This window comes from Ascaphus truei, chromosome 21, assembly GCF_040206685.1.
Source record: "Ascaphus truei isolate aAscTru1 chromosome 21, aAscTru1.hap1, whole genome shotgun sequence".
Taxonomy (NCBI): Eukaryota; Metazoa; Chordata; class Amphibia; order Anura; family Ascaphidae; genus Ascaphus; species Ascaphus truei.
In genome coordinates, this window is record NC_134503.1 from 26,836,911 (window position 1) to 26,981,089 (window position 144,179).

Sequence of the window (144,179 nt, forward strand, 5' to 3'; positions counted from 1 at the left end):
TGCTATTAAGTGGGACGAAAGTGTTGAAATCTCAAATGAATAACCCTTTAACCCATTACACACGTCCCTGTCATTAGGTCACTTTGCTCCTACGTGGGACTGACCCTTTATCCCATTAAACACGTCCCTGTCATTAGGTCACTTTGCTCCTACGTGGGACTGACCCTTTAACCCATTAATCACGTCCCTGTCATTAGGTCACTTTGCTCCTACGTGGGACTGACCCTTTATCCCATTAAACACGTCCCTGTCATTAGGTCACTTTGCCTATATGGGACTGACCCTTTATCCCATTAAACACGTCCCTGTCATTAGGTCACTTTGCTCCTACGTGGGACTGACCCTTTATCCCATTAAACACATCCCTGTCATTAGGTCACTTTGCTCCTACGTGGGACTGACCCTTTATCCCATTAAACACGTCCCTGTCATTAGGTCACTTTGCTCCTACGTGGGACTGACCCTTTATCCCATTAAACACATCCCTGTCATTAGGTCACTTTGCTCCTACGTGGGACTGACCCTTTATCCCATTAAACACGTCCCTGTCATTAGGTCACTTTGCTCCTCTGTGGGACTGACCCTTTAATTTAAGGCATTGTTCCCATTTGGTCACACGTGATTTGACCTGAGTGGACGTGGACATTATTAGTACCCTGTCTGACCAGTGTAACTATATTGTAGCACAGCTCTAGAGCGATTTACATGCAATAAAAAAAGTAGCTGTACTTCTGCATCTCTGTAAGCCGCGATTCGGGCGCGTATGGATGTGTGTTGGGATGCGGGAATGTGGAAATGTGGAAATGTGTGCGGATGTGTGGGGGATGCGTGGGAATGCGGGGATTCGTAGGGATGCGTGGGAGATGCACACTTATGCGTGTGGGATGCGTGGGAATGCGTGTGCAGGTGTGGGGATGCGTGTGGATGCATGTGAATGCGTGTGCAGGTGTGGGGTTGCGTGTGGATGCATGTGAATGCGTTGGGAATGCGTGTGCAGGTGTGGGGATGCGTGTGAATGCGTTGGGAATGCGTGTGCAGGTGTGGGGATGCGTGTGAATGCGTTGGGAATGCGTGTGCAGGTGTGGGGATGCGTGTGAATGCGTTGGGAATGCGTGTGCAGGTGTGGGGATGCGTGTGAATGCGTGTGCAGGTGTGGGGATGCGTGTGAATGCATGTGAATGCGTTGGGAATGCGTTGGGAATGCGTGTGCAGGTGTGGGGATGCGTGTGGATGCATGTGAATGCGTTGGGAATGCGTGTGCAGGTGTGGGGATGCGTGGGAATGCGTGTGCAGGTGTGGGGATGCGTGTGAATGCGTAGGGAATGCGTGTGCAGGTGTGGGGATGCGTGTGAATGCGTTCGGAATGCGTGTGCAGTTGTGGGGATGCGTGTGAATGCGTTGGGAATGCGTGTGCAGGTGTGGGGATGCGTGTGAATGCGTGTGCAGGTGTGGGAATGCGTGTGCAGGTGTGGGGATGCATGTGAATGTGTGTGCAGGTGTGGGGATGCGTGTGAATGCATGTGAATGCGTTGGGAATGCGTGTGCAGGTGTGGGGATGCGTGTGGATGCATGTGAATGCGTTGGGAATGCGTGTGCAGGTGTGGGGATGCGTGGGAATGCGTGTGCAGGTGTGGTGATGCGTGTGCAGGTGTGGGGATGCGTGTGCAGGTGTGGGGATGCGTGGGGATTTCTCTGTCGGTGATCCATCTTTGCCAGCTTTGAACAATACAGATTGAGCTGTGGTGTGAGGATCGGAACTGTGAAAGGGAACAACGGGCGGCCTGACAGATGCCCCAATAACTGCACGAGATTTCCTGTTGTTGGGCTAGTGGGAATGATGCATCATTTGTAACCCTTTAGTGGCCCTGAAGGGTAGGCTTGCCGGGCAGCTTCTCCAAAACTACTGGACACAAAGGTTAAAGGTGCGAAGTGCTTGAGATACACACACACCTCTTACCACTTTCCGCTCCATGCTGTTTCCTCCTCTCCTTGGCCCCACCTCCAGGCTCCTGATTTACTGCTGCTGGGTAATGCAGCCAATCAGGATGGAGGAAGCTGCCACGCCTCCTAACAGCATCCCTGCACTCTCCCTGCTTTGGGAAATGCCGCGGCCCCTCAGGTCACTATATCCAGAGAAGTAATCCCAGTATACACATACACGCCCAGAGAGGTAATACCGGTATACACATACACGCACAGAGAGGTAATATCGGTATACACATACACGCACAGAGAGGTAATACCGGTATACACATACACGCCCAGAGAGGTAATACCGGTATACACATACACGCCCAGAGAGGTAATACCGGTATACACATACACGCCCAGAGAGGTAATACTGGTATACACATACACGCCCAGAGAGGTAATACCGGTATACACATACACGCCCAGAGAGGTAATACCGGTATACACATACACACCCAGAGAGGTAATACCGGTATACACATACACGCCCAGAGAGGTAATACCGGTATACACATACACGCCCAGAGAGGTAATACCGGTATACACATACACACCCAGAGAGGTAATACCGGTATACACATACACACCCAGAGAGGTAATACCGGTATACACATACACCCCAGTGAGGTAATACCCGTATACACATACACGCCCAGAGAGGTAATACCGGTACACACATACACGCCCAGAGAGGTAATACCGGTATACACATCCACGCCCAGAGAGGTAATACCGGTACACACATACACGCCCAGAGAGGTAATACCGGTATACACATACACACCCAGAGAGGTAATACCGGTACACACATACACGCCCAGAGAGGTAATACCGGTATACACATACACGCCCAGAGAGGTAATACCGGTATACACATACACACCCAGAGAGGTAATACCGGTACACACATACACGCCCAGAGAGGTAATACCGGTATACACATACACGCCCAGAGAAGTAATACCGGTATACACATACACGCCCAGAGAGATAATCACCTCTCTGGGCGTATATGTGTATACCGGTATTACCTTGTATTTGTATACCGTTAATACCTCTCTGGGTGTGTATGTGTATACCGGTATTATCTCTCTGGGCGTGTATGTGTATACCGGTATTACCTCTCTGGGCGTGTATGTGTATACCGGTATTACCTCTCTAGGCGTGTATGTGTATGCCGGTATTACCTCTCTGGGCGTGTATGTGTATACCGGTATTACCTCTCTGGGTGTGTATGTGTATACCGGTATTACCTCTCTAGGCGTGTATGTGTATACCGGTATTACCTCTCTGGGCGTGTATTTGTATACCGGTATTACCTCTCTGGGTGTGTATGTGTATACCGGTATTACCTCTCTGGGTGTGTATGTGTATACCGGCATTACCTCTCTGGGCGTGTATGTGTATACCGGTATTATCTCTGTTTAAAAGCCCCATGTACTGTTAGCTGATGCGTCTGGATAATAAAAGCTATTATAGGCTAAAGCTGTTCAATTCCGTGCATTATTGAAATCCCTGCTCTCTAATTGGTTAAAATTCCGGGCATTATCCAATCAGCAATGGCCCGTAATTTTTGGTACCCTGCCAAGTTTTTCAGCCAATCAGCTTTCAGTTATCATTCACAAAGAGTGAGATCAGCTCTCAGGCAGGGGAGGTGATTGGACAGGAGGCAGAAGCAAGGCACTGACTCCTCCCCCACCTTACCTGCAGCCAGGCACTGACTCATCCCCCACCCTGTCTGCAGCCAGGCACTGACTCCTCCCCCACCCTGCCTGCAGCCAGGCACTGACTCCTCCCCCACCCTGTCTGCAGCCAGGCACTGACTCCTCCCCCTCCCTGCCTGCGGCCAGGCACTGACTCCTCCCCCTCCCTGCCTGCGGCCAGGCACTGATTCCTCCCCCTCCCTACCTGCAGCCAGACACTGACTCCTCCCCCACCCTGCCTGCAGCCAGACACTGACTCCTCCCCCACCCTGCCTGCAGCCAGGCAGACTCCTCCCCCACCCTGCCTGCAGCCAGGCACTGACTCCTCCCCCACCCTGCCTGCAGCCAGGCACTGACTCCTCCCCCACCCTCCCTGCAGCCAGACACTGACTCCTCCCCCACCCTGCCTGCAGCCAGGCACTGACTCCTCACCCTCCCTGCCTGCAGCCAGGCACTGACTCCTCCCCCACCCTCCCTGCAGCCAGGCACTGACTCCTCCCCCACCCTGCCTGCAGCCAGGCACTGACTCCTCCCCCACCTGCCTGCAGCCAGGCACTGACTCCTCCCTCTCCCTGCCTGCAGCCAGGCACTGACTCCTCCCCCACCCTGTCTGCAGCCAGGCACTGACTCCTCCCCCTCCCTGCCTGCGGCCAGGCACTGACTCCTCCCCCTCCCTGCCTGCGGCCAGGCACTGATTCCTCCCCCACCCTGCCTGCAGCCAGGCAGACTCCTCCCCCACCCTGCCTGCAGCCAGGCACTGACTCCTCCCCCACCCTGCCTGCAGCCAGGCACTGACTCCTCCCCCACCCTCCCTGCAGCCAGACACTGACTCCTCCCCCACCCTGCCTGCAGCCAGGCACTGACTCCTCACCCTCCCTGCCTGCAGCCAGGCACTGACTCCTCCCCCACCCTCCCTGCAGCCAGGCACTGACTCCTCCCCCACCCTGCCTGCAGCCAGGCACTGACTCCTCCCCCACCTGCCTGCAGCCAGGCACTGACTCCTCCCTCTCCCTGCCTGCAGCCAGGCACTGACTCCTCCCCCACTCTGCCTGCAGCAGGCACTGACTCCTCCCCCACCCTCCCTGGAGCCAGGCACTGACTCCTCCCCCTCCCTGCCTGCAGCCAGGCACTGACTCCTCCCCCACCCTCCCTGGAGCCAGACACTGACTCCTCCCCCACCCTGCCTGCAGCCAGGCAGACTCCTCCCCCTCCCTGCCTGCAGCCAGGCACTAACTCCTCCCCCAGCCTGCCTGCAGCCAGGCACTGACTCCTCCCCCACCCTGCCTGCAGCCAAGCAGACTCCTCCCCCACCCTGCCTGCAGCCAGGCACTGACTCCTCCCTCTCCCTGCCTGCAGCCAGGCACTGACTCCTCCCCCTCCCTGCCTGCAGCCAGGCACTGACTCCTCCCCCTCCCTGCCTGCAGCCAGGCACTGACTCCTCCCCCACCCTGCAGCCAGACACTGACTCCTCCCCCTCCCTGCCTGCAGCCAGGCACTGACTCCTCCCCCACCCTCCCTGCAGCCAGACACTGACTCCTCCCCCACCCTCCCTGCAGCCAGGCACTGACTCCTCCCCCACCCTGCCTGCAGCCAGGCACTGACTCCTCCCCCACCCTCCCTGCAGCCAGACACTGACTCCTCCCCCACCCTTCCTGCAGCCAGACACTGACTCCTCCCCCTCCCTGCCTGCAGAGTTCCACACAGGAGAGTAAGGCTGCGCTTATAGTGCCAGCGACGGCGACATCACGTCAAAACAAATGCATTGAATCCATCGCGTGCGCTTATAGTAGGAGCGGCGCAACGGCTTGGTCGCAATCGCTGGAAGTCAATTCAATTTGATTTTTTCAGCAACCACAGCGTGACAACAGCGTCGCCGTTGCGTCAGCGTCGCCGGCACTATAAGCGCGGCCTAGGGCTGCGGCCAGGCAGGGAGCGAGCTGCCGCTTGTGCGCTGTGACATCACGCGCTCTGCGTGGCCGTGCTTTTCCTGGCCAGCTAGCTGTGCGTGCAGCGGGGGCGCGGCCATGATGTCACAGAGCTGGTTCGCCCAATCACATGATGCGCCAGCAAGCAACGCAATCAAATTTGCTCGTTTCGGCAATCAGCTAAGCGCCGTGCATGCGCAGGCACTCGTTCACACTGGCCACACACATTGCAACAATGTGTTTAATTGCGGTCAGCACGAGCGCGAGCGCCCACTCAGCGTCTCCCTGGACGAGGCCTAAGGGGAAAGGTTTGTGTCTGTTGTGTTTTTTGTGGGTGTAAAGCGGCCCAGCAGAATGTTTTATTGTTGTATGTCTGCAGTGTGTGTGTGTAGAGTGGGGGCTGCAGTGTGTGTGTCTTCAGTGTGTGTTTTGTGGGTGGAGGAGGGGTGCAGTGTTTTGTTGGTGTGTGTGTCTACAGTGTGTGGGTTTCCAGGGGGGCTGCAGTGGGTGTAGAGAGGGGCCTTCTGGTGTGTGTTTTGTGGATGTAGAGGTGATAGGGTCTGTTTTGTTGGTTTGTGTGTCTGCAGGGTGCTTTGTGGGTGCAGAGGGGGGGCTGCATTGTGTGTTTTGTGGGTGGAGGAGGGGTGCAGAGTGTTTTGTTTGTGTGGCAATGGGAAATGCCCGGGCGCTACCACCAAACGATATGTATAGGAAAAATTAAAAATTATTTTCAGAACGTCACGTTCCCATCTGCTTCGAAGTCTCTTCCTGTGACTCAAAACCCCAGTAGGATCTATCCAGGATCCTTAATGGTACCGAAATACAAGAGAAAAGGGGGAGCACAGGTTGAGGGATGATGGGGATAACAAATATATTGTAATTAGGTTAGAGGACAAATGTTCCCAAACTAATAAAAGTGAGGATGGTAGAGTGTGGAATAACATAAACACTTACACGGCCTTGTGCAAATGCTGTCACATCCAGGTTTCTTTACTTTCCTCTTTTTCTTCTGTGTCTTCCTGGTGTAGAATTTCTTCTCCTTTAATCCGGATAATCGCCTCTTCAATTTCCCAGCAAATCTCAATTGTAGTGTCGCCCTCGGAGCAAGTGGATAAGAGTGAAAACAAAAGTTAAGGGACAATTCAAACAGAATGTGACAAAGCCTAATTCCAATGGTTATGGATGATAGATCAAATGCAGAAAAAACTGCAAACACTCACACGGACAAGTGTGAGTGTGTTCTTGAGGGAGGTGTCTGTATCCTCTTCTCATAAGTGAGCTCTCATAGAAAGCCCCTCATGTTCTAAATAATGGAAATAAATGGTTAATAAGGGTAGGGAATATAGCAAAGATACTCACACGGCCACGTGTGAGCTCACACTGAAGTTGGTATCTTTTTACTCCTCCTTGAAAATCCAGTCCTAACTTCAAGGCAAATTGGGATCACTCTCCGTATCTTGGTGACAAAGTGACTCTAAAACAGAGTATACCACCGTGATCTTTATTTAATTAAAACAATAAAATAACAGTCTAAAAAGTGCTTAGTCTGAACGACACAAGACCCAAATGATAAGATAACAGCCAGTCTTTAGGAAGTTCACGCAGGACGCAAGGTGCGCAGCTAACTCTGCCCGCGTCCGGGTGTTGTGCTGGGCTCCTACGTCTTGCTCCTGACGGTGGCCGAACTAGTTCAAAATGCTTAAGGATTTCGAGCAACGCGTTTCGCCCTTTCTTGGGCTTCCTCAGGCTCCGTAGATGGGCATGGTAAGGCTCATAGCAATATATAGCCTACTACCAGCCAATCCGATTCTTTCCCTAAGAGTGCACAAATGATTAGCTCCAAATTGAAGATTAAAGGGAGTATGCTTAGGGAAAGAATCGGATTGGCTGGTAGTAGGCTATATATTGCTATGAGCCTTACCATGCCCATCTACGGAGCCTGAGGAAGCCCAAGAAAGGGCAAAACGCGTTGCTCGAAATCCTTAAGCATTTTGAACAAGTTCGGCCACCGTCAGGAGCAAGACGTAGGAGCCCAGCACAACACCCGGACACGGGCAGAGTTAGCTGCGCACCTTGCGTCCTGCGTGAACTTCCTAAAGACTGGCTGTTATCTTATCATTTGGGTCTTGTGTCGTTCAGACTAAGCACTTTTTAGACTGTTATTTTATTGTTTTAATTAAATAAAGATCACGGTGGTATACTCTATTTTAGAGTCATTTTGTCACCAAGATACGGAGAGTGATCCCAATTTGCCTTGAAGTTAGGACTGGATTTTCAAGGAGGAGTAAAAAGATACCAACTTCAGTGTGAGCTCACACGTGGCCGTGTGAGTATCTTTGCTATATTCCCTACCCTTATTAACCATTTATTTCCATTATTTAGAACATGAGGGGCTTTCTATGAGAGCTCACTTATGAGAAGAGGATACAGACACCTCCCTCAAGAACACACTCACACTTGTCCGTGTGAGTGTTTGCAGTTTTTTCTGCATTTGATCTATCATCCATAACCATTGGAATTAGGCTTTGTCACATTCTATTTGAATTGTCCCTTAACTTTTGTTTTCACTCTTATCCACTTGCTCCGAGGGCGACACTACAATTGAGATTTGCTGGGAAATTGAAGAGGCGATTATCCGGATTAAAGGAGAAGAAATTCTACACCAGGAAGACACAGAAGAAAAAGAGGAAAGTAAAGAAACCTGGATGTGACAGCATTTGCACAAGGCCGTGTAAGTGTTTATGTTATTCCACACTCTACCATCCTCACTTTTATTAGTTCGGGAACATTTGTCCTCTAACCTAATTACAATATATTTGTTATCCCCATCATCCCTCAACATGTGCTCCCCCTTTTCTCTTGTATTTCTGTTTTGTTTGTGTGTCTGTCTGCAGTGTGTGGGTTTACAGGTAGGGTGACCAGTCGTCCCGGTTTTGCTGGGACAGTCCCGGTTTTTCGTGTGCTGTCCCGGTTGCCGGTCCGTCCCGGAAATGTCCCGGGTTTTCCTCCATGTACCCGGGTTTTTTTTAATGTGTCGGCGGTGGTGCGCGGTGGCAGCGGGGAGGATTCAGCAGCCTGTCCGGTGATCCCCCGGCACTCTGGCCCTCCCTCCGGCACCCGACACCCCCTTCCTCCAGCTCCCCGTCCCCGGCTCGCTCTCCATCCCCCCCGGCTCGCTCTCCATCCCCCCCAGAGCCCACTCACAGCAGCTCGTGGCACTTCCTGTGTCTGCTGCTAGTGAGCGCGGGCCACAGGGGATTGGTCAAGGTAGAAGGGGGCGGAGCTTTGGCTCCGGAGCTTTGGCCCTCCCTCCGGCACCCGGCACCCTGGCTGTCCCTCCGGCACCCGGTCCTCGGCTCGCTCTTCCCCCCCCCGGCTCTCCCTCCGACATCCCGGTTCTCCCTCCCTCCGGCACCCGGTCCCCGGCTCATCTCCATCCCCCCCAGAGCCCGCTCACAGCAGCTCACGGCACTTCCTGTGCCTGCTGCTACTGAGCGCGTGCCTCAGTCTGCCGCCTCCGCCGAACCCGCAGCCGCCTGAGGTAGGCATATGGGGGGAGAGATGGAAGATGTAGGGGGGAGGGGGGGAACGAGGATAGATGGAAGATGCAGGGGGGGGAGATGGAAGATGCAGGGGGAGGGGTGAGAGATGGAAGATGCAGTGGGGGAGAGATGGGAGATGCAAGGGGGGGAGAGATGGAAGATGCAGGGGGGGAGAGATGGAAGATGCAGGGGGGGAGAGATGGAAGATGCAGGGGGCGGAGAGATGGAAGATGCAGGGGGGGGGAGAGATGGAAGATGCAGGGGGGGGAGAGATGGAAGATGCAGGGGGGGAGAGATGGAAGATGCAGGGGGGGGGGGAGAGATGGAAGATGCAGGGGGGGGAGAGATCCAAGATGCAGGGGGGGGAAGAGATGGAAGATGCAGGGGGGGGAGAGATGGAAGATGCAGGGGGGGAGAGATGGAAGATGCAGGGGGGGGAGAGATGGAAGATGCAGGGGGGGAGAGATGGAAGATGCAGGGGGGGGGGGAGAGATGGAAGATGCAGGGGGGGAGAGATGGAAGATGCAGGGGGGGGAGAGATGGAAGATGCAGGGGGGGAGAGATGGGAGATGCGGGGGGGAGAGATGGGACATGCGGGGGGGGGGAGAGATGGGAGACGCAGGGGGGGAGAGATGGGAGATGCGGGGGGGAGAGATGGGAGACGCAGGGGGGGAGAGATGGGAGATGCAGGGGGGGAGAGATGGAAGATGCGGGGGGAGAGATGGAAGATGCAGGGGGGGAGAGATGGGAGATGCAGGGGGGGGAGAGAGATGGAAGATGCAGGGGGGGGGAGAGATGGAAGATGCAGGGGGTGAGATGGGAGATGCAGGGGGGGGAAGATGGAAGATGCAGGGGGGGGGGAGATCTGGAAGATGCAGGGGGGGGAGACCTGGAAGATGTAGGGGGGGGGGGGAGATCTGGAAGATGCAGGGGGGGAGATCTGGAAGATGCAGGGGGGGAGATCTGGAAGATGCAGGGGGGGAGACCTGGAAGATGTAGGGGGGGGAGATCTGGAAGATGCAGGGGGGGAGATCTGGAAGATGCAGGGGGGGGAGATCTGGAAGATGCAGGGGGGGGAGATCTGGAAGATGCAGGGGGGGGGAGATCTGGAAGATGCAGGAGGGGGACAGATGGAAGATGCAGGGGGGGGAGAGATGGGAGATGCAGGGGGGGGAGATGGGTGGGGGGGAGATGGAAGATGCAGGGGGGGTTGATATGAGGGTGATGGGAGATACAGGGGGTGGGTATATGAGGATGATGATGATTTTACCTGTGCTGCCCAATTTTTTAAAATATGTATGGGTGGTCTTTTAAAAAAGTATTGGGGCGGCGGGGGTCTTTTTAATATGTCTTGGCGGTGGCGGGTATTTTTATTATGTATTGCAGGGTGGGGTTTTTTGGTATGTATTTTGTGGGGGGGATTGAGTGAGTGGGGTAATTGACGGAAAGTGGGGGCGAGTGAGAGAAGAGAGGGGGGGAGTGAGTGAGGAAAAGAGGGAGTAAGAGAGGGCAGATAAATATATGCGAGGCTGGCGGGGGGGGGAGAGTGAGTGAGACGGAGGGGAGAGAGAAATACATGGGTAGAGGGTGGGAAATAGAGGTGGCTCGTGAGGTGTGAAATTTACCTAAGGCCGCGCTTATAGGGCCGGCGACGCTGACGCCATGCTGCGGTCGCTGGAAAAATCAAATTGAAGTGACTTCCAGCGATTGCGACCAAGCCGTCGCGCCGTCCTGTCGCTCCTACTATAAGTGCACGCAACGGTCACAATACATTTGTTTTGACGCGACGTCGCCAGCACTATAAGCGCGGCCTAATATGTGTCAGCCAGATAGGGGTTCCCCGAGAATTTTCTAAATACTTCAAGGGTTCCTCCAAACAAAAAAGTTTGGGAATCACTGGTGTAGAGGGTGGAGATGGGCTGCAATGTGTTTTGGGTGTAGAGGAGGGGGGCTGCAGAGTGTATTTGTGTATATAGGGGGGGTTGCAGAGTGTGGTTGTGTGTATAGAGGGGGGGCTGCAGTGTGTGTATATAGAGGGGGGCTGTGTATATGTACAATTTCCTTTTAATAAACTTGCAGTAAAAGCAAAAGAATGTAGGCAATCGTGCTGATACAAATCAATATGACTACAAAAGTGTCTATCTTTTTTTATGAAAAATATAAAAAAAGAAAATAAGTCTACATTTAGCCTATAATAGCAATAATCCCCTCAGAACAGGACATTAATGACCAATAATGCCCTGGCTGGGTTAAAGTCCCTCGGGTTCGCCTCGGGCCTTCAACTCTTCCAGCCAGGGCATTATTGGCCAGTAATGCCCTGTTCTTTGGGGATTATTGTCACGGGAGACCAGAACTAATACCAGGGATCAATATCGCCAGACAGAACACGAGTTTATCAAATTAATTTACTGGAAAAGTATATCCACAACTATACAAAACACACAAACATCACACATACCCAACTGGGGAACTGGGGATACCCTGCATACCTAGTTACAGGGACGTCGTTGCAGAGATTTCCCATGGTCACTCTTCTTGACCAATGCCTACAGGACTGGTTTTCAGGCCTGAGACCAGCACTGGATTGGACACTGCAGTTTCTCCCTGTCACAGCAACACCTCTGTAACTCTCTGCAGGCTCTGTCTGCTAGGGGTCTCCCTCCCTGTCTGCTAGGGGTCTCCCTCCCTGTCTGCTAGGGGTCTCCCTCCCTGTCTGCTAGGGGTCTCCCTCCCTGTCTGCTGGGGGTCTCCCTCCTTGTCTGCTAGGGGTCTTCCTCCCCACCTTTTTATACACTTAAAACATAATATTGTAACACTAAGGGCCAGCTGCTGCCTACATGCCCAGGCCCTGATTGGTGGGTAGGAAGGTGCTGCCTACCTGCCCAGGCCCTGATTGGTGGGTGGGAAGGTGCTGCCTACATACCCAGGCCCTGATTGGTTGGGGGCGGGAAGGTGCTGCCTACATGCCCAGGCCCTGATTGGTGGGCGGGAAGGTGCTGCCTACATGCCCAGGCCCTGATTGGTGGGTGGGAAGGTGCTGCCTACATGCCCAGGCCCTGATTGGTGGGTAGAACTGCAACATAATATTTGCAACATAACAAGGATACAGGGGAAGGTCACAGACCAAGTTGCAACATTTCTCCTTCCTGCGGTGCTGGAACCAAGCAAAGACATACATATATATACATAACATATAATACAATACCAATGTATTACTGATAGGTAGGGGTAATGGCAGGCTTAACCTTTATTAACAGCAGCCATTATTCTGGAACCAGGGTCACATGTAGGATGTGAATGGACCCAGATAGCTTAACTCATGTCTTCTCTCTTCCAAAGAACAACAAGTCCTTTTGTCTTTCTTAACTTTATTGAAGGAAAGTCATAGGCTGAAAGGTACTTGCAGATGTAGTGTGGGTAAGTGCTAATATCAGGGTAAGACTGTGGTAAAAACAGAAAGGCCTTGCCAAGGGTGTTAGCAGGAAGGTGCTGTACTCACTCAGTGTCCTGGGTGCAAAGAAAGGAAGTATATGGTGTTCTGGGAACAGGAATAGTCTGAGGATGAGACTATCTGTGAATACAGACAGGGGAGTAAGGGAAACTCCACTTAGCCGGGAAGGGGGGGGTTAAGGGGGTTGCCAAGACAACCTGGTTATGAGCTAACTGGAAAGCCCAAATGCAACAAATGTATCAGTTCCACAGGCACTGTGTGTTTACAGAGCAAATATACATGCAGCTGAAATAAGGAGCTGACAGGCAGAAGCTGCAAAGGGGGGGGGGGGAGGGGATAAACAGCAATATGAATCCTGTTCCAGGACAGCCATATTTACCCATACAATTATTACTTAAATATTACATCCTCAGCATTTATAACATCAAATATTCTTTACAGTTAAATAGTTTCCAGAGTGGTGAGATGTAGGGAGGCTTAATAGCAAGTTTAGCAGAACAAACAACAGATAAAGTGAACTTCTCCCAGAGTCTCCCATGTTTCACCAAGGTGAGCAGAGGCAATAATAAAACATATTATAACAGAATTAATATAACTTCGCAGGAAAACAAACACAACTGTGTCTAGGACCCTGCGAAGGGAAAACGTGTTATATACACATGTGCGGCTCACACAGAGTTAAACTTTAACCCTTTCGCAGTGATGGATTAAATGATTGTCTATATTATATGGGATATTATTCCCGAATGAAAGAGCAGCGTCCATAGCGAGCGGATCCACCATGAAGGGCTGCCCCCCTCTGAATACAAGATTCAGGTTGTACAGGTCCCCCCATCACCCCGCTGCCGGCGGTAATCGGGGGTACAGCGCGCCCTCTAGGAGGGCAGCTCTGGGGCATTTTGAAAAGTAAAAGTTTATGGTCGAGGAGGAAGAGAGAATCTTCTCTCGTAGGATTTTGAAGGGGTCATTTGACTTATACACGACTGGACCAGGGTTGAGTTGGATGCGCGGCGAAACGGCAGCGATATGTGGCGGCTCAAGATGGAAGTCGTAGTCTGAGCCCGCTGCTGGTACAGTAAATTTTCTGATCCCATGTGCCCTGTAAAGGCGCGCTGCTAGGTCCTGTCTCTAAGGCGTGTAATATAGTCCTCGCTGCTGTGCGTGCGCGCGCCTGGCTTTGCACGTGGGGTGCGCGTTTAGTTGCTAGGGTGCAAGCGGTGACGCACGCGGTTATGGGGCGTGACTCTGACGTCACAGCGTTTGGCCGTGCTGTGATTGGTTCGGGGCGTGACAGCAGAGCGAAAATACAATTTTATTGTATTTTCCCAGGTCTGCCGCGCCACCGCTCACGGCCGTGCGCCCGCGCGTCTGAAGTATAGCAACTGCATGCTCATACCCTGCAATTATAATTGATGCGCGCGGGCGCAGTAGCGCATGCGCAAGGACTATATTACACGCCTAAGGCCAGGTCCCCGCAGCCTGCTGCAGCGCGCACTATGGCGTGCGCTGCAGGGACAAGAACCGACCCTCAATGGGGCCGGGCCCGCTACCTACCTTGGCCGCGGCGTGGCCAGATTTTTCTGAAGACAGTAAAACTATCTTCAGAACTTGCGACGGAACCCTGGCCACGCCACCGGTGGGTCGGCCAATGATGGCGACCTGCCAGGTGATGTCATGGCTGCTTCCCACGCCCCCCCCCCCCGTCATTCCCCCTGCAGCTTTGCACAGGCCGGGGATCACAACTGCAAGCGCCTGGCAGGCGCGCAGGTAGCGCCGACACCGGGGCCATAGCCTAAGGCTAGGTCCATAGTAAGCGCGACCGAGCGCGTGACATCACGCGCATCTGTACTTGCAGATATCTGTGGCCTGCAGGGTTGCGCAATGGGGGGGGGGGGGGGCGTGCCCATGACGTCACGTGAGCGGTTCACCCTCATTGGCTGAACAGCACACGTGACCCGGCCGTCGCCCGGTAAATTCAAACCCGTTAGTCTCGCCGCGCATCGGCCACCTCGGCGCTCAGGTGCACGTGCAAACTATGGACACGCGCATTGGCCTCCAGTTGTTTGTATTTGGCGTGAGCAGCGTTGCTCGCGCCGTCGCATCCACTATGGAAGCGGCCTTTCTGCAGCATTACCGCCCTGGGGTATTAAGGGGTGAGTTGCTGTGTGGGTAGTGGCTGTTCTTGGCCATGTTTTGCAGGCATTACCGCCCTGGGGTATTCAGGGGTGAGCTGGGCTGCGGGCAGTGGCTGTTCTTGGCCATGTTTTGCTGGCATTACCACCCTGGGGTATTCAGGGGTGAGCTGGGCTGCGGGCAGTGGCTGTTCTTGGCCATGTTTTGCAGGCATGGTCCCTTGTTGAATGGAGGTGCCCATTATTTCAGCAAGTTCTCTTTCCAGAGTATCAAAGCTTTGATCAATAGCTTGTTCCATATCTTGCATAATCCGTCTGGTTATCAGTTGTATGTAATCAGCATAATTTGTACTAGTTGTTGCCTCCTGTTGCACCCTCCCGGTCTGCGGACGCGTATCATCCCTTTTAGCCGGCAAAACAGGCGTTGCAGTGAGAATCTGTGGTATCTGAGGCATTTTGCCTCTGCTGGCAGGCGGATTATTTTCACAGCAACACTACTCCGGGCTCAACAAAGGCTCTGTCCACAGCTGGTAGGTCCCACAGCATGGGCACCAGCATGTACTAATGGCAGTGACAGGGTTAAGGGGTCAGTCCCTCCTATGGCCAAAGTGTACTAATGGCAGTGACATGGTTAAGGGGTCAGTCCTTCCTAGGGGCAAAGTGTACTAATGGCAGTGACGTGGTTAAGGGGTCAGTCCCTCCTAGGAACAAAGTGTACTAATGGCAGTGACGTGGTTAAGGGGTCAGTCCCTCCTAGGGGCAAAGTGTACTAATGGCAGTGACATGGTTAAGGGGTCAGTCCCTCCTAGGGGCAAAGTGTACTAAAGGCAGTGACGTGGTTAAGGGGTCAGTCCCTCCTAGGGGCAAAGCGTACTAATGGCAGTGACATGGTTAAGGGGTCAGTCCCTCCTATGGCCAAAGTGTACTAATGGCAGTGACATGGTTAAGGGGTCAGTCCCTCCTAGGAACAAAGTGTACTAATGGCAGTGACGTGGTTAAGGGGTCAGTCCCTCCTAGGGGCAAAGTGTACTACTGGCAGTGACATGGTTAAGGGGTCAGTCCCTCCTAGGGGCAAAGTGTACTACTGGCAGTGACATGGTTAAGGGGTCAGTCCCTCCTAGGGGCAAAGTGTACTAATGGCAGTGACATGGTTAAGGGGTCAGTCCCTTCTAGGGGCAAAGTGTACTAATGGCAGTGACATGGTTAAGGGGTCAGTCTCTCCTAGGGGCAAAGTGTACTAATGGCAGTGACGTGGTTAAGGGGTCAGTCTCTCCTAGGGGCAAAGTGTACTAATGGCAGTGACGTGGTTAAGGGGTCAGTCCCTTCTAGGGGCAAAGTGTACTAATGGCAGTGACATGGTTAAGGGGTCAGTCTCTCCTAGGGGCAAAGTGTACTAATGGCAGTGACGTGGTTAAGGGGTCAGTCTCTCCTAGGGGCAAAGTGTACTAATGGCAGTGACGTGGTTAAGGGGTCAGTCCCTCCTAGGGGCAAAGTGTACTAATGGCAGTGACAGGGTTAAGGGGTCACATCTGGGAGACTGATGCATTTAACCCAAATCTGACACCTATAAGTATGTTAAATAATGTTTAAAGTTATTATGTAAACAGGACGAGCTGCCAGATGGGAGTGGCTTGATTCCCTGAGCCTGCTCCCTTTTATCTGATATCAACCAGAGATTGCACAGGCAAAACCTCCCTCCCATCACCTATATTTATTTATTTATTTATAACATGTGTTACCAGGAAGTAATACATTGAGAGTTACCTCTCGTTTTCACGTATGTCCTGGGCACAGAGTAAAACAAATAATACATGGTTACAAGTACAGTTACATAAGTGAGCAGGGTTATACATTATATACAAGACATTGCGTGCACAGTAAGAGATAATATATATTATGGGCGTATGAAACAGTTACAGACCAGATTAAAATGTGAGACAGCCTTAGATTTGAAAGAATTTAGACTGGTGGTGGATGTGAGAGTCTCTGGTAGGTTTATATCTATATCGCCTCCCTAATCATCCCCCCCCCCCCCCGCCCCCCCGAGGCACCACGAAAAAATGACACTGAAATAACAAAGAAACCCGAATCTTTGCTTTTAGCACCGATTGATAACATTACCGACATAAAGGTTGTTTGTCAATTTAAACCAAAAACAGAAACACTGCCCTTATTTCCCAGGACCCCCCCCCCCTCCAACCCTGCAATGCTGCATCTTGGCCACAAGAGGCTCTCTTCGTGGTGCTCAGACCCCGCATGTAAATATATATATATATACACACACACACACACACACTATTACCGCTGCCAGGGACACTAAGTTTAAATGCCCCGGGAGGGGTTCTCGGATTTGACTTGGTAGCAGCACGGAGCTGGGTGACCCCGCTGGGCAGATTTGGGGTAAGGATCGCCCCCCACCTCCCCCGGCTGTTTCTCCCTTTCTTTTCGGCTCAGCCTTCCTCCCCCCTCCTCCTCTTCCTCCTCCCACTCCCCCCTGCCTCCCTCGCTCTGCTCTCGCCTGGCGATGAAAAGCTGCCTCTGCATGAAAAGGAGGGCTGGATTCCCACGCGTAACAGTTAAGTGTCCGCAGCCCCCCCCCCCGACTCTTATCCCCCCCCCCCGGCTAACATGTATATATTATTTACCCTTTCCTAATAGGGGGGAGGGGGTACACATTAAGGGGGTTTATTTTTGATCTTATTTCGGGGGGGGGGGGGGGGTGGGGTTCCCGCACGGATTTTAGCAGGCCGGAAATGATCGCGTTTCAAGGGCTTGTTATTTTTTTTAACCCCTTATGAGCCGGAGTGCAGAGCTCACCCCTGTCCCGCGCGTAAGGGGTTAATCCGCAGACACTCCCCCCCCCCCCCCCCCCCCTGTGGTTTGTGGTTCTTCGGTTCATGCTGTGTCTTTCTCCGTACCCCCCCTTCCCTTCAGGGGGCTGTGGGGGTTTTCTTTTATTTTTGGGGTCTCTACCTGTATGTATAATGGGGGTGGGGGGGGCTGTAGTGCCGACACAGGACGTAGCGCGGTACTGTGGATAACGAAATGCTTTTATTTGTGCGAGCTTGCGAGATACACTGATCTCTTCTTCCGGCGATGTTACAATGAATGAAGCAAGCAAGGTTTTTACTTACAAACAGGCAGTGAGTGTGTGTGTGTGTGTATATATTTATATTTATTTATATCCCTCTGTTGATGAGCGGGGTGTTAGGAAATGTTATGATCCGTTTGTCAGTCTGTATTTTTAATAACAATAACATGGGGTTTGCAGGACTGGGAGATAATTAATTATGGAGGTGCAGGCTTCCTTCTGTATAACAGGGCCTACTGTCTCTCTGTCTCTCTCTCTCTCTCCATTTTACAGTAAGTGTATGCATATATACAGTAATGTTGTTCATTTGAGATTGGGAATTACAGTAAAGCACAGAGAAAAAACAAGGCTTAATATCTTTTTAAATAATATATATTTGTGCATGTTTAACATTTTACATACAGTACACTCCATTCATTGCACATGTGTGTATATAATGATTTCAAATGTTTAAAATTGTATGTACATCATTTTATGTGTGTATACATATTTATTTTCTATATCAGATAAATGTTTAAAATTGGTTGTATATATTATAGTGTGTGTGTGTGTGTGTGTGTGTGTGTGTACTAAACTTTTTCTTTCTTAATATATCATAGAATGAGATATTTGGGGAGGTCTTCTCGATGTATGGCCGGCCCCTCTAACAAGGCCGTTTGTAATTACAGCAACTTGTATTTATTCTTCATGAGGAAAGGTATATCCTATTCAGACAGAGAAAAAAAAAAGTGTCACAAATGACATCACATCTTAAAGATGGCTGCTTCCTGTGTCACAAGTGACATCACAGATACAACAAGGCTGCCTCCCAGCTCCTAACAGTTGGAGTGCTAGGGGGGGTGGGTGGCACATTTTTTTGACCCTCTTGGAGCAGTGGGGTTAAAAGTGCTGCCTGCATCCACGCAGAGACCACCTGACTAACCGCAGCTGAGTTTACCCCTTATACTAACGCTACCCCCCTACCCTAAAACCCCTTAATACTAACACTACCCCCTACCATAAAATAAATATTTCCTTTCCTTCCCTAAAAATGACAATCCCTGTTTAGGGAGGGAGCGGCTGTTAAGGGGAATTCTTTTTAAATTGAGCGCAGAATTGTCTCACAAGTCACCGCAAGTTTTAACCTGTAGGAGCCCGGAGCCCGGAGCCCGGCGTAATAACGTTACTCAAAAAATAAAAAATAAACTTCTTAAAGGAGCCAGTCCCTTCACAGGACACAAACGAGTTAATCAGTGACTTTGTGGCAGCAATCCCAGGCAGTTGGGTTAGGCTGCGTCCAGGGTGCCTTCTTGCTTGCTTGCTGAGGGAAAGCGGGTGCTTTCCCTGGCCTTGGTCCGCGCGCCGTCCCGGGGCGTGTTGGGGGGCGGGCAAGTGACGTCACGGAGCTGGTTCGCCCTCATTGGGCGAACCGCTCACGTGACCGGCCCTGCGCTCCGGCAAGCGGGAAAATTTAAAATTACCTAAGACCTGCGCTTCCGCAAGCGCGCGGAAGCGTAGGCGAGCCCCTACTAAAGCCGCTCTCATTGCGGATGTAGCGGCTCAGTGCCGAGTGGAAGCGCGCCTCCGCCCGCAAGCACTAAACATGGACGCGGCCTTACCTGGAGCGTATCAATGTGCCCCCACTCCCTGCCAGCCAGGTGGGTTTGGCAGCGGCAATCCAAGGGTGGACCGGCTGTCCACTAGACTAACTATTACCCCATATAACCGCTCCCTATAACTCCTCCTATTACCCCATATAACCGCTCTATAACTCCTCCTATTACCCCATATAATCGCTCCCTATAACTCCTCCTATTACTCCATGTAACCTCTCCCTATAACTCCTCCTATTACCCCATATAACCGCTCCCTATAACTCCTATTACTCCATATAACCTCTCCCTATAACTCCTATTACCCCATATAACCGCTCCCTATAACTCCTATTACTCCATATAACCTCTCCCTATAACTCCTCCTATTACTCCATATAACCTCTCCCTATAACTCCTCCTATTACCCCATATAACCGCTCCCTATAACTCCTCCTATTACCCCATATAACCGCTCCCTATAACTCCTATTACTCCATATAACCTCTCCCTATAACTCCTCCTATTACTCCATATAACCTCTCCCTATAACTCCTCCTATTACTCCATATAACCTCTCCCTATAACTCCTCCTATTACTCCATATAACCTCTCCCTATAACTCCTCCTATTACTCCATATAACCTCTCCCTATAACTCCTCCTATTACTCCATATAACCTCTCCCTATAACTCCTCCTATTACTCCATATAACCTCTCCCTATAACTCCTCCTATTACTCCATATAACCGCTCCCTATAACTCCTATTGCCACATTTAACCGCTCCCTATAACTCCTCCTATTACTCCATATAACCTCTCCCTATAACTCCTCCTATTACCCCAAAGAATCGCTCCCTATAACTCCTTCTATTACCCCTTATAACCTCTCCCTATAACTTCTCCTATTACTCCATATAACCTCTCCCTATAACTCCTCCAGGATGGGCTGCAGGTGAGCTCCTGCAGGATAGCCAGGATGGCCTTAGACCCAGGGGTTGGTGGCTGTGAGTTGGAGATGGAAGTAGGAGAGGCCGCAGGCTGCAGCAGTGATGTAGGCCTTGGTGAGGCTGAATGCAAGGTACAGGAGAGTTTGGAGAGAAAGGAAGGGGCAGAACAGAATCTGCTTAAAAAAGAAGAGAAGCGAGCTTTATTGAAGAAGTATAACAGGAAGGTAGAAGAATTGGAAATAGAAAATATTAAGTTAAAGAGATGTCGTGGTCGTGAGGTAGACACGCGCAAGAAGCAAATAAATCATCTGCATGTTGAATTAACCCGGTTGGAGGTTGAGATTGCTAAAATAACAGGGGTTCCAGTCAGACAGAAACGTTCCCTTTTAAAAACTATTGAAATGCTAACCCACAGTGCTGAACAGGGTGCTGAGCAAAGTGCCAAGCAGGGTGCAGAACAAGACGCAGATTCATATTGTGGAAACGGTAGCCAAAACCCCATTAAATGCTCACAAGAAAAGATAAGTTTGGTGACGCCTACAAGAAGTGGGAGAGAAACTAGATCCCAGAACAAGTCTGCAAAGTCTAAAGATAAAACAGAGAACTTATCCCAGGAAAATTCTGATTCAGATCCTGACAGTTTAATTCCACCAACTGCCAAGAAAACCCCAAAGGGTAAAGTTGCAAAAAAAAAAGAAAGCAAAGGACCGGAAGCTAAAGGTTTCCACAGGAGAAGGTAACAGCCCTGTAATAGGGTCCAAAGACTTCAGGGAAGGGGACTCACCTCAGGGTGTATCAGACTGTGAGCAAGGATCTGTTCCAGAGCTTCGAGCATCCCAGGGGTTAATAGCAGAAGCGGCAGAAGATCTGATTAAAAGACCATTGCATGCAAAGAAAGCAGCAGACACCTGTGATGTTGGGTTATCTCAGACTCCCACGCTGGGAGAAGTTAAAGAAATTACAAAGAAATCTGGAGAGTGCAAAGCAAGAACCTAGAAACTGTGAGAGGTTTTCAGCTGGAAATGGAGTTTGTGTCTGAGAGCAGTGAGCCAGAGAACCCATGCTCACCTGGACTTACAGAACCACACCCCTGCTTATTAGCTGGTCCTGGGATTCAGAACTCTGAGAGAGGAGAACAGCAGGTGGTAATTAGCAGCAATGGAGACTGCATTAACCCTGTAGTGCCTGGGAGTGAAGTTAAGGTTGTAGAGACAAAGTGCTGCTCCTATCCAAACAGTTCCTGATAGAGTGGCCCAATCAGAAGATGGGGTAAGGCAAAGTAATGGCATCAAGGCAACCCCAGTTCACACAGCACCCCCTTCAGCCTGGAGTGGGAGATCCTTTGTGAGCGCTGTGACCAGAAATGCACAACCTTTAAAAAGGAGGAACGTGGTAAAATTGAGATATAAGGGTGCAGAGGAGATGAAGCCTGACAGGATTTTTGTAGGAAAACATCTATTGAAAGAATCTTTGGGCTTCAGTGCAGATGACATTTATGCCCTTATCCATGTTCCAGGTTCATGCGAATACGATGTCAGCTTTAAGAGACCTCAGGCTCTGGACTATTTCTGGACAAAATATGAGAGTCTTAAAAATTCAGAATTATGGAAGTCCTTTGCTGCTATTCCTGTGTCCAAACCGGAAACAAAGTCGGTGACAATTCTCTTCAGACACGAATCAGTCCCAATATCAGATATTCTGATATGGCTTGGCAGACAATGCGAAGTACTGGCTCCACCTACAAGGATTATGGACTCGGAAGAAATTTGGGTTGGAGGTTGGAAGGTGCAAGTCAGACTTTGGCGACATGGCAATGTTACAAAGCATTTGCCCAACTCCTTCATAGGAAGAGAAAAAGGAAATTGTTTTTACTATGGGCAGCCAACCTTGTGCCATAGATGTGGTTCAGCCAGACATTTAAGCATGTCTTGTGATGTTCTAAAATGCAACTTGTGCCACTCCTTGGGCCACGAGAGGGCAAGTTGTACAAACATCAGATGTAATTTATGCGATAAGTTTGGACATTCATACACGAATTGCGCAGAAGCCTGGCATAATATTTCAAAAGTATGGGAGCAGGAAGTGGACTTCGAAGACAATGAAGCACTTTACGACCGGGCCCTGAAAGTTGCAGACAGAATATGTCTGCATCCGCCTGCAGATGGGGTTGGTCTGGTTCAGCCTAGGGATGGCGCTTGCTTAGATCCTCCTGGGGACGGAGCTTGTCCTGGACCATCTGTGGATGCAGTTTGCCCAGATACTCTTACAGAAAAAACAATTATTGTGAGTGTAAACAAAGCCCAGGAAATGTCAGAAGACCCCTTAGAAGGAATCTCCTCAAATCTACTCCCAGCAGGGGAACAATCTGGGGAATCAGATGATCCTACTTTGATGGAAACCCAAGTGAGGGAAAATAATAATAAAGAAAAAGAAAGTGAGCAGCTTTGGGCACAGGGGAAAAGGAAAAGGAAGAAGAGCATGGTGAAAAAACTTGGAGGGACTCTTCGACGTCCTGCAGGTCCCGCTGTTAAAGTTCCTCAGGTAGCTATGAAAAAACTTTTTTCTGCTCTCAGAAAGGATTGGGGGTCAAGAGCTGAGGACTCCGACGATGTAGAGGAACTTTGCTTATCCGAAGAGGAACATACTATGGATGTTTCCAGAGAGACAGACTCGGACATGATCCCACCTTCAGTGACCGTCAAGAGGTTTGGGTCATTGGGGGATAATGTGGGGAAAAAGAAAAAGTAATACCGTGTGTTTTTTTTGTTTTGTTTTTTGGGGGGGGGCTTAATGTTTGTTCATTAATCCTTTAAAGGTATCACCTAATAATATCATAGTTAAGGCTTTTATTTAGTTTCAATTAAAATGTGTATAAAAGGAATGTGAAGTTGCTGTTGAGGAGTAAGGTGGAACAAATGCTGAGTTAATATTGATATAATATAAGTTTGTACATAATGAGCAGTTTTTGTTTGAAATGATTTTCTATGGAATGGAATGTTGGAATTTGTTTTCAATAAAAAGAGTTCCTCCAGGATGGGCTGCAGGTGAGCTCCTGCAGGGGAGCCAGGATGGCCTTAGACCCAGGGGTTGGTGGCTGTGTGTTGGAGATGGAAGTAGGAGAGGCTGCAGGCTGCAGCAGTGTTGTAGGCCTTGGTGAGGCTGAATGCAAGGTACAGGAGAGTTTGGAGAGAAAGGAAGGGGCAGAACAGAGTCTGCTTAAGAAAGAAGAGAAGCGAGCTTTATTGAAGAAGTATAACAGGAAGGTAGAAGAATTGGAAATAGAAAATATCGAATTAAAGAGATGTCGTGGTCGTGAGATAGACGTGCGCAATAAGCAAATAAATCATCTGCATGTTGAATTAACCCGGTTGGAGGTTGAGATTGCTAAAATAACAGGGGTTCCAGTCAGACAGAAACGTTCCCTTTTAAAAACTATTGAAATGCTAACCCACAGTGCTGAACAGGGTGCTGAGCAAAGTGCCAAGCAGGGTGCAGAGCGGGGCGCAGAGCAAAATGCTGAGCAGGGTGCCGAACAGGGTGCAGAACAAGGCGCAGATTCATATTGTGGAAACGGAAGCCAAAACCCCATTAAATGCTCACAAGAAAAGATAAGTTTGGTGAAGCATACAAGAAGTGGGAGAGAAACTAAATCCCAGAACAAGTCTGCAAAGTCTAAAGATAAAACAGAGAACTTATCCCAGGAAAATTCTGATTCAGATCCTGACAGTTTAATTCCACCAACTGCCAAGAAAACCCCAAAGGGTAAAGTTGCAAAAAAAAAAGAAAGCAAAGGACCGGAAGCTAAAGGTTTCCACAGGAGAAGGTACCAGCCCTGTAATAGGGTCCAAAGACTTCAGGGAAGGGGACTCACCTCAGGGTGTATCAGACTGTGAGCAAGGATCTGTTCCAGAGCTTCCAGCATCCCAGGGGTTAATAGCAGAAGCGGCAGAAGATCTGATTAAAAGACCATTGCATGCAAAGAAAGCAGCAGACACCTGTGATGTTGGGTTATCTCAGACTCCCACGCTGGGAGAAGTTAAAGAAATTACAAAGAAATCTGGAGAGCAGCAAAGCAAGAACCTAGAAACTCTGAGAGGAGATCAGCTGGAAATTGAGTTTGTGCCTGAGAGCAGTGAGCCAGAGAACCCATGCTCACCTGGACTTACAGAACCACCCCCATGCTTATTAGCTGGTCCTGGGATTCAGAACTCTGAGAGAGGAGAACAGCAGGTGGTAATTAGCAGCAATGGAGACTGCATTAACCCTGTAATGCCTGGCAGTGAAGTTAAGGTTGTAGAGACTGAAAGTGCTGCTCCTATCCAAACAGTTCCTGATAGAGTGGCCCAATCAGAAGATGGGGTAAAGCAAAGTAATGGCATCAAGGTAACCCCAGTTCATACAGCACCCCCTTCAGCCTGGAGTGGGAGATCCTTTGTGAGCGCTGTGACCAGAAATGCACAACCTTTAAAAAGGAGGAACGTGGTAAAATTGAGATATAAGGGTGCAGAGGAAATGAAGCCTGATAGGATTTTTGTAGGAAAACATCTATTGAAAGAATCTTTGGGCTTCAGTGCAGATGACATTTACGCCCTTATCCATTTTCCAGGTTCATGCGAATACGATGTCAGCTTTAAGAGACCTCAGGCTCTGGACTATTTCTGGACAAAATATGAGAGTCTTAAAAATTCAGAATTATGGAAGTCCTTTGCTGCTATTCCTGTGTCCAAACCGGAAACAAAGTCGGTGACAATTCTCTTCAGACACGAATCAGTCCCAATATCAGATATTCTGATATGGCTTGGCAGACAATGCGAAGTTCTGGCTCCACCTACAAGGATTATGGACTCGGAAGAAATTTGGGTTGGAGGTTGGAAGGTGCAAGTCAGACTTTGGCGACATGGCAATGTTACAAAGCATTTGCCCAACTCCTTCTTCATAGGAAGAGAAAAAGGAAATTGTTTTTACTATGGGCAGCCAACCTTGTGCCATAGATGTGGTTCAGCCAGACATTTAAGCATGTCTTGTGATGTTCTAAAATGCAACTTGTGCCACTCCTTGGGCCAAGAGAGGGCAAGTTGTACAAACATCAGATGTAATTTATGCGATAAGTTTGGACATTCATACACGAATTGCGCAGAAGCCTGGCATAATATTTCAAAAGTATGGGAGCAGGAAGTGGACTTCGAAGACAATGAAACACTTTACGACCGGGCCCTGAAAGTTGCAGACAGAATATGTCTGGATCCGCCTGCAGATGGGGTTGGTCTGGTTCAGCCTAGTGGTGGTGCTTGCTTAGATCCTCCTGGGGACGGAGCTTGTCCTGGACCACCTGTGGATGCAGTTTGCCCAGATACTCTTACAGTAAAAACAATTATTGTGAGTGTAAACAAGGCTCAGGAAATGTCAGAAGACCCCTTAGAAGGATCCTCCTCAAATCTACTCCCAGCAGGGGAACAATCTGGAGAATCAGATGATCCTACTTTGATGGAAACCCAAGTGAGGGAAAATAATAATAAAGAAAAAGAAAGTGAGCAGATTTGGGCACAGGGGAAAAGGAAGAAGAGCATGGTAAAAAAAACTTGGAGGGACTCTTCGACGTCCTGCAGGTCCCGCTGGTAAAGTTCCTCAGGTAGCTATGAAAAACCGTTTTTCTGCTCTCAGAAAGGATTGGGGGTCAAGAGCTGAGGACTCCGACGATGTAGAGGAACTTTGCTTATCCGAAGAGGAACATACTATGGATGTTTCCAGAGAGACAGACTCGGACATGATCCCACCTTCAGTGACCGTCAAGAGGTTTGGGTCATTGGGGGATAATGTGGGGAAAAAGAAAAAGTAATACCGTGTGTTTTTTTTGTTTTGTTTTTTGGGGGGGGGCTTAATGTTTGTTCATTAATCCTTTAAAGGTAGCAGCTATTAATGTTACAGATAAGGCTTTTATTTAGTTTCAATTAAAATGTGTATAAACGGAATGTGAAGTTGCTGTTGAGGAGAAAGGTTGGTACACACGCTGAGTTAATATTGATATAATATAAGTTTGTACATAATGAGCAGTTTTTGTTTGAAATGGTTTTCTATGAAATGTAACGTTGGAATTTTTTTTCAATAAAAAGAGTTCCTCCTATTACTCCATATAACCTCTCCCTATAACTCCTCCTATTACTCCATATAACCGCTCCCTATAACTCCTCCTATTACCCCATATAACCCCTCTCTATAACTCCTCCTATTACCCCATATAACCCCATATAACCTCTCCCTAAAACCCCTCCCTATAACTCCTCCTATTACCCCATATAACCCCTCCATATAACTCCTATTACCCCATATAACCGCTCCCTATAACTCCTATTACTCCATATAACCTCTCCTTATAACTCCTCCTATTACCCCATATAACCGCTCCCTATAACTCCTCCTATTGCCCCATATAACTGCTCCCTAAAACTCCTCCTATTGCCCCATATAACCCCGCCCTATAAAGCCCCCTATTACTCTTTATACCATCTTCCTATAACTCCTACAATTAACCCATATAACCGCTCCCTATAACTCCTCCTATTACCCCATATAACCGTTCCTTATAACTCCTCCCATTGCCCCATATTACTGTGCATCTTGGACTGTACTTTTCCTATTACCCCATAACCGCACACGCGGGGGGACACAGTAGCGGACCCCTTAATACGCTGACACTACGAGACGCAGAATAGGAATAAATCTATTCGTATTCATTTTGCCCCTAAGTCGCCATGCTGATTTGTAGGCTCAGTCTGCCTCCACTTTGAATAAAGCACCTTTTTATTGTCACTGAGAGTTTACTGAACTGGAACCGGATGCGGGACACTTTGAATAGTTCCTGTTTTTGTGTTTTTGCTGTAAACTCCCATCTGCCTTTTCTTCTCTTGTTCCCTGCAGAGAATGTGGGACATCAAAGCTGGGCTCTGGAATTTTAAGGGGTCGGTCCCTCCAAGGGGCAAAGTGTACTAATGGCAGTGACATGGTTAAGGGGTCAGTCCCTCCTAGGGGCAAAGTGTACTAATGGCAGTGACCGGGTTAAGGGGTCAGTCCCTCCTAGGGGCAAAGTGTACTAATGGCAGTGACACGGTTAAGGGGTCAGTCCCTCCTTGGGGCAAAGAGTACTAATGGCAGTGACAGGGTTAAGGGGTCAGTTCCTTCTAGGAGCAAAGTGTACTACTGGCAGTGACAGGGTTAAGCGGTGTTTCATCCAGACCCTATAACTTCCAATAACGTGAGGGTAATTATGTCTTGGTGAATAATAGAGTCTGGAGAGAGATCTAACTCCATTGCTACGGATACTAACTGCACAGGGCACTCTCCCTAACTACAAAACAACTAACTGGGACAGGACAATATTAATATACTTATCTAAACTCTGAGACCTATTTACTGGACTTCACTGTGAGGCTCCTCCAACGGCCACTCCGAGAAACCTGCTGCTAGGATCTCCAGCCAGGCTATTTATACCCCGATAGTGACATCATCATGCATAAAGTGGGAGTGGCTTCCTTCCTGCCACTTGACTCTACACCAGTAGCGGCCAACTGCAGTCGTCAAGGGCCACCAACAAATCCGTGTTTATTTTCTCGATATCCCTGCTTCAGCACAGGTGGCTGAATCAGTGGCTCAGTCAACGACTGCACCACCTGTGCTGAAGCAGGGATATCCTGAATACCTGACCTGTTGTTTTCCCTCGAGGACTGGAGTTGTCCGCCTCTTCTCTAAGTCCAGCCTTGTTAAGTGACCTAAAGCCTTCGCGTGCCGACCCTTTCGGTCTTTACTCCACCTAAAAAAAGGGTCTGACAAACAGTCTGACCACCAAATGACTTTAGATAACGATAGTAAAAACCCTCCTAGGGGTGACGTATTTGTAAACTATTTGTTAGTCAGTTTGTACACAGGGTGAGCGGAGACTTGGGAGGGGTTTGATTTTCCTTTTGACTGACCAGTCACTGTGTTACAGAGTTTGTACAGGCAATGCCCCTTCTCTCCCCTTATCTCTATTGGCTCTCTGACAAAGCACAGGGGTGAATAAGGGTAAAGAAAACACTGTGCTGACAAAACCCACCCCCATTCCTAGACCCCCGGAGAAATTAAACTTGTAAATTCCCAAATAAGCCAAATCTTTGCTTTTAGTGCAGTTGGATTGGTTTAAGGAGGTTAAAGCTGCAGTTCAAGCTTTTTTTTTTTTTCATTCAATATGTGCATCAATACAATCTGCTCACTGACAAGTGATTAGCTAAATTGCTGATCGATCCGTTCTCCTGTAATCGATCGGCGGGGGGATCACTAAATGCATCTTGGGTAATCTTCTGCTGCACTGACAGCCAAAGTTCTGTGAGGAAGGTCATGTGACCAGGCAGGCACTACATTCAATTGGTTCCCTGCTCGAGAGGGCAGGGCTCAAAAAGGTGAGGCTGTTTCAGAAGGGGAAGGGAATGTGACTTTGTAAATGGTTGCTATAGGAACAAAAATGCCTGTTACATTAGAATACATAAAAAGTGTCTTTACAATTGTTTTATTTTTTAAATGCTACAAGTATTTTCTCATAGTACAGATCTGATGAATTTACAAAAATACACATGTAGGATAGTGCTTGAACTGCAGCTTTAAGTAGATTGTTAAATTATTAATAAGAGGTTGTTTTTTTGAGGGGGGGGTGGGCTCAGGGAGATTGGACTTTTAATACCCCTCCTGGGTTTAAATCTACAAACCTTTCCACAGCGACTTTACCTGCCGGACGATAATAATACACTGAGTAATACAGTACTGTTAATGATCTTCTCTTATATACTGTAGGTGCAGCGCTGTACATAGGCGTTTCTTTGTACCGCAGAGCTTACAATCTAATGGTTCTGGAGACAAAGTGACTTTTTCCGGCACTACACCAGACACACCTTCAAAGGCCAGTGGGGTTACCCCTGCTGTAGTTGTTACGTGGATCCTAATAGCTGTCTCCCCCCATCTCTTTGTAGGGTCACCATATAATGCCCGAGGTCAGGGACCTCTCGGACGCCCAGCCAGACGCATCCATGGATCCCATAACCGGAGTGGGCGTTGTTGCTTCCCGGAACCGCGCCCCCGCGGCGTACGATGTGGTAGGTGCGGAGAGAGCGACTTGGTTTGTACCGTCTCACGGAAACGTGCGCGAGGAGTTCATGAAGGGCTTTGAATGTGCACTTTGTGTGGGTCACATTTAAGATGGCTACCGCCGGAATGTGTTCCAACCCTTTATTAAATGCATCCAATTTGTATACCCAGACTTAAATATTCATTATGTTCCCACACACAACTGTGTGACTGTATAGTGTATGCGTGTGTAATATATATAGCTCTATCGCTCTATCGCTCTATCTCTATATCGAACAGCTGGCACTCCAATACAGCTCATTTAGGTGTGTGTGTGTGTGTGTGTCTCTAAATTTGGCACTCCCCTAATTAGGAACAGAAGGGGCGGGCTCATGGCCTATACCTATCCCTGATAGGCTTACACAGGCCATGAGTCATCACCTTACTTCTGTCCATCATAGAGGAGCATGGGTGGGGGTCACAAGCCCATAAGATTAACCCCTTACAGCCTGCAGCTAGCAGGACATGCATAACAGGTCGGGGACCGATAGGCTGACAGACATACCCTGTTACATATATTTCATAATGGGCTGGGAATATGCCTTTTAACCCCTTCACTGCAGTGTGTGTGTGTGTGTGTGTGTATTACACACACACACACACACACACCATATATATGCACCATGCAGAGTAATATGTTGCATGCCTCTCTAGCAGTCGAGGGGTTAAGAAGTCCAAGTGCCAGGTTATTTTTTATTATCTTGTATAAACAGTGATTGTGCGAATGATAAGGACAGTGTACAGGTGTTTTACTACTGTAGCAGTGACTGATAATGTGTGTTTGTGTGTGTGTTACTAGCAGTGACTGGTAAGGACAGTGACAAAGTGTTGAAGCGTACATTGATATTATAAAGAACATTTACGAGAACAGCAGAGCAACCATTAGATTACATATAGATACAAGCAAGATAAGGATCAGCACGGGAGTGCGGCAGGGAGACACCGTGACACCAGGATCAGCAAGGGAGTGCGACAGGGAGACATCGTGTCACCAGGATCAGTAAGGGAGTGCAGCAGGGAGACACCGTGACACCAGGATCAGCAAGGGAGTGCGGCAGTGAGGCACCATGTCACCAAAGCTTGTCACAGCAACACTTTTTTTGTTTTGTTCAAGACTTTGGATTGGGATGAAATAGAAATCAGAATCAACTGTGAATAGTCGAGTCCCCTACGATTTGCAGATGACATGGTTATTTTTGACCAAGCCCAGAAGACCTCTAGCAACAAATTGGAGAAGTCGCTGAAGTAAGAATGTGGCCCCCATATGAATCTCAGCGAGACCAAAGAGATGTTCAATACATGTGTCACCTCTGCAAAGATTGATATAAATGGAATAGAACCAAAAGAAGAAGTGGAAGACAGTGTCTACCTACGTATGTATCTACCTTGGCCGGTAAGTAACAATGGATGGGGACCTTTTGAATTAAATCTATAGGAGAATGAAGATGGGATGAAGCGTATTTGGAAGCAAGACAATCTTTCATGGGAACCTTCCCCTGAGCCTCGAGCAGCGGCGGATTTCCAAATCTGCCGCCCCTAAGCACTTGCCTGTGTCTGCCGCCTCCTTGGTGCCGCCCCCCTGCTCCTTTTAAATCCCGGCATCTAATGACGCCGCAACATCACCCACGTGAAGTCGTACGGCGGCCCATTGCCATGGAAACGCGACGCTGTTTGATGTCACAGTGGGGGCGTCCGCAGCGTCATTTGACGCCAGGATTCCAAAGGAGCAGGATGGCGGCAGAAGGGAGGCGGCAGACACAGGCAAGTGCCTTCCCATTAGGTCCGAGAGGCCCGACAACGCGGCGCAATTTATATGGGGGAGGACATTTTTGCCGCCACCAAATTTTGCTGCTTTAGGCCCGGGCCTAATGGGAAATCAGACACTGCTCAAGAGGAAAGTTTTCGACAAGTGTACCCTGCCCGTGCTCACATACGGATGTGACACCTGGACCCTATAAGCAAAGATAATACAAAAGCTTCAGACAATGCAAAGAAGTATAGAGTGATGCATGCTGGGTATTACCTGAAGAGACAGGAAGAAGAATGAATGGGTTGTGAAATCAACCAAAGTCTGTGACATAATCACAAGGGTGAAGAAATTAAAATGGACAAAACAAAATGGCCATTCTTGGACAACGATGGTCCTCGACTGGTTTCCAAGGGAAATGAAAAGACCAAGACTGCCACCAAAGGTGAGGTGGGAGGATTGAATCAGAAAGTGTTTTGGCAACGTGTGGAGAAGAGAGGGCTGGGGCTGTTACCGCAGTTCCTGGGAGATCATTGGGGAGGCTTCATCCAGCAGTGAGGAGACAAGGGCTGAACAAGATGATTATAGATAGATTAGATAGATCTATAATCTTCTTCAGCCCTTGTCTCCCCACGGCAGGATGAAGCCTCCCCAATGATCTCCCAGGTACTGCGGTTACAGCCTCTTCTCCACGGCACTCCAACACATTTCCTGATTTCATCCTCCTACGTTACTTTTATTTTCGTCGTCGTCTTTGGTCTTTTAAGCTCTCTTGGAATCCAGTCTAGTACCATCGTTGTCCAATGATGGTAATTTCTTCTTGCGATATGTCCAGCCCGTCGCCATTTATTATTTTTTCTATCTCTTTGGGTAATACCCAGCATACATCTCTCCATACTTCTTTGCATTGTCTGATGCTTCTGAATTATCTACACATTTAGAGTCCTAGTTTCACATCCATACGTGAGCTCAGTCACAATTCCCTGGTCGAAAACTTCCTTCTTAAAGCACAGTGGAAAGTTCCCTTGAAATATTGTCTTGTTTCTTCCAAATGCCTCCATCCCATCTTCATTCTCCCCATCCATTGTTATTGGCCGACCAAGGTAGAGATAGTCTTCGACTTGTTCTATTCCATTTATTTCGATCTTTGCAGAGGTGACACCTTTGGTTGAACATCTCTGGTCTCGCTGAGATTCATAAGGAGGCCACATTCTTACATGCTACATGCTTTTAGGGGCAGCTGGCATGGCGCATGGTCGGTCCCCACCCTGCCAGCAATTCCCACCCACCCGTCTCTGTTTTGCGTATATTGTGGTTGTTATCGTTTTGAAGTTTATTATGAATAAAAAATAAAAGAAATTTAAGAAGTATGAGAATAAGGATTGAAGTTCCTTGATGGAGGGGAGATAAGTCTCTGTTTTGTTACCCATAAGGGGTCAAAGTGTTGTGGTGGTTGTTGCCTCTGTCGCGGTGGCTGTTGGGGGTTGTGTGCTTATTCTTGCCAGAAGGGGCTCAGTACTTGGTAAAGCCAGGTGGGGCTCATTTAAATGTGAGTTCTGGGTGCCCACTCGCGTCACGTGGGCCCAGCTTGGGTGTCACGGGTCATCGGTTCAATGACCTTTAACCCTTTTTGGACGAGCGCTCTAGCAGGGGTAGCACTTACCAATTATTTAATGGTTAAATAAAAAGCATGGCCTTGAACCTCCCAGACCTTGTCTTGTCGTTATTTGTGTATTATCTATGTGGGGTTCTGGGTATTTGGCATAAAGGGGAGGAGACCTCTCCCAGTCTCCCAGGTCATGCATCATAGGCTACGGCCCCGCTGTCTGCGCTGCACGTGCGCATGCCAGACTGGCGGCTCGTGCAGCCGAGTTTCCCAGTCTGCAGTGAGCTACGGGGGGGGGGGGGAGTGATGGGGGGGCGTGGCCATGATGTCACCTCATTGGCTGAACCGCTGGGGGGCGTGGTCTAGCGCTCCATCACTAGTACTGAGCACAATTTTCCAGTCTGCTGGGAAAACTGACGGTGCAGCGCGTCGGCCACCCCTTTCAGTGGCCCAGCCCCGTTGAGGGGCGGCTCTTGTACCTGCAGCGCACAGCAGGGAACAAGCCTAAGGCCGCAGAGTTTTAGACAGAATCAAATGCTTCTTCATAATCTACGAGTCCTAAAATGAGTGGGTGTCACGGGAGACCAGGCCATTTACACCTTTTTTACCAGGATCAAACATTGAGCAAAACAAGTTAATTAAATAAATTGTAAATTTATTCACAGGAAAAGGCAAACACACAATGTTACACAAACTACAGCAAAAATACACACTTACTTGGGAATTGGGGTAAGAAGCTAGACTCTCCTAGGTGCAGGGAATCCTATCCCTGATACCAGTTGCAAAAACAGGACAGAAGTCTATCTACATCAGGCCTGCACAACTCCAGTCCTCGAGGGCCGCAAACAGGCCAGGTTTTCAGGATATCCCTAATTCAGCACAGCTGGCTCAATTAGTGGCTCAGTATGACTTAGTCACTAATTGAACCAGCTGTGCTGAAGTAGGGAAATCCTGAAAACCTGGCCTGTTTGCGGCCCTCGAGGACTGGAGTTGTGCAGGCCTGATCTACATGCATCCAACCTGATTCCTGGGTACATTTTTAGGGGAACCAGCAACTCTGGGCCCTGACTAGATAGACATAATCTGACAACACTTTCTCCGCAACCCCACCCTCCCCCCCCCCCGAAACTCGTACCACAGCAATCCCTGCTTGCTGGCACCCCTGGAAAAGTAAAAACACTAAAATGATTTGCCGCATAATTACAGGTAATGCTTTTACAACAGTAGGGTCCAAGAGCTGACACTCCTGAACCCCAAAACATGGGTCAGAGGTAACCAACAGTTGGACATCGTTTTCATTTTACAGATGTAAGCAGACTTACTGTTCGCGTGGTCCCAAACGCGCGGCCCCATGACCAGCGCCAAATGTTGCCAAGAAGGATTAACACTGCTGGAGGTTCTATTGAACAGATCAGGCTGTCGCGGGGGCCACTTCCCCCAGCGACTTGGCTTTTCACCCGTGGCCACCCAAATGGTATTCTGGCTACATCTGTACTTTGGGAAATCACTTCTTGTACGACTAGGATGTGGTCCATTGTGTTGTATACACCGGGAAATCCCGCTTGTTCTCTATGCCGGGCAAAGTCCTGGGTCTGTTGTAGCCGATTAGTGAGAATCTTCGTAAAAATCTTGTCAGTGCTTGGAAGTAGACTGATTGGTCTGTAGTTCTTGACGTCTTTGTCTCCTGTTTTGTGGATGAAGATAGCTATGGTATTACTCCATTGCTCTGGAGTTTTCCTGTTCTAGCCGCATGTAAAGAGTTTTGCGAGGATTTTCTCTCCTTCTTCCCCAGCTTCTTTCAATATTTCAGTTGTAATTGAATGTTCCCCGGGAGCCTTCCCATTCTTTGTGGATTCTATTCCTTTTGCCACTTCTTCAACAAGGACGCATGGTACAATCATTGGTGGTTTCTTCTCGCTAGTCCTCTGCGTGATTACGCTCTGTGTTCCCGTACAATTTCATGTAGAAGTCCCCTCATGATAAGTGCACGGCCTTTTATTGTTGATCCATCGCCTTGTGTGAGTGCAGTGATATACTTCTTCCCAATCACAAGTCGCTGCTTCGTCTTCTTTAACCTTTTGTTATCTTAAACATTCTTCCCCATATCACGGTTACGCTAATGTACAACTTAAGATGTATCATCTCGCACCGCTCTGCGTATTTAATTCTCGCGTTTTGGGATTGCTTCATTGGTTGTCTCCTCATTAATTGTTTTGTCTGATTTTTAGATATTTCCTTATCCATTTTTTTTTGTTGCTGATGCCTCCTGTTTATTCTGCGTTTTCAACTACAATCTTCATAAATTCTTCATAATTGTTTGATGTGTCCCCGTGAATTTCGAGCAATGGACAACCCTGTGACGGGAGACCAGGACTAATACCAGGGATCAATATCGCCAAACACGAGTTTATCAAATTTAATTTATTGGAAAAAGTATCCACAATTATACAAATAAACAGATAACACACCTACTCACAACTGGGAAACTGGGGTACCTATAGTCATAGGTGCAGGGATCTCCCTAGAGAGATCTTCCCTGATCTTTCCCCACAGGATGTCTTTTGGACAGGACTCCAGGCCCGGCACAGCACTGGAATCCTCTCTGGTACAGGAACTTGAGCTGCAGCTAACAGTCTAAGCTAACCGCTCCTGCAATACCTTCAGCTCACTTCAGCCCAAAGCTCCTGTCCTGAGGCTGAATCTGAGTCTCAGCTGGTCAGATCTGCTAAGGGGTCTCCCTCCCATACATGTGTATACCTTTAGACCACCACATTGCAACATTCAGGGCTATGTGCCCAGGCCCTGATTGGTGGGTACAACTGCAACATTACATTAGCAACACAAACTGTTTACAGGGAAAGGTCACAGACGGCTTTTGCAGCATTTCTCCTGCAAACCCATTAACCCCTTGTCTCTGAACTGCTGGAACCAGGCTTACAATACAGATATACATACATATATAACCTAATACAATACAACCGTATTACTGACAGGTAGGGGTAATTCAGGGATTAACCTTTATTACCATCAGCCATATTTACCCCTACCGTCACAAACCCAGCCTCCGGAGAATGAGGGCCGATGCTTCCCGGTGTGTTCCATATTTGGGGGTGGAGGCCTCATTTACATGTTGGCACATCCCTTCCCCACATTACCCGGGTATATTGTTGACGCTTTCATGGTATGGTTGAACCTACCAGCACAAGCGCCACTATACATCTCCCTGCCACCCGGCGCCACCATCCCGCCACGTAAACGCAGTGAGATAGGGATTTCATATCCGTGTGTATAGATAACTAAAAATATATATTCTTGTGCACGCATAGGCCATGCATATATTTGAAGAGTTTAAAAAGATATATTGTTGCATAGGGGGGTCGAGGGGTCTAACACTCCTAACCTAACACTCCTGCCTTTGCAGTGGGTGAGCCGTTTCCGGGTCCCAATGCCGGCTTCTTGTGACGTCTCCCAGGCACCAAATAAATAAAATTTGGGAGAAATTTAAAAAAAAAAGGCTGACTTGATATTCCATGTATTTGTAAAAGTCCAGCGATTTTTCTGTGTTTCTTCCTTTAAAAACATCTCGGGGGGGGGGGGGGGGAAGAGGGTGGGGAGATGGGTAAATCCCACAGACGCCCGCTGCTCTCTCCAAACCTCCATGTCCGGCCCTCGGCTGCGGCCGTGAATCCGCCGCAATGAGAGCACACGCTTCCAAATCCGACCTGACGGCCACATGACCACGCGCTGTGGTTTTCCTGGCAGCTGAAGTAGGTTAAAGAAAAAGAAATACAAGTAGATTTACTGTACCCGATTCCAAGAAATTCTATGTTTCTAAGAGGGAGGGGGAAGACATGCTACTCTCTAACCCAGGGGGGCTCAACCCCCGTCCTCCAACACGTCAGGTTCTCAGGATATCCCTGCTTCAGCACAAGGGGCTCAATCAGTGGCTTAGTCGAAGATTGAGCCACCTGTGCTGAAGCAGGGATATCCCTACTACCAGACCTGTTGGTGGTTCTTGAGGACAGGAGTTGGCCAATCAACGACTGAGCCACTGATTGAGCCACCTGTGCGGAAGCAAGCTCAGTTTGCACATGCGCTGTTGGCGCTCGCCTTTCGCGCATGGGCGACGTGTCCCGTTTCTTTCCCGGGAAGAATATGGTCACACTCCCTGGAACGGGCTGACCTCTTAAACATATCACTGCCGACTTCCAGGAGGCGTGCCTTCAAGATGGCTGCTTATCATCTGACGTCTCTGCCTGACCGTTCTTCATCCACAGACGTCCTTCCTTTTATCAACTGGAATCGTGGGTTTCACCTTCTGTGGCTTGCAGGCCAAGCTGCGGGTTCTCTTTAGGGACCCGAATTACTACGGATCTCTCCCTGGAAGTCCGGTATTATTTATATGAAGGTTGCAACCTCTCAGTAGTAGTGAGCTGCTCACTGAGGTTGCAATGTCTGCATCAGGGTGTTCTTCCGGACACTTCCCTATATATACAGGCTGCTTAATCTCAGCAGTTTAACACCCACCAGTGACTTTTATTTCTGTTCTCTTTGCTTGTTCTGGGAACACACAGAATCTTTAATCTGCTTTTCTAAGCTCTGAGCCCGATACTGATACTGTGACTGTCCTTGTGGCAAACAGGTCTCTGGATATGACTGTGTGCGGGAGGGAGAGACCATCATTATTACAACCGGTGGAAACAAAAGAAATAATAGAATTCCTGGAAAAACTCGCGGGCAAGTTGGATTGGAACTGTGACCGTATGGAAGCTTCCTTGCACAGTACTTTTTGGGGTATCCCGGAGTCACCAACCAATAATACCAGATCCAGAAACTCCTCACACAGAAAGTGAGACAGAAATATCACAGCTTCTCTTTCACATGATACGTCTGAGAGGAACTCAAAGTTACAGGAAGGTCAAGTCTGAACCTGCCCCCTGCCGGGACTCTCTCCCAACCTCAGGGGCCAAGTCTGAATCTGCCCCCTGCCGGGACTCACTCCCCAACCTCAGGGGCCAAGTCTGAATCTGCCCCCTGCCGGGACCCTCTCCCAACCTCAGGGGCTGTCTGAATCTGCCCCCTGCTGGGACTCCCTCCCAACCTCAGGGGCTGAGTCTGAATCTGCCCCCAGCCGGGACACTCTCCCAACCTCATGGGCTGAGTCTGTATCTGCCCCTGGCCAGGACCTCCTCTCAACCTCAGGGGCCATGTCTCTGAATCTGCTCTCTTCCAGGAACCCCTGAGCTGAAACCCATCTTAAATGTACCGGCTCTATGATCCAACTAGCCAGCGCACCCGGGAACCCGCCTCTAGATCCTGTACCTATGGACCCCTTCCCATCCTCTCTGCGAACACCCATTTTAAAGGTGCCCTGCCCAGTTATCCTGCTTGATGATGCACCGGGGAAACCAATACCGGACCCTGCACGTCTGTCCTACACGCTCCTCGCCTCCCTATCCTGTGTAATCAAAGCTTCTACAAAAGGGAGGAAAACCCCTCTTAACTGCCTCTGCTGGCCTGCGGGGAGATCTCAACTACTCCTCAGTCACATAAACCTTTTGCCATTGCTTATTATAGTGCTCACATTAATTAACCCTTGTCTGGGGTTCATCACTTCCAAGATTTTGCCAACAGAGGCTTCCTTTCTGTGACTATTGTCCATTACTTTAAAACCTGTTCATTTATATTACAACAGTGCTAGTGCTGAGAATTGTCTCTCTCTCCTGATTACACAGCGCCTGTTATACTGAGAGGGAGGGGGCGCAAACTTTATCTGCATAACCTCAAACTATATATTATTGTTGTGAGCATTTAAATCCTGGGGTTAATATAGAAACGTGTAAGATACAATGATCCTAACCGTATCCATGTAATCTTGCTTCTGTATCCTGTGGTGTGTGGCTGGGTATAATTACAGAGGGATAACTTTCATAGAATATATATTCTCACACAGAATGACCGCCCTCTGCCTTTGTATCCTGTGGTATGTAGCTGGAGATCACTACAGAAGGATTATTATTATATGAATTTATTCTGGCATAGCATCCCACCCCCTTTGTGCAGTCTGAGTGTTTGCATCTGCCCCGTTCCCTCCGATCACTCCCAGTATTCTGCGTATGCCAAAAGTACTGGAAACTAATGTAAGAATCAGTAAATATAACTGTGGCCTTATGATAATATTCCTTATTAATAATACCCAGGAAAAGCCTTTATTATTCATCTCGGTTTTCTTTATTTTTCTACATCACAAGTTTGCTCTTTTTTATTTTGCTATTAAGCTGATTTCCTTCTATCTATCTATCTTTTTCACCCTCCTGTTTAGTCGCAATTTAAACGTTTATCTGGTTAGAAATGTTAATGTTAAAATAGAAAATAGAGGAACTGGAAAAGATAATTTAATCACTTTCAAGTGGCTCACAGCAATTACTCTGTGTATTTGTAAAGGAACTGTCTGAACATTTGGAGAATGTGATTATTTGTAATATGCTGGTAACATGTGCTGGTAACGTGTGCTGGTAACGTGTGCTGGTAACGTGTGCTTCATGTGTTCCCGGTATATCTTTTCCTAAAGAAAACCATGTCACTGCCATTAGTACACTTTGCCCCTAGGAGGGACTGACCCCTTAACCATGTCACTGCCATTACTACACTTTGCCCCTAGAAGGGACGGACCCCTTAACCATGTCACTGCCATTAGTACGCTTTGCCCCTAGGAGGGACTGACCCCTTAACCATGTCACTGCCATTAGTACACTTTGCCCCTAGGAGGGACTGACCCCTTAACCATGTCACTGCCATTAGTACGCTTTGCCCCTAGGAGGGACTGACCCCTTAACCATGTCACTGCCATTAGTACACTTTGCCCTAGGAGGGACTGACCCCTTAACCCTGTCACTGCCATTACTACACTTTGCCCCTAGAAGGGACTGACCCCTTAACCCTGTCCCTGCCATTAGTACACTTTGCCCCTAGGAGGGACTGTCCTACTAAGGGCTGGGACCCGCTGCGGCCGCACGAGCGTTCCCCACCAGCAGGGGAATCCTCCCGAGCCGGTCCCCCCTCGCTGCACAGCTCACTACGCACTGTGACGCGTCAGCCGCCAGGGGATGCAAGAAAATTGTAATCCCAAGCGGCGACGCGTCACGTGGTGTGGCTGTGAGCCAATGAGGAGGGGAGGCTTCGGGGAGCGGGGAGGAGAGTGTGGGCGGAAAGCAGCGATTTTAAATAAACCCCCTTCTCCGATCCCCACCCCCCCACCCACCCCACGTGTGTATTTGTGAGTGAGTGCCTGTCTGTGTGTCTGTATGTGTGTGCCTGAGTGCGTGAGTGCCTGTCTGTGTGTGTGAGCGGCTGAGGGGCGGTCGCGCCCCCTCACGTCATGACCGCGCCCCCCCCCGTTATGGCCGCGTTCCCCCGACCCGTTTGGCCACGCCCCCCCCCGCTCGCAAAAATGATCCCTTTGGACCGGAAAAAGCCCCAAGTGCCTCTCCACGTGCCGCCTGTCTGCAGTGCGGACGCGTGGTCTGAGGCAGCGGGGCCTAAGCTTACCTCTGTAAATGTTTGCCTGTTCTGCCTTTTCTCCCTGAGGTTCAGTATTTGGCTGGTGTTCGGTAAATAATTTACTTATATAATTACATATACTTTGCAACACGAACCGGCCAAGTTCTAAACCTCAGAAAACAACAGCATAAGAGTTTAAAACCTTAACAACCCGTGAAAATAAACTGTGGGTTTGGAATGACACACTCGCAGGCCGTACTCGTTAAAGGTGCCTCATCCCGGTTAGCAATGCCTGGCATCCTTCAACAAAACTAACTAAAACAACAGCAAAGATTTAGATGAATGTTTCTTCTTATCTGGGCCTTAGATTTGGGAACTGATTTTCCTTCACCCATATCCCACCCTGTCATTATTTATCATTGACCCAATAAAGATAAGGGGAGGGGGAGGGAGGGGGCTTCGCCTGCCAAACTCTTGTTGAACACACAGTGACATCAGATAAAAGGGACTGTCCCTCCTAGGACCACAATGGCAGCAACGAGTTTAATGGGTTAACAACTTTTGTTTCAAGAATTTGGCAAATAAGTTTTTTTTATTTAGTTTTTTTAAATATTTTTTTCCAACATATATCTCCATAGTTAGTGGGTGTTACAATCTTTACCTGGCCTCTTTTTAAAAAATTTTTTTAATAAGACTTTTTTTTTTAATAAGACTATTTGTAAACTGTTGTGTGTCTGTGGTATACAGGGGAAATTGTTCATTCACACTGGTTACCCGTGATGGATTTGTTTGAATAACTTACATCACCAAACAGATAAATGGCAAGAACAACAGTTGCTCAGAGACACTCATTCTTTTATATGCGGGGGACAGACGCTCTTGCATAGGTAAGGCGACCAGATTTTGAAAATAAAAAACCGGGACACATTAAAAAAAATGTATTAAACAAATTACATCACGTGACGCCCCCGTTGCCATGACAACGAGACACTGACCTGTCGAGGGAGAGGAGGAGAAGGAGAGAGGGGGAGAAAGGGAAGGGAGAGGGAGCGAGGAAGAAAGGGAAGGGAGAGGGAGCGAGGGAGAAGAGGAGAGGGAGAGGAGGAGGGAGAGAGGAGTAAGAGGAGGGGAGAGCGGGAGAAAGGGGAGGGAGAGAGGGAAAAAGGGGAGGGAGAGAGGGAGAGGGGGGCGATGGGGAGAAAGGGAAGGGAAGGGGGAGAAAGGGAAGGGCAAGGGGGAGAAAGGGAAGGGCGAGGGGGAGAAAGGTAGAGGGGGCAAGGAGGAGAGGGAGAGGGGGCAAGGAGGAGAGGGAGAGGGGGCAAGGAGGAGAGGGAGAAGGGGCAAGGAGGAGAGGGAGAAGGGGCAAGGAGGAGAGGGAGAGGGGGTAAGGAGGAGAGGGGGCAAGGAGGAGAGGGAGAGGGGGCAAGGAGGAGAGGGAGAAGGGGCAAGGAGGAGAGGGAGAGGGGGCAAGGAGGAGAGGGAGAGGGGGCAAGGAGGAGAGGGCAGTGAGGAGAGGGCGAGGACTGGGAGAGGGCGAGGACTGGGAGAGGGGGCGAGGAGGAGAAAGGGAAGGGAGAGGGGGAGAGGGCGAGGAGGGAGAGAATAAAGTACATAAGAGTTTATTGCAGCAAGACCAACATTGATGATGATGGGGGGGAGGGAAGCTGTTAGCCAATTCATGGCACACTTGCCCCACAGATTGGGCACACTTGCCCCCTTCGCACCCCTCCCCCCCTTCCCTGCGCACCGCCAGAATTTTTCCGCTTGCCCGCTCCCATCCTCCGGCCCTCGCGGACACCCGAAGGGGGCGATCAACACGTGGGGCACGGGGAAGTCACTGCTCGCCGAGCCCGTGGACCGGACTGGGGGAGAATCCGCCTGCAAGACGTGGCTCCGCTCGCTCCCACCTATCGGGGATAAGGCCGCGCGCCTGGGCAGAAGCAGGGAGTTCCCCAACAGCAACCGCGCACTGTCCCCATGCGCACGCGAGGAAGGGAAAGTGCGCACTCCTCCAGCCATCCGCGCTCCCGCCAACCCTGCTCCCCCCGCGCCTCCCGCCCGGGCAGCAGCAACCACAGGGAACGGAGGCAGAGGGGGGGAAAGCGCCAAACAGCCAACGGCTGTCCCCGCTCCCACCTCCCTGCCCGCGCGGGCCTCGGGGATCGGGGGAGGAAGCGGAGAAAGCCCCGCCCCCGGCATCCTCCAGCCAATCACCTGCGGCCCGGCATATTCTTCTAGAAGCCCAACCCCTGAAATTCAAAAAATACTCACCGGCCGGGCTGCCGCATCCTCGCCGCCGCCGCGCACCGCATCTACAGTACAAAACAAACGGGACCAGGGAGAAAAACCGAGACATTGCCGGGACGGACCGGCAGCCAGGACAGCACAGAAAAAAACGGCACTGTCCCGGCAAAACCGGGACGCCTGGTCGCCCTATGCATAGGGGAGTTTCATTTTTGAACCTGCTATATGGGATTGTACTTTTAAGGTGGACTAAGGGGGTGGAGGACACAGACACCCGAGGGGCATGTTTTTCGGGGTCCCGTAACGCTCTGTTCCCTCGCAAAGAATCGCCCCAGGATTATTGCCGGAACGCTGCAGCGCGTGTTCCAGCTTTCCGCCGCCGGCGTCTCGGTGCCGCGACCCTGCTCGATGATTGCATTAAGCATGCCAACGTCGTTCCGGTTTGCGGGGTGAGATCGGCGCGGCCGTGAGGCCAACGCTACGGAAATCTCATTTGTAAGAGGTTCCCGTCTTATCTCTTCTCATTGGGATCTCGGGATCTGTTTCTGCAAAGGAACGGCCGCCATTCTTCTGCAAAACCCAACAGATCCATTAAGTTTTAATTTTTTGGACTGATGTTTAAAAAATGTATGTTGTTTTATTTTTTGCCCATGTTATTGGTTAACACAGCGGTGCACAAACTGGGGGGCGCGACTCTCAGGGGGGACGCGAGACTGAGTGCGGGGGGGCACGGGGTTTACAGAGGCCCCGCGCGCTTCCCGAAGGCACTTAAATTAAGTGCCGGGGAAGCTGCAGGGCCTCTGTAAACCTAACTTACCTTGGCTCGGCGGCTTCTCTCACGCGTCGCCATGGCAACGTAGCGTCAAACGACGCCGCACGGTCATGTGACATCACGTTGCTATGGCGACATGACGTCGGGGTGAGGGGGGTCGCGGAGGTGAGGGGACCGCCAGCAGGGCGGCGCAGGGAAAAAGGTTTGTGCCCCCCTGGGTTAACACACATTGTGGGGCGCCTGGGGGGCTTTTCTTGGCTCTACTGTTATTTTAAATTATTTCTTAGGGTTTTTTTGTTGCCTCTTTACTGGTTAAAGATGATCCTGTTCACTTTTGTCGTAGGGACGGACCCTTTAACCCGTTATTGCGCTGCTGTCTCCGCTCTGGCAGTGAAGGAGTTAAGAGAATTGGGTTTTTCTGATAGGACGCAGTTCTGCTGCTACTCACATAGCGTGTCCCTCCGTGTCTGCCCCACCCCCTTCTATATAACTCCGCTCTCTCGGCTTGCTGTATGCCCAGAATCCTTTGCTTCTGCACTGCGGTTCTCTCTGCCCATTTATCAGTGAGCTCCCATCCCTGCAATTAGCATGAGAATGTGTTAATTGAGCTAAGCGCATAGTAATGGCTGTGCAGCTGTTTGCAGTTGAAAAAAATGCATTTATCACCCGCCTTTAATTCAATAACAGCCGGGACTGCGACGTTTCGCTGAGAGAAGGCCCCAGTTTCATAGCGTCCTGAGTTTATACTGTATGACTGGGGGTTGTGTTTTATTCATTTTTTTTTTAAATACCTTTTTTCATTAAAAAAAAATGCACAGAAAGTCTTCCTCTCCATCTCGCGCTCTCCTGTCGCCTCGCGCGCTCTCCTGTCGCCTCGCGCGCTCTCCTGTCGCCTCGCGCGCTCTCCTGTCGCCTCGCGCGCTCTCCTGTCGCCTCGCGCTCTCTCCTGTCGTCTCGCGCTCTCTCCTGTCCACTCGCTCTCTCTCCTGTCCTCTCGCACGTGCTCTCTCTCTCCTGTCCTCTCTCGCGCGCGCTCTCTCTCCTGCGCTCTCGCGCTCTCTCTCTCCTGCGCTCTCCTGCGCTCTCTCTCCTGTGCGCTCTCTCCTGCGCGCGCTCTTTCTCTCTCCTGTCCTCTCGCGCTCTCTCTCGCTCTTGTGTTCTCTCGCACGCGCTCTCTCTCTCTCTCTCGTTCGCTCTCTCATTCACGCTCTCTCTCGCTCTTGTGTCCCCTCGCGCTCTCTCTCTATCTCTCTCGTTCGCTCTCATATTCACGCTCTCTCTCGCTCCCTTGCAGGTCTCACAGACGACAGACGGTCTGGACGCGGACCTGTGGAAAGACGGTTTATTTAAGTCCAAGGTCACCAGATATCTGTGCTTCACCCGAGCCTTCTCCAGAGAGAATGTGAGACCCCTCAACTCTGCTAGAGGGGCTGGCAACGGGGGCGGCAACGGGGGCGGGGCGGTAACGGGCGGCAACAGGGCGGTAACAAAGCTGCAAAAACTGATAACCTTTTATAAACAGTATAACAATCTCTAAACGAATGTAACCCTGATACCAGCGTGTGACTGCTGGGGTTTCAGACAAAAGGTAGAAGTCAGGATATCCCCTCCTTCTCCTGGTCATCTCCTCCTGGTCATCTCATCCTGTTTACAAACTAACTTTAAAATGACTTGTAGCCCCTAGGAGAGACTGACCCCTTAACCATGTCACTGCCATTAGTACACTTTGCCCCTAGGATGAACTGACCCCTTAACCATGTCACTGCCATTAGTACACTTTGCCCCTAGGAGAGACTGACCCCTTAACCCTGTCACTGCCATTAGTACACTTTGCCCCTAGGAGGGACTGACCCCTTAACCATGTCACTGCCATTAGTACACTTTGCCCCTAGGAGGGACTGACCCCTTAACCGTGTCACTGCCATTAGTACACTTTGGCCCTAGGAGGGACTGACCCCTTAACCATGTCACTGCCATTAGTACACTTTGTCCCTAGGAGGGACTGACCCCTTAACCATGTCACTGCCATTAGTACACTTTGTCCACTAGGAGAGACTGACCCCTTAACCATGTCACTGCCATTAGTACACTTTGTCCCTAGGAGGGACTGACCCCTTAACCCTGTCACTGCCATTAGTACACTTTGTCCACTAGGAGAGACTGACCCCTTAAAGCTGCAGTTCAATCTTTTTTTAATTTTTTTTTTACTTTAATAGTTTCATGTGGGCAATCTCTAATTACCTAAAGAACTGCATAGCTGCCGGTCAATTCGTTCTCCGTCTATTGATCGTCAAAGTTTGGCGACATCTTTAAATATGGGGAATGTAAATCGTTGCTATAGGAACAAGCATGCTTGTTAAAATAGAATACAAGAAAATTGGTCTTTCAAAGTTATTTTTTTTAAAACAGAAAATGCTAAAAGTATTTTTTCTTACTACAGAACTGATTTATTAAAAAAAACACACATGCAGGATATTGACTGAACTGCAGCTTTAACCCTGTCACTGCCATTAGTACACTTTGCCCCTAGGAGGGACTGACCCCTTAACCCTGTCACTGCCATTAGTACACTTTGCCCCTAGGAGGGACTGGTCTCAGACACCCATCTATAAGGTGCGGGAGGAAAGTATCTTTCAGAGAGGAGCATGACTTGGGGGTTGGTGGAAACGGGGTGAAGTGAGGAAGTACTTCTTTGTTTAATGAGTAGTGTACACATGGTACAGTCTCTCAGCAAAAATGGAGGGGGACACTCCAGCTCCCCTGTGGGAAGAGTCCCGATGGGAGTAGGAAATTTCTAATAAAAGTCTTTGATTCTGTAGGATGTGTGATGGTAATAATTCTCTCTTCTCCCTCTCTTCTATCTCTCTATTCGCTTTCCCACTCTGTCTCTCTTTCTCTCTGTCTCTCTCTTTCTCTCTGTCTCTCTCTTTCTCTCTGTCTCTCTCTTTCTCTCTGGGTCTCTCTTTCTCTCTGGGTCTCTCTTTCTCTCTGGGTCTCTCTCTCTCTCTCTGGGTCTCTCTGGGTCTCTCTCTCTCTCTGGGTCTCTTTTTCTCTCTGGATCTCTCTTTCTCTCTGGGTCTCTCTTTCTCTCTGTCTCTCTCTTTCTCTCTTGGTCTCTCTTTCTCTCTGTCTCTCTCTTTCTCTCTGTCTCTCTCTTTCTCTCTCTTTCTCTCTGGGTCTCTCTTTCTCTCTGGGTCTCTCTTTCTCTCTGGGTCTCTCTTTGTCTCTGGGTCTCTCTCTCTCTCTGGGTCTCTCTCTCTCTCTGGGTCTCTCTTTCTCTCTGGGCCTCTCTCTCTCACTATGGGCCTCTCTCTCTTTCTATGGGCCTCTCTCTCGGCCTCTCTCTCTCGGCCTCTCTCTCTCGGCCTCTCTCTCTCGGCCTCTCTCTCTCGGCCTCTCTCTCTGCCTGCCTCTATTTCTATGGGACTCTATCTCGGCCTCTCTCTTTCTATGGGCCTCTCTCTATGGGTCTCTCTCTTGGCCTCTCTTTCTATGGGCCTCTCTTTCTATGGGCCTCTCTCTCTCTCTCTCTCTCTCGGCCTCTCTCTCTCGGCCTCTCTGTCTCTCTCTCTGCCTCTCTCTCGGCGCCTCTCTCTCTCTCGGCCTCTCTCCTCCACTCTCTCTGTCTCGGCCTCTCTCTCCTCCACTCTCTCTGTCTCTCTTCCGCTCTCTCTCTCTCATTCTCTTTTATTCTCTCTTCCCACTCTCTCTCTCTCCTCCACACCCCCCCTCTTTCTCCGTCCCTCCCCCTCTTCTCTCACCCTCTCTCTCTCTCTCTCCTTCTCTCTCTTTCTCCCTCCTCTCACCCACAGAGCCACTTGGGGAACGTGCTTGTAGACATGAAGCTAATTGATATAAAAGACACTTTACCCGTTGGCTTTATCCCCATTCACGAAACTGTGGATACACGTAAGTTACCCGTGTACGTACAGATGTATTTGTATGTCTGTCTCTCCTCCATCATCCGTACTTTCTTCTCACGCGCCGGCTGACTTTCTCTCTTTCTTTCTGCTTCTTCTCCCTGTGTAAACTTTATAGCGATCTGACTCCTTATCTGCCACCAGGCTATGTGCTTTATGATGTCACCGTATGATGTCACGTGCCAGGTACAACGCCCAGTGGCTGGCTTGTTTGTCAGAGAGATTGTCATAACTCATAGAATTAAAAATAGAATGTGTCCAATTTTTAAAACCTGCTCCTTGATCTGAGGAATCATCAGGCACCATGTGGTTACGATATCTGAAGAGGTTTCCGTATCGCGAACAGACACACAGCTTTCCAAAATATATGTAAAATAGCCGCATAACCCACCACGTACCATTTAACCTCACCCTATAAAATGCTACTTCCTTCCGTATTTCTCCAAACACAGCAGTTAGATTGCTAGCTCTTGGGCGCGGTGGCTCATTTCTCATGCATCATGGACCTCTCTCTAACTGTAACTGTGTATCTAACTCGTGGGACATTTCTGTTCTGCAAACTGACTAGCGACACTGTGTATTCGTATCATCCCCAAACTGTCTGCGAGAGGGTACACAACTCCTGCGGTGCACTGCAATGCGTGCGCTCTCTCTCCCTGCAGAGGAGGTGGCCTTTCGGAAGAAGCGTCTCTGTATTAAGTTTATCCCGCGGGACTCCACGGAGGCCGCCATTAGTGACATTCGCATCCTGAGTCGCTCGAAACAGGCCCCGCCCCAGTACACGTTTATAGGGTGAGTCTGAAGCCGCCTGCGCGGGGCGCTCTCCTTTCTGCCCGGCCCGTCGCGACTGAAACGCTTTCCCTCTCCCCTCCTGCTCTGCTCTGTTATCTCCCAGTTTTATTGCGACATGATGAAAGCACTCAGCCCTATAACAGCCCCTATATGTTTCCTACGAGTTTAAAGCGGTCATCCTGTGGTCTTGACCTTTTTGGGGGCTCAACCAGGCTATTTTTAGCTTAAGGGAGCCCCCCCTGCATCCTAAAATAACCTACAGGTTTAAATTGGGAATTCAAAATGGCCGCCAAATCCCACTGGCCAGTATGAAGCTTTTCTATTCGATGACTGCAGGCGCCATCTTTCAAGTAACACCGGCGACTAAAACTGTTAAGTATCTTGGGGGGGCCCGGAGCTGAAATAGCGCGGTTTTAGCGCCGGAGGAGTCGGACTTGCTCACTTAATCCCCATATGCCTGAAAAGTGTCACACTATAGCACATCCCTCACTGAAGGTAGGATGCGGCGGCCATTTTTAAAAGATTCTGCTCTTCCATCCTAAAGCGTCCGTTAAAAAAGGCGAGAGGAGATGTTACATGGTTAAGTGCTTTTCATCTCCGCCTGATTTATATTGGTAAACGCCTTGACTTCTTTATTTATTTAATTTTTTTCTTCCTGCGAGTTGCAAAAAAACAAAACAAAAAAAAGCGGCCATTTTGTGTGCCCCTTGTATAAAATTGCCTATAATTTTTTTTCTTTTTATTATTTGTGCTTCAAAAGGGAGCTGAACAGTATGGGCATCTGGTACCGAATGGGGAGGGTCCCACGGACGCAGGAATCGCCCCAGCCGTCGTCCCCCTCCTCACCCACCGCCGTGGCAACGGCTGCATCTGCTCCCATCCTCCCACGGTACGTTTCATTGGGGCCTGTCTGGCGTGGCGAGAACGAGTTCACCTTTCCACAAAAGCCGCGTTCTTTCTCCTCTTGCAGAATGTAATAGGTTTCTCTCTTCTCTGCGTCCATTGCTGGTCTGGCCTTCGCTCCTAATTGGTGCCCTTCCCCTTTATCCATTTGGCAGTCTGCATATTTATAACAAAAACAGGGGGGGGGGGGAGGGGGAAGTGTGGCTGACCGTGTCCCCTGCAGATCCAGCATCTTGCAGGGTAGTCTTGTTGCAGAAGAGTTTAGGTAAAAGTTGTACAAATCCTGTTATAGATTCATTTCATGCAGAGACGCTTATAGTCTGATCAATTAAAAGGGGATCCAGTCGGCTACACTTACCCCACGATGCAGCCACTGGTTCAGGGTCATCCTAAGAGAGAGAGACACTATTTAACGGGGTCATAAACGGCAGGGGAAAGAAAATGGCGTCCATGAAAAGATTCATTCACCTCTAAAGTGAAAATGTGATCTATTTATGTTCTGTGAAAAAGCATGTACAGTATGTATATCTTTATTTATGTAGCGCTGTCCATATACCCAGCGCTTCCCAGCAGTGATACACGGAACATCCTAATATAGCGCTGTCCATATACCCAGCGCTTCCCAGCAGTGATACACGGAACATCGTAATATAGCGCTGTCCATATACCCAGCGCTTCCCAGCAGTGATACACGGAACATCGTAATATAGCGCTGTCCTTATACACAGCGCTTCCCAGCAGTGATACAAGGAACATCGTAATATAGCGCTGTCCTTATACACAGCGCTTCCCAGCAGTGATACACGGAACACTGTAATATAGCGCTGTCCATATACCCAGCGCTTCCCAGCAGTGATACACGGAACATCGTAATATAGCGCTGTCCATATACCCAGCGCTTCCCAGCAGTGATACACGGAACATCGTAATATAGCGCTGTCCATATACCCAGCGCTTCCCATCAGTGATACACGGAACACTGTAATATAGCGCTGTCCATATACCCAGCGCTTCTCAGCAGTGATACACGGAACACCGTAATATAGCGCTGTCCATATACACAGCGCTTCCCAGCAGTGATGACACGGAACATCGTAATATAGAGCTGTCCATATACACAGCGCTTCCCAGCAGTGATACACGGAACATCGTAATATAGCGCTGTCCATATACACAGCGCTTCCCAGCAGTGATACACGGAACATCGTAATATAGAGCTGTCCATATACACAGCGCTTCCCAGCAGTGATACACGGAACACCGTAATTTAGCGCTGTCCATATACCCAGCGCTTCCCAGCAGTGATACACGGAACACTGTAATATAGCGCTGTCCATATACCCAGCGCTTCCCAGCAGTGATACATGGAACACTGTAATATAGCGCTGTCCATATACCCAGCGCTTCCCAGCAGTGATACACGGAACACTGTAATATAGAGCTGTCCATATACCCAGCGCTTCCCAGCAGTGATACACGGAACATCGTAATATAGCGCTGTCCTTATACACAGCGCTTCCCAGCAGTGATACACGGAACATCCTAATATAGCGCTGTCCATATACCCAGCGCTTCCCAGCAGTGATACACGGAACACCGTAATATAGCGCTGTCCTTATACCCAGCGCTTCCCAGCAGTGATACACGGAACACCATAATATAGCGCTGTCCTTATACACAGCGCTTCCCAGCAGTGATACACGGAACATCCTAATATAGCGCTGTCCATATACCCAGCGCTTCCCAGCAGTGATACACGGAACATCGTAATATAGCGCTGTCCATATACACAGCGCTTCCCAGCAGTGATACACGGAACATCGTAATATAGCGCTGTCCATATACACAGCGCTTCCCAGCAGTGATACACGGAACACCGTAATATAGAGCTGTCCTTATACCCAGCGCTTCCCAGCAGTGATACACGGAACACCGTAATATAGCGCTATCCATATACCCAGCGCTTCCCAGCAATGATACACGGAACACCGTAATATAGCGCTGTCCATATACCCAGCGCTTCCCAGCAGTGATACACGGAACATCGTAATATAGCGCTGTCCATATACCCAGCGCTTCCCAGCAGTGATACACGGAACATCGTAATATAGCGCTGTCCATATACACAGCGCTTCCCAGCAGTGATACACGGAACACCGTAATATAGCGCTGTCCATATACCCAGCGCTTCCCAGCAGTGATACACGGAACATCCTAATATAGAGCTGTCCTTATACACAGCGCTTCCCAGCAGTGATACACGGAACACCGTAATATAGCGCTGTCCATATACCCAGCGCTTCCCAGCAGTGATACACGGAACATCCTAATATAGAGCTGTCCTTATACACAGCGCTTCCCAGCAGTGATACACGGAACACCGTAATATAGAGCTGTCCATATACCCAGCGCTTCCCAGCAGTGATACACGGAACATCGTAATATAGCGCTGTCCTTATACACAGCGCTTCCCAGCAGTGATACACGGAACATCCTAATATAGCGCTGTCCATATATCCAGCGCTTCCCAGCAGTGATACACGGAACACCGTAATATAGCGCTGTCCATATACCCAGCGCTTCCCAGCAGTGATACACGGAACATCCTAATATAGCGCTGTCCATATACCCAGCGCTTCCCAGCAGTGATACACGGAACATCATAATATAGCGCTGTCCATATACTCAGCGCTTCCCAGCAGTGATACACGGAACATCATAATATAGAGCTGTCCATATACCCAGCGCTTCCCAGCAGTGATACACGGAACACCGTAATATAGCGCTGTCCATATACCCAGCGCTTCCCAGCAGTGATACACGGAACACCGTAATATAGCGCTGTCCTTATACCCAGCGCTTCCCAGCAGTGATACACGGAACATCATAATATAGAGCTGTCCATATACACAGCGCTTCCCAGCAGTGATACACGGAACATCGTAATATAGCGCTGTCCATATACCCAGCGCTTCCCAGCAGTGATACACGGAACACCGTAATATAGCGCTGTCCATATACCCAGCGCTTCCCAGCAGTGATACACGGAACATCATAATATAGCGCTGTCCATATACTCAGCGCTTCCCAGCAGTGATACACGGAACATCATAATATAGAGCTGTCCATATACACAGCGCTTCCCAGCAGTGATACACGGAACATCGTAATATAGCGCTGTCCATATACCCAGCGCTTCCCAGCAGTGATACACGGAACACCGTAATATAGCGCTGTCCATATACACAGCGCTTCCCAGCAGTGATACACGGAACATCGTAATATAGAGCTGTCCATATACCCAGCGCTTCCCAGCAGTGATACACGGAACACCGTAATATAGCGCTGTCCATATACACAGCGCTTCCCAGCAGTGATACACGGAACATCGTAATATAGAGCTGTCCATATACCCAGCGCTTCCCAGCAGTGATACACGGAACACCGTAATATAGCGCTGTCCATATACACAGCGCTTCCCAGCAGTGATACACGGAACATCATAATATAGCGCTGTCCATATACTCAGCGCTTCCCAGCAGTGATACACGGAACATCATAATATAGAGCTGTCCATATACACAGCGCTTCCCAGCAGTGATACACGGAACATCGTAATATAGCGCTGTCCATATACCCAGCGCTTCCCAGCAGTGATACACGGAACACCGTAATATAGCGCTGTCCATATACACAGCGCTTCCCAGCAGTGATACACGGAACACCGTAATATAGCGCTGTCCATATACACAGCGCTTCCCAGCAGTGATACACGGAACATCCTAATATAGCGCTGTCCATATACTCAGCGCTTCCCAGCAGTGATACACGGAACATCATAATATAGAGCTGTCCATATACACAGCGCTTCCCAGCAGTGATACACGGAACATCCTAATATAGCGCTGTCCATATACACAGCGCTTCCCAGCAGTGATACACGGAACATCATAATATAGCGCTGTCCATATACCCAGCGCTTCCCAGCAGTGATACACGGAACATCGTAATATAGCGCTGTCCTTATACACAGCGCTTCCCAGCAGTGATACACGGAACATCGTAATATAGCGCTGTCCATATACCCAGCGCTTCCCAGCAGTGATACACGGAACACCGTAATATAGCGCTGTCCATATACCCAGCGCTTCCCAGCAGTGATACACGGAACATCATAATATAGCGCTGTCCATATACTCAGCGCTTCCCAGCAGTGATACACGGAACATCATAATATAGCGCTGTCCATATACTCAGCGCTTCCCAGCAGTGATACACGGAACATCGTAATATAGCGCTGTCCATATACCCAGCGCTTCCCAGCAGTGATACACGGAACACCGTAATATAGCGCTGTCCATATACACAGCGCTTCCCAGCAGTGATACACGGAACATCCTAATATAGCGCTGTCCATATACACAGCGCTTCCCAGCAGTGATACACGGAACATCATAATATAGCGCTGTCCATATACCCAGCGCTTCCCAGCAGTGATACACGGAACATCGTAATATAGCGCTGTCCTTATACACAGCGCTTCCCAGCAGTGATACACGGAACATCGTAATATAGCGCTGTCCATATACCCAGCGCTTCCCAGCAGTGATACACGGAACACCGTAATATAGCGCTGTCCATATACCCAGCGCTTCCCAGCAGTGATACACGGAACATCATAATATAGCGCTGTCCATATACTCAGCGCTTCCCAGCAGTGATACACGGAACATCGTAATATAGCGCTGTCCATATACCCAGCGCTTCCCAGCAGTGATACACGGAACACCGTAATATAGCGCTGTCCATATACCCAGCGCTTCCCAGCAGTGATACACGGAACATCGTAATATAGCGCTGTCCTTATACCCAGCGCTTCCCAGCAGTGATACACGGAACATCGTAATATAGCGCTGTCCTTATACCCAGCGCTTCCCAGCAGTGATACACGGAACATCGTAATATAGCGCTGTCCTTATACCCAGCGCTTCCCAGCAGTGATACACGGAACATCGTAATATAGCGCTGTCCTTATACACAGCGCTTCCCAGCAGTGATACACGGAACATCGTAATATAGAGCTGTCCATATACCCAGCGCTTCCCAGCAGTGATACACGGAACACCGTAATATAGCGCTGTCCTTATACCCAGCGCTTCCCAGCAGTGATACACGGAACACCGTAATATAGCGCTGTCCATATACCCAGCGCTTCCCAGCAGTGATACACGGAACATCCTAATATAGCGCTGTCCATATACCCAGCGCTTCCCAGCAGTGATACACGGAACATCGTAATATAGCGCTGTCCTTATACCCAGCGCTTCCCAGCAGTGATACACGGAACATCGTAATATAGCGCTGTCCTTATACACAGCGCTTCCCAGCAGTGATACACGGAACATCGTAATATAGAGCTGTCCATATACCCAGCGCTTCCCAGCAGTGATACACGGAACATCCTAATATAGCGCTGTCCATATACCCAGCGCTTCCCAGCAGTGATACACGGAACACTGTAATATAGCGCTGTCCATATACCCAGCGCTTCCCAGCAGTGATACACGGAACATCGTAATATAGCGCTGTCCATATACACAGCGCTTCCCAGCAGTGATACACGGAACATCGTAATATAGCGCTGTCCTTATACACAGCGCTTCCCAGCAGTGATACACGGAACACCGTAATATAGCGCTGTCCTTATACACAGCGCTTCCCAGCAGTGATACACGGAACACCGTAATATAGCGCTGTCCATATACCCAGCGCTTCCCAGCAGTGATACACAGAACACCGTAATATAGCGCTGTCCTTATACACAGCGCTTCCCAGCAGTGATACACGGAACACTGTAATATAGCGCTGTCCATATACCCAGCGCTTCCCAGCAGTGATACACGGAACATCATAATATAGCGCTGTCCATATACTCAGCGCTTCCCAGCAGTGATACATGTAACACCGTAATATAGCGCTGTCCATATACACAGCGCTTCCCAGCAGTGATACACGGAACATCATAATATAGCGCTGTCCATATACACAGCGCTTCCCAGCAGTGATACACGGAACATCATAATATAGAGCTGTCCATATACACAGCGCTTCCCAGCAGTGATACACGGAACATCGTAATATAGAGCTGTCCATATACACAGCGCTTCCCAGCAGTGATACACGGAACATCGTAATATAGCGCTGTCCATATACCCAGCGCTTCCCAGCAGTGATACACGGAACACTGTAATATAGCGCTGTCCATATACCCAGCGCTTCCCAGCAGTGATACACGGAACATCGTAATATAGCGCTGTCCTTATACACAGCGCTTCCCAGCAGTGATACACGGAACACCGTAATATAGCGCTGTCCATATACCCAGCGCTTCCCAGCAGTGATACACGGAACATCGTAATATAGAGCTGTCCATATACCCAGCGCTTCCCAGCAGTGATACACGGAACACCGTAATATAGCGCTGTCCATATACCCAGCGCTTCCCAGCAGTGATACACGGAACATCGTAATATAGCGCTGTCCATATACCCAGCGCTTCCTAGCAGTGATACACGGAACACCGTAATATAGCGCTGTCCATATACCCAGCGCTTCCCAGCAGTGATACACGGAACACCGTAATATAGCGCTGTCCATATACCCAGCGCTTCCCAGCAGTGATACACGGAACATCGTAATATAGCGCTGTCCATATACACAGCGCTTCCCAGCAGTGATACACGGAACATCGTAATATAGCGCTGTCCTTATACCCAGCGCTTCCCAGCAGTGATACACGGAACACCGTAATATAGCGCTGTCCATATACACAGCGCTTCCCAGCAGTGATACACGGAACACCGTAATATAGCGCTGTCCATATACACAGCGCTTCCCAGCAGTGATACACGGAACATCGTAATATAGCGCTGTCCATATACCCAGCGCTTCCCAGCAGTGATACACGGAACATCGTAATATAGCGCTGTCCTTATACACAGCGCTTCCCAGCAGTGATACACGGAACATCGTAATATAGCGCTGTCCATATACCCAGCGCTTCCCAGCAGTGATACACGGAACATCGTAATATAGCGCTGTCCATATACACAGCGCTTCCCAGCAGTGATACACGGAACACCGTAATATAGCGCTGTCCATATACCCAGCGCTTCCCAGCAGTGATACACGGAACATCGTAATATAGCGCTGTCCTTATACACAGCGCTTCCCAGCAGTGATACACGGAACATCGTAATATTGCGCTGTCCATATACACAGCGCTTCCCAGCAGTGATACACGGAACATCGTAATATAGAGCTGTCCATATACACAGCGCTTCCCAGCAGTGATACACGGAACACCGTAATATAGCGCTGTCCTTATACACAGCGCTTCCCAGCAGTGATACACGGAACATCGTAATATAGCGCTGTCCTTATACACAGCGCTTCCCAGCAGTGATACACGGAACATCGTAATATAGCGCTGTCCATATACCCAGCGCTTCCCAGCAGTGATACACGGAACATCGTAATATAGCGCTGTCCATATACCCAGCGCTTCCAAGCAGTGATACACGGAACATCGTAATATAGCGCTGTCCATATACCCAGCGCTTCCCAGCAGTGATACACGGAACACCGTAATATAGAGCTGTCCTTATACACAGCGCTTCCCAGCAGTGATACACGGAACACCGTAATATAGAGCTGTCCTTATACACAGCGCTTCCCAGCAGTGATACACGGAACATCGTAATATAGCGCTGTCCATATACACAGCGCTTCCCAGCAGTGATACACGGAACACCGTAATATAGCGCTGTCCATATACCCAGCGCTTCCCAGCAGTGATACACGGAACATCATAATATAGCGCTGTCCATATACCCAGCGCTTCCCAGCAGTGATACACGGAACACCGTAATATAGCGCTGTCCATATACCCAGCGCTTCCCAGCAGTGATACACGGAACATCCTAATATAGCGCTGTCCATATACTCAGCGCTTCCCAGCAGTGATACACGGAACACCGTAATATAGAGCTGTCCATATACCCAGCGCTTCCCAGCAGTGATACACGGAACATCCTAATATAGCGCTGTCCTTATACACAGCGCTTCCCAGCAGTGATACACGGAACATCGTAATATAGCGCTGTCCATATACCCAGCGCTTCCCAGCAGTGATACACGGAACACCGTAATATAGCGCTGTCCATATACACAGCGCTTCCCAGCAGTGATACACGGAACACCGTAATATAGAGCTGTCCATATACACAGCGCTTCCCAGCAGTGATACACGGAACATCGTAATATAGCGCTGTCCATATACCCAGCGCTTCCCAGCAGTGATACACGGAACATCCTAATATAGCGCTGTCCATATACCCAGCGCTTCCCAGCAGTGATACACGGAACATCCTAATATAGCGCTGTCCATATACTCAGCGCTTCCCAGCAGTGATACACGGAACATCGTAATATAGCGCTGTCCATATACCCAGCGCTTCCCAGCAGTGATACACGGAACACCGTAATATAGCGCTGTCCATATACACAGCGCTTCCCAGCAGTGATACACGGAACATCGTAATATAGCGCTGTCCATATACCCAGCGCTTCCCAGCAGTGATACACGGAACATCGTAATATAGCGCTGTCCATATACCCAGCGCTTCCCAGCAGTGATACACGGAACACCGTAATATAGAGCTGTCCTTATACACAGCGCTTCCCAGCAGTGATACACGGAACATCCTAATATAGCGCTGTCCATATACCCAGCGCTTCCCAGCAGTGATACACGGAACACCGTAATATAGAGCTGTCCATATACCCAGCGCTTCCCAGCAGTGATACACGGAACACCGTAATATAGCGCTGTCCATATACCCAGCGCTTCCCAGCAGTGATACACGGAACATCGTAATATAGCGCTGTCCATATACCCAGCGCTTCCCAGCAGTGATACACGGAACATCGTAATATAGCGCTGTCCATATACCCAGCGCTTCCCAGCAGTGATACACGGAACATCCTAATATAGCGCTGTCCATATACCCAGCGCTTCCCAGCAGTGATACACGGAACATCGTAATATAGCGCTGTCCTTATACACAGCGCTTCCCAGCAGTGATACACGGAACATCCTAATATAGCGCTGTCCATATACCCAGCGCTTCCCAGCAGTGATACACGGAACATCGTAATATAGCGCTGTCCTTATACACAGCGCTTCCCAGCAGTGATACACGGAACATCCTAATATAGAGCTGTCCATATACCCAGCGCTTCCCAGCAGTGATACACGGAACATCGTAATATAGCGCTGTCCATATACTCAGCGCTTCCCAGCAGTGATACACGGAACATCGTAATATAGCGCTGTCCATATACCCAGCGCTTCCCAGCAGTGATACACGGAACACCGTAATATAGCGCTGTCCTTATACACAGCGCTTCCCAGCAGTGATACACGGAACATCGTAATATAGCGCTGTCCATATACCCAGCGCTTCCCAGCAGTGATACACGGAACATCGTAATATAGCGCTGTCCATATACCCAGCGCTTCCCAGCAGTGATACACGGAACATCGTAATATAGCGCTGTCCATATACCCAGCGCTTCCCAGCAGTGATACACGGAACACCGTAATATAGAGCTGTCCATATACCCAGCGCTTCCCAGCAGTGATACACGGAACACCGTAATATAGAGCTGTCCATATACACAGCGCTTCCCAGCAGTGATACACGGAACATCATAATATAGCGCTGTCCATATACACAGCGCTTCCCAGCAGTGATACACGGAACACCGTAATATAGAGCTGTCCATATACCCAGCGCTTCCCAGCAGTGATACACGGAACACCGTAATATAGCGCTGTCCATATACCCAGCGCTTCCCAGCAGTGATACACGGAACATCGTAATATAGCGCTGTCCATATACCCAGCGCTTCCCAGCAGTGATACACGGAACATCGTAATATAGAGCTGTCCATATACCCAGCGCTTCCCAGCAGTGATACACGGAACACCGTAATATAGCGCTGTCCTTATACCCAGCGCTTCCCAGCAGTGATACACGGAACACCGTAATATAGCGCTGTCCTTATACACAGCGCTTCCCAGCAGTGATACACGGAACATTGTAATATAGAGCTGTCCATATACCCAGCGCTTCCCAGCAGTGATACACGGAACATCGTAATATAGCGCTGTCCATATACCCAGCGCTTCCCAGCAGTGATACACGGAACATCATAATATAGCGCTGTCCATATACCCAGCGCTTCCCAGCAGTGATACACGGAACACTGTAATATAGCGCTGTCCATATACCCAGCGCTTCCCAGCAGTGATACACGGAACATCGTAATATAGCGCTGTCCATATACCCAGCGCTTCCCAGCAGTGATACACGGAACATCGTAATATAGCGCTGTCCATATACCCAGCGCTTCCCAGCAGTGATACACGGAACATCGTAATATAGCGCTGTCCATATACACAGCGCTTCCCAGCAGTGATACACGGAACATCGTAATATAGCGCTGTCCATATACCCAGCGCTTCCCAGCAGTGATACACGGAACATCGTAATATAGCGCTGTCCATATACCCAGCGCTTCCCAGCAGTGATACACGGAACATCCTAATATAGCGCTGTCCTTATACACAGCGCTTCCCAGCAGTGATACACGGAACATCCTAATATAGCGCTGTCCATATACCCAGCGCTTCCCAGCAGTGATACACGGAACATCCTAATATAGCGCTGTCCATATACCCAGCGCTTCCCAGCAGTGATACACGGAACACTGTAATATAGCGCTGTCCATATACCCAGCGCTTCCCAGCAGTGATACACGGAACACCGTAATATAGAGCTGTCCATATACACAGCGCTTCCCAGCAGTGATACAAGGAACATCGTAATATAGCGCTGTCCATATACCCAGCGCTTCCCAGCAGTGATACACGGAACACCATAATATAGCGCTGTCCTTATACACAGCGCTTCCCAGCAGTGATACACGGAACACCGTAATATAGCGCTGTCCATATACCCAGCGCTTCCCAGCAGTGATACACGGAACACCGTAATATAGCGCTGTCCATATACACAGCGCTTCCCAGCAGTGATACACGGAACATCCTAATATAGCGCTGTCCTTATACCCAGCGCTTCCCAGCAGTGATACACGGAACACCGTAATATAGAGCTGTCCATATACCCAGCGCTTCCCAGCAGTGATACACGGAACACCGTAATATAGAGCTGTCCATATACCCAGCGCTTCCCAGCAGTGATACACGGAACATCCTAATATAGCGCTGTCCATATACACAGCGCTTCCCAGCAGTGATACACGGAACACCGTAATATAGAGCTGTCCATATACCCAGCGCTTCCCAGCAGTGATACACGGAACACCGTAATATAGAGCTGTCCATATACCCAGCGCTTCCCAGCAGTGATACACGGAACACCGTAATATAGCGCTGTCCATATACCCAGCGCTTCCCAGCAGTGATACACGGAACATTGTAATATAGAGCTGTCCTTATACCCAGCGCTTCCCAGCAGTGATACACGGAACATCCTAATATAGCGCTGTCCATATACCCAGCGCTTCCCAGCAGTGATACACGGAACACCGTAATATAGCGCTGTCCATATACTCAGCGCTTCCCAGCAGTGATACACGGAACATCCTAATATAGCGCTGTCCATATACCCAGCGCTTCCCAGCAGTGATACACGGAACATTGTAATATAGCGCTGTCCATATACCCAGCGCTTCCCAGCAGTGATACACGGAACATCGTAATATAGCGCTGTCCATATACCCAGCGCTTCCCAGCAGTGATACACGGAACACCGTAATATAGCGCTGTCCATATACCCAGCGCTTCCCAGCAGTGATACACGGAACATCGTAATATAGCGCTGTCCATATACCCAGCGCTTCCCAGCAGTGATACACGGAACATCGTAATATAGCGCTGTCCTTATACACAGCGCTTCCCAGCAGTGATACACGGAACATCGTAATATAGCGCTGTCCATATACACAGCGCTTCCCAGCAGTGATACACGGAACACCGTAATATAGCGCTGTCCTTATACACAGCGCTTCCCAGCAGTGATACACGGAACACCGTAATATAGCGCTGTCCTTATACACAGCGCTTCCCAGCAGTGATACACGGAACATTGTAATATAGAGCTGTCCATATACCCAGCGCTTCCCAGCAGTGATACACGGAACATCGTAATATAGCGCTGTCCATATACCCAGCGCTTCCCAGCAGTGATACACGGAACATCCTAATATAGCGCTGTCCATATACCCAGCGCTTCCCAGCAGTGATACACGGAACACCGTAATATAGCGCTGTCCATATACCCAGCGCTTCCCAGCAGTGATACACGGAACACCGTAATTTAGCGCTGTCCATATACCCAGCGCTTCCCAGCAGTGATACACGGAACACCGTAATATAGCGCTGTCCATATACTCAGCGCTTCCCAGCAGTGATACACGGAACATCCTAATATAGCGCTGTCCATATACCCAGCGCTTCCCAGCAGTGATACACGGAACACCGTAATATAGCGCTGTCCTTATACACAGCGCTTCCCAGCAGTGATACACGGAACACCGTAATATAGAGCTGTCCATATACCCAGCGCTTCCCAGCAGTGATACACGGAACACCGTAATATAGAGCTGTCCATATACCCAGCGCTTCCCAGCAGTGATACACGGAACATCGTAATATAGCGCTGTCCATATACACAGCGCTTCTCAGCAGTGATTCACGGAACACCGTAATATAGCGCTGTCCATATACCCAGCGCTTCCCAGCAGTGATACACGGAACACCGTAATATAGCGCTGTCCTTATACCCAGCGCTTCCCAGCAGTGATACACGGAACATCGTAATATAGCGCTGTCCATATACACAGCGCTTCCCAGCAGTGATACACGGAACATCGTAATATAGCGCTGTCCATATACACAGCGCTTCCCAGCAGTGATACACGGAACACCGTAATATAGCGCTGTCCATATACCCAGCGCTTCCCAGCAGTGATACACGGAACATCGTAATATAGCGCTGTCCATATACCCAGCGCTTCCCAGCAGTGATACACGGAACATCGTAATATAGCGCTGTCCATATACACAGCGCTTCCCAGCAGTGATACACGGAACACCGTAATATAGCGCTGTCCATATACCCAGCGCTTCCCAGCAGTGATACACGGAACACCGTAATATAGCGCTGTCCTTATACCCAGCGCTTCCCAGCAGTGATACACGGAACACCGTAATATAGAGCTGTCCTTATACCCAGCGCTTCCCAGCAGTGATACACGGAACATCGTAATATAGCGCTGTCCATATACCCAGCGCTTCCCAGCCGTGATACACGGAACACCGTAATATAGCGCTGTCCATATACACAGCGCTTCCCAGCAGTGATACACGGAACACCGTAATATAGCGCTGTCCATATACCCAGCGCTTCCCAGCAGTGATACACGGAACATCGTAATATAGCGCTGTCCTTATACACAGCGCTTCCCAGCAGTGATACACGGAACATCGTAATATAGAGCTGTCCATATACACAGCGCTTCCCAGCAGTGATACACAGAACACCGTAATATAGCGCTGTCCATATACCCAGCGCTTCCCAGCAGTGATACACAGAGCACTATTATATAGTCTGGCTCGCCTGCGTGCTGTAGTAGCTGCGTCATAATGTAATTGCTTATTTTTGTAGGGGAGATTAGGGACGGAGCAGCCACGTGGCCACTTCACAGACTGCCACGTGGCTGCCTCAGAGAATCGGTCTCTTCAGAGACCCACACTCAAAAATGAATGTTCTCCGTCGGAGGTCAGTGTGTGTCTGACTCCATTACAATAGAACAGGGGCGGCCAACGCCCGTCCTCAAGGGTCACCAACTGCTCAGGTTTTCAGGATATCCCTGCTTCAGCACAGTCGAAGACTGAGCCACCTGTGCTGAAGCAGGGATATCCCTAATACCTGGCCTGTTGGTGGCCCTTGAGGATGGGCGTTGGTCGCTCCTGTAACAGAACATTCGACCTCCTCAGTATTTTGTAGGGACGTTGAATTCGTTTGGTTTTACTCTGCAAATGACGCAGAATAGCGCAGAATAACGCGTATCGAGTTCAAATATGCTGAATACTTCAGAATAATTGAAAGGGACATTAATGCCGCCCAGCAGCGCTCTCCAGCTGGCGCCCCGCGTGGGGCCTCGATGTCGGCCTCGAACCCTCTGCTCCCGCTAATAACATACTAGTTGTTTAGGGTAAGTGCAGCGCGAGACTTTATTGGGGGGGGGCGCGGTTACAGAGGCCCCCGCGCGAAGAGCGCGAGGCCTCTGTAAATGTACTTACTGGTTCTTGTCCACACGTCTCCATGGCAACGCAGCGTCAAATGACACCCGTTACCATGGAGCAGTGATGTCACATAACGCAGTGCGACTTATAGATTTTTGTAATAAATCCTCCTCCCTCCGTTACACTATTTTTATTACCCGCGGCGATGGATTTGCGAAACTGAAAACATTTTGTGAGGGTTTTTACCGCCATTAACCAAACGGCCTTTTACTTTGCATTTTAATTCTTTGCCGAAAAGGATTCCGTGACCATATTTTGGGTATTTTGTGTTATTTTTTTGGGGGTTTCATATTTTGGAAGAATGTTTTGAATTATCGCAATGCGTTAAAAGGGCAGTTTCACTTGAATTCCACCAAATTCAACCAAATTATCAACACCAGTCGACTAATATGATTTTATCTTCAATAAAACGGGCAATGGATGGAAGGGAAGTAACCATAATTATGCCCTTTTACAAAGCATTAGTAAGACCACACCTTCAATATGGAGTACAATTTTGAGTGCCACTTCATAGAAAAGTCATTATGGAACTAGAGAGAGTGCAGAGAACAGCCACCAAATGAATAAAGGGGATGGACATTCTAACTTATGAGGAGAGGCTAGCTAAATTAGATTTATTTACATTAGAAAAGAGGCGTCTAAGAGGGAATATGATAACTATATACAAATATATTCGGGGACAGTACAAGGAGCTTTCAAAAGAACTATTTATCCCACGGGCAGTACAAAGGACTCGGGGCCATCCCTTAAGGTTGGAGGAAAGGAGATTTCACCAGCAACAAAGGAAAGGGATCTTTACAGTAAGGGCAGTTACAGTGTGGAATTCATTACCCATGGAGACTGTGATGGCAGATACAATAGATTTGTTCAAAAAGAGGTTGGACATCCTTTAGAAAGGAAAAGTATACAGGGATATACGAAATAAGTAAACATGGGAAGGATTTTGATCCAGGGAGAAAATCCGATTGTCAATATTTGAATTTATTTTCCCCTTATGAGATATCCTTGGATAATGTGTCACTGGGGTTTTTTGTTTGCCTTCCTCTGGATCAATATAAATACAAATACACCGTAAGTATAAATCTAGGATAAAGTATCTGTTGTCTAAATTTAACATAGGTTGATATTTTTTTCACAATGGTTGCCATATTTAACAGGCCCAAAAATGATTTGACGTTCGTTTTCTCTGGACGTTACTGACATGATGATGACAAATCGAGGAGGTTTTGAAAAGAACAAAGATTATTTGAATCATGCATGCCCTTATTCTCTCCCGTCTTGACTATTGTAACCTACTACCAACAGGTCTACCTACTTTCTGCATCTTTCTACCTTGCAATCAATCCAAAATGCTGCTCTTGAATCATTTAGGAACAGTCCCTACTCGTCTCCTCCTTAAATCCCTCTCCTGGCATCCCATCAAATTCGGATCACCCATAAAGTTCTCCTCCTTACTTTCAAGGCTCTGCACTTATCTGCTCCTCCCTACATATCAGCTCTGATCTCTCGCTGTGCCTCGAATCATCTCCTGCGCTCTACCCCAAACTGTCTCCTTTCCACCCCTTTCACCTCTACTGCTCTCTCTCGCCTTAACCCTTTCCCTCCCTCCCTGCTTCTTACCTGTGCAGCTCCACCTCACTCCTACTAATTACCATCACGTTATCACGTTATAGAGTCTGGATGGGAGTACAGTAACACTAAGACATAATTACCGTCACGTTATTGGAAGTTATAGGGCCTGGATGGGAGTAACACTAAGACATAATTACTGTCACGTTATTGGAAGTTATAGGGTCTGGATGGGAGTAACACTAAGACATAATTACCCCCACGTTATTGGAAGTTATAGGGGCTGGATGGGAGTAACACTAAGACATAATTACCGTCACGTTATTGGGAGTTATAGGGGCTGGATGGGAGTAACACTAAGACATAATTACCGTCACGTTATTGGGAGTTATAGGGTCTGGATGGGAGTGACACTAAGACATAATTACCGTCACGTTATTGGAAGTTATAGGGCCTGGATGGGAGTGACACTAAGACATAATTACTGTCACGTTATTGGGAGTTATAGGGTCTGGATGGGAGTAACACTAAGACATAATTACCGTCACGTTATTGGAAGTTATAGGGTCTGGATGGGAGTAACACTAAGACATAATTACTGTCACGTTATTGGAAGTTATAGGGCCTGGATGGGAGTGACACTAAGACATAATTACTGTCACGTTATTGAAAGTTATAGGGTCTGGATGGGAGTAACACTAAGACATAATTACCGTCACGTTATTGGAAGTTATAGGGTCTGGATGGGAGTAACACTAAGACATAATTACCGTCACGTTATTGGGAGTTATAGGGTCTGGATGGGAGTAACACTAAGACATAATTACCGTCACGTTATTGGAAGTTATAGGGTCTGGATGGGAGTAACACTAAGACATAATTACCGTCACGTTATTGGAAGTTATAGGGCCTGGATGGGAGTGACACTAAGACATAATTACTGTCACGTTATTGAAAGTTATAGGGTCTGGATGGGAGTAACACTAAGACATAATTACCGTCACGTTATTGGAAGTTATAGGGTCTGGATGGGAGTAACACTAAGACATAATTACCGTCACGTTACTGGAAGTTATAGGGTCTGGATGGGAGTAACACTAAGACATAATTACCGTCACGTTATTGGAAGTTATAGGGTCTAGATGGGAGTAACACTAAGACATAATTACTGTCACGTTATTGGAAGTTATAGGGTCTGGATGGGAGTAACACTAAGACATAATTATCGTCACGTTATTGGAAGTTATAGGGTCTGGATGGGAGTAACACTAAGACATAATTATCGTCACGTTATTGGAAGTTATAGGGTCTGGATGGGAGTAACACTAAGACATAATTATCGTCACGTTATTGGAAGTTATAGGGTCTGGATGGGAGTAACACTAAGACATAATTACCGTCACGTTATTGAAAGTTATAGGGTCTGGATGGGAGTAACACTAAGACATAATTACCGTCACGTTATTGGAAGTTATAGGGTCTGGATGGAAGTAACACTAAGACATAATTATCGTCACGTTATTGGAAGTTATAGGGTCTGGATAGGAGTAACACTAAGACATAATTACTGTCACGCTATTGGAAGTTATACAGTAGGGCCTGGATGGGAGTAACACTAAGACATAATTACCGTCACGTTATTGGAAGTTATAGGGTCTGGATGGGAGTAACACTAAGACATAATTACCGTCACGTTATTGGAAGTTATAGGGTCTGGATGGGAGTAACACTAAGACATAATTACCGTCACGTTATTGGAAGTTATGGGGTCTGGATGGGAGTAACACTAAGACATAATTACTGTCACGTTATTGGAAGTTATAGGGTCTGGATGGGAGTAACACTAAGACATAATTACTGTCACGTTATTGGAAGTTATAGGGTCTGGATAGGAGTAACACTAAGACATAATTACTGTCACGCTATTGGAAGTTATACAGTAGGGCCTGGATGGGAGTAACACTAAGACATAATTACCGTCACGTTATTGGAAGTTATAGGGTCTGGATGGGAGTAACACTAAGACATAATTACCGTCACGTTATTGGAAGTTATAGGGTCTGGATGGGAGTAACACTAAGACATAATTACCGTCACGTTATTGGAAGTTATGGGGTCTGGATGGGAGTAACACTAAGACATAATTACTGTCACGTTATTGGAAGTTATAGGGTCTGGATGGGAGTAACACTAAGACATAATTACCGTCACGTTATTGGAAGTTATAGGGTCTGGATGGGAGTAACACTAAGACATAATTACCGTCACGTTATTGGAAGTTATAGGGTCTGGATGGGAGTAACACTAAGACATAATTACCGTCACGTTATTGGAAGTTATAGGGTCTGGATGGGAGTAACACTAAGACATAATTACCGTCACGTTATTGGAAGTTATAGGGTCTGAATGGGAGTAACACTAAGACATAATTACCGTTACGTTATTGGAAGTTATAGGGTCTGGGTGGGAGTAACACTAAGACATAATTACCGTCTCGTTATTGGAAGTTATAGGGTCTGGATGGGAGTAACACTAAGACATAATTACCGTCACGTTATTGGAAGTTATAGGGTCTGGATGGGAGTAACACTAAGACATAATTACCGTCACGTTATTGGAAGTTATAGGGTCTGGGTGGGAGTAACACTAAGACATAATTACCGTCACGTTACTGGCAGATATCACAACATGATGTTACAATAATGTGACAGTAACGCTATGCTAATGAGATGTAGAACGGTCGCTGTTTGTGCATATAATTAGCTGCGAGGATACACGGTTATCCTCGGGGATCATCACGCCCCCGCTCCTGATTTAGGTCACGTCCCGTTATGAGCCCGGATTTACCGGAGCTCTCTGTATCTGGCCCTTAGATGGTAAGCTCTGCGGGACAGGAATCTGCTGTGCTTCTCACAAAATATCCCGCGTTCTTATATCTAGTTTATCGATCGCCACGTACATTATTGCCAGTGTATCAATACAAACAGGACATCAGTCACATCATGTTACGCTCGAGTTCCCTTCCTGTACTCTGTGAGTGTGTGCAGCTGGTAACGAGTTTAAACTCTAATTGTTTCCCACTTCCCGGCTCCGCGTTTCGTGTGATGAAGAACTTTGCTCTAATTGTATATTCACAGTCGGTGTAAAGTGTCAGCGCCGTTTCCAGCGCCTGAAATGATGATTAATTGTAAAACTCTGTATACTCTGAGAGCAGCGATTGTTCCTGATTATGCCTCCGCTCGCTGCTGCGGGGTTTGTCCTGCCGGTTTGTAACGAGTAGTCTGATTTTGCCATATGTTTTGGGGGTGCCGAGCTCTTTGGGGGGTTTGTATGGGAGGTTGTAATGTTCCTTTTAAAGGAGTTGGATTAAATCCCACTATAAAAGAAATAGATTTATAGGTGTGTGTGTGTGTGTGTGTGTGTGTGTGTGTGTGTGTGTGTGTGTGTGCGCGCGCCCCATATATAAACCCGATAACCGGTAGGAATCTCTGCTGTGACTGCAGGAACACACTGAAACCAGGAGAAATCGCCTTGTGATGTTATTCTGTGTCCCAGGGGAGCAGGGGAAAGACTCCAGCGACGCCGTGAAAACGAGCGCACTCAGCCGTCAGCAGCTGAAGTGTACGCCCAACACAGCTGAGCAGGGGATTCCCAAGTTGTCCGCGATTTGCCCGGAGCTTGACGCAGCGCGTCAAATGATGTCACTACTGGAACCGCCAATCAGAACGGCCCTACGCGTTTCGTCGCTGGCAAGCAACTTCCTCAGGAGCATAACTTGGGAATCCCCTGCTTGGCTGTGTTTCGGCGCACACATCAGCTGCTGAACGCCAAGTGCCCTCTCTTTCACGGCATATATTTTGTAGATATAAACACACGTGTGTGTGTGTATGTGTATGTATGTGTATATTGTTTTCCCTTTCTTTTTGAAACCTCCTATACTTTACGGGAGCCTTCTGAGTGGGAGGACGTCCCTGTGAAAAATGCTGCTATCTGGGGATGGCAAAATATGGCGGGTAGAATAAGGTGAAGCTTTTAATTCCAGTCTGATGATGCTTCTGCCCTTACTTGGGAGAGGGACGTCAATTAACATCGAGGGCAAGACAAGCAGGGGATTCTGGTAAGCAAAATGGCAGCCATAGAAACCAGCTCTTCACACACATCGTTTATAAAACCATGTCTTATTATTTGATTGTGCGGCCCGTGTGCTGTGGAATAAATCATTATGTTGGGACGTTCTAGATCTGAATATGTTAAAGCAGAACAAAACGCAGTAATCCACAATGTGCAGCTTTAACTGTTTCTCCGCTATGCGTCGTAGGCGCACGGGGTTAATCAGAGGCGGGCGTATCATTTTCTGATAATCTATAATTTGTTGAAAAATCTATCATTTTTTCTGCTGTTTGAAATAGAGAGCCAAAGCTAGAAAATATTCCAGGAACCTGGTCGTGCGCTCATCTGCATGTGACTACCCAGAATCCTCGGCTGCAGCTTGGCCACTGTATGGCGGGACAATGGGGGTTTTATGAAGCAGGTTTGGGGCCATGTGGACGAGCTAAAGATACGCCCATGGGTTCTCTCTCTGCTCCACGTGGCCATTGTACGTGGTAAAGGATTTTAGGGGACAGGGGGATTTTTGGCTAGGGCAGACATTATTTTATTTGACACTGCGTCATCGCGTGATGTCACACGGTAAGTAAATTCACGCCGGCCCTGTAGAAGAATAGAGAATTATTGCTGAATGTTTGGGGTGTTTGATTTTAATGATGCAATGTTCTGTTGTTAATTAGACACATCTCGCTGACGCTGCCCGCCACGTTCCGCGGCCGGAATAACACGCGCCCGGACTTTGAAAACCAGCACTCCAACTTGTACGCAATATCCGGTGAGTCTCTCTGCGATGTCCGATGATCGGGTGTGTAACAACGGGCGGCGTTTCTGCATTTGCGTACAGCGCGAGTACTTCGTCTGCAAATGCCCCATCTCCATTTTTTTTTATACAGTACCCCTCCCGCTTTTCTGTTTCGTAGGATTTCGGGATAAGGGCTCCCCCTATGGCGGAAACGCGCCATTTTCAGGTCCCCCCCTGATTCCCGAGATACGTACCTGTGAAGGTAGCGCCGGGACTGTTCCATGTCCCGGGGAAACAAAATGGCTGCTTCAATCCCGCAACCGAGTTAAATAACCCGGTTCAGCCCTGGGAATCCACCCGACAAATTTAAAGGTGTCCGGTTTTCAAGCTTTCTAAAATAGTGCTGTACATTAACATGCCCGACCCACAGAGCTTACACTCGAAATACATGCGGGAGTAAATTGCATGCAGAGTGAAAGCTCGGGAGGGAAAGAGACTGACCCACAGAGCTTGCAATTTATGTGGGAGATCTGTGTAGGACTCTGACCCCCGGAGCTTACGCTCTGATTGGTTTAGGGAGTTGGGTGGAACCGGCAGGGTAAGTGTTACAGGGATGGGGGGGGGAGAATTGGAAGGTCCGGTCCGTGCTGGGGAAGACAGAATACCTGTCAGAGGAGACGGCGTTATACACAGGCACAGAGCGCGGTTATATCGTATTATCTGGGTCCCGTCGGAAGAACTAATCCGATTGCCTCTCCTTTGAGAAATGAGCGCGGGTCACTTGTCTGGTAGGGGACGGGGGGGATGAATGGGTCTGCGGCCGGGACGGAGCAGAGATTGATGTCGGAGTCTGTGGGTAGGGGGGGGGGTGCCGGCAGTGAGGGGGTTACTGTGCGGGTGACAGCTGGTGGCGGTGTGTACGATGCCATGTGCACGCTGTCACCCTGACGCTCGCTGCCTGCTTCAGGATGATGAATTACCTCCGCTCTGGATGAAACCGTCAGCCGTCTCCCCCAGAACTGTCGGGGGGGGGGGGGGGGGGGCTGGGACCGGCGTCTTTAACCCCTTCAGCTTGGTGACACGTGGTGGGACATCCCGTTCACGTCCCACAGGTTACACACTATACACAGAGTGCGGGTTATATGAAGGAGGCTGTCTGCTTGATATTCAGTTCTATATCTCTTCTTGTTTCCAGCCCCTCGCTCCCCCTCCTTCTCCCCTCTCTCACTCTCTCGTTCTCCCCCCCACCTCTCGTTCTCCCCCCCACCTCTCGTTCTCCCCCCCACCTCTCGTTCTCCCCCCCCACCTCTCGTTCTCCCCCCCCACCTCTCGTTCCCCCCACCCTCTCGTTCTCCCCCCACCTCTCGTTCTCCCATCCCCCACCTCTCAGTCTCTCACCCCCCCCTCTCTCTCTCTCCCCCTCTCTCTCTCTCCCCCTCTCTCTCTCTCCCCCTCTCTCTCTCTCCCTCTCTCTCTCTCTCTCTCTCCCTCCCTCTCTCTCTCTCTCTCTCTCTCTCTCTCTCTCTCTCTCTCTCTCGTCCTCTCTCTCGTCCTCTCTCTCGTCCTCTCTCGCTCTCGTCCTCTCTCGCTCTCGTCCTCTCTCGCTCTCGTCCTCTCTCGCTCTCTCTCGCCCCCTCTCTCTCTCTCTCTCTCTCTCTCTCTCGCCTCCTCTCTCGCCCTCTCTCTCGCCCCCTCTGTGTATAACCGTCTTCCTTAGGAAAGATTCCGTAATGTTCTGCGTTGTGAGAACTCAGTCGCAGCCTGGCCCCAAGACATTGGATAGAGGTTGTAAAAACCCTCCAAATGCTAAAAGTACAACAACAAAATCACACTGATATTTAAAAAAAAAAAAAAAAGATCTCAAACACTTAACCTATTAAACAGGCCACTGCCCTGAAGGTCACTTTGGGCCTCGCCGGGACCATTCACACCAGGTCACCGGCAGACGTGGCTTACCAGTCGCCAGACTCAACAAGCCGCACACACCCGCTTTTAATTTCGCCCTCACAATGGAAAGACGCATCGGCGGTTTCCAATTACAGCCCCCCCCCCGGTGCCCCGCGCTGTTTTCACGCCGTATCACCGATGATCGCCCGACCTGACAGGGGAGCCTGGATCCTGAATTAACCACGGAAACCACAGCGTGGGCAATTTGAAATAGCGGGGGGAGAGTTATTTGCATAATATTAATTTCTTTTATCAAGTGTTCTTCTGTAATCGAAGTTTAAATAGCGCTGACAGGCCGTGGAAAATAGCTTTTTTTTTTTTTTTTCCGTTGGATTTATTACTTGGATAATTCTCCATCTTTAATAACACCGTGTGTGCGATTCTCCGACTTGTATAGAACTCTTGTTAATTGGTCCAGATGGTGCACGCTGATTATGCAAAATGATTACTTTATTTTCTTTTTTTTTCCCCTTCCTCCGGAGATATTTCGGAGCAAAATTAATTTTTTTTTTATAGACTTCTTATCGTGCAGCTTAACAATTTTTTTTTTGTGTGTGTAGACGTTGAATTTAATCTGCTCTGTTATATTTGCCGGCTCCGTAACATATCTCTGCGCTGACAAAGAATAATTAAACTGATTTTTTTTTTGTTGCGTGCCCCCCTATTGTTAAGCAGCACAAAAGCGCGCGGCTGTTTTTCCGAGACGGAAGATAATATTCGGTTTGTTCAAACCCCTGGGGCGGCCCCGGGAGAATTTGGACGCAGGGAACAGCAGACGCACTTTTTTTTTCCATCAGGCCAAACTACGCGCGTGTTCCGCTTCCAGGGGAGCGAGAGACCTCGGCCGCGTAACATCGGATCTCTCACTGCGTCCCACTTTTATTTTTTTCTTTGAAAAGATAGTGGATTTGTGGGCAAATAAAAAAACAAGATACTTAGGGTGTGGAAATAACAAAAAGTGGTGGAAAAAAGGTGTCATAGCTCTATACACAAATATATACTGTATACTGTATTTTTTGTGTGTGTGAAATATATATATATATATATATATATATATATATATATATATATATATATATAAAACATAATACTGAGTTAAGTTATGGTGAGTAAAAAAAGTGACAAAAACCCTCCACAGGAAAGCAAATATGCAAATATAGCTGTATGCTCATCTGCATGTCTTAGGCAGGTATATATATATATATATATATATATATATATATATATATATATATATATATATATATCTATATCACACATACACGTCTGTACCTTCATATCCCCCTGGGAAGGTTTTCTGTGTATATCAACAGAATATAGTTGAAAGAAATATAACAAATATTTCTCTTTATTTCTGAATAATGAATATATACAGTATGTATATTCACATATAGTTTGCCCATAGGGTGCAGTAAGGCCACTTGTAGGGTGAGCCGTGACTTGGGTGCGCTGCGAGTTCTGCTGTGTATATATTTCCCGTCGCTGCGCACAGCTCGGCTGAATCCGCTCACTCCAACACCATCTGTCTGCGCTAATAAAAATAATGAAGATTATGCCTGTGATCACTATAAGACATAATGCCGTGTAAAGACGGTGCGGAGGCCGCGTTCCCAGAGACGCCGGCAGCATCTGCCCATCTGCCTTAACCACTTTGGCAATGGGAAGCTGGCGGGCTGAGGGTTAACGTCTGAACTGCACCGCTATAGGGAATAAGTGCAGAGTATATACAGTCTCTACTAAAGATGCAGTCCCCTCTCCTAGTAACCTTTTTCCAATATATATATATTGCTTTGCTTGCTTCATTCATTGTAACATCGCCGGAAGAAGAGATCAGTGTATCTCGAAAGCTCGCACAAATAAAAGCATTTAGTTAGCCACAGAACGGTATCATCTATTTATTTTTTGATTATTGAAGCTCGGCTAACACGGTACTGATAGATATATATATGTATATATATATCTATCAGAAAATAGCCGTGTTAGTCCAGTTGCGATAGTGCAGAATAAATGAGTTCTTCAGTATTAGGTGATACCTTTTTTATTGGACTAACAATTTATGTCATAGGGCAAGCTTTCGAGAGCTCCCCAGAAGAGAGGAGAACTCTCGAAAGCTTGTCCTGTGACATAAATTGTTAGTCCAATAAAAAAGGTATCACCTAATACTGAAGAACATATATATGTGTATATATATACATATATACTTTTATATATATATATATATATATATATATATATATATATAACAAAAAAGACTATGAAGTAGCGCCTATTGAGTCCCTATATGAATGGCTGATGATGAATAACAGAGAAAATATCCAAGTGCTGTCTATGATATGCTAGTAAATAAAAATATACAGTAGATATACCTAACTCATATATAAAGGAATAATACCACGGTAGCTGTGTGTAGTAGGTCTAATCTAACAACTAGTCTAATATAACATATAGTAAAATAATATAAACAAATAAAAACATTTAATATTAAAAAATTATATGACCAAAAATATAAAAATTGATACAAAAGACCAATAGGTAGGTGTCCAGCTCAGTCCCAAATTGTATCCACCAGATGGTTTGCAGCCCGAATAAGGGATGGCCAATCCCTGACAGGAATCTGTATGGAGAAAAAACAAACAGGCACACACCTAGTGTATTACCGTAAACAATATGCATTTGAGGGACATAAAACTTAGACAAATGCCCACTCACAAAAATAGCATTATTGAGCGCATGTATGAGATAACTCAATCGCCAACCATACGGTCCTTCCGATGCGCCTCGTGACCTCGGCGTTCTCCGACGTCGCCCCTCCACGGTAGGCGGAAGCGGAACCGGCCTCTCTCCCGGCGCCCCGGATAAGGATGTCCCTCCGGAAACAACAACACCAATGGTTCGTGAGAGTAGCAATACCAGTATTAGGTTACTTGGAGTCTCGGAAGTGTATAGCAGTGTACACACAGTCTCTCAGTCCTTTGCTAAGTGAGTGCCACACAGCCAGACCACGCCCTACACGTTTCCTCATAGAAATGACTTCATCAGGGGAGATATCCGAGCGACACCGGGTACTTTAAGTTTATATACTGCACCGACACACTTTATTCGAGCAAATACCCGGTATGTACCTGGCAGATACCTGGAATGCGCCGCTCCTCACCTCTGACAAGCCCCGTTGCATTTGCCTTCCCAGCCTGGGTTCATGCCTGGCTGATGGGCGGCTGATCTGTTAAATGATAATGATTAGGATTTAATAGGCTGCAATGCTTCGCGTGTCTACCAGATGGCATAAATTCATGAATTGTAATGCAGTATATATATATGTACTGTGCAGTATTGCAGCCAACGGGAATAAAATGCTTCAATCCCTGCCGGAAAATACCTCAATGCACTCGGGCAGAAAACAGTCACAAACCTCAATACACCCGGGTATACCCGAATTCGTGGGACTAGCCGAGCTCGAATAAAGTGTGTCGCCAGTGTATATCTATATATCCATTAATGTACCCGGCGTCGCTCGGGAATTCTAAGAAATCAACCTCATTCCTCCTCCCCCCTCTTCTCTCTCTCCTCCCCCCATCTCTTTCCTTTTAATACCTTATGATATCCCCAATTCTTTAAGTCTCTCCCTTTCTCCAGCATCCTTACTTTCTCCTCACGTGTACACTGACTTCCTCTCTTTCTTTCTGCGTCTGCTCTCTGTGTAACCTTTATAGCTATCTGACTCCTTATCTGCCACCAGGCTATGTGCATTATGATGTCACCAGTATGATATCACATGCCAGATACATTGGAGTGTGTGAGACGAAACTAACCCGGACAGTCGCCCTATTTAGATACATAAAGTAATCCTTCCATGTTTAGTTGTTCTAGATCGTATTGTTTGGGGCGTGCGTAGTGAGAAACACAGACGTGTGTGTGTGTGTGTGTGTGTGTGTGTGTGTGTGTGTGTATATATCAGATGAGCATATAGTTGTATTTACATTTGCATATTTGCTGTGGAGGGTTTTTGTCACTTTTTTTACTCACCATAACTTAACTCAGTATTATGGTTGGCCCATCCTTTAGCTTCTTTGCATACCCAGTTTACCAACCCCACACTGATGAGACCCATAAAGGTCGAAACAGGGTTTTCTGGGTATGTACCTTAACCCTGGCTGTGCTCAAAGCTGTGACCATGCAGCAAGCTTAAGCCTATAGGGAACCATGTTAAAAATGGTTTTTGAAGCAAAATGTGGCACTGTGTGCTCATTTGCATGTCATTCCCCAGAATCCCTTGCTGCAGTGGAAGTGCTGTGTGCTGGGTGATAATGGTGAAAGGCGGGGTTGCAGACCTGCCTAAGACATGCAGATGAGCATACAGTTGTGTATATATATATATCATTTTGGTTGTAGTGTAAATATATATATTTTTGTGGTTTTTGTGTATATACATATAATATAACGTGTGTGTGTGTATATGTAGCCATACAGTGTGTGTGTGTGTCTGCTCTGTGCCTGTCCCAATTCTTTGAGGCCGCTCTGGCAGTGCGAGGGTTAAGTGGCGTGCTATAATAGGTTAAGTTGATTCTGCCGTTTTAATTTCCAAACGTCTCATTAATGTTGGGCTGTATATAATGCATCGTGAGTGCCATCATTATATGGAGTTTATAGAGATTTATGCTTGGATATTACTTAAAGAGGTTTTAATGGGCCATTTAGCTGGGTCATACTCATTGCGTTTGAACCGTTCCTACATCTAACCAGGCCCGTATTCCCATTATAATAACCGTATAATAACAAGCTAGTCTAGGGAGCGGTTATAGGAGCAGTTAGGGGAGGAGTTATAGGGAGAGGTTATAGGAGCAGTTAGGGGAGGAGTTATAGGAGCAGTTAGGGGAGGAGTTATAGGGAGAGGTTATAGGAGCAGTTAGGGGAGGAGTTATAGGGAGTCATTATAAAAGCATTTAGGGGAGGAGTTATAGGGAGCAGTTAGGGGAGGAGTTAGGGGAGGAGTTATAGGGAGAGGTTATAGGAGCAGTTAGGGGAGGAGGTATAGGGAGAGGTTATAGGAGCAGTTAGGGGAGGAGGTATAGGAGCAGCTGGGGAGGAGTTATAGGAGCAGTTAGGAGAGGAGATATAGGGAGCGGTTATAGGAGCAGTTAGGGGAGGAGTTATAGGGAGCGGTTATAGGAGCAGTTAGGGGAGGAGTTATAGGGAGCGGTTATAGGAGCAGTTAGGGGAGGAGTAATAGGGAGAGGTTATAGGAGCAGTTAGGGGAGAGGTTATAGGAGCAGTTAGGGGAGGAGTTATAGGGAGAGATTATAGGAGCAGTTAGGGGAGGAGTTATAGGGAGAGGTTATAGGAGCAGTTAGGGGAGGAGTTATAGGGAGAGGTTATAGGAGCAGTTAGGGGAGGAGTTATAGGGAGGGGTTATAGGAGCAGTTAGGGGAGGAGTTATAGGGAGAGGTTATAGGAGCAGTTAGGGGAGGAGTTATAGGGAGAGGTTATAGGAGCAGTTAGGGGAGGAGTTATAGGAGCAGTTAGGGGAGGAGTTATAGGGAGAGGTTATAGGAGCAGTTAGGGGAGGAGTTATAGGAGCAGTTAGGGGAGGAGTTATAGGAGCAGTTAGGGGAGGAGTTATAGGGAGAGGTTATAGGAGCAGTTAGGGGAGAGGTTATAGGAGCAGTTAGGGGAGGAGTTATAGGAGCAGTTAGGGGAGGAGTTATAGGAGCAGTTAGGGGAGGAGTTATAGGAGCAGTTAGGGGAGGAGTTATAGGGAGAGGTTATAGGAGCAGTTAGGGGAGGAGTTATAGGGAGAGGTTATAGGAGCAGTTAGGGGAGGAGTTATAGGAGCAGTTAGGGGAGGAGTTATAGGAGCAGTTAGGGGAGGAGTTATAGGAGCAGTTAGGGGAGGAGTTATAGGAGCAGTTAGGGGAGGAGTTATAGGAGCAGTTAGGGGAGGAGTTATAGGAGCAGTTAGGGGAGGATAACCCGTCTCGTACGTCCGACGTAAGAGCAAACTGACAGTAGCGGAAATTCTTGCGCCGCGTCCATCTCCCCGATCGGAGCCGCAGGGAACGCAAAGCGAATATCCGGCCCGGACCTTAGGAGGTCACCAAGCCGACAACCACACCAAGTGTCCGCTGACCGTAACGATATGCTAATTAGCATAATTAATGATATGGCGGTGTAGCACTGGTGGGCGGGTGCCGGTGATTAATGCGCAGAGAGGGGCCGCGGCGGTCCCCTAATGCGTCTTTAACCCTTTCACTGCTGGTATCACGTTGCGTTGCCTTGTGTTTGTAGTGTGGAAACCAGAACCTGTGTGACTGTTTGGCATGAAACAGGTTAATGTACTCGCTACATCTTATTATCTCTCACTGTGTGTGTGTCATATATATAATCAATATATAATCTATACATCTATATCTATATCTGTGTGTATGTATGTAGTATGTATATCTATAGAGAGATCTATCTATCTATCTATCTATCTATCTATCTATCTATCTATCTATCTATCGGTCACTTTGCTCCTACGTGGGACTGACCCTTTAACCCATTACACACGTCCCTGTCATTAGGTCACTTTGCTCCTACGTGGGACTGACCCTTTAACCCATTACACACGTCCCTGTCATTAGGTCACTTTGCTCCTATGTGGGACTGACCCTTTAACCCATTACACACGTCCCTGTCATTAGGTCACTTTGCTCCTACGTGGGACTGACCCTTTAACCCATTAAACACGTCCCTGTCATTAGGTCACTTTGCTCCTATGTGGGACTGACCCTTTAACCCATTACACACGTCCCTGTCATTAGGTCACTTTGCTCCTACGTGGGGAGGGCCCTTTAACCCAATGGTGCTCAACACCAGTCCTCAAGACACCCCCAACAGGTCAGGTTTTCAGGATACCCCTGCTTCAGCACAGGTGGCTCAGTCTTCGACTTCTTTTTTTTTTTAATCCATGAAACACGCCTGTCGGGCCACTTTGCTCCTGCGTGGATCAGCGCTTTCCCCGTTTTGCGCAGGCGATCAGACAGGTGAACGCAGAGGGTCAAGTCGCATAGAACGAGACAGATTAATGCAGCTTGCCATTGATTAATCAAAGCTAATTACACTCAGACGAGTGCTGTAAAAATAGCTGAATATTGTAACCTTTCTGCTAACTCTCCGGCTTTTTCTCCAGGGCCGTGGAAGTACTCCGCTAATAAAGAGAAAAATCTTTCATTTGCATTAGCGAACGCGACTAATTGTTGTCTTGTTAATTGGCTTCAGGGACTGAGTATTATCTTAATTACAAGGCTCCATTTTCCTTAATAGCTGCAATGCCAGACAATTGAACATTTGCAAATGTTGAGTTGTGTTATTTTATTGGGGCCAGCGTTAATGGCGTTTGTTAATTAGCAGGATTAATTACTGGGGTTTCATTTGCTGGTTAAACCTGGCTTGTGAGACTGTTAGCTCTTTGGGTGAGTTCTGTCTATTGCATTTGCTTGTGTATACACTGACTGTGGACACTATTTTGAGCATATGAAAAGCTTAGCTTTTGTTTGATAAATAAATGCTCAGAAATACTTGAATATTGTCAATGAGAAGATGGTTAAATTAACATGAACTCATCTTTTGGCGTCTGTGAGAAGACATTTTGAAGTTGCTAATGTCATTTCCTTGACAGGAAGTAGCAGCGTGTCATGTTCAAACATTGTGGCAGCTTCACTGCTGCTTCCTGTTTGTCACTGCGTTCAGGTTCCTCTTGCCTCTCACGGTCTACTTATTATGTCAGGAATTACAATACAGCCACATTATATGTGTCTATATGATCTTCATCCTCATCTTCAGCCCATGTCTCCCCACAGCTGGATGTCTCTTCGGGTAATACCCAGCATGCATCTCTCCTTACGTCTTTGGGTATTACCCAGCATGCATCTCGCCATACGTCTTTTGGTAATACCCAGCATGCATCTCTCCTTACGTCTTTTGGTAATACCCAGCATGCATCTCGCCATACTTCTTTGTGTTGTCTGAAGCTTCGGAATTATCTTCGTGTTTAGGGTCCAAGTGTCGCATACACATGTGCAGAATATACTTGTCGAATTTTGAGGCTCAAGGGAGGGTCCCCTTGAAATATGATCCTGTTTCTGCCAAATGCTCCATTCCATTTTAATTGTACTATTGGTCCCCACCCATGGTTACTTACCGGCCGAGGCGGGCGCAGTCTTCCACTCCTAGTTATATCCCCTTTATGTGTATCTTTGTAGACGTGACACATTTGTTGAACATCGCTTTGGTCTCGCTGAGATTCATATGGAGGCCACTTTTTTACATACAGACAAACGTGTTCCCAACCGCGGGAATCTGGGAAGTTACATACGTACAGTGGCGGCCGCCTTTAACCTAATGCGGCTTTCTCCGCGGGAATCTGGGAAGTTACGTACGTACAGTGGCGGCCGCCTTTAACCTAATGCGGCTTTCTCCGCGGGAATTTTTAAACCGCATGCAGACGCGGGCTTTTTTTTTTTTAAACTTTCGGCGCTAGTTTCGGCGTTGCAGGCGCTCCATTGTTCAGCGCGCCTGCTCCATTGTTCAGCGCGCCTGCTCCATTGTTCAGCGGGCCTGCTTCATTGTTCAGCGCCATTAGCGCTGAACGGGAGATGGGCTGGCGCGCGGCCGAGATTTCCAGAGAGAGAGAGGGAGACAGATACTGCTGCGGCCAGCTTTATTCTAGCATTTACCCGTGGTTACCCGTGGCTTATTTCGGCTGGCGCCGAACTTGGACGCGCGCCAGCCGCATCTTCCCCTCCCCCTTCCCTTCCCCTCGCGACCCCCTGACTGCTCCGCCTCTGCACAACGGCACAACGCTGGACGCACGCATACCCCCCTTACCTCGCCTACCCCTTCAGCCTCCATCCATCTTCGGGGATGCCTGGCGTCTTCGGGGATGCCTGGCGTCTTCGGGGATGCCTGGCGTCTTCGGGGATGCCTGGCGTCTTCGGGGATGCCTGGCGCGCACCCTGGCACGCGTGACCGGCGCCCCAGTGACGCGCGGCACGCGTCGAAAAAAAAAAACCAGCCGCGTCTGCCCGCACATTGCGGTGGCGGCCGCAGAAGAATAAAAGCGGCCGCCAGTGTAGCTAGATGGATACACACACAGATTGCTGGAAGATGGGGTGTATGTATGTATGTATGTACAGTATGTATGTATGTATGTACAGTGTGTATGTATGTATGTATGTACAGTATGTACTGTATGTATGTATGTATGTATGTACAGTATGTATGTATGTATGTACAGTGTGTATGTATGTATGTATGTACAGTATGTACTGTATGTATGTATGTATGTATGTATGTACAGTATGTATGTATGTATGTACAGTGTGTATGTATGTATGTATGTACAGTATGTACTGTATGTATGTATGTATGTACAGTATGTATGTATGTACAGTGTGTATGTATGTATGTACAGTATGTATGTATGTACAGTATGTATGTACAGTATGTATGTATGTATGTATGTATGTATGTACAGTATGTACTGTATGTATGTATGTATGTACAGTATGTATGTACGTATGTATGTATGTAAGTATGTATGTATGTATGTATGTACAGTATGTATGTACGTATGTATGTATGTATGTATGTACAGTATGTATGTATGTATGTACAGTGTGTATGTATGTATGTACAGTATGTACAGTATGTATGTATGTATGTACAGTATGTATGTATGTATGTATGTACGTATGTATGTATGTATGTATGTACAGTATGTATGTATGTATGTACAGTGTGTATGTATGTATGTACAGTATGTATGTATGTATGTATGTACGTATGTATGTATGTATGTACAGTATGTATGTACGTATGTATGTATGTATGTATGTACAGTATGTATGTATGTATGTACAGTGTGTATGTATGTATGTATGTATGTACAGTATGTATGTATGTATGTACAGTATGTATGTACAGTATGTATGTATGTATGTACAGTATGTATGTACAGTATGTATGTATGTATGTATGTATGTACAGTGTGTATGTATGTATGTATGTACAGTATGTATGTATGTACAGTGTGTATGTATGTATGTATGTACAGTGTGTATGTATGTATGTACAGTGTGTATGTATGTATGTTGATGTATCAGTACCGTGTTTGCCGAGCTGTAATAATAAACGAATAGACGATACCGTTCTGTGGCTAACGAAATGCTTTTATTTGTCTCTGGCTCTAGTCACATTCCAGGACGCACTGTTTTAAAGTAAAAACCATTTTTTGGCTTTATTCATTGTAACATCGCCGGAAGAAGAGATCAGTGTATCTCGAAAGCTCGCACAAATAAAAGCATTTCGTTAGCCACAGAACGGTATCGTCTAATCATTTTTGATTATTAAAGCTTAGTAAATTATATATTTGAATATATATATATATATATTATATGTACACACACACAACAAAAGACAAGAATCCCCAATGCTGCATCCAATGTGACAGATTATATAGTTAAATATTTATCCGTTTGTCTTCTCATAAGTAAGGGTCTCGGCCAACGCGTTCCACGTCACGGCATGACCCCTCTCACAGGTAGTGTTAGGACCTGCATTGGGGTCATGCCGCGACGTGGCTGCAGGCGTGGAACGCGTTGGCCAAAGAGTTTGGCTAAATGGCCCTTACTTATGAGAAGGGCAAACCGATAATGATCTAACTAGCTGTATATAATCTGTCACATTTGGATTTAGCATTGGGGATTCTTGTCTTTTGTGGTACCAGTATACATTTTGTCACAAACCCAATAGCACTCCTTGTGACACAAATATATACGGTGTATTGGTGTATTGGGTTCAGAGCTAGCAGGGATTGTGTGCATATATTATAGTATTTTAGAGACCGGGTTTTGACAGTGATGTGATTTGTCTCCGATTTTCGTCCTGTAACATTAATAACAAATGTATTCTTCATGCCGTTTTTTAAGCATCATCGTTATGATAAAGGGCATCTACTTAATTACAGGCTGGCTTAATTACAGCGCGTTTGTTTAGTAGGGTGCTAATTACCCTGCTAAGCCCTTGGCACTGGCTCTGATTGTCTCCGGCGCCCGGCGCGGGGTTCTCCGTACAATAGCAGATCGCAGAGATTAAGTGACTCCGGGTTTAATGACTGCAGGTGACACAGGGAAAACTCGTTAAACTGAGAGGTGCTCTAACTCAGCGCTGACAGACGACCCCGCTGAGTGATAGCGGGTACCTGGAGATGTGTTGGAGCGAGAAGCTTGGTTGCGTATAACACTAACACATGTAATATTCGCTGTGTATTGTAACATACATTTGTATGTTTCTTTGTCATTGATTTTAACGCCCGTGCTTAGATACACGTGGTATGAGGGGGAGGGAGGGGAGTGTATGCATGTGTATATTTACACATATGGGTGTGTATACTTCCACATATGGGTGTGTATACTTCCACATATGGATGTGTATTTTTGTGTGTGTGTGTGTGTATTTGCACACGTGCGTCAATATGATCTCTTTATAAAAAAAAAAGTGTGTATGACACATAGACACACAGACACGTGATTGCACAGGCAAATCAAATTTTGTGTAATCGGATTATATATATATCAGAGCAATTTTAAACGAGGCAACCACAGGTACTTTTTTTTTTTTATAACTTGTATTTTATTATACATAGTTGCATGATATACATAAAAAAAAAAACATCAGGTGCATATTTAGCATACAATATACAATAACAAAGGCATAACAAGCTCACGTAGTTTTTCGAGCCCTACTTAACCACGTGAGTGGGAATCTTTCAATTGTACTGTAGGGTACTGGGATAAATGATAATTGTTATAAAAAAAAAAAGGGGGGAGAATAATAAAAAAAAAAAAAAAAAAAAAAAGAGGGGGGGACGTAGAGGAGGGGGTGGGGGGGGAAGGAGAGAGGGAAGGGGGGTCCAAGGATAAGAATACAGCCACCTCCGGGGAACATCAGGATGGCGTGGGGGCTGTGTATCAACTAACGAGGCCTTTCGGTAGTATAAGTGATTGGACGTAAGGAGTGTGGGGTTCTAGGTGTGGCGTTGGTTTTCATGCCCCCAAAGGAGAACGCATTTAATACTATTATAGCCAAATTGTGTTCCTCTCTACCCCAGGGATGTCTGTTTGGGCAAGCCAGGGGGCCCAGACTTTTAGATAATTGTCGCCAGTGTCGTTAACTAAGCTTGTTAACTTTTCCATCTGGCAGATAAACCAAATACGATTCCGAATCTTTGGGATAATTGGAATATCGGGGCGTTTCCATAATGCTGCGATCTCGCACCGTGTAGCTAGAGCAAAATGTGCAATCAGTTTATTGTGTGATTTTGATAGGCCCTTTAGGGGTCTGTTCATAAGAACCACAGGTACTTTTAAAGAAATAAAGAGATTTATTAATTACATCAACATTTCGGTCCTGTTGCAGAAGAGTCCTGTAATAGAAACATTATGCTATTAAATAAATCACTTTATTTCTTTAAACGTACGTGCGATTGCCTAGTTCAAATTGCTCTTTAAAAAAAGATACACATATATTTAAATACTCGTGTGTATTAAAAAATACTGTGTTAAAGAAAGACTTTAGAAAAAACTACAGTATAAATATAATAAGAAATATTTTAAACATAAAACACACACACACATATATACATATGTGACCCCCTGTGTCTGCTATCAGCACAGGACAAGGCCCCTTTAAGAATTACATGCCACTGAACCATGTGACTGTGCTTAGCCAGTGGAAGGATAGTTGGTGTCGGTTGGAAAGGGATTGCTGAGGGGACTGGGGTGGCAGTTTGTTTTGATATGGTGAGGCTGCTGCAAACACTCTGCAAGGGCCTGACCGATCCATGGAGTGAGGAGACTGGTGGATGTTGCTGGCCAATACAGTGACACCTCAGGGAGCCCTGCAACAGCTAAGGGGAGAAATATCAGGATTTAACAGCCAGAGGAAAGAAAGAGATCCCCCTGCATTGTAACAGCCAGAGGAAAGAAAGGGATCCCCCTGCATTGTAACAGCCAGAGGAAAGAAGGAGATCCCCCTGCATTGTAACAGCCAGAGGAAAGAAGGAAATCCCCCTGCATTGTAACAGCCAGAGGAAAGAAGGAGATCCCCCTGCATTGTTACAGCCATAGGAAAGAGATCCCCCTGCATTGTAACAGCCAGAGGAAAGAAAGAGATCCCCCTGCATTGTAACAGCTAGAGGAAAGAAAGAGATCCCCCTGCATTGTAACAGCCAGAGGAAAGAAGGAGATCCCCCTGCATTGTAACAGCCAGAGGAAAGAAAGAGATCCCCTGCATTGTAACAGCCAGAGGAAAGAAAGAGATCCCCCTGCATTGTAACAGCCAGAGGAAAGAAAGAGATCCCCCTGCATTGTAACAGCCAGAGGAAATAAGGAGATCCCCCTGCATTGGAACATCCAGAGGAAAGAAGGAGATCCCCCTGCATTGTAACAGGCAGAGGAAAGAAAGAGATCCCCCTGCAGTGTAACAGCCAGAGGAAAGAAAGAGATCCCCCTGCATTGTAACAGCCAGAGGAAAGAAGGAGATCCCCCTGCATTGTAACAGCCAGAGGAAAGAAGGAGATCCCCCTGCATTGTAACAGCCAGAGGAAAGAAGGAGATCCCCCTGCATTGTAACAGCCAGAGGAAAGAAAGAGATCCCCCTGCATTGTAACAGCCAGAGGAAAGAAAGAGATCCCCCTGCATTGTAACAGCCGGAGGAAAGAAGGAGATCCCCCTGCATTGTAACAGCCAGAGGAAAGAAAGGGATCCCCCTGCATTGTAACACAGGTTATGTTTTCACAGTAAGGCCTGGGTCCAGCTGCATCCGATTGCGGCCGCGTGAGCGCCACTTGCCAGCTCCTGATGTCGACACCAGTCCCTCCTCGCTGCAAGGCTCACTGCGCACTGTAACGCGTCAGCCAGCAGGGGATGCAAGACGATTGTAATCCCGAGTGGCGACGCGTCACGTGGTGCGGCAGGGAGCCAATGAGGAGGGGAGCGGTCTGGAGCTACGGGAGGGAGGCGGCTTGGAAGGGAGGTCTGTGTGTATGGCAGCTGTGCTGGGGCTCTGTGATAAGAGACTGACTGCTGTTTCTCCCTTACACCCACCCTCAGCCATTTTGTGTAGTGCACAACGTTTTTCTGTCACCATGAGTGTCACCATCTTAACTGACTGGTGCTCCAGGGCGGGATTAGACCGTGATGAGGCCTTTTTAGTAACAGGAATCCCTGACACTGTGGAGGACGTAGCTGTTAGTGGGGTGCTTGAAACAGTACAAGTGTGGGGGGGAACCCGGATTAAAGAAAAAGTGTTACTGCTGCGGCCAAGTTTATTCGAGCATTTGCCCGTTCTTGGCCGCAGCAGTAGCCTGGCGCGCGCCCGAGTGTGACGGGCGCGCGCCGAAGCAGCGGAAGAGCGCCCTCCGATCGGGGCGCTCTCCCTACCGCTGCCGGGTCCGCCGGGTCCCCCGGAACCCCCTGCCGCCGTCCCGCAGATCGCGGGACACCAGGGCTCCCTCGGGGAGCCCTGTACGCGAGTGCAGGGGGCGCAGGCTCCCGAAGACGCGTGACCGCGCGTCTATGACGCGCGGCACGCCGAGGGGCGGCCACTAGCAAGCCGGGAAATCTCCCGGCTTGCGGTACCGACCACACTGCAATAAAGTGTGTCGGTACTGTACATTATGATGAAAAAAATGTTATTCTATTCTGTGTATGCTCTGAAGTTATTGACCCACAGACGGTACCCACAAGTGTACCCGGGGTAGATGCCACAACAGTGTGGGCTATTATTACTCGATATAGTCCCGCTGTTGCAGTTCATGACCTGCCCCCTAACCGACTGGTAGAGTAAAATAATTATTACTGAAGGAAGGGAAGACTAGACGAATGTGTGAGTGAGATGGGTGCAGCCACCCCAAAACCCTTGAACGTAATTTCTGCCCCTTCCTCCGAGGTTCTATTACAAGCGGTGGGACAAGTACTAGACAGAGTCGTGAAACCCATCAGTGAGAATAGCCCCTACCAACGATTAAGGACATTCTACGGGGTGGAGCCTATCCCTGTGGGGGAGGATGATTTTGAAAATTAGATGGACACTGCTAACCAAATGGTGCGTGACTGACTGTGTTCTGATGGGGAGTAGCGAAAAAGGATTACAGAGAGTCTGAGAGGCCCAGCATTAGACACCATAAAGGCGTTACACGTGCAATCCTCAGAGGCGACAGTAACCAATTATCTGGATGTACTGGAAAGTGCTTATGGGACCACGGAGAGCGCTGATGATCTGTACTATAAGTTTAGGAATTCTCTACAACAGGATGGTGAAAAGTTCTCTGAGTACTTACATAGAATAGGGAAGCTACTATACTGCGTGATATAAAGGGGAAGAATTGAAGCTGGTCCGGCCGACAAGAAGAGACTAGAACAAGTCGATCGGGCGCATTATTGAATGATATAACCATGATACGACTACGGATTAGAGACAGGAAAGAGGATCCTCCCACGTTTGAACAGCTTATCTGGGAAGTGCGTGCGGAAGAGGACAAGAAAGAGACCCGAGCGGCACTTAGAACTATAACTACCCAAGCCAGGGTAGCTGTCGCCTGTACAGGAGGCTGTGTGAGGAGAACGGTGCTAGCAACGCAGAGCTTAGAAAACAAATTCAAGAGCTAACGGCGCAAATTAACTTATTGATGATGGCTGCGGCACCTCCAAAAAGAAGGCCTCACCGGGTACTCTTCCAGATACGCTCCAGACTTATGACTGGGAGAGGTTCCCTAGAAATTGAGGTATGGGTTGTTTCCAGTGTGGGGAACATGGACATCGGGCTGCGTACTACAAGGCACCAAAGGCAAGAGAAGCCTTCAAGAAGCAGGGAAACGACAGAGGGACCTAGTAAGGGAGCATGCCAAGCCCCATGCGAAGAGAAGCTCCATGACTAACACACCCACAAGCATCTGTGTGTACCCCTATCTGCCAATTAGGATTCTTGTCCCTTCTGCCCGAGTGATGGCGCCTATTGAAGGAAAAACATGCAAGGTTCTTCTGGATAGTGGATCGCAAGTAACTGATATCTGCGACACCTGCCACTGCAGGCGCTGAATGGACATATTGTGTTGGGCCTCAGTGAAGCTAGCTATCCGCACTTGGGCTACGTGGTCGTGAAGTTGGAATTTCCCACGGAAATTGCTTGGGTAGCCAGACCCTTTGAAGTAGTGGCACTAATATATCATGAAGCCCGTGAAAGAGGAGAAGCATGAGCCATAATAGAAACAAATCCGAACATCTTCAGCAGACTAGCGAAGTGGTGCCAGACTGTTGGAGGTGATGATTACGATTGGACATTGACCATTCACCCTATGTGTTTGAAGGTTTACCGACAAGCCGAGAATGAAGCCACTTATAAGTCTTATGAACCCATAGGAGATGTCCGTTGGGCCGGTCTTCGATCGAAAAAAGTGCCTCCCCACCATATATGTCGAATTCAAGGGAAGGTGACCCTCCATCAAGAAGTAAAAGGTTCCATCGTAATTATAGAAGACCATGCCCCCGGACAATTTCCTGGGAGACTATTAGTAAAGGCCGGAGTGCTGTCCATACAGATAGGAAAAACAGATACTACAGGAGTAGTAGTGAGAAATTAGACTTCCCATGACGTGTGGATACAAAGAGGCACTGTGATAGCTCACCTGTACAGTGCTGAAGTAATGGGCCCAGCCGAGACGAAGAAGACTCATAACAGAAGACTGACACCAGACAGTAATGGCTTGTAGGCCAGAGGTTTTCTCCACTCGAGAATGGGATGTAGGAAAAGCCCATGGAGTGGAACACCAGATTCGTTTTCATGATGCAATAGCCTCTAATTTAGAAGGATTGGTGGCCACTCCTTTCTCAGATGCAATGTGCCATATGTGTGTGACAGACGTCTGACAGACCTGACACATGTCCACTGATAATTTTATTCCACTGTCACTTAATTGATTCAACACCTTCATCAACCGAGCTTCGTGTTCCTCCAGGGTTTTCCCAAATACTATTATATCATCCAGGTATACCAGCACTTCAAGTGGATTCATATCTCCCACTACTCGTTCCATTAGCCTTTGGAACATAGCTGGGGCCCCTGACACTACCTGAGGCATCCGCTCAAACTGTTAGAACCCCAACGGGCATATAAAGGCAGTCTTCTCTTTGTCGTGTTGGCTCATTGGGATCTGATGATATCCACTACAAAGATCCAAAACTGAAAACCACTTGCTCCCAGTGAGGCAATCCAATGCGTCTTCTATATGTGGCATCATGTACTGATCTGGGGTGGTCCTTTTGTTCAATGTGCGATAGTCAATACACATCCTCACGGCTCCGTTTTTTTTCCGGGCTACCACTATGGGTGATGCATACGGGCTTCTGGATTCAGAAATGATGCCAGCTCTCATTAGTTTCTGGAGGTTTCTCCTCACATCCTCCACATCAGCCAGGTCCAATCTCTGTGACCTTTCATTAAAAGGGCAAGCATCATGAAGACGTCCATCTATTCCCAAATGGTTCATTCATTTTGAAATAATCTTGACTGGTAGCCCCGCGGCCAAAGCCTACGCAGCTAACAGAACTTCAGTCTTTCTTGGGATTCTGTGGGTATTACAGCCGGTTCGTGAACAACTTCTCAGCTGTAGTCCAACCCTTTACACATCTGACAAAGGGTTACCCGCCAACAAAATGGCGTAGTATAGCCGTGGGGGCCACCAGTCAAGATTATTTAAAAATGAATTAACCATTTGGGAATAGATGGACTCCTAAGTGAGAGGAGGCTTTCCAAGCCATAAAAGCAGGCCTGATGAAGACGCCAGTACTAGCATTTTCAGATCCACAAAAGCCCTATGTGCTGCATGTAGACGCCAGCTTGAATGGACTGGGGGCAGTGCTGTACCAAGAGGGACTGAGACCAGTAGCGTTTGTGAGCCGGGGGTTGATGCCGTCCGAGAAAAACTACCCAGTACACAAACTGGAGTTTTTGGCTTTGAAATGGGCGGTAGTGGACAAACTACATGACTATCTATATGGAGCAGCGTTTGTGGTGCACACAGACAACAATCCCCTTACGTATATTCTAACATCAGCGAAACTGGATGCCACTGGACACAGGTGGTTGGCAGCATTGACCACTTACAATTTCAGTCTAAAGTACAGATCTGGGAAACAAAATATTGATGCGGACGCATTGTCACGAATTCACTGGGACGCTCAAGCCCAGGATGGACTTTGGAAAAACATTACCGCCGCAGGAGTGCCCGCAATGTGCACGGAAGTAGAAATGCTGAGATAAATGACCACAGAGAATCCAAATAGAGTGGCTGATAGTCTGGGGATCTCTCCCACTGGAGTTCCTTTAGTGTACTCTCACCTCGCCGAGTTGAGCATGGAGGGATTACCCCATCTATCCCGATCGCGGCAGACAGACCCAGGACTGAGAGAAATGGGGTCAGCTCAGAGGGACCGGAAGTCACCTCGGGCAGTCATCGGGGAGCACCCTGGGAGTCGACTCCTTATGAGGCAATGGGATAACCTAGTGTTTAAGAATGGAGTAATGTTCAGAGTTGCTAAGAAAATGCAGCACATGGTGACTAAGCAACTGGCACTTCCGTACCGGTATAGGCAAGTGGTTCTACGTTCACTACACACGATCATGGCCATTTGGGCACAGACAAAACAATGGGATTAGTGAAAGATCGATTCTATTGGCCCAGAAAGGCACAGGACGTCGAGGAATATTGTAAGAACTGCAGAAGGTGTGTGACCAGTAAGACTTTGCCTACCCGGGCCGCACCCTTGACCAATATCACCAGCAGTGGGCCACTGGACATAGTCTGCATGGACTTCCTGTCAGAGTCAGAAAGCAAGAACACCAGTAATATCTTAGTGGTCACAGATCACTTCACCTGGTATGCGCAAGCATTCCCCACAAAGGACCAACGAGCCGCTATAGGCGCCAAAGTGTTACGGGACAAGTATTTCATCCATTATGGATTGCCAGCCAGGATACACTCCGACCAAGGATGGGACTTCGAAAGCCGACTTATCAAGGAATTACTGCACATCTGTGGGATAAAAAAAATCCAGAACCAGGCCTTACCACCCACAAGGAGATCCGCAACCAGAGAGATTCAATTGACCCTATTAAATATGATGGGTGCCCTAAATAATCAAGGAAAGATGGAGTCAGCATGTACACCACTTAGTCCATGCTTATAACTGCACCAAGAATGAATCCACTGGGTATTCACCCTATTGCCTAATATTTGGACGGGAAGCCTAATTGCCCATTGACCTTTGTTTTGGAGTGTCGGCAGATAGCACATCCCCAACCACGTACATGCAATATGTACAGAAACTCAGAGACCAGTTACAAGAAGCGTACAAGTTGGCCACTTCTGCAGCTGACACAATCATGGAAACAAAAGCCGTTGCGATAAAAGAGTACACGGCCAAGAGCTACAACTGCAGGACAGAGTCCTTACCCGGAATCTGGGGATACCATGAAAACACAAAATAGCAAATCACTGGAAACCCGAGCCTTATGTGGTAGTAGAGAAGCTAGAAGGACTCCCCGTCTATCGAGTGAGGCCTGAAATGGGCCCACAAAGAATCTACAAAAAAAACCACCTCCTGCCAATAGGTCAGTTAGTGCGCTGCCCTGAGAGAGAAAACATTCCAAGAGAACCCCATAGGCCCAGGATAAGTGATCGATTGAACAGAGGACAGGGTTCTGGTACAAATCCAGTTAGCCAGGGTAGGCAAGACAGTGATGAGTCTGACTAAGAGGAGGGATACCCTGGGGAAGGAATGTTAGGGCACTTGGCAATTACTTTGAACAGGGAAGAACTGCCTGCCCCTCAACCGGGTCCCCAAATACAATCAGTAGGGTTTCAGGATTTAGAAAAAACTGTTATTCTTGAACTGGATCCCAGAGCAGAGGAATTTACCCCCTTAGGTCCTGATGAATCAGTGATAGATGATTGTGAGTCTTCCCCTAGTACAGGGCCCGCAATATCTGAGTCAACTGTACCATATGAGTCCCCTAAGGTGGAAACCGAAGTAGACGTCATACCTCCAGCATTAGTCACACGTCCTAAGAGGAAGACTAGGCCCCCCATGAGACTGACCTATGGCTTACCGGGAGTTTCAACTGAGGTCCCTATGTTTAGTACTCTTTGATGGGTAGTACCCATGACTCTGGAAATAGGAGATGTAGGGGAATGTAGCATTCTTGTTACCCCCAAATGTTCCATCTGTCAAAACTGTTTGTGTCGGATCTACTGTACCTATGAATGTTATGTACCCAGAGAGGATTTAATTATTAGATTAGATAAATGCATTGTTGGTTTATCCTGATTGATGGGGACATCAACATTTCAGCAAAGGGAGGATGTAACCCCCTGTGTCTGCTATCAGCACAGGACATGGCATGTGACTGTGCTTAGCCAGTGGAATAACCAGTTGGTGTCAGTTGGAAGGGGATTGCTGAGGGGACTGGGGTGGCAGTTTGTTTTGATATGGTGAGGCTGCTGCAAACACTCTGCAAGGGCCTGACCGATCCATGAAGTGAGGAGACTGGTGGATTTTGCTGGCCAGTACAGTGACACATCAGGGAGCCCTGCAACAGCTAATGGGAGAAATATCAGGATATAACAGCCAGAGGAAAGAAGGAGATCCCCCTGCATTGTTACAGCCAGAGGAAAGAAAGGGATCCCCCTGCATTGTAACAGCCAGAGGAAAGAAGGAGATCCCCCTGCATTGTAACAGCCAGAGGAAAGAAGGAGATCCCACTGCATTGTAACAGCCAGAGGAAAGAAAGAGATCCCCCTGCATTGTAACAGCCAGAGGAAAGAAAGAGATCCCCTGCATTGTAACAGCCAGAGGAAAGAAAGAGATCCCCCTGCATTGTTACAGCCAGAGGAAAGAAAGGAGATCCCCCTGCATTGTAACAGCCAGGGGAAAGAAAGAGATCCCCCTGCATTGTAACAGCCAGAGGAAATAAGGAGATCCCCCCCTGCATTGTAACAGCCAGAGGAAAGAAAGGGATCCCCCTGCATTGTAACAGCCAGAGGAAAGAAAGAGATCCCCCTGCATTGTAACAGCCAGAGGAAATAAGGAGATCCCCCTGCATTGTAACAGCCAGAGGAAAGAAAGGGATCCCCCTGCATTGTAACAGCCAGAGGAAAGAAAGATCCCCTGCATTGTAACAGCCAGAGGAAAGAAAGAGATCCCCTGCATTGTAACAGCCAGAGGAAAGAAGGAGATCCCCCTGCATTGTTACAGCCAGAGGAAAGAAAGGGATCCCCCTGCATTGTAACAGCCAGAGGAAAGAAAGGGATCCCCCTGCATTGTAACAGCCAGAGGAAAGAAAGGGATCCCCCTGCATTGTAACAGCAAGAGGAAAAAAGGAGATCCCCCTGCATTGTTACAGCCAGAGGAAAGAAAGGGATCCCCCTGCATTGTAACAGCCAGAGGAAAGAAAGGGATCCCCCTGCATTGTAACAGCCAGAGGAAAGAAAGGGATCCCCCTGCATTGTAACATCCAGAGGAAAGAAAGAGATCCCCCTGCATTGTAACAGCCAGAGGAAAGAAGGAGATCCCCTGCATTGTAACAGCCAGAGGAAAGAAAGAGATCCCCTGCATTGTAACAGCCAGAGGAAAGAAGGAGATCCCCCTGCATTGTAACAGCCAGAGGAAAGAAAGAGATCCTCCTGCATTGTAACAGCCAGAGGAAAGAAAGGGATCCCCCTGCATTGTAACAGCCAGAGGAAAGAAAGGGATCCCCCTGCATTGTAACATCCAGAGGAAAGAAAGAGATCCCCCCTGCATTGTAACAGCCAGAGGAAATAAGGAGATCCCCTGCATTGTAACAGCCAGAGGAAATAAGGAGATCCCCTGCATTGTAACAGCCAGAGGAAAGAAGGAGATCCCCCTGCATTGTTACAGCCAGAGGAAAGAAAGAGATCCCCCTGCATTGTAACAGCCAGAGGAAAGAAAGAGATCCCCCTGCATTGTAACAGCGAGAGGAAAGAAGGAGATCCCCCTGCATTGTAACAGCCAGAGGAAAGAAGGAGATCCCCCTGCATTGTAACAGTCAGAGGAAAGAAAGAGATCCTCCTGCATTGTAACAGCCAGAGGAAAGAAAGGGATCCCCCTGCATTGTAACAGCCAGAGGAAAGAAAGGGATCCCCCTGCATTGTAACATCCAGAGGAAAGAAAGAGATCCCCCTGCATTGTAACAGCCAGAGGAAAGAAGGAGATCCCCCTGCATTGTAACAGCCAGAGGAAAGAAGGAGATCCCCTGCATTGTAACAGCCAGAGGAAAGAAAGAGATCCCCTGCATTGTAACAGCCAGAGGAAAGAAGGAGATCCCCCTGCATTGTAACAGCCAGAGGAAAGAAGGAGATCCCACTGCATTGTAACAGCCAGAGGAAAGAAAGAGATCCTCCTGCATTGTAACAGCCAGAGGAAAGAAGGAGATCCCCCTGCATTGTAACAGCCAGAGGAATGAAAGGGATCCCCCTGCATTGTAACAGCCAGAGGAAAGAAAGGGATCCCCCTGCATTGTAACATCCAGAGGAAAGAAAGAGATCCCCCTGCATTGTAACAGCCAGAGGAAAGAAGGAGATCCCCTGCATTGTAACAGCCAGAGGAAAGAAAGAGATCCCCTGCATTGTAACAGCCAGAGGAAAGAAGGAGATCCCCCTGCATTGTAACAGCCAGAGGAAAGAAAGAGATCCTCCTGCATTGTAACAGCCAGAGGAAAGAAAGGGATCCCCCTGCATTGTAACATCCAGAGGAAAGAAAGAGATCCCCCTGCATTGTAACAGCCAGAGGAAATAAGGAGATCCCCTGCATTGTAACAGCCAGAGGAAATAAGGAGATCCCCTGCATTGTAACAGCCAGAGGAAAGAAAGGGATCCCCCTGCATTGTAACAGCCAGAGGAAAGAAGGAGATCCCCCTGCATTGTTACAGCCAGAGGAAAGAAAGAGATCCCCCTGCATTGTAACAGCCAGAGGAAAGAAAGAGATCCCCCTGCATTGTAACAGCGAGAGGAAAGAAGGAGATCCCCCTGCATTGTAACAGCCAGAGGAAAGAAAGAGATCCCCCTGCAGTGTAACAGCCAGAGGAAAGAAAGGGATCCCCCTGCATTTGTAACAGCCAGAGGAAAGAAAGAGATCCCCCTGCATTGTAACAGCCAGAGGAAAGAAAGGGATCCCCCTGCATTGTAACAGCCAGAGGAAAGAAAGGGATCCCCCTGCATTGTAACAGCCAGAGGAAAGAAAGAGATCCCCCTGCATTGTAACAGCCAGAGGAAAGAAGGAGATCCCCTGCATTGTAACAGCCAGAGGAAAGAAAGAGATCCCCCTGCATTGTAACAGCCAGAGGAAAGAAAGGGATCCCCCTGCATTGTAACAGCCAGAGGAAAGAAAGGGGTCCCCCTGCATTGTAACATCCAGAGGAAAGAAAGGGATCCCCCTGCATTGTAACAGCCAGAGGAAAGAAAGAGATCCCCCTGCATTGTAACAGCCAGAGGAAAGAAGGAGATCCCCCTGCATTGTAACAGCCAGAGGAAAGAAAGAGATCCCCCTGCATTGTAACAGCCAGAGGAAAGAAAGAGATCCCCCTGCATTGTAACAGCCAGGGGAAAGAAGGAGATCCCGCTGCATTGTAACAGCCAGGGGAAAGAAGGAGATCCCCCTGCATTGTAACAGCCAGAGGAAAGAAAGAGATCCCCCTGCATTGTAACACAGGTTATGTTTTCACAGTAACTGTAGGAAGCAGAAGCTGCATTTGATTGACTCCAGAGCTCCAGCGTAAGGCTATTGTACAAACACCGTCTGATCACAGGGCCTGGGAACTGATATGCAGTGACTGTGAGATATATAAAGACAGAGGCGCAGCGTTAGAGATTGTTTTAGTAGGATTGCAGAATTACTGTGTGGTTATGTGGTAGCCCTGTGTACGTCTCCCTGTTCAAAATGATAGATAAAGTAATATAAAGTTTGTTATAATTCCTTACAGATTTGTTGTGTCTAATTACTCCTGCTTCCCACTCTGTGTACCCCCCACTATAAGAGTTACACCCCAAGTTACAGGACTCAGACCCCCACCTCAGTCTGAGGTAAAATAAAGAGGGGTTACATATACACACGCGTGCGCACATACATGCATATATATACCTGGGAGATCATTGGGGAGGCTTCATCCAGCAGTGCGTCGACAAGGGCTGGGGATCATGATGATATACATGTGTAAGTGTGTGTCTTCCTCATCCCCAGCCCGTGTCTCCCCACTACTGGATGAAGCCTCCCCAATGTGTGCATGTCTCCCCACTGCTGGATGAAGCCTCCCCAATGTGTGCGTGACTCCCCACTGCTGGATGAAGCCTCCCCAATGTATCCGTGACTCCCCACTGCTGGATGAAGCCTCCCCAATGTATCCGTGTCTCCCCACTGCTGGATGAAGCCTCCCCAATGTATGTGTGTCTCCCCACTGCTGGATGAAGCCTCCCCAATGTATGCGTGTCTCCCCACTGCTGGATGAAGCCTCCCCAATGTATGTGTGTCTCCCCACTGCTGGATGAAGCCTCCCCAATGTATGTGTGTCTCCCCACTGCTGGATGAAGCCTCCCCAATGTATGCGTGACTCCCCACTGCTGGATGAAGCCTCCCCAATGTATCCGTGTCTCCCCACTGCTGGATGAAGCCTCCCCAATGTATTCGTGTCTCCCCACTGCTGGATGAAGCCTCCCCAATGTATGTATGTGTATATATATATATATATATATATATATATATATATATATATCCCGTGTCTCCCCACTGCTGGATGAAGCCTCCCCAATGATTTCCCAGGTGCTGCGGTTACAGCCTCTCTTCTCCACGTCGCTCCCACACATTCCCTCCTCCCATCCTCCCATCTTACTTTGGGCGTCTCCGTCTTTTAATCTCTCCCGGAATCCAGCCGGGTTCCATCTTTGTTCAACGATGGTCACTTCTTTCTGCAATATGTCCGGCCCGCCGCCATTTTAATTTCTTCCCCCGTGTAATGATGTCACAGACTTTTGTATGGTTTCAGACGCATTGATTCCTTAAATCTTTGTGTAGTACCCAGCATTCATCTCTCCATATGTCTGGGTAATACCCAGCACGCATCTCTCCATACTTCTCGGTCTGAAGCTTCTGAATTATCTTCGCATTTAGGGTCCAAGTGTCACACACCCACGTGAGCACGGGCAGGATACACGGGTCACATGCATACGTGAGCACGGGCAGGATACACGGGTCACATGCATACGTGAGCACGGGCAGGATACACGGGTGAGACACTTTTCTCTTGAGGCTCAGGGGAAGGTTCCCTTGTAAGATTAATAAAGAAAACAACCAGGGAAGCGCTATATTAGTTGGGATCAGGCTCAGCAGCCAATTTATGTATAAACCACATATATAACAATAGCATAAAATAGCATGATTGAATACACAAAAATATATAAAATGAGTAACACAAGTCTCTGCCAGTTGGAGATTGTCCAGGTGATGTAAGTGCAAATTAATGCCCCTGTCTGATGTGACAGACTCGGGCAAGAGTGACCTTTGAGAGGTATAAATCCAGAGTGGTAGCTGGGATGGAAAGCGCTACCAACTGTGCAGGTATTGAAGTGTGTAGAAATGGGAAGGTGCCGTAGTCATCAAATATGGAAAAAGCTCACCCAGACTTCAAACTCTTTGCGCTGGTGGCTCCTTTTGTTTCCTCCTTCACAGCCTCGCTGCAGAAACTCCGCTGCACAGCTCTCCTGGGCTTGCACACCAGGGATGGAACTACTCACAGGGCGCCGGGTTTCCGGGTATGACGTCACGGCCGGACGTGACGCACCAACCCTTCCCGGCTGTGCCTGGAGCTGCCGCAGCATACAGGGGCTGGGAGCCGAATTTCACACACCTCACACAGCTTCAAAGTTCCACAGCCTCCGCAGTACACTCTCCAAGGGACTCCACATTAGACCACCAGGACTGGGGCAATGAGACAGGGATGCACAAGAGCTGCAACCCCTCTAGACTCCTCCTCCTACGCGTTTCAGCACGTGACCCTTGTAAGATTGTCTGGTTTCTTCCAAATGCCTGAGCAAGGAAATGGAAGCAGGCACACGGTCTTTCTAAAGGTGCAGTTTATTGTGCCACCAAAGGTCCAACGTTTCGGCAATAGATTGCCTTTATCAAGGAGAGGGCTACAGAACATACTGAACATACCACTATTTATACACAAATGGGAGCCCCCTCAATGGCAGCTGAGGCTGACTGTCCAGCATCCTGCAGGACCGCCATCTTTGCCTGTTACAGGCATTGGGGAGGGTGTCTCCTCGTGGAACCCTGAGATCCTCCCCTGGTGGCGCATGACGTCATCACGCCACGTCGCGCTGGCGCTCTGACGTCACGTTGGGGGCGTCGACATCCAGGAGCTAGGCAGCAGTGATCGTGGAGGGGTGAGTACCCATTTGTGTATAAATAGTGGTATGTTCAGTATATTCTGTAGCCCTCTCCTTGATAAAGGCAATCTATTTGCCGAAACGTTGGACCTTTGGTGGCACAATAAACTGCACCTTTAGAAAGACCGTGTGCCTGCTTCCATTTCCTTGCTCAAGTACTTTTGGGATGTCTGGACCTCCCTGGACACAGCGCACCGGCAGATAAGTACCCCCCTCCAGCACCTACCAGCGGTGTGCATGTGCTTCTACATATGACTGTATTTCTTCCAAATGCCTCCATCCCACCTTCATTCTCCTAGTGATTTCATTCAAAAGTTCCCCATCCATTTAAACTTCCTGCCCAAGGAAGGCTATATACTGCTGCGGCACAGTTTATTCGAGCATTTGCCCGTTCTGTGCCGCAGCAGTAGCCTGGCGCGTGCCCGAGTGTGACGGGCGCGTGCCGAAGCAGCGGAAGAGCGCCCTCCGATCGGGGCGCTCTCCCTCCCGCTGCCGGGTCCGCCGGGTCCCCCGGAACCCCCTGCCGCCGTCCCGCAGATCGCGGGACACCAGGGCTCCCTCAGGGAGCCCTGGACGCGCGTGCAGGGGGCGCCGGCTCCCGAAGACGCGTGACCGCGCGTCTATGACGCGCGGCACGCCGAGGGGCGGCCACTAGCAAGCCGGGAAATCTCCCGGCTTGCGGATCTGGCCACACTGCGATAAAGTGTGTCGCCAGTGTATCTATATATATATATATATGTATGTATGTATGTAGGGTTGCGTGGGACGCTATTAGCGACTCCCTCCTATCGGTGGGTCGCGGGCTTCTCTGACAGTAGAGGGGGTAACCTGTGGACCCCCTCTGACTGGCTCTGTGTTCTTGTATTCCAGCCATGGACGGGGTCCCTTTCATGATCTCCGAGAAGTTTGCGTGTGCGTCTGAAGCGGTGAGTACTCCGACTGTCTGTTATATGTAGTGTGTGTGTGTATGTGTGAGATATTTATTTCTTTATATATCTATATACTTAGTAAAGTTATGGTGGGTAAAAAAAAGTGACCAAAACCCTCCACAGCAAAGCTTCAAGCAAATGGAAATATTACTGTATGCAGGTCTGCAACCCCGCCTTTCACCATTATCACACAGCACTTCCACTGCAGCAAGGGATTCTGGGAAATGACATGCTAATGAGCACACAGTGCCACCTTTTGCTTCAAAACCATTTAACATGGTCCCCTATAAGCTTAAGCTTGCTGCATTTCACAGCTGTGAGCACAGCCAGGGTTAAGATGCATAGCCAGTAAACCCACCCACAGACTCTTCCCCTCACACTTAAACACACACACACACATACACGCACACACACTCCCCCTCTCACTTACACACACACTAAACCTCTAACTTACACACACACACTCTCCCAGACACATTCCCATTTACACACACACAATCCCCCTCTCACTTACACACACTACACCTCTAACTTACACACACACTCTCCCAGACACATTCCCATTTACACACACACAATCCCCCTCTCACTTACACACACTACACCTCTAACTTACACACACACTCTCCCAGACACATTCCCATTTACACACACACAATCCCCCTCTCACTTACACACACTACACCTCTAACTTACACACACACTCTCCCAGACACATTCCCATTTACAGACACACAATCCCCCTCTCACTTACACACACACTCCCAGACACATTCCCATTTACACACACACAAACACACATTTATACACACACACACGCACACTCTCCCCCTCCCACTTACACACACACACACACACACACACACACACACACACACACACACACACACACACACACACACACACACACACACACACACACACACACACACACACACACACACACACTTTAATAAGGGTTGACAGCATGCTCTTACCTAATCCTTCCTCTCCCTCCTGTGAGCCGGAAGTTGACGCGACTTCCGGAGCAGGGCGTGGAAGGATCGCAGTGACCGCGCTGCTGCTGCTGAGCTTGGGAGCCACCGGTCCCTACGGTGTGGGTGCCGCCGGGCCCTACGGTGTGGGTGCCGCCGGGCCTGGCACAGCTGGGAGAGTTGTCCCCGCTCTCCCCCCCTGCGGCCGCGGGACCCCTGAGGTAGAAAATCACTCGGCTAAAGCCTGCTACAGAAATCAAAGGATGCGCAGTGTATTAAAACTCATTAAAAATGCTATTAAGAATTTAATTTAAAAAAAACAGTCACTATTCTCTAATATTACAGAACCGACTTAGCTAAAAAAATACATTTTTGCTGCTTTAAAATCCATTTAAAAAAAGAAGAAAAGAATTTACCCTTTTCCAGCCTGCTTATAAACATTATTACTGCTGGAGGGTCCGATATGAAACTATTACACACTAACGTGGTGTCCGGTATACATAAACCGCATGCTAAGGGGTCCGACGTGTGTGTGTGTGTATAACACGCTAAAGGGTCACATACGAATATCTTGCATACAAAGGGATCAGATTCATATAAATGACACGCTAAAGGGTCAGTCACGTATGTATTACACGATACAAACATATCCCATGCTAAGGGTTAAATACCAAAATATTGCACCCAAATGCCTATCTGTTTTATTAAGGGGCGACTGCGTCAGTGGGAATATTAAGAGACTCCATTCCATGGGCTCTGCTGCCCTCGTGTGGTCATCGCATCAAACAGCAGGGTGATAACCCTCCCCCCACAATAAATGAACTGTGGGTTTCTCCTGACTACGGGACAGACCCACAGCCTCCGGTATATCCGGCTCCTACCGGGGAGTGACCTACATCAGGAGCGGGCGGGATGCTCCCTGAGGTTACCGTGTATCCTCAAAGCTAATTATATGTACAACCAGCGTCGGTTCTACACAGGGCCGCAGGCAGATTTCTCGGGGCCAGGACTACAGTTCTGACCAGGGCCTCCCCACCGGGCCACCTCCCCCCTCCCCTACCCGTTGGCAGTGTTGCAAACCCCATTTCATGCCTCACGACCCCCCTCTATTTCCCTCCCTCTTCCCATGTATTTCGCTCCTCTCTGTCTCACCTCTCACTCTCCCCCCTGCATCAATTACCCCACTCTCACTCAATCCCCCTCCTCACACTCATTTACTCCCCCCTCGCACAATTCCCTCCCTCCCTTACACAATTCCCCCCACAAAATATATACCAAAAACCCCCACCCCTAATGCAAAAATCTTCCCACCCCCAAATACATACAAAAAAAACCCTACCTCCCCAATACATATAAAAAACTAATATATATATATATATATATATATATATATATATATATATATATATATATATATATATATATATATATATATATATATATATATATATATGAGAGAAAGAGAGAAAAAAACAGGCGCACACCTAGTGCATTAAAGTAAAACAAATATTTTATGGAACATTAAAAAGACAAATGCCCACTCACAAATCAGAAGATAATAACGAGCATTTATGAGATTGGCCCTCATAAGCCACTGGCAGCGTCTCAGTCAGCAATGGAGTCTTCCCCTACACACGTGTTGTGCAGTCTCCTTCGCCGGAAATGACGTCCTCCCGGCGTGTGTCCCGCAACAGGAAATCCCTCCAGGAAACAAGGACTGTGTCTGCTTCGTTCGTGCTGTTGTACCACCAACGATAGTGGAAATCTGCCAGCTCCTTCTTGTATGGCTTGCCGCTCTCAATGCTGCATCCACAATGTACTGTGTTCAGTGGGAAAGTGCCTCCTCCGTGGGAAAGCGGCAAGCCATACAACAATGTCCTTGTTTCCTGGAGGGATTTCCTGTTGCGGGACACACGCCGGGAGGACGTCATTTCCGGCGAAGGAGACTGCACAACACGTGTGTAGGGGAAGACTCCATTGCTGACTGAGACGCTGCCAGTGGCTTATGAGGGCCAATCTCATAAATGCTCGTTATTATCTTCTGATTTGTGAGTGGGCATTTGTCTTTTTAATGTTCCATAAAATATTTGTTTTACTTTAATGCACTAGGTGTGCGCCTGTTTTTTTCTCTCTTTCTCTCATAGGTATTTTCAAGGGAGTTGTGATCCCTTTCAAACGGGCTGCCATTACCTGGATGCACTTTATTGGAACGGGACTCTATGTTTTTTAAGGTTCTTTTTTTTGGTATTCACCTAAGTTGTTAATATCATTCAATATTTTTATATTTTTAGTATTTTTCAATTTTTTATATAGCATTTTTATTAAAGTTTTTTATTACATGCATATCTTTATAACATAGGATCCTTTTTTATATTACCACCCCTGGCCACCCCATTGGTTGTATCAACACAGTAGCATACATACTCACAGTTAGGCAGGTTGTTTATAGTAGGCGCTCCTTTGTATTTTTGTTTTGTTCTGATATATATATATAAAAACCATAATACTGAGTTAAGTTATGGTGAGTAAAAAAAGTGACAAAAACCCTCCACAGGAAAGCAAATATGCAAATATAACTGTATGCTCATCTGCATGTCTTAGGCAGGTCTGCAACCCCGCCTTTCCCCATTATCACCCAGCATACAGCACACTTCCACTGCAGCAAGGGATTCTGGGAAATGACATGCAAATGAGCACACAGTGTCACTTTTTGCCTCAATAACCATTTTTAACATGGTTCCCTATAGGCTTAAGCTTGCTGCATGGTCACAGCTTTGAGCACAGCCAGGGTTGTTTTTTGTCACTTTTTTTACTCACCATAACTTAACTCAGTATTATGGTTTAGCCTATCCCATAGCCTCTCTTGCATTCCCAGTAAAATCAACCCCACACTGATGAGACCCATCAAGGTCGAAACAGCTGTCTGTGGGTGGTTTTCTGGGTATGCACCTTAACCCTGTGTGTGCTCAAAGCTGTGACCATGCAGCAAGCTTAAGCCTATAGGGAACCATGTTAAAAATGGTTATTGAGGCAAAAAGTGACACTGTGTGCTCATTTGCATGTCATTTCCCAGAATCCCTTGCTGCAGTGGAAGTGCTGTATGCTGGGTGATAATGGGGAAAGGCGGGGTTGCAGACCTGCCTAAGACATGCAGATGAGCATACAGCTATATTTGCATATTTGCTTTCCTGTGGAGGGTTTTTGTCACTTTTTTTACTCACCATAACTTAACTCAGTATTATGGTTTAGCCTATCCCATAGCCTCTCTTGCATTCCCAGTAAAATCAACCCCACACTGATGAGACCCATCAAGGTCGAAACAGCTGTCTGTGGGTGTTTTTCTGGGTATGCACCTTAACCCTGGCTGTGCTCAAAGCTGTGACCATGCAGCAAGCTTAAGCCTATAGGGAACCATGTTAAAAATGGTTATTGAGGCAAAAAGTGACACTGTGTGCTCATTTGCATGTCATTTCCCAGAATCCCTTGCTGCAGTGGAAGTGCTGTATGCTGGGTGATAATGGGGAAAGGCGGGGTTGCAGACCTGCCTAAGACATGCAGATGAGCATACAGTTATATTTGCATATTTGCTTTCCTGTGGAGGGTTTTTGTCACTTTTTTTACTCACCATAACTTAACTCAGTATTATGGTTTATATATATATATATATATATATATATATATATATATATGCCCCCATACATATATATTGAAAAAAAAAACATATAAAACCCACCCAAATACATATGAAACCCCAATACATATAAAAAAACAAAACATTAAAAAACAAATAGATATGGGGGGCGTGCCGATGACGTCATCCAGGGCAGACGGGTAGAGGGAGAGCTCTGGAGACCCCTCTGCATAATCACTGAATTTAAACCTCTTCCCCCGGTTAAAAACACCCCAAAAAGCATTGAATTTCTCCCTGAAACCATAGTGATGGCGAACAGGGGGAAAAGTCACCAGCCCCAAGGGGTTGGCAGGTTCTTTACCCCCGCTAAACAATCTGCTGAGGCGGGAGGCAGGCGGCAAGATGGCGCCCAGACATCAGGTGCACGAGGCACACAAGGCCTCATTAGCCCGGTGAGTCCCGCTGAGACTCCCCCCTCGCCAGATGGGAGAATAACGAAGGAGTTTCTTGAGGAGCTCCATGCTAAGCTCCAAAGATCACTGGAGACGAATATTAAGGATGCGGTGGCCGAAATAAAACACGATATCCAGGGCCTACAAGAGCGCACCACAACCCTGGAAGCCAGGCTGGATGAGGCCCTCCATCACCAAACAGAGGCGGACGACGAGATAATTCGCCTGGGCCAGGAGATCCACTCCCTCCGGGACGGTCTGGAAGACCAGGAGAACCGGGACCGCAGGCAGAACCTGCGGATCCGCGGTATCCCCGAGGCGATAATGCCCTCCCAGCTCAGGGCATACCTGATGGATTTTTTCCTCACTATCTCCCCTGATCTCGACCCCCGGGACCTTGAAATAGACAGGGCACACAGGGCACTGGGTCCGCGCTCAGAAGATCCAAACCGCAGGCAGGACGTGATCGTGCGCCTCCACAGTTTCTCAACTAAGGATAAACTGATTGGAGCCTGCAGGGATAAGGACACGATCACGTTCCAGACCGAGCCACTACAGATCTATAATGATCTTTCTAAGCTTACCGTGGACCGACGGAAGGCGATGCGCCCCCTGACACTCCTCCTCCGGGAAAAGGGAATTAAGTACAAATGGGGCTTCCCGTTTAAGTTGATCATCTCCCATAAAGGAAAATTTCTGACCATCAGACGGCCCGAGGATATGGAGCCTCTGGCTAAAACCCTGGGCCTCCCCGCGGAACCCTTCCACCATGCTCACCAGGCTGACAACAGACCCCGGGAACGGGAGGACCACCCGGTCAGAGCATCCGAGAGAATCGCGGAGCAGAGGCAGTCCAGGGAGAGATGACGGGTGTCCCCTGCACAGAGGGAGGCCCTCCCGGGAGATTTCCGTCCTTTTCCCTAACACCACTTAAAATGGCGTCTGGAGGGTCCCCACCGCATGCCTCTGCACAAGAAGCACCAAACGAAGCTACACCACTAACCTTTGAAAAGGGACTCCCAACAGCACCCAGAGAGGCGACTGGCTCCAACTCCTCTGGCACGCTGAAGGATCCATCCGCTGCATCGCAGGAGTTCGAAGAGATGAGCCCACCGCGTGCGCAGCGGTCTTATCCAAGATGGCGTCTGAGGAGTCTCCATTCCGCTGCGGAGCACCACGAGGTATCCTGATCGAGATCGAGACGAAGCAGACGTCATCACCGCGCGCGACCTCCGACCATCAGATTCCACTCTCCGCATCACGTGACCCCGACCAATGGATCCAGACCAGAGGCGCCGAGCGCACAACGCCGGATGAGCCCATACCACAGCCCGGCCCCCGGATGGTGTGCCGGTGCCCCCCCTCGGCCGAGGGGGGGCCAAGAGGTCTCGCTGACGCTCCAACCCCTGACGGTCCCACAGGATCACGGCTCCCCCTCCTCTGCGGAGGGGCGGACGGCACAGGACATCCCGGTCGCTCCCAGCTGTGAGGCGTCCACAGAGGGTCTGTAGCACTGTTCCCCCCATGTTATCACCGGTTGTTATACCTCCCATTGCCCCAAGTTTGGCAGCAGACCTCAGCTACCCCAGCGTTCATGTCCTCCAAGTCATAAGGGCCCACACAGAACTCGAAGAGCATTCCCCTATCCCCCCCCCACCATTCCCCCCCCTCCTCCCCCGACCCACCCCCCTTCTTTTTTCCTATTCTCTCCCGCACCTCACCCCCCCCCCCTAATACCAATGCCCCCACCCCTTCCCTCTGGCCCAATACCGGCCTCACCTCCTCCCCCCCCCTCTTCTCCCTGCCTCTCCCCCCTCGTCCGCGCTATCCCCTTCCACCCCACCCCCCTTTCTTACTCACCCCCCCTCCCCTCTCTCCTACCCCCCCCCCCTCCACCTTTCCCCCTGTCCCCCTGTCCCCCTAGCCTCCTTCTCAACCCCTTCCCCATCCCATCCGCCCCCAAGAGGGGATGCACGCACCCCAACTGCAGCCCAGTGACATTCACAAGTGAATAAGGACATGAAAATAACATTTTCCTGAAACGACACAAAAGGCTGCACTAACTCTGTATTACTGTAACTGTCAGGTGTCTACAGCATTGAAGGCTCTCTCTGTATAATGTTTTGGGCGCAACGATTGAGTTGTTTTCCCCCCCCCTCCCCCCACCTCATTCCCCTACCCCCACTTCCTTACCCCACCCCCCCTCCGATTTACCCCCAATCCTCCCTCCCCTCCCCCCCACCCCCAACCCCCCCCCCAACACCCCCTCCTGCCCCTCGCCCACTCCCCTCCCTGTTCCCCTACCCAGCACAACCTGCACCTCGGCTCTGCTATATCTCTGCAGGTATATAAGGCTTTGACTACTGCTTCTCCCAAGGTAGACACAGGAGGGCGTACTGCCCCCATAGTACCGCAAATATCCGACACATACCTAACGGTTTGGATAATGTGTACATGGTTTACGGTTCAAAGACCTGTGTTACCCTCTCCCCACTCCCCCCCCCTCCCCCTCCTCCATTACCCTAGCCCCCCCCCCCACCCTCCTCACCCACCCCCTCCCCCCTGACTCACCCCCCCCCAACCATGCAAATCCACCCCCATACCCCAGCCCCCCCTACCCCCCCCCTACCCCTGCCCCCACCCATACCCCCTCCCGCCCCTTCCGGGCGGAACCACTTACCTCCGGGCCAGCTCGGCCGAATACGCTCACGAAGACGGGCCTGACAAGCGATGCTCCTAGAACCACCACACAAGGTCGCACAACACTTGTGCTACAGCGAATGTCTGTTGTCAATACTACTAAATGTAAAGTATGCATAAGGTCTAAAGGTCTAAAGTATAAGCCTGTACCCCCCCTCCCCCATCCCCTATCCCTTCCCCAGCTACCCCTCTCCCTCCCCCCTCTCCCCCCACCCCCCTTACCCTGGCTCCCCTGGGCATTTATATAAAGGATGCTGAAGATATCCGAGGTTGTTTGGGGATAAGACCTATGACGACCCGCCCAAGCCTCAAGCCCCCTTCTCCCCCCCCTCCTCCCCCCTACTCTTCCCCGTTCCAGGACCAACTCCCTACCCCCCCCTGCCTCCCAACTACCCCTCCCTATCCCTGCCCCCCCCTAACCCCACCCCCCGCTCCCCCCGGGCTGGACCACTCTCCCTTGAATCAGCCTGGCTAAGCACGCTCACGAATATGGACTCGACAGGTGCATTACCCGGGTTTACCACACGAGGTCGCACAACACTTGTGCTAAGGCAAATGTATAATGTGTAAACTGTTATATGTGAATCATGTACAATGCTGAAGGTTCAATGTTTAAGCCTGTACCCCCCCCCACCCCCTATTCCTCCCCCCCCCAATTCCCCCCCCCTTCCCCTCCACCCACCCCCACCCCGGTTTCCCTGAGCAGGAACATATTCGATGCTGATTGTAACCTAGGTAGATTGGAGATAAGACTTTTGATGACCCGCCTATGCATCATCCCCCCTGCTCCGTCCTCTTTCCCCCCTACCCTTTTCTCCTCCAAGACCAACTCCCTACCCCCCCCTGCACCCACCCCTAAACCCCCCCCTCCCCCACACCAATTGAGCAGGGACCCTTCCCGTATACCCCCCTCCCCTCCCCCCCACTAGCTACTAAACACTTCAGGTATAAAACATTGCTATACAATAGGTTCCAACAATCGGGAGCCCACAACGAGGACCCATCCCTCCCCTCCTCCCCCCCTTTCGCCCCCCCCCCTTCCCAACCACCCCCCCTGCATTTCAGCATGCATTCCCAATGAGTTATTTCTCATCATTTAGCAGCAAGCGCAGAGGGGTTGCCATTCTGTTCCGACAGGGCACTCCATTTAATTTAACAAAAATTCAAGCAGATCCAGAGGGGAGATTTATTGTAGTCTATAGCTCACTATCCGGCACGACAATCGCCCTTATTAACCTATACGCCCCAAACAAGAACCAGACAGAATTTCTTTAAAAGGTTCTGGAAGAAATTGACCCACAATACCTATCCTCAATACTCATTGCAGGGGATCTAAATATGGCTCTCAACCCAAAAGAAGATAAATCGAGCCAACCAGGACGACAACACTCTACTCAGTCACAAAGACTGGGGAAAAAATTTAAGGACATTATCGGGGACTTTTCTCTGGTAGACATTTGGAGAACACAACATCAGGGGCAAAGAGATTATACTTTTTACTCGGCGCCTCACCAGTCTTATTCCCGTATTGACTACTTTCTCGCTTCCAAGAACGTCCTAGAGGCCACCACTGACACAGATATCGGCCCAATTACGTGGTCAGATCACGCTCCCATCACCATGACCCTATCCATCCCCTTCGGGAAAACTATCTCATACTGCTGGAAACTAAACGATTCCTTACTGAACCACTCCGGGACAGTGATGGAAGTTAAGGAATACTTCAGAATAAACACAGGCTCCGTAGCCACTCCAGCAAGCCTGTGGGAAGCCCATAAGGCGACAATCCGAGGAAATCTTATCTCGATTGCCTCCCACCGGAAGAAAACTAAACTCAAATTAACTAAAGAGCTTACAGACAAAATAATCGACTTAGAGCAGCAGCATAAAAATAACCCCTCCCGGAGAATTTATAAACAATTGACAACTGCCCGAAACGATTTAAGAATCATCCAATTAGAAGGTGTAGAAAAAGCTCTTAGATGGACGGGTCAGAGGTATTATGATAAAGGGAACAAGGCCGATAGACTTCTTGCCAGCAAGTTACGAGGAATACAGAAAAGATCGCAAATCACGGCGATCAGGAATAACTCTGGTGAACTCCAATACAACGGAAAAAAAATAGCAGAGGAATTCACCAAATTCTACACTAAATTATATAACCTAAGAACCCACTCTGCTAACTCTAAAGCGACGGATATGGCATTAGCCACCGATTATCTATCCGAATGCGACCTTCCATCATTAACAGAGGAAGAAAATACTTATCTTAATGCGAAAATTACGCTAGACGAATTAGAAACGGCCGTTAGAGCCTCCAAAAATTCCAAGGCGCCGGGCCCTGATGGCTTCACAAATGCATACTACAAAAAATTCTTCCCCATCCTGTCCAAACATCTATTAAGCTTGTTCAACTCATTTCTAGAAGGGAGTCCTATCCCGTCCACAATGTCGTCCGCAAATTTGGCAATAATACTAAAGGTTGGGAAGGACCCCACCCAATGCGGAAGTTATAGACCAATTTCATTGTTGAACAACGACCTTAAACTATATAGTAAAATGTTGGCGAACAGACTTAATCCCATCCTCCCGAGATTAATACACAAGGACCAGGTCGGGTTTGTCCTGAGCCGCCAGGCCTCAGACAATACACGTAAAATAATTAATTTAGTAGACCATGTCCACCTTTCAGGCTCGAAGGCGATGCTATTAAGCCTAGACGCAGAGAAGGCGTTTGACAGGATTGATTAGCTATTTCTAAACCAAACACTGATTAAATTCGGCTTCAGAGACTCGTTCTTAAAGGGCGTTCAAGCACTTTATCAGAATCCCTCAGCCTCGGTACGCCTCTCAGGCGGAGGCTCGGAACGATTCCAAATCCAGAACGGTACCCGACAAGGATGCCCCCTATCTCCCCTTCTCTTCGCCCTCACGATTGAACCACTGGCGTCTAAAATAAGACGGAACCCGAACATCCAGGGAATTCTGATCGATAAAGCACAATACAAAATTTCCCTATTCGCTGATGACATCATCCTTACTCTGACTAAACCTCTAACTTCCCTCCCCAACCTCCAGAGGGAACTGTCGGAGTTTGGTAGAGTATCAGGATATAAGATAAACAGCGACAAATCAGAGGCTCTAAATCTTTGTCTCCCAGATCCCGAAGTCAATCTCCTCAAAACCAATTTTAGCTACAGATGGTGCCCTTCATACATTAAATATCTGGGAGTTAATGTGTCAAGGCACTATCGGGATTTATACCGGGATAACTACCCGCGGTTATGGGACAAGATCAAAAAGGATCTAGATCAGTGGGAAGGGTTACCAGATATCGTGGTTCGGTCGCATGATCTCCACTAAGATGAATATACTCCCAAGAATGTTATATCTCTTTCAAACACTCCCGACCCACGTCCCGGGCGCTGATCTCAAAAACATGCAAAACAGAATATTTCACTTTATTTGGCAGGGCAAAAGACCCCGAGTCGCCAGATCGGTCTTGATGGCAGCAAGATCTAGGGGAGGCCTGGGGGTACCAGATTTACACAGATATTACCTAGCTGCACAGCTCAAGCAGGTGGTAATGTGGAATTCTGACCCGACCCGTTGTAGTTGGGTGGAGATAGAGACTCGATGTGCCAAAATGCCTTCTCTGCAAGCCTGCCTCTGGAGCCTGGACAGAGGAGAGGGCCATACACACAATCTTAAACTACAGGCCTCACGTTTCACATGGGACGTTTGGTCACGATGTAAATACAAATATGGCCTTACTACCAAAAGCTCCCAATTGACTCCTATCTTTAACAATCCGAAGTTCCCCCCGGGATGTGGATCTAAACTGTTCGATCAATACAGCACAAGGGGTATAGAGGCGATTGCGGATCTTCTGAGCCTAGGGAGGCTTCTGAGTTTCCAAGAGATAAGGACCAAATATAAAATTAGAGAATTGGACACATTCAAATATCTTCAAATCAGAAACTTTATTAGGACAACATGCCCTCTCCCAGAATACCCCACTCTCACATCGTTTGAACTTCTTTGCGAGACAAAGACCCATCAGAAAGGTCTAATCTCAGACATATACGGGGCTCTAGAGCGCTCCTCGACCCCAAAAGAGCATGACTATATGCTCAAATGGGCAGCTGACCTGAACATAGATATAGACAGAGAGACTTGGGAAGAAATCTGGGAGACAGCCTCGGAGACCTCCCTATGCACTACAATAAAGGAAAACATTTATAAAATTATGTTTGGCTGGTATCTTACCCCAGCACGATTAAACCAAATCTACCCTCTGGCATCAGATCTATGTTGGAGAGGCTGTGGTCATAGAGGGGACATGGTCCACATCTGGTGGACCTGTCCAGAAATTGTGAAGTACTGGACCAAGGTCCAAATTTTGATAAAAGAGGTCACCGACCTGGAAGTGCCTATGGAACCACTGACCTACCTGCTGGCTGCACCATTGAAGGACATTGTCCGGCCGGTCAGGAAATTAATATCCTTCATTCTTACCGCGGCTCGATGCTGTATTGCGGCCTCCTGGAGGAAAACAACAACGCCGGCACTGGGAACGATCAGAAAAAGAGTCGACGAGGTGATGGTCATGGAACGGCTCACCGCCATCGTTAGACAAAAAATTCCGGCATACGAGGACATCTGGGATCCATGGATCTCCAGCAATAGATCCAGACAGCCAACTCCAGCGCACCAGAGACCGACCACCCCACCATAGGCGCTCTAACACTGCCCTAAATCTCACACCCCCAAACAGTCAGATGGGTCCCCCACCCCCCCTACCCCTTCCCCCCCTCTCTACCCCCCCCCCTTACCTCCCCAGTCCCCCCCCTCTGCCTTCCTTCTCTGAAGGCACCCCCCCCTTTTCTACGGACAACTGCGGTTGTCTATCTGTTTTCCCCCCCAAAAAAGATGTGGAGTTGAAAATGTTAGGCTTTATCGCACAATATCACTGTATGTATACCTGAATGCCTAATAAAATTGTTTGAAAAACACCAACAAAAAAAACCACAAATATATAAAAAACAATATATATATATCCCGCTCCCCCATCCTGCTCTACAATTACCTTGTGGATGGTCAGGTCAGGCCTGGTTTCTGCGGGGGGGCGTCGCTGCAAGTTGGGTCTGATCTATGGCTAGGCCCGGCTGCCGGTCCTCTCGCGGCCGAGCCCCGGCTCTCCCTCAGCTGCAGGCTGAGGAAGAGCCAGGGCTCGGCCGCGAGAATACCGGCAGCCGGGCCTGGCCAGAGGTCGGGCCCAACTTGCGGGGCCGGACAGGCAACCTGCAAACACCGGGCCCGGGACACCTGTCCCTATTGTCTCCCCCTGTCGGCGGCCCTGGTTCTACATCTCATTAGCATAGTTACCGTCACTTTATTGTAACATCATGTTGTGACGTTTCTTATGTCTTAGTGTTACTCCCATCCAGGCCCTATAACTTCCAATAACGTCACAGTAATTATGTCTTAGTGTTACTCCCATCCAGACCCTATAACTCCCAATAACGTGACGTAATTATGTCTTAGTGTTACTCCCACCCAGACCCTATAACTTCCAATAACGTGACGGTAATTATGTCTTAGTGTTACTCCCATCCAGACCCTATAACTTCCAATAACGTGACGGTAATTATGTGGTTACCCCCATCCTCACCCTGTTAGTACCCTATATCAGTGTCTGGATGTGACGCCACGTTTATGTGTGACCTTACTTATGTCACGTTAAGTTCCCTCATTACCGTTAACGGACTTTAGTGGCAATTTGATGTTATAACACCTCGTGCATATAATGTGCATGTCATTATCACTAACGCTGTTTCGGGGAGAAAACCTTTCGTCCTCTGATGATACCCCGTTCGTGTCCACGTAACGTTACGTGGCTCTCGGGCGCTGTGTGTTTTTTGGGGGGGTTATCTTCCTCTCTCCGGAGTTTTTTTTTTTTTTTTTCCCCTTCCGAATCCAGCTAACGAGGACAGTATTAACCCCTTCAGTCCCAGGAGCGCCTGAGACACATAGCGAGTGTTTCCCGTGTTTCAGACTCATGGTCTCTGTCCCTCTCTCCTCCCTCCCCTCTCCTCTCTCGCCCTCTCTCTCCTCTCTCTTCTCTCTCTCTCTCCTCTCTCTTCTCTCTCTCTTTCCTCTCTCTCCTCTCCCTCCTCTCTCTTCTCTCTCCTCTCTCTTCTCTCTCTCTTTCCTCTCTCTCCTCTCTCTTTCCTCTCCCTCTTCTCTCTTCTCTCTCTCTCTTTTCTCTCTCTCTCTTTCCTCTCTCTCCTCTCTCCCCTCTCTCCCCTCTCTCCCCTCTCTCTTATCCCGTTCCCTGTCGGCGGTACTGACCCGCCACGAGCCGTAACACGTGTCCGTTCTCTTGCAGATGCAGCAAATGGACCTACTGGGAATCCCCATCAAATCGCTGGCGGAGATTGAGAAGGAGGTAATTGCAGGAGGCGCTCGGTCAGGTCGTGGCTGGGAGCTCAGTGATGCAGAGATCAGGGCTGTGTTATACAGGAACACACCCACCCAAACACCCACCCAAGCACCCACCCAAGCACCCACCCAAACACCCACCCAAGCGCCAACCCAAGCGCCCACCCACGCGCCCACCCAAACAACCACCCACCCACACCTACCTGTGTGGCTTTTGCTAATTTCACACCTCCTCCCTCTGGAGCTGCCCTCCCTGTGAGTGACACAATGAGTGAGATTGTCCTCCCAGTGAGTGACACAATGAGTGAGACTGTCCTCCCTGTGAGTGACACAATGAGTGAGATTGTCCTCCCAGTGAGTGACACAATGAATGAGACTGCCCTCCCTGTGAGTGGCGCAATGAGTGACACTGTCCTCCCTGTGAGTGACGCAATGAGTGACTCTGCCCTCCCTGTGAGTGACGCAATGAGTGAGACTGCCCTCCCTGTGAGTGACACAATGAGTGAGACTGTCCTCCCTGTGAGTGACACAATGAGTGAGACTGCCCTCTCTGTGAGTGACACAATGAGTGAGACTGTCCTCCCTGTGAGTGACACAATGAGTGAGACTGTCCTCCCTGTGAGTGATGCAGTGAGTGAGATTGTCCTCCCAGTGAGTGACACAATGAGTGAGACTGCCCTCCCTGTGAGTGATGCAATGAGTGAGACTGTCCTCCCTGTGAGTGAAGCAATGAGTGAGACTGCCCTCCCTGTGAGTGACAAAATGAGTGAGATTGTCCTCCCTGTGAGTGACACAATGAGTGAGACTGCCCTCCCAGTGAGGGATGCAATGAGTGAGACTGCCGTCCCAGTGAGTGTCACAAGGAGGGAGACTGCCCTCCCTGTGAGTGACACAATGAGTGAGACTGTCCTCCCAGAGAGTGTCACAATGAGTGAGACTGCCCTCCCTATGAGTGACGCAAAGAGCGAGACTGCCCTCCCTATGAGTGACGCAATGAATGAGACTGCCCTCCCAGTGAGTGTCACAATGAGTGAGACTGCCCTCCCTATGAGTGACGCAATGAGTGAGACTGCCCTCCCTATGAGTGACGCAATGAGTGAGACTGCCCTCCCTATGAGTGACGCAATGAGTGAGACTGCCCTCCCTATGAGTGACGCAATGAGTGAGACTGCCCTCCCTATGAGTGACGCAATGAGTGAGACTGCCCTCCCTATGAGTGACGCAATGAGTGAGACTGCCCTCCCAGTGAGTGACACTCGCAATGAGTGAGAGTTCCCTCCCAGTGAGTGACACTCGCAATGAGTGAGACTGCCCTCCCAGTGAGTGACACTCACAATGAGTGAGACTGCCCTCTGAACTTTGCAGCCTGTAGATTGCTGAATATTATTTTGTTGCCCCCGTCTGTCTAACACTCTGCCACAAGATGGCGCTGCTGCACTGTCTCATAGTACCCGAATAGATACTCCAATCCCAAACCTGCTCCGTTCCCACAGCGGTCACGCCCGCAGACTGGGATTCTGGGTAATGACACCCTCTGACCACCACTTTCTCTCTCCTCCCGCCCCCCGCGCAGTACGACTACAGCTTCAGGACGGAACAGAGCGCGGCTGCCCGCCTGCCCCCCAGCCCTGCCCGCTGCCAGCAGCTTCCGGCGCCCTGAGAGAGATGGACGCGCCACGCACAAATACTACTGAGCAGAACCCATTGCTGCTGACCCCGCACCTTTGACCCGCAACGCCGCCAGAGGGCGGGGAAAGGGTTAGCGACTTTTCTAACGACGACGTTTTTTTTTTATAGCGTTATTTTGTAAATATATTATATATATATAAAAAAAAGAACAAATGTTACTAAAATGTTTTGGTGTTACCACTTCTGAGCCTTTCCCGGCTCGACATGCCACAGTGTTAATGAGTACAGAGTATTACCGCACACTTCTAGCCTGCGTGTTCGCGGGGACGTTTCGGAATGGAACGGATGATCCGATTCCCACCCAGTCTGGGTCCTGAAGATGCTTCGATGTAAAGTAGTGCTGGGTATGACCAGGTAGAAAGCACTGCGCCGTTTGCTGCGTCCGATGGAAGTTGCGTTTGTTTGACGCGGGTCCTTGGCCAGGGAGGATAACGACCTCTCGGCGGCGCCGGCGGAGGTGGTATAGATGCTAAGAAAAGGGACGCACGGAGACGAGCAATTAATGCGTCCCATTATAATATGTACATTGCCTAATGCCTCCCTATAACCCCCATTACCTCATATAACCCCTCCCTACAGAATAACTCCTCCTATTACCCCATATAACCCCTCCCTACAGTATAACTCCTCCTATTACCCCATATAACCCCTCCCTATAACCCCCATTACCTCATATAACCCCTCCCTACAGAATAACTCATCCTATTACCCCATATAACCCCTCCCTACAGTATAACTCCTCCTATTACCCCATATAACTTCTCCATATAACTCCTCCTATTACCCCATATAACCGCTCCCTATAACTCCTCCTATTACCCCATATAACCGCTCCCTATAACTCCTCCTATTACCCCATATAACCTCTCCCTATAACTCCTCTTATTACCCCTCATAACCGCTCCCTATAACTCCTCTTATTACCCCTCATAACCGCTCCCTATAACTCCTCCTATTACACCATATAACCTCTCCCTATAACTCCACCTATTACCCCATATAACCGCTCCCTATAACTCCTCCTATTACCCCATATAACCGCTCCCTATAACTCCTCCTATTACCCCATATAACCTCTCCCTATAACTCCTCCTATTACCCCTCATAACCACTCCCTATAACTCCTCCTATTACCCCATATAACCGCTCCCTATAACCCCTTCTATTACTCCATATAACCTCTCCCTATAACTCCTCTTATTACCCCATATAGCGAGAGAGAGAGCCCCTAAACCTGCTTTGCTCTATACTCATACAGTATCAAATCCGTCAGCCGGAGCCCCGGGTTATTGAGGGGGTCACTATTAATCGTGGAGAGGGTCCCACCTGTGCAGTGAAGGGTCCCACGTGGGCCTGTCCAGCTGATCCCCCGATATCGCTGGCCTTGGACCCCTGGCCCTGCTCTCGCACCCCTGTTGGCGTCCCTGCTCTTAATGCAGCTAGGGATTCTGGGTATTGACATGCACATAGCGGGTCACTTTTTGTTTCTTATCCACGTTACAGCGGGTCCCCCGACGTGTCCGGCGCGTGTCCGGCGCACGGCATCGGTCGCGGTCTTACTCCCCATTGTTGGAATTCTGCGTCTCCGTCCCTTTTATCCCCTTTTCTTGGCATCAAAAACTCCCTGCAGGTCGGAGGAAATTCCCCAGGCTCGCGGTCTGCGTCAAATACGAGAAAGTTCATGAACGTTTTTCACTTTCCTTTGCCCTAATGCACTGACCCCCAAGTGTCCCCCCGCTATCGCAAGCTGCTATCTCAACTGGAAGGCGTTCAAGGGAGATATTCACTGAAGTCTCCTGGCTGCAAAACGGGGGCGAAAGCCAGAACAAACACACGGTTTAACCGTCAGAATCCCGCCGAACACTATTTCGATGCGCGGAGATCTTATTTGAATTTTTATTGTGCGTCAACATTTCTGCGCTGTAAAGTGACACAAACCTTTATAAACTGTCCGGCCGTTTACGTGACTTATACGTGTGACGCGGAGATCGCCGTATGAAAGGAATTTTGGCGAGTGGCTGAGTCCCTGATTTGATTCAATTTAAATTAAAACAGATTAATGTGTGTATTTTATTTATAACCAGTGCCAGTAAATATAAGTTATTAGAGTAATATTATGTATAACGGCCGTACTGTGAGAATAAGACATTGTTACCTGTATAATGACACCGCCGCGCTGCGTCAGACGCGGTTTTGGGGTGATACAGAGCGACTTCATTCTGCGCTAATAATATAAACAGACTTTGTAGGTTTTACGGCAAACTGACGATTTTGACGCAGTTTCTCCTTTCTTTGGTGCACAGAACCGTTTCCTTTTTTAGTACATCCCGTTAGCATCTGTGCGCCCAGCGGCGGCCATTTCTACGCCCGCTAAATATTTGATTCAACCCATTTTTGACGCTGAAGTCGCACATTAAGAACAATGAGTTTAGTACAGAGACGCACACAAGCGCAATATCATTTGAGATTTCCGTGCATCAATTTTACGCGAAACATGCCAATTGCGACGCTTGGTACTGCGGCCTCTCGGGAGTTTTCCTTCGATAAATGTGCTGCTTTTACATTGATTTTGCCGCTCATTTATAGCCAGGAGCCGTCAGAAAAATGATCCCCGCCCCCCCCCCCCCCCCGCCAAACTATTTTGTATTTCGTTACCGAGCAAACAGAACAAATACAAGAACCTGAGAGAGTGCGAGGCCGCGTCTTCTTCCGATGTCTGCAGATTATATATTATTTCTGAACAACTTTGCATGAAAAAAAGCACAAAACCCCCCAGAATTCTCACAACACCCCGAACAAAACCCCCCAGAATTCTCACAACACCCCGAACAAAACCCCCCAGAATTCTCACAACACCCCGAACAAAACCCCCCAGAATTCTCACAACACCCCGAACAAAACCCCCCAGAATTCTCACAACACCCCGAACAAAACCCCCCAGAATTCTCACAACACCCCGAACAAAACCCCCCAGAATTCTCACAACACCCCGAACAAAACCCCCCAGAATTCTCACAACACCCCGAACAAAACCCCTCAGAATTCTCACAACACCCCGAACAAAACCCCCCAGAATTCTCACAACACCCCGAACAAAACCCCCCAGAATTCTCACAACACCCCGAACAAAACCCCCCAGAATTCTCACAACACCCCGAACAAAACCCCCCAGAATTCTCACAACACCCCGAACAAAACCCCCCAGAATTCTCACAACACCCCGAACAAAACCCCCCAGAATTCTCACAACACCCCGAACAAAACCCCTCAGAATTCTCACAACACCCCGAACAAAACCCCCCAGAATTCTCACAAAGCCCCGAACGAGAAAATAAAGCGCTTCCCGGTTTTACGATCGTTGAAATGGTTTTCTATTGCGATTCCTTTTCGTTATGCATTCTCGTAAGCGGCTAGCGCTTTCATTGCAGAGAACTCCTAATGTCGGATCGGTTTTGAGCGGGAGCATACTAAATATGGCGGCCATTGCGAGATTTCGTACAGCTTTACAGCTTGTGCCACATCGATCGCTCTCCGCGTGTTACACGCCTGCTAACGCGACGTGTATTGGGAACGATCGTTCTGCGTAGCTTTTTGCTTGAACCGTTCCTGCCGGAATTTCATGACGGCGACCATATTTAGGAGCGGCGGCGCCAAAAATGGCGGTGTAAACCGCAGGAGGATTTGACATTAGGGGTGTGATTTCATGGGAAATAGGGACGGGCATGGCAGTTTAAGAAATGTATTTTAATTTAACCCATTTAATTGCTAGCGGACTTTAAGGGCCGTACGATGCCCGCTGTATACGGGAAAGTATTTCTATGGCGTATATAAAGAATACATGGGGGGGGGGAAAACGAACCAATTTCCTTTTAATAATCCTTTCAAATGGAAAAACGAAAGCGCTTTTTGGTGTGTTTATACAATGCCGCTATGTAATACAATATCTTATGTTGGGGCGGATTGCGGTTCTGTAATTAAAATGAGATTGCCTCTTCTTTTTCCGTCCTTTCCAATGATTGTAATAAACGGAACATTCTGTGGCGTATTTATTGCATGGCGTGTTGTCGCAGAAGTGTGCGCGGTGACCAGCTATTGGTGACCGTGCGTGACGCAGATCGGACTGAAATCCGCCTGGGCGTTTTATTGTAACAGGCTGTTAAAACGTTGCTGTTCGATTAAAAGAAAATATTCCCAATTTAGGACGTTTTAAGTGGTAAATTCCAGATTCGGGGTACTCCGAAAATGGGACTCATTTCTGCCTTTTTTGCATCGTAAGGATTATGGGGAAATGTCTTGTTCATTTGTAATTAATGTTTGTTGTTAATAAGGCGGGACCACTTTGCCAATGTGTAGTGAGATAAGTTGTGTTACTTTTTAGCCATGAAAATGCAGAATCCAAACCTTTGGAAATTTAAAGGGTCAGTCCCTCCTAGGGGCAAAGTGTACTAATGGCAGTGACATGGTTAAAGGGTCAGTCCCTCCTAGGGGCAAAGTGTACTACTGGCAGTGACATGGTTAAAGGGTCAGTCTCTCCTAGGAGCAAAGTGTACTAATGGCAGTGACATGGTTAAGGGGTCAGTCCCTGCTACGACCTGTACATCTAGATGATTGTCCTTTTTACCCCAAATCTGCCCCCTATAAGTATTTTTACGTTACCCATGGCGAGCTGAGACTTGGGAGGGGTTTGGTTTTGACGAAAAACCTTACAGCCGCAGTAAAGACACTTGTGATCACGTCATCGTCTGCGACAGGTCCACAACCCTGCCTCACCCCACCGCACAGGAAACCGTGCTTCACTGCAGCAAAGGATTCTGGGTAATGACATGCAAATGACTGCTCACTCTCACATCTTAGCTGCTTTAACATGGATTCCTATAAATGTACGCAGGCTATGCTGCGGGATTATGGGTAAGGCAGGCTTGTGGACCTGTGCCATACAGTAGCTGTGAACGCGCTTATCGTTGCCGTATGTTGGGTTTGTCACACTTTGGCTCACTGTAACTTGTATACTGTACATGGAACGAAACCTTACAAAAGTCAAAAACTGTTCATTCACCCTCTTCACCACACCTCTGTCATTCGTACACTCTGGTCCTTGGGGGGGACTGGTCCCTTTTTAAAAGCAAAAATAAAAAAAAATGTATTTATTGGACATTAAAATATTATCTGTACTGTGAATTTTTTAATTTAACGAAATGTGTGTGGAAAAATAAGCTATACATCGTTACAACAAAACCGAGGCAGAATGATACCGTTGGTTTATTTGTAAGCTCCCGGCGAGGATTCCTCTGGTTGCTATTAGAGAATTGTCCTCTTTCCCCCGAATTAACGATGTGTTGTGTCCGGGTTTTCATTTCAATGTTACATACATTGTGTCATTTAATGCATTAAAAGTGATGTTAAGAATCATTTCAGTCCTCCACCTTCGTTATAGGGAGCAGTTAGAATTCCTCCTATTGCCCCAAATGACCGCCCCCTATAACTCCTATTACTCATGTAACTCCTCCCTCTACTCCATATAACCACTCCCGATAACTCCTATTACCCCATATGACCCCTCCCTTTAACTCCTCCTACCCCATATAACCGCTCCCTATAACTCCTCCTATTACCCCATATGACCCCTCCCTTTAACTCCTCCTACCCCATATAACCGCTCCCTATAACTCCTCCTATTACTCCATATAACCACTCCCTATAACTCCTCTTATTACCCCATATAACCGCTCCCTATAACTCCTCCTATTGCTCCATATAACCGCTCCCTATAACAAATCCTATTACCCCATGTAACCCCTCCCTTTAACTTCTCCTATTACCCCCATGTAACCCCTCCTATTACCCCATATAACCCCTCCTTTTACCCCATATAACCGCTCCCTATAACTCCCTTTTAACCTAAGCTTCATATGTTAAATGTTCAAGACAAACTTTTTCATTGCCCTAATACATCTTCCCCTATAAGTATTGGCAACTGCGTGACAACACAAAGATCCTTAATTAATCCAGCCTACATTTCCACGTTTTAACCAGACAAGACGAATCCATCCTGATATGTTCTCCGACGTTCTGCATTGTATGTTAGGTTTTTATTTGTGTGTGTGTGCAAAGTGTGCAGTTCTATCTAAATATTTTATATTTATTTTACACAACTCCCCTGTATTTTAGGCCGGGGGAGGGGGATTTTTTTTCATGTGTAGTTATTAGTGTGTATTCTTAATAGAATTTGTTAAATAAAAGTTGTCTTTTAACCTGAACTTTCTCTGCATCCTATTAATTCACTGAGATTCAGTCCCACCACGTGGGTAAAAAAAACTGTGTGTGTGTGCCAAGCACGCTCATTTTAAGTGAAACTTCTTTGTCTTTTGTCACTGTTTTGTCACAGAAATTGTATTTGTAATGGTGATGTTTTTAATTAAAAATCAAAACACAATTTCAGTGCCAAAACGAAATGAGGTTTGACTTAGAACACGTGTTTCAGCTATTTGCACTTCTATATTTATAATAACTGAATTCCTTGTGTGTGTGTGTGTGCGTGTCAGGGTCCTGCCCCTCTCTCTCCTGACTCCCTTCACCCCTTCCCCCCCCCCCAGACGCGGCTTTGTGTGCTGGTGCCTTCTGCCGGAGCAGCCCCCCACCGCCCCGTAGGTACAGAGAGGAGGGGGTCTCTCCGGCTGCCCCGGAGCAGCCCCCACTCTCTCTCCCGGCAGAGCTGTGTCCTGCTCGGCAGAGGTACGGGGACACGGGGGTGTTAGGCGGGCTGACTGGGGAGGGGTGGGGTGCTCGGCACATCACTGAGGGGGCTGCAGGGACACGGTGCTGCGGGGGATGCAGTGCTGCGGGGATGATGTGTGGTCAACCCCCCCTCCCATCTCCCCGTTACCAGACCGGAGCAGCCCCCCTCCCTCTCTCCTCCCCCCGGCAGAGCCCTGATCTCGGGGAGGTGTGCGTGTGTGTGTGCTTGTCCGTCCAGCGGTGACGCCTCCTGGTGGGGGCTGGCAACACTGACGACCTCTTTTGCCAGGAGTGATGTGACTTCCGTCACCACTTCCGCCTCAATCAACTGCATTCACGCCGTTAAAGAAGCTTCACTTCAAAAACATGTTATAAGCAAGTTGTCTGTGTCCTTCGTAAAGATGTAATCGCCCTTTAAAAAAATTGAGGACGGGGTTACAATAAGATATCAGCTAAAAATGGTAAAAAAAACAAAAAACATCTATGTTACACACAAAAGAAAAAATGAATCCGGCTTTCCGTTCCTCCTAATACACGTCACTGTGCCTAATTCTTAGTCAGGACAGACCCTTTAAATATATCTTCTTAGGTAAGTCAGTTATACGAAGACTTCCAACTTCCGAAGCGATTACCCATCGTAACTACAGTAGCAGCTTCGTTAATATTCTAAAACGCCCGTTTTAACAATGACCGGGCGTTACAGGGTTTCCCCGCTTAGTAACACTGTACGTGTACATTGCAATGCGAGCCTGAACCTCTTAATTGTATGAACCCCATTCATTTCCGCTCCGGGAACCCCCTGCCTCCGGAGATACGAAGCTCCTGAAGGGGGTGCCAGTACCCGCTCCGGTGGGCCAATAGGAAGCCGTGACATCACCCGGTGCAGCTTTCCTATTGGCCCACGGGACGCGGGAGCTTTAAAAAGCAGAGAGATTTCGGTGCCCCCTTTGGAGCTCTCTATCTCGGGAGCTGAAGTTAGCGGGGTTTCACTTCGGAGACCCTCTGGGTCTCTAATAAAAACTAATTCCAGTCATACCTAAAAAAAAGGCTCCCGGGATAGGAGTTCTCGTGTCTGAAAATGAAAAGCACTTGTTGAATGGATGAAGATCTTCTCTAGTCGAAGGACAGCACAGTGGAGGTGGAATGGGTCAAGAGCGCCCACATCCAACACGACTGATCCACCCAACAGTAATAGTTTTCATTTATACGGTGCTGGGTTGAGGAGGCAGGACCTACCGTTTGGGACCTGTATACGTCCCCCCTCCTGCGGCCTACTGTAATATTGGCCAATCGGAACGCTCCGTTCAGCAGAACAGGTGTACTCTTATTTCACCTTACAGGTGCCTGGTGTGTGGAACCTTCCGTCTGTAAGCGCTCTGATTGGCTCAGGCTGTTGCCGTGGATATTCCAAACTTAGCTGTAAGGTCAACACTTGGTAAGTTCCATCTGACTACAATTTATGGGGAGGTTATAAACAGATACAGGTTTATGTTGCTAATGAAGGGGGTAACCTGCAGAATTGGGGGACATACATATACACGCACACATATATGTACGCACACATACATATACTTCACTAACAATAAACTGCCTGGGTGCAATAATCTGCAACCAAAAATGGGGTACAAATATAGAAGAATCGGGCACATCAGGTCTTGTAGTAAAAAATAAAAAAAGGTTTATTAATAAAAATCAACGTTTCTGCCAAAACGTGGATTTGTGTTAATAAACCTTTTATTTTTTATTATAAGACCTGTTGTGCCTGCGTCTTCTATATTTGTACGTATGTATATTTACCCTCCCTGTGAGAGGTTCCGCTCCGGGACCGAAATGTCGGATTGGGCGTCTCGTTTTTGTCTACATGCCTGAATACACTGATTTTGTATCATTCTACTGGAGTGCTGTTTTTACTTACCTGCCGCAAGAAAGGTAATATCGTTAACATTATATGTATATGTATGTATATGCATTATATGTATGTCACATCTTTGTCACGCACCTGTGTTGTTTCCATGTTTGCTATATATCTCTATGCACCTGTATATATCCTTTGACCTATATTACTGGATATCCATTATATGGTGACTGGGTCACCATTATACAAGCCGGTGTATGTATATATGTATAGATATGTCAGAATCTCCCTGATCTCTGCTACCATATGGTTCCCGACCTCACAAAGGTTAAAATGCAGAAAGTCCATAGAAAGAATCCTAGGCACAAAAAAGATATGGCCAGAAAATGGAAACTGAAATCAGGAAATAATCATGAAATGGTGAGTATTACACTGACATGTGGCTTTAAAAAAAAACTACCTGTATTTAAGGGATCTGGAACACCTTAATCAGAAGACCCCACAGGGTCTCACTGCATATGTTACATAGTAGATGAGGTTGAGAAAAGACGTACGTCCATCAAGTCCAACCTATGCTAAATTTAGACAACAGATACTTTATCCTATATCCGTACTTACAGTATACTGATCCAGAGGAAGGCAAACCAAAACCCCAGTGACACATTATCTAATGATAACTCATAAGGGGAAAAATAAATTCCTTCCTCACTCCTTCCTCACTCCATGAATTGGCAATCGGATTAATCCCTGGATCAACATCCTTTACTTATTTGGTATATCCCTGTATACCTTTCCTTCCTATAAAGATGTCCAACCTACTTTTGAACAAATCTATTGTATCTGCCATCACAGTCCCCCTGGGTAATGAATATGTCTTGCTGCTCCGCTCTTTAAAGATCCCCTCTCAGAGAAGGAGAATATGCATCGAGTCGATCTTTTATAGATATTTAATCGCAAGAAAAGTAATGTAATTACATCAAAATAGTTCAAGACCTACGTGGGAGACTTGGATGAAATCTAAATTTAAATATAAGCGCACAACCACTGACTCCCAAATTCCAATTTTCAAAAATCCTAAATTTCCTCCTGGTTGTGAACCCAGACAATTCGACCAATTTAAATCAAAAAATATCAGGGCGATCGCTGACCTGCTGAGTCTAGGAAAGTTCCTGAGCTACCAAGGATTAAAAAAATAAATATGAAATTCCAGAACTGAACGCGTTCAAATATCTCCAGATTCGACACTTCACACACAAAATATCCCCAACATTAGAATTTCCCCCTCTCACTAATTTTGAAAGGCTGTGTCGCAACACCGCTCATCAAAAAAGTCTTATAACGAAAATATACGCTGAAATGGAGATGTCAGCAGACCCTCCTACCCATGAATATATTCTCAAATGGGCAGCCAAATTGAATATGGTTATAGACAGAGAGGATTGGGAAAGTATATGGGAATCTGCCTCAGGAACTTCCATACTATGTACCACAACGAAGGAAAACATTTATAAAATACTGTTCCACTGGTATCTTACCCCAGTCAGACTAAGACAAATCTACCCTCTGGCCTCCGACCTATGCTGGAGAGGCTGCGGACAAAAGGGGGACATGGCCCACATTTGGTGGTCATGCCCAGAGATACAGAAATATTGGCTAACCATACAAACTATAATAAAAGAGGTCACAGACCTCACAATACCCATCGATCCGCTGACCTACTTACTGGCCAGGCCAATGGAGAATATTAACCGCCCAGTAAGAAAATTAATCTCCTTTATTCTTACAGCGGTTAGGTGCGCAGTGGCCGCCTCATGGAAGATAGAAGAAGGTATCACTCCCCCCCACCCCCAAGCAAACAGTGAAAAAAAGGATCCAGGAAGTAATGCTAATGGAAAAACTATCAGCCTTCCTGAAAAGAACCACTATGACCTTTTATAAAGTCTGGGAACCATGGCTGATCCAACCAACAAGGTAGAAACCCCCTTATATAGAAGGGAAGCGACCCAGGCATCTGAGAGAATAGATGCGAGGCTGGTCACTGGTGGACGGGATGAGAGGTTGAGTGCCACCCCCCCCCCTTACTCTTCCCCCTCCCCCTTTCTTGTTCTCTCTCTCGTCTGTCCTTTTAGGTCCATCAGGAGGATCGGAGGCCTGGCGAGGACATATTCTATTCTATCACTCTTTCTAAATGAAAAACAAAAACCCTGTATTAGGCTAAGAATTATCTGCATGTTTGTTCAATGTATAAATGCCTAATAAAAAAATTTGAAACAAAAAAAATTGTTCAAGATCAGCGTTCTCCGCTGCAGACATCACCTACTAAGCCCAGACTCGTGTTTACAAAGGCTCCGAACTGTAAGCAAATATTAGCCCCAAGCTGTCTGAGAAAAGAGAGCGCGGATCAACCAAGAAAGGGTAAGAGGCTTCTTCAGATGTTTACCCAAATACAAATGTAAGATGTTTGAGTCACAGATAACACACAGTTTTGTCATAGAAGATTTTATTGACTGCAACACAGCACACGTGAGTTATACACTCCAATGTCCATGTAATAAACAACACGTGGGTAGGATAACAGGCACATTATCAATGCGTAGAGCAGAGCGTGTGAGGAATATGGGAGGCTTCCTACAACTCAGGGTATCAACATATCGAAGAATGTCACGGGCAACATCCAAAACATTACACATCTCTATGCCGGGAACACACTGGATCTATCCATTGAAAATGCTAAATGGATTGAAGATCGATTTTGTCATACATCTTTTACAATACAGCGGGCTGGTTTCTGATATAGTTCAATATTTAGAGTTGAGAAATATTGGACCTTATAACTGTCTCTTTTTGATGCAGATGCTTCTTGATAGTTTCCAGAAAATTGCTACATCTGTTTGTGATCTGTTTAGGGTACGGTACTGGATCACTGGATAAGTCCTCGTTTATATAGGATATATCATATCTAATTTGGTACATAAATTATTAATGGTAAAACATATACAAATTTAAATTAGGTACCAGATGTGTTCTTTTTTAGTATACATTTTATTTAATTTGAATATGTTTATATATTTTTAATATATAACCTTGGTGGAACAGGTGTGGGAAGCGCAAACCACAAAATAAAGAATATACAAAACAGTTGTCAGTAGAATCACTGTATTGAGAAATGAATGGCAAGCATGCAATTAACCATGCACAGGTGGGGGTGGTGGGAGTGAACACAAATGCTGTTTAACCCTTTGCGTGACCGACATATATGGGGTATCTTAAACCTGTAAGTGTCTAATACAAGCTATATAGTGAAAGAGATGATGGTGTATAAATAAATAATATAAATATATATCTGACTCACACGGCCATGTATGAGTCCCCACATGTAGAAGTGCCTTTAAAATCTCCTTGTAGATTTCGGTAACTGCCCCAGTGATCGTGCAGACAGAAGGGGGGGGGGGGGGGGGTGTAGTAGAATATAAATGAAATAAATAGTGACTGACACGGCCATCCCGTGGGGTCAACTCATGTAGTGATTTCATTGTAGGAATGAATCGAATGATATCGGCCCCCCTAGGTGCACTGTGCTCCACCCTTCACCACTCTTGGGTGCAATTCCTTCCAGTAGCACATTAGGCTAGTATTTTACAGCCGTGCTATTCCAAGAGCAGCTTGGGTAATACTGACGTTTAGGCGCTTAATTGTAGCCCCCTATTCTGGGCGCTTCCTCACTCCAGACTTAGACGCACATATAGGCACACACTTCCAAGCCACACACTCTAATTCTGTGTTCACTATTTAGGTGCTAGAATATACAGTAGCTATATATTGTGTGTGTGTATACAGACAATATTGCATCTCTGTTGCTCAACTCAAAATCCTCCTATCTCCTACCTAACGTTGTCATTCATGGCTGTCCAAGTTTATTTATGTATAAAATGTTTTACCAGGAAGTAATACATAAAGAGTTACCTCTCGTTTTCAAGCTTGTCCTGGGCACAGAGTGAGTGCAGCTGTGAAAGGGATGTTGTGTGATTTCTTTCAGTTACCCTCTGTGCGCTACAAATACATAGTCACATTAAGTCTCCGGGTCATTAAGATTGATCTGTGGGTGTTCATCGTAATGTAAACCTGCATCACCTACAGTCTCAGCAGAATGTCTCGCTTTGAGCATATCACTCTCACCTTACGTGATCTGTACCGGCTTCCACTGATCAACCGGGTTCGCTTCATGTTGGCTGTAAGGGCCTTTAATACCTTGCAAAGTCAGGGCCTGCCTATCCGCTGTCTCTTTTGAAGCCCCGGAGGGATACTGGTCTTCTCAGGTTCTCAGGGGGTTCCGCCTCTCCGTGCCAAGGGTACTGCACCCTGTGCTGGGTGGGTGAGGCTTCATGTGTGCAGCTTCAGAGGTCTGGAACTCTGTAGTATATCTACTTTACCACTGTTTGGGGCTCAGTGTCAGACTTACCTCTTCCTTCTCGCTTTTCCTGTCTAACAAAACAATTGTACAGTGTATCGTTTTAATTTGTTTAACTGTAAATGATTGCGATGCCCCCTTAAGTATAGGTGTGTGTTTACTGAAAAATAAGTGACGATCATGAATTTGGCTGGTCTCTGTCATGTAAACCTACATCACTCCAACTCTTCCCACTAGTCTGTTTCGCCCCCAGCCGACTCTGCTACCCTTCTCTGCTACCCTTCTCTGTCACCCTTCTCTGTCACCCTTCTCCTCTGCTGCAGTCGCCGCACAAAATCGAGCTCTCTTCGCCAACATTTATTTATAATATATTTTATCTGGAAGTTAGCTGTGGGGCTGCATATGGCTATTTATGACCAGTCATTATTGTAACATCAGCCATCTAGGTAGCCACCTATATTTCTGGCCCCTCTACATCTTGGTGCATATTCATCCTGGCCAACGATAGAGGACATGCACCTATTCATGAGAGAGAGAGACTCTGATAGTTTGGCCTTTGCTGCCTCCTAATGAACGTGTGTCTATATCCATGTAACACCAGAGCCCTATGTCTGCTGGTCTCTTCTCTTTTGATTTTGGTGCCTCCCGGCGGTATTTGAGCTACAGTATAAGGGAAGCTCTGGATCACTCCCCTGACAGGTTACTATACGCCTTTATATACTGACCATATATGACAGTGCCCTCCAAACCTTGTTTACCTTTGGGTGTCCGTGACGACTTCTATTCCGCCGGACACCTTTCTATTGGCTGACTTATCTAGCTCCACCCATGCTACAGGGTATATCTGATACACTGAAGCAGCTATACGTGACTCCTCCCCCCGGAAGAAGCGCGACTCGGCACGCAAACCGCGCGTTGGGGTGTAGTGACGTCACGCCGGTGACGCTCACGAGCGAGACAGAGATTGGAAGTTTAGAGCCACTGGGAGACACTGCTGTATTGGGGCTGTGTTTATACTGTATATACCTTCCATGGTTATTGTGCCTTTCAGCGCATTCTAATGCTCTGTATATTTACCGGCATATACTACTGACTGTGCATATATCTATTTGGGTGTACCTGTATGGGTCAATCACTCCTACACCATAGATACTCCATCTGGCCCCTAAACAGATAATTATAGGGACATTATTGTTCCCAGCCGCTGCATACACCTTGCCTAATGCCGTTGGCCTCCCGTGGCTCATACAGCAATCTGCTTGCTAGGGGTATTTATATTGAGGCCTCCGGCTCCTACCCTGCATTTTCCCGACCAGCCTTCTCAGCTCTGGGGATTTTAATGACATTTTGTTATCACTGTATATAATTATCACGTTTTTCAGCGTTCTCCTTTACTATTAAAATGTAATTATTTTTGTTTTTAACAATTAGAACGTACAGTTCTGCTCACCCTTTAATGCATAGGGACTAAGGCAGGCTGTGCAAAGTGGGGCCGGAGGATTTTAAGGGGGGGCGTGGTGGCTACAGAGGTCCCGCTCTCTCCCCCAAGGCATTTAAATGAAATGCAGACTGTGCGATGTCTCTGCAGCTTCTCCTACCTGATCTTAGGCGACGCATCGCCATGGCATCCGGCATCAGATGATGCCGTGGGGGTCACGTGACGTCGTGTAGCCATGGCAACGTGATGTCACATTACACCGTGACGTCATTTGACGCCGGAGCCGAGGAGGAGGGGGGTGCGAGCCGGGAGGTAAGCAGTCATGAGGGGGCGCAGGTTAAAAACTTTGTGCACCCCTGGACTAAGGAGTATGTTCAGCCTACTTTTCTGGGGATATTTGTATGTCATTACCCTATATTTGACTCCTCTTCAATTTTGACTCGACTCAAATCTAAATGATTTGTTAATTGGTTTGTAATTAGAGATATTTGTAGCAGAATCCCATGTATGTTCTTTTTACCTTTTTAGATACCGTTTTGTGTAATAAAAGATATGACAGACCAGAGGGGCTTCCTGTTTGCACTTGTGTGTTAGCAGAAGTGTATATGTGACCCTATAAACCTCCTTCACACCCGGGCTTGGCAGCGTGACACTAGGGCAGCGTCCTGGGGAAGAATCACTGAGCTGTTAGCAATAGATACAACGGATAGAAAAGACATTACACATAGGTTGGATTAAAGAGAATATTTTATTGAAATAATGAATCTCTTTGCTGGTAGGGGCCTGCAGCACATTGCAGAGCGATATAGTAACACGCAGAGCAATGCATTGCAGGCCCCTCCGGCAGCAAAGGGGTGAAGACCAATGCAGGGTGTATAAAGATCTCACTGATAATTCATGCACAAAGGGCAGTTTGTTGCTGTGATCCAGAGGAAGGCGAAACATAACCCCTGCTGTGCAATGGGGGAAAAAAATTCCTTCCTGACCCCATTAAATGGCGATCGGAGGGTCCCTGGATCACTGCGCAGTGAGATCAGATGGAGCAGCACAGATCAGCGTTGTTATACACAGGGGCACACTCAGTATATAGAGATGCGGGTGATGGGGCCCTTGTGCCCCTGTGTATAACTCACCTGCTCCCCCATCCCCCTGCATATCTATCCCATTCACCCCTTTTCCTCCCGCATACCTCGCAGGGCCGGCCATTAGGCGGTCGCCTAGCGCGCAGAGGTCCTAGGGGCGCGTTAATAATCATTATTATTTTTTCCTCTTATTATTTTTTTAAATTTATTTATCTTTTTTTTAAAAATTATTTTTCTTTGTTTTTTTATCCGGTATTTTGGCGCCCTTTTATTTGTATTTTGCGTCGCGCTGGGTGCGGTAGCGCCCCCAGCAGCCCCGATAGCTACGCCACTGTTTATTATTTTATTTATCTTATTATTTTTTATACAACTGGGGCGAAAATATAAAGTTTCGCCTTGGGCGCATTTAACCCGTGTACCGGCCCTGCTCCTGGTTCTCTCACCCTCCCACGCCCAATATCCCTATCTCCCTCTAGTACCCGCCCCTCACGCCCACTATCCCTATCTCCCTCTAGTACCCGCCCCTCACGCCCAATATCCCTATCTCCCTCTAGTACCCGCCCCTCACGCCCACTATCCCTATCTCCCTCTAGTACCCGCCCCTCACGCCCAATATCCCTATCTCCCTCTAGTACCTGCCCCTCACGCCCAATATCCCTATCTCCCTCTAGTACCCGCCCCTCACGCCCAATATCCCTATCTCCCTCTAGTACCTGCCCCCCACGCCCAATATCCCTATCTCCCTCTAGTACCCGCCCCTCACCCCCAATATCAGTATCTCCCTCTAGTACCCGCCCCTCACGCCCAATATCCCTATCTCCCTCTAGTACCCGCCCCTCACGCCCAATATCCCTATTTCCCTCTAGTACCCGCCCCTCACCCCCAATATCCCTATCTCCCTCTAGTACCCGCCCCTCACGCCCAATATCCCTATCTCCCTCTAGTACCTGCCCCTCACGCCCAATATCCCTATCTCCCTCTAGTACCCGCCCCTCACGCAAAATATCCCTATCTCCCTCTAGTACCTGCCCCTCACGCCCAATATCCCTATCTCCCTCTAGTACCCGCCCCTCAAACCCAATATCCCTATCTCCCTCTAGTACCTGCCCCTCACGCCCAATATCCCTATCTCCCTCTAGTACCCGCCCCTCACGCCCAATATCCCTATCTCCCTCTAGTACCCGCCCCTCACGCCCAATATCCCTATCTCCCTCTAGTACCGCCCCTCACGCCCAATAGCCCAATCTCCCTCTAGTACCCGCCCCTCACGCCCAATATCCCTATCTCCCTCTAGTACCCGCCCCTCACGCCCAATATCCCTATCTCCCTCTAGTACCCGCCCCTCACCCCCAATATCAGTATCTCCCTCTAGTACCCGCCCCTCACGCCCAATATCCCTATCTCCCTCTAGTACCCGCCCCTCACGCCCAATATCCCTATCTCCCTCTAGTACCCGCCCCTCACCCCCAATATCCCTATCTCCCTCTAGTACCCGCCCCTCAAACCCAATATCCGTATCTCCCTCTAGTACCTGCCCCTCACGCCCAATATCCCTATCTCCCTCTAGTACCCGCCCCTCACGCCCAATATCCCTATCTCCCTCTAGTACCCGCCCCTCACGCCCAATATCCCTATCTCCCTCTAGTACCGCCCCTCACGCCCAATAGCCCAATCTCCCTCTAGTACCCGCCCCTCACGCCCAATATCCCTATCTCCCTCTAGTACCCGCCCCTCACGCCCAATATCCCTATCTCCCTCTAGTACCCGCCCCTCACCCCCAATATCAGTATCTCCCTCTAGTACCCGCCCCTCACGCCCAATATCCCTATCTCCCTCTAGTACCCGCCCCTCACGCCCAATATCCCTATCTCCCTCTAGTACCCGCCCCTCACCCCCAATATCCCTATCTCCCTCTAGTACCCGCCCCTCACGCCCAATATCCCTATCTCCCTCTAGTACCTGCCCCTCACGCCCAATATCCCTATCTCCCTCTAGTACCCGCCCCTCAAACCCAATATCCCTATCTCCCTCTAGTACCTGCCCCTCACGCCCAATATCCCTATCTCCCTCTAGTACCCGCCCCTCACGCCCAATATCCCTATCTCCCTCTAGTACCCGCCCCTCACGCCCAATATCCCTATCTCCCTCTAGTACCCGCCCCTCACGCCCAATATTCCTATCTCCCTCTAGTACCGCCCCTCACGCCCAATATCCCAATCTCCCTCTAGTACCTGCCCCTCACGCCCAATATCCCTATCTCCCTCTAGTATCCGCCCCTCACGCCCAATATCCCTATCTCCCTCTAGTACCTGCCCCTCACGCCCAATATCCCTATCTCCCTCTAGTACCTGCCCCTCACGCCCAATATCCCTATCTCCCTCTAGTACCTGCCCCTCACGCCCAATATCCCTATCTCCCTCTTGTACCTGCCCCTCACGCCCAATATCCCTATCTCCCTCTTGTACCTGCCCATCACGCCCAATATCCCTATCTCCCTCTAGTACCCGCCACTCACGCCCAATATCCCTATCTCCCTCTACTACCCGCCCCTCACGCCCAATATCCCTATCTCCCTCCAGTACCTGCCCTTCATGCCCAATATCCCTATCTCCCTCTAGTACCCACCCCTCACGCCCAATATCCCTATCTCCCTCTAGTACCTGCCCCTCACGCCCAATATCCCTATCTCCCTCTAGTACCTGCCCCTCACGCCCAATATCCCTATCTCCCTCCAGTACCTGCCCCTCACGCCCAATATCCCTATCTCCCTCTAGTACCCGCCCCTCACGCCCAATATCCCTATCTCCCTCTAATACTCTCCCCTCACGCCCAATAACCCCATCTCCCTCTAGTACCTGCCCCTTATGCCCAATATCCCCATCTCCCTCTAGTACCCGCCCCTCACGCCCAATATCCCTATCTCTCTCTAGTACCCACCCCTCACGCCCAATATCCCTATCTCCCTCTAGTACCCGCCCCTCACGCCCAATATCCCTATCTCCCTCTAGTACCTGCCTCTTACGCCCAATATCCCTATCTCCCTCTATTACCTGCCCCTCATGCCCAATATCCCTATCTCCATCTAGTACCCGCCCCTCATGCCCAATATCCCTATCTCCCTCTAGTACCCGCCCCTCACGCCCAATATCCCTATCTCCCTCTAGTACCCGCCCCTCACGCCCAATATCCCTATCTCCCTCTAGTACCTGCCCCTCACGCCCAATATCCCTATCTCCCTCTAGTACCCGCCCCTCACGCCCAATATCCCTATCTCCCTCTAGTATCCGCCCCTCACGCCCAATATCCCTATCTCCCTCTAGTATCCGCCTCTCACGCCCAATATCTCTATCTCCCTCTTGTACCTGCCTCTCACGCCCAATATCCCTATCTCCCTCTAGTACCCGCCCCTCACGCCCAATATCCCTATCTCCCTCTAGTGCCCGCCCCTCACGCCCAATATCCCCATCTCCCTCTAGTACCCGCCCCTCACGCCCAATATCCCTATCGCCCTCTAGTACCCGCCCCTCACGCCCAATATCCGTATCTCCCTCTAGTACCCGCCCCTCACGCCCAATATCCCTATCTCACCCTAGTACCCGCCCCTCACGCCCAATATCCCTATCTCCCTCTAGTACCCGCCCCTCACGCCCAATATCCCTATCTCCCTCTAGTACCCGCCCCTCACGCCCAATATCCCTATCTCCCTCTAGTACCCGCCCCTCACGCCCAATATCCCTATCTCCCTCTAGTACCCGCCCCTCACGCCCAATATCCCTATCTCCCTCTAGTACCCGCCCCTCACGCCCAATATCCCTATCTCCCTCTAGTACCCGCCCCTCACGCCCAATATCCCTATCTCCCTCTAGTAACCGCCCCTCACGCCCAATATCTCTATCTCCCTCTTGTACCTGCCTCTCACGCCCAATATCCCTATCTCCCTCTAGTACCTGCCTCTCACGCCCAATATCCCTATCTCCCTCTATTACCTGCCCCTCATGCCCAATATCCCCATCTCCCTCTAGTACCTGCCCCTCATGCCCAATATCCCCATCTCCCTCTAGTACCCGCCCCTCACGCCCAATATCCCTATCCCCCTCTAGTACCCGCCCCTCACGCCCAATATCCCTATCTCCCTCTAGTACCTGCCCCTCACGCCCATTATCCCTATCTCCCTCTAGTATCCGCCCCTCACGCCCAATATCCCTATCTCCCTCTAGTACCCGCCCCTCACGCCCTATATCCCTATCTCCCTCTAGTACCCGCCCCTCACGCCCAATATCCCTATCTCCCTCTAGTACCTGCCCCTCACGCCCATTATCCCTATCTCCCTCTAGTATCCGCCCCTCACGCCCAATATCCCTATCTCCCTCTAGTACCCGCCCCTCACGCCCAATATCCCTATCTCCCTCTAGTACCCGCCCCTCACGCCCAATATCCCTATCTCCCTCTAGAACCCGCCCCTCACGCCCAATATCCCTATCTCCCTCTAGTACCCGCCCCTCACGCCCAATATCCCTATCTCCCTCTAGTACCTGCCCCTCACGCCCAATATCCCTATCTCCCTCTAGTACCTGCCCCACACGCCCAATATCCCTATCTCCCTCTAGTATCCGCCCCTCACGCCCAATATCCCTATCTCCCTCTAGTACCCGCCCCTCACGCCCAATATCCCTATCTCCCTCTAGTACCCGCCCCTCACGCCCAATATCCCTATCTCCCTCTAGTACCCGCCCCTCGCGCCCAATATCCCTATCTCCCTCTAGTACCCGCCCCTCACGCCCAATATCCCTATCTCCCTCTAGTACCCGCCCCTCACGCCCAATATCCCTATCTCCCTCTAGTACCCGCCCCTCACGCCCAATATCCCTATCCCCCTCTAGTACCCGCCCCTCACGCCCAATATCCCTATCTCCCTCTAGTACCCGCCCCTCACGCCCAATATCCCTATCTCCCTCTAGTACCCGCCCCTCACGCCCAATATCCCTATCTCCCTCTAGTACCCGCCCCTCACGCCCAATATCCATATCTCCCTCTAGTACCCGCCCTTCACGCTCAATATCCCTATCTCCCTCTAGTACTTGCCCCTCACGCCCAATATCCCTATCTCCCTCTTGTACCTGCCCCTCACGCCCAATATCCCTATCTCCCACTAGTACCCGCCCCTCACGCCCAATATCCCTATCTCCCTCTAGTCCCTGCCCCTCACGCCCAATATCCCTATCTCCCTCTAGTACTCGCCCCTCACCCCCAATATCCCTATCTCCCTCTAGTACCCGCCCCTCACACCCAATATCCCTATCTCCCTCTAGTGCCCGCCCCTCACGCCCAATATCTCTATCTCCCTGTAGTACCCGCCCCTCACGCCCAATATCCCTATCTCCCTCTAGTACCCGCCCCTCACGCCCAATATCCATATCTCCCTCTAGTACCCGCCCCTCACGCCCAGTATCCCTATCTCCCTCTAGTACCCGACCCCACGCCCAATATCCCTATCTCCCTCTAGTACCTGCCCCTCACGCCCAATATCCCTATCTCCCTCTAGTACCTGCCCCTCACGCCCAATATCCCTATCTCCCTCTAGTACCTGCCCCTCACGCCCAATATCCCTATCTCCCTCTAGTACCTGCACCTCACGCCCAATATCCCTATCTCCCTCTAGTACCCGCCCCTCACGCCCAATATCCCTATCTCCCTCTAGTACCCGCCCCTCACGCCCAATATCCCTATCTCCCTCTAGTCCCTGCCCCTCACGCCCAATATCCCTATCTCCCTCTAGTACCCGCCCCTCACGCCCAATATCCCTATCTCCCTCTAGTACCCGCCCCTCACGCCCAATATCCCTATCTCCCTCTAGTACCCGCCCCTCACGCCCAATATCCCTATCTCCCTCTAGTACCTGCCCCTCACGCCCAATATCCCTATCTCCCTCTAGTACCTGCCCCTCACGCCCAATATCCCTATCTCCCTCTAGTACCTGCCCCTCACGCCCAATATCCCTATCTCCCTCTAGTACCCGCCCCTCATGCCCAATATCCCTATCTGCCTCTTGTACCTGCCCCTCACGCCCAATATCCCTATCTCCCTCTAGTACCCGCCCCTCACGCCCAATATCCCTATCTCCCTCTACTACCCGCCCCTCACGCCCAATATCCCTATCTCCCTGCAGTACCTGCCCCTCACGCCCAATATCCCTATCTCCCTCTTGTACCCGCCCCTCACGCCCAATATCCCTATCTCCCTCTAGTACCCTCCCCTCACGGCCAATATCCCTATCTCCCTCTAGTACCTGCCCCTCACGCCCAATATCCCTATCTCCCTCCAGTACCTGCCCCTCACGCCCAATATCCCTATCTCCCTCTAGTACCCGCCCCTCACGCCCAATATCCCTATCTCCCTCTAGTACTCTCCCCTCACGCCCAATATCCCTATCTCCCTCTAGTACCTGCCTCTCACGCCCAATATCCCTATCTCCCTCTATTACCTGCCCCTCACGCCCAATATCCCTATCTCCCTCCAGTACCTGCCCCTCACGCCCAATATCCCTATCTCCCTCTAGTACATGCCCCTCACACCCAATATCCCTATCTCCCTCTAGTACCCGCCCCTCACGCCCTATATCCCTATCTCCCTCTAGTACCCGCCCCTCACGCCCTATATCCCTATCTCCCTCTAGTACCCGCCCCTCACGCCCAATATCCCTATCTCCCTCTAGTACCCGCCCCTCACGCCCAATATCCCTATCTCCCTCTAGTACCCGCCCTTCACGCCCAATATCCCTATCTCCCTCTAGTACCCGCCCCTCACGCCCAATATCCCTATCTCCCTCTAGTACCCGCCCCTCACGCCCAATATCCCTATCTCCCTCTAGTACCCGCCCCTCACGCCCAATATCCCTATCTCCCTCTTGTACCTGCCCCTCACGCCCAATATCCCTATCTCCCTCTAGTACCCGCCCCTCACGCCCAATATCCCTATCTCCCTCTAGTCCCTGCCCCTCACGCCCAATATCCCTATCTCCCTCTAGTACTCGCCCCTCACCCCCAATATCCCTATCTCCCTCTAGTACCCGCCCCTCACGCCCAATATCCCTATCTCCCTCTGGTACCCGCCCCTCACGCCCAATATCCCTATCTCCCTCTAGTACCCGCCCCTCACGCCCAATATCCCTATCTCCCTCTGGTACCTGCCTCTCACGCCCAATATCCCTATCTCCCTCTAGTACCCGCCCCTCACGCCCAATATCCCTATCTCCCTCTTGTACCTGCCTCTCACGCCCAATATCCCTATCTCCCTCTAGTACCTGCCCCTCACGCTCAATATCCCTATCTCCCTCTAGTACCTGCCCCTCACGCCCAATATCCCTATCTCCCTCTAGTACCCGCCCCTCACGCCCAATATCCATATCTCCCTCTAGTACCCGCCCCTCACGCCCAGTATCCCTATCTCCCTCTAGTACCCGCCCCCACGCCCAATATCCCTATCTCCCTCTAGTACCTGCCCCTCACGCCCAATATCCCTATCTCCCTCTAGTACCTGCCCCTCACGCCCAATATCCCTATCTCCCTCTAGTACCTGCCCCTCACGCCCAATATCCCTATCTCCCTCTAGTACCTGCCCCTCACGCCCAATATCCCTATCTCCCTCTAGTACCCGCCCCTCACGCCCAATATCCCTATCTCCCTCTAGTACCCGCCCCTCACGCCCAATATCCCTATCTCCCTCTAGTCCCTGCCCCTCACGCCCAATATCCCTATCTCCCTCTAGTACCCGCCCCTCACGCCCAATATCCCTATCTCCCTCTAGTACCCGCCCCTCACGCCCAATATCCCTATCTCCCTCTAGTACCCGCCCCTCACGCCCAATATCCCTATCTCCCTCTACTACCCGCCCCTCACGCCCAATATCCCTATCTCCCTCTAGTACCTGCCCCTCACGCCCAATATCCCTATCTCCCTCTTGTACCCGCCCCTCACGCCCAATATCCCTATCTCCCTCTAGTACCCGCCCCTCACACCCAATATCCCTATCTCCCTCTAGTACCTGCCCCTCACGCCCAATATCCCTATCTCCCTCCAGTACCTGCCCCTCACGCCCAATATCCCTATCTCCCTCTAGTACCCGCCCCTCACGCCCAATATCCCTATCTCCCTCTAGTACTCTCCCCTCACGCCCAATATCCCTATCTCCCTCTAGTACCCGCCCCTCACGCCCAATATCCCTATCTCCCTCTAGTACCCGCCCCTCACGCCCAATATCCCTATCTCCCTCTAGTACCCGCCCCTCACGCCCAATATCCCTATCTCCCTCTACTACCCGCCCCTCACGCCCAATATCCCTATCTCCCTCTAGTACCTGCCCCTCACGCCCAATATCCCTATCTCCCTCTTGTACCCGCCCCTCACGCCCAATATCCCTATCTCCCTCTAGTACCCGCCCCTCACACCCAATATCCCTATCTCCCTCTAGTACCTGTCCCTCACGCCCAATATCCCTATCTCCCTCCAGTACCTGCCCCTCACGCCCAATATCCCTATCTCCCTCTAGTACCCGCCCCTCACGCCCTATATCCCTATCTCCCTCTAGTACCCACCCCTCACGCCCAATATCCCTATCTCCCTCTAGTACCTGCCCCTGACGCCCAATATCCCTATCTCCCTCTACTACCCGCCCCTGACGCCCAATATCCCTATCTCCCTCTAGTACCCGCCCCTCACGCCCAATATCCATATCTCCCTCTAGTACCCACCCTTCACGCTCAATATCCCTATCTCCCTCTAGTACCCGCCCCTCACGCCCAATATCCCTATCTCCCTCTAGTACCCGCCCCTCACGCCCAATATCCATATCTCCCTCTAGTACCCACCCTTCACGCTCAATATCCCTATCTCCCTCTAGTACCTGCCCCTCACGCCCAATATCCCTATCTCCCTCTAGTACCCGCCCCTCACGCCCAATATCCCTATCTCCCTCTAGTACCCGCCCTTCACGCCCAATATCCCTATCTCCCTCTAGTACCCGCCCCTCACGCCCAATATCCCTATCTCCCTCTAGTACCCGCCCCTCACGCCCCATATCCCTATCTCCCTCTAGTACCCGCCCCTCACGCCCAATATCCCTATCTCCCTCTTGTACCTGCCCCTCACGCCCAATATCCCTATCTCCCTCTTGTACCTGCCCCTCACGCCCAATATCCCTATCTCCCTCTAGTACCCGCCCCTCACGCCCAATATCCCTATCTCCCTCTAGTACCCGCCCCTCACGCCCCATATCCCTATCTCCCTCTAGTACCCGCCCCTCACGCCCAATATCCCTATCTCCCTCTAGTCCCTGCCCCTCACGCCCAATATCCCTATCTCCCTCTAGTACTCGCCCCTCACCCCCAATATCCCTATCTCCCTCTAGTACCCGCCCCTCACACCCAATATCCCTATCTCCCTCTAGTGCCCGCCCCTCACGCCCAATATCCCTATCTCCCTCTAGTACCCGCCCCTCACGCCCAATATCCCTATCTCGCTCTGGTACCCGCCCCTCACGCCCAATATCCCTATCTCCCTCTAGTACCCGCCCCTCACGCCCAATATCCCTATCTCCCTCTTGTACCTGCCTCTCACGCCCAATATCCCTATCTCCCTCTAGTACCTGCCCCTCACGCTCAATATCCCTATCTCCCTCTAGTACCTGCCCCTCACGCCCAATATCCCTATCTCCCTCTAGTACCCGCCCCTAACGCCCAATATCCATATCTCCCTCTAGTACCCGCCCCTCACGCCCAGTATCCCTATCTCCCTCTAGTACCCGCCCCCACGCCCAATATCCCTATCTCCCTCTAGTACCTGCCCCTCACGCCCAATATCCCTATCTCCCTCTAGTACCTGCCCCTCACGCCCAATATCCCTATCTCCCTCTAGTACCTGCCCCTCACGCCCAATATCCCTATCTCCCTCTAGTACCTGCCCCTCACGCCCAATATCCCTATCTCCCTCTAGTACCCGCACCTCACGCCGAATATCCCTATCTCCCTCTAGTACCCGCCCCTCGCGCCCAATATCCCTATCTCCCTCTAGTCCCTGCCCCTCACGCCCAATATCCCTATCTCCCTCTAGTACCCGCCCCTCACGCCCAATATCCCTATCTCCCTCTAGTACCCGCCCCTCACGCCCAATATCCCTATCTCCCTCTAGTACCCGCCCCTCATGCCCAATATCCCTATCTCCCTCTAGTACCTGCCCCTCACGCCCAATATCCCTATCTCCCTCTAGTACTCGCCCCTCACCCCCAATATCCCTATCTCCCTCTAGTACCCGCCCCTCACACCCAATATCCCTATCTCCCTCTAGTGCCCGCCCCTCACGTCCAATATCCCTATCTCCCTCTAGTACCCGCCCCTCACGCCCAATATCCCTATCTCCCTCTGGTACCCGCCCCTCACGCCCAATATCCCTATCTCCCTCTAGTACCCGCCCCTCACGCCCAATATCCCTATCTCCCTCTTGTACCTGCCTCTCACGCCCAATATCCCTATCTCCCTCTAGTACCTGCCCCTCACGCTCAATATCCCTATCTCCCTCTAGTACCTGCCCCTCACGCCCAATATCCCTATCTCCCTCTAGTACCCGCCCCTCACGCCCAATATCCATATCTCCCTCTAGTACCCGCCCCTCACGCCCAGTATCCCTATCTCCCTCTAGTACCCGCCCCCACGCCCAATATCCCTATCTCCCTCTAGTACCTGCCCCTCACGCCCAATATCACTATCTCCCTCTAGTACCTGCCCCTCACGCCCAATATCCCTATCTCCCTCTAGTACCTGCCCCTCACGCCCAATATCCCTATCTCCCTCTAGTACCCGCCCCTCACGCCCAATATCCCTATCTCCCTCTAGTACCCGCCCCTCACGCCCAATATCCCTATCTCCCTCTAGTACCCGCCCCTCACGCCCAATATCCCTATCTCCCTCTAGTACCCGCCCCTCACGCCCAATATCCCTATCTCCCTCTAGTCCCTGCCCCTCACGCCCAATATCCCTATCTCCCTCTAGTACCCGCCCCTCACGCCCAATATCCATATCTCCCTCTAGTACCCGCCCCTCACGCCCAGTATCCCTATCTCCCTCTAGTACCCGCCCCCACGCCCAATATCCCTATCTCCCTCTAGTACCTGCCCCTCACGCCCAATATCCCTATCTCCCTCTAGTACCTGCCCCTCACGCCCAATATCCCTATCTCCCTCTAGTACCCGCCCCTCACGCCCAATATCCCTATCTCCCTCTAGTACCCGCCCCTCACGCCCAATATCCCTATCTCCCTCTAGTACCCGCCCCTCACGCCCAATATCCCTATCTCCCTCTAGTACCCGCCCCTCACGCCCAATATCCCTATCTCCCTCTAGTACCCGCCCCTCACGCCCAATATCCCTATCTCCCTCTAGTACCCGCCCCTCACGCCCAATATCCCTATCTCCCTCTAGTACCTGCCCCTCACGCCCAATATCCCTATCTCCCTCTAGTACCTGCCCCTCACGCCCAATATCCCTATCTCCCTCTAGTACCTGCCCCTCACGCCCAATATCCCTATCTCCCTCTAGTACCTGCCCCTCACGCCCAATATCCCTATCTCCCTCTAGTACCTGCCCCTCATGCCCAATATCCCTATCTGCCTCTTGTACCTGCCCCTCACGCCCAATATCCCTATCTCCCTCTAGTACCCGCCCCTCACGCCCAATATCCCTATCTCCCTCTACTACCCGCCCCTCACGCCCAATATCCCTATCTCCCTCCAGTACCTGCCCCTCAAGCCCAATATCCCTATCTCCCTCTAGTACCCGCCCCTCACGCCAAATATCCCTATCTCCCTCTAGTACCCTCCCCTCACGCCCAATATCCCTATCTCCCTCTAGTACCTGCCCCTCACGCCCAATATCCCTATCTCCCTCTAGTACCTGCCCCTCACGCCCAATATCCCTATCTCCCTCTAGTACCTGCCCCTCACGCCCAATATCCCTATCTCCCTCTAGTACCCGCACCTCACGCCGAATATCCCTATCTCCCTCTAGTACCCGCCCCTCGCGCCCAATATCCCTATCTCCCTCTAGTCCCTGCCCCTCACGCCCAATATCCCTATCTCCCTCTAGTACCCGCCCCTCACGCCCAATATCCCTATCTCCCTCTAGTACCCGCCCCTCACGCCCAATATCCCTATCTCCCTCTAGTACCCGCCCCTCACGCCCAATATCCCTATCTCCCTCTAGTACCTGCCCCTCACGCCCAATATCCCTATCTCCCTCTAGTACTCGCCCCTCACCCCCAATATCCCTATCTCCCTCTAGTACCCGCCCCTCACACCCAATATCCCTATCTCCCTCTAGTGCCCGCCCCTCACGTCCAATATCCCTATCTCCCTCTAGTACCCGCCCCTCACGCCCAATATCCCTATCTCCCTCTGGTACCCGCCCCTCACGCCCAATATCCCTATCTCCCTCTAGTACCCGCCCCTCACGCCCAATATCCCTATCTCCCTCTTGTACCTGCCTCTCACGCCCAATATCCCTATCTCCCTCTAGTACCTGCCCCTCACGCTCAATATCCCTATCTCCCTCTAGTACCTGCCCCTCACGCCCAATATCCCTATCTCCCTCTAGTACCCGCCCCTCACGCCCAATATCCATATCTCCCTCTAGTACCCGCCCCTCACGCCCAGTATCCCTATCTCCCTCTAGTACCCGCCCCCACGCCCAATATCCCTATCTCCCTCTAGTACCTGCCCCTCACGCCCAATATCCCTATCTCCCTCTAGTACCTGCCCCTCACGCCCAATATCCCTATCTCCCTCTAGTACCTGCCCCTCACGCCCAATATCCCTATCTCCCTCTAGTACCCGCCCCTCACGCCCAATATCCCTATCTCCCTCTAGTACCCGCCCCTCACGCCCAATATCCCTATCTCCCTCTAGTACCCGCCCCTCACGCCCAATATCCCTATCTCCCTCTAGTACCCGCCCCTCACGCCCAATATCCCTATCTCCCTCTAGTCCCTGCCCCTCACGCCCAATATCCCTATCTCCCTCTAGTACCCGCCCCTCACGCCCAATATCCATATCTCCCTCTAGTACCCGCCCCTCACGCCCAGTATCCCTATCTCCCTCTAGTACCCGCCCCCACGCCCAATATCCCTATCTCCCTCTAGTACCTGCCCCTCACGCCCAATATCCCTATCTCCCTCTAGTACCTGCCCCTCACGCCCAATATCCCTATCTCCCTCTAGTACCCGCCCCTCACGCCCAATATCCCTATCTCCCTCTAGTACCCGCCCCTCACGCCCAATATCCCTATCTCCCTCTAGTACCCGCCCCTCACGCCCAATATCCCTATCTCCCTCTAGTACCCGCCCCTCACGCCCAATATCCCTATCTCCCTCTAGTACCCGCCCCTCACGCCCAATATCCCTATCTCCCTCTAGTACCTGCCCCTCACGCCCAATATCCCTATCTCCCTCTAGTACCTG

At 49.0% G+C, this 144,179-nt stretch overlaps 1 protein-coding gene across 2 annotated transcripts; it reads left to right on the forward strand.

Moving 5' to 3' along the window:
• Positions 1 to 16,978: 16,978 nt before the first annotated feature.
• MVB12B (multivesicular body subunit 12B) lies at positions 16,979 to 121,420 on the forward strand. Of its 2 annotated transcripts, none has more exons than XM_075579408.1 (10): positions 16,979 to 17,124; positions 29,330 to 29,452; positions 44,647 to 44,754; positions 47,165 to 47,261; positions 47,935 to 48,064; positions 48,825 to 48,953; positions 69,782 to 69,876; positions 99,215 to 99,270; positions 113,422 to 113,481; positions 115,048 to 121,420. In XM_075579408.1, exons 2-10 carry the CDS (start codon positions 29,342 to 29,344, stop codon positions 115,132 to 115,134), a joined length of 873 nt encoding a protein of 290 aa, XP_075435523.1. In that variant the 5' UTR covers positions 16,979 to 17,124; positions 29,330 to 29,341; the 3' UTR covers positions 115,135 to 121,420. The 2 variants fall into 2 exon arrangements, with proteins under 2 accessions (XP_075435523.1, XP_075435521.1); XM_075579406.1 differs by lacking the exon at positions 16,979 to 17,124 and adding an exon at positions 17,186 to 17,299.
• The last annotated feature ends 22,759 nt before the right edge of the window (positions 121,421 to 144,179 follow it).

What these genes read in the sequence shown, in the direction of transcription:
- MVB12B (XM_075579406.1), top strand. Translation starts at nt 17,249, where the DNA reads ATGAAAAGCTGCCTCTGCATGAAAAGGAGGGCTGGATTCCCACGCGTA. An exon ending in CCCCCGCGGCGTACGATGTG is followed by an intron (nt 29,453 to 44,646) that starts GTAGGTGCGGAG and finishes GCTCCCTTGCAG; the next exon opens with GTCTCACAGACGACAGACGG. An exon ending in TGGCGGAGATTGAGAAGGAG is followed by an intron (nt 113,482 to 115,047) that starts GTAATTGCAGGA and finishes CCCCCCGCGCAG; the next exon opens with TACGACTACAGCTTCAGGAC.